Source organism: Lepisosteus platostomus, chromosome 9, assembly GCF_059453375.1.
Source record: "Lepisosteus platostomus isolate fLepPlt1 chromosome 9, fLepPlt1.hap1, whole genome shotgun sequence".
Taxonomy (NCBI): domain Eukaryota; kingdom Metazoa; phylum Chordata; class Actinopteri; order Semionotiformes; family Lepisosteidae; genus Lepisosteus; species Lepisosteus platostomus.
The window spans coordinates 177,480-309,813 of NC_142619.1; the positions used below are offsets into that span (position 1 = coordinate 177,480).

The 132,334-nt window shown below is 45.2% G+C and overlaps 8 long non-coding RNA genes across 10 annotated transcripts; 5 read left to right on the forward strand and 3 right to left on the reverse strand.

Moving 5' to 3' along the window:
* Nucleotides 1-7,530: 7,530 nt before the first annotated feature.
* On the forward strand, nt 7,531-10,822 carry LOC148654199 (uncharacterized). The gene is made up of 2 exons (XR_015941427.1): nt 7,531-7,615; nt 10,318-10,822. It is a non-coding gene; the product is annotated as an uncharacterized LOC148654199 (long non-coding RNA).
* Nucleotides 10,823-11,673: 851 nt separating this feature from the next.
* On the reverse strand, nt 11,674-12,801 carry LOC148654200 (uncharacterized). The gene is made up of 2 exons (XR_015941428.1): nt 12,669-12,801; nt 11,674-11,773 (listed from the first exon to the last, which is right to left on the reverse strand). It is a non-coding gene; the product is annotated as an uncharacterized LOC148654200 (long non-coding RNA).
* Nucleotides 12,802-25,305: 12,504 nt separating this feature from the next.
* Nucleotides 25,306-28,810, forward strand: LOC148654201 (uncharacterized). Its single transcript, XR_015941430.1, has 2 exons — nt 25,306-25,603; nt 28,306-28,810. It is a non-coding gene; the product is annotated as an uncharacterized LOC148654201 (long non-coding RNA).
* A 127-nt stretch (nt 28,811-28,937) lies between these two features.
* On the reverse strand, nt 28,938-74,221 carry LOC148654202 (uncharacterized). 3 transcript variants are annotated; one of them, XR_015941434.1, is made up of 4 exons: nt 73,678-74,221; nt 72,719-72,822; nt 31,208-31,272; nt 28,938-30,087 (listed from the first exon to the last, which is right to left on the reverse strand). It is a non-coding gene; the product is annotated as an uncharacterized LOC148654202 (long non-coding RNA). The 3 variants fall into 3 exon arrangements; XR_015941433.1 differs by lacking the exon at nt 73,678-74,221 and having other exon boundaries at nt 72,719-73,171; XR_015941432.1 differs by lacking the exons at nt 72,719-72,822; nt 73,678-74,221 and adding an exon at nt 32,724-33,476.
* Nucleotides 74,222-93,592: 19,371 nt separating this feature from the next.
* Nucleotides 93,593-96,492, forward strand: LOC148654203 (uncharacterized). Its single transcript, XR_015941431.1, has 3 exons — nt 93,593-93,854; nt 94,947-95,229; nt 95,987-96,492. It is a non-coding gene; the product is annotated as an uncharacterized LOC148654203 (long non-coding RNA).
* A 298-nt stretch (nt 96,493-96,790) lies between these two features.
* LOC148654204 (uncharacterized) lies at nt 96,791-98,111 on the forward strand. The gene is made up of 2 exons (XR_015941435.1): nt 96,791-97,030; nt 97,220-98,111. It is a non-coding gene; the product is annotated as an uncharacterized LOC148654204 (long non-coding RNA).
* A 14,583-nt stretch (nt 98,112-112,694) lies between these two features.
* LOC148654205 (uncharacterized) lies at nt 112,695-116,021 on the forward strand. Its single transcript, XR_015941429.1, has 2 exons — nt 112,695-113,117; nt 115,518-116,021. It is a non-coding gene; the product is annotated as an uncharacterized LOC148654205 (long non-coding RNA).
* A 2,977-nt stretch (nt 116,022-118,998) lies between these two features.
* Nucleotides 118,999-119,437, reverse strand: LOC148654206 (uncharacterized). Its single transcript, XR_015941394.1, has 2 exons — nt 119,349-119,437; nt 118,999-119,055 (listed from the first exon to the last, which is right to left on the reverse strand). It is a non-coding gene; the product is annotated as an uncharacterized LOC148654206 (long non-coding RNA).
* Nucleotides 119,438-132,334: the final 12,897 nt, after the last annotated feature.

Below are 132,334 nucleotides of genomic sequence, written 5' to 3' on the forward strand. Positions count from 1 at the left end.
CTGCCTTATTAATCATATTTCTCTTCTAAATTCTTTTAAAATAAAAACAAATATTTCTGACATGATACACACAAATAGCTATTTTTATACTTTCTGGTTATATTTCAATCTTATAAATGAAGCATTTCTTTCCTGCGGTTTGAGGTTGTTAAAGAGAAAGACCCCATATTATCACAACCCCCTTTACAGGCTGGTGAAAGAGGTGAAATGAGGTAGCGGAGGTGTAATTGAGTCGGACAGCAAACTCTCACCTGCTGCTTGCCAGGACAGGAATCTTACAAAGGTCCCCTCCTCCCAGGAGGGTCACAGTAACAATGATGATGAGTAACACGAATGATTACAGTTCAGGGAAACGGCACTGCCACCCACTAAAATAAACATGACACACAAGAGAACCCATAAGACAGTCATAGAAATCCATGACACGATAAACACGCTGAAATGGTACAATAGAATTAATTCTGATGCTCAATCAAATCACCGAAACACGTGGGCAGTGCGGGCCAGAGAACTACAGAAACTACATTACCCATACGCCCTGTGGGCGACTTCCTTCTGACGTCATCGACTCGCGCCTTTTGAATGTTATTTTAATTTTTGGTTTATTGTATTTATTTTGTATTTTGTATCCATGTACAATACATTCATTCATTACTCTTGTTTGCAATGCAATGTATTCTTTGCTGTTGAAAATGCTTAAATATTTTTAAAATTAAAATAACTTATTAATACGAACATTACTAACGGTATTTTAATTAAAAAAAACTTTCGGTGAAATTTTGCTGAATGACCACCAAGCGGCGCCATTGGCACATTATTGTAAGAATTATCATTTCTAAGAAATTTTCCAGTTTAATTCCACTGACCGGCCATCAGAGGGGCACTTTACTCGTCCTGCTGCTTCTGTTGAATTAATAATTGCTTAAATTATTGTCTGGTTAAATTGTCTGGTGGTAAGTATTTGTAATATAGGATTGCTCATGTCTGATCTGGAACACGAGATGGAAGTTTAACATGTGTGATTCACTGAGGTGAAGGGGTGGGAAATGACTGAAAGAAGTCTTGCCATGCTGTATTATTAATAGTAGTAGCAGTATTGTCATATTAACACAAATCCTCAGACTCACTAACATCTCCAATAGATGGCCAGCAGCCATATCACCCTGCAACTCACAACTGGCAACCAACTGAAGCTAAGCAGGTGTGAGCCTGGTCAGTACCTGGATGGGAGACCTCCTGGGAAAAACTAAGGTTGCTGCTGGAAGAGGTGTTAGTGGGGCCAGCAGGGGGGTGCTTCTCTTTTCAGCAGCAAATAAACCCATTACTTGATCCCTTACATTTCAAAACGCTCTGTATCAAACCAACAAATCGTTCATAAATTTAAACCATGTTTTTGAGAAACTAGCCTTAAAATCAAAATGACTACATTCATATGAAACACACTCAGAAACAATATCAAATGGTTTGATACAGAGTGCAGAAACAACTGAAGAGAACTACCAGAACTAAAACAACACCACACCACTCTGAACTGCGCCTCAGATACTGTGAGATGGTTAGACACTACATGCACACCCTAAAGAAGATAAGCACATACACAAACAGACAACTCTCAGACCACAAAAGACCTGTAGCCAAGACACAGTCAACAACGCTTGACCCAACTGCAGCTCAGACCTGCAGCAAAGCCTGCTCAAACTCCTCAACCTCGTCCTGACGGCCGGCTGTTTCCCTGAGGCCTGGAATCAAGGACTGATCACGCCCGTCTGTAAGAATGGAGACAGACTCGACCCCAACAGGTACCGGGGCTTCAGTGTGAACAGTAACCTGGGGAAGGAACTCTGTCGTATCTTGAATATCTGATAACCGGCCCTCCTTACTGAGCACAATGTCCTGCATTAGAGTCAGACTGGCTTCCTACCAAACCGCCACACATCCCATCACATTCACACCTGGGCTCTGATGGCCCATCTGGACCCAGAACAGCAGAGCCTGGCACTGCTGGAGCAGCACTGTCAGACCTGGGCACTGCCAGCCCATCTGGACCCAGAACAGCAGAGCCTGGCACTACTGGAGCAGCACTGTCAGACCTGGTCACTGCCAGCCCATCTGGACCCAGAACAGCAGAGCCTGGCACTACTGGAGCAGCACTGTCAGACCTGGTCACTGCCAGCCCATCTGGACCCAGAACAGCAGAGCCTGGCACTGCTGGAGCAGGACTGTCAGACCTGGGCACTGCCAGCCCATCTGGACCCAGAACAGCAGAGCCTGGCACTGCTGGAGCAGGACTGTCACACCTGGGCACTGCCAGTCAATCTGGACAAGACCAGAGTTATGGTTTTCCAGGAGAAAGCCAGACCTCAGGGAAACAGGTACAAATTCACACTGAACAACAACACATTGGAGCACACATCCAGCTACAAATATCTCGGTCTCACCATCAGCTCTTCTGGGAGTTTTGACCTGGCAGTGAAGGCACTGAGGGAGAAGGCACTCAGGGCTTTCTACGCAATAAGAAGGAGGCTCTTCAATGTCAACCCACCAACAAGAATTTGGCTCCAAATATCTGAAAGTGTAATCCAACCCATTGCCCTATACGGCAGTGAAGTGTGGGGTCCCCTCACAGACCAGGAGTACACTCTGTAGAAACTCCTCCTTGCGCAGAGAAAAACAGCTAACAGCGAGTGCAGGGCTGAATTAGGCCAGTACCCACTATTGATAAACATACAGAACAGAGTAATCAAACACTTGTTACACCTGAGAAACAGAGGCCACAATTCATACCACCACTAGGCCCTGCTGATCCCAGAGTACAGCTGGTCTTGACACCAGTCAGTCTCAGGACAGCACAGCTACAGCAACACCAATCACAATCATCCAAATGCGGAGGGGACTGCAGTCCAGAGAAACCCAGCATTTGACAAGGACTGGAGGCCATTTCGCACCACAACTGTAGAACAGGATTCTTTCTGCACACCCAGTACTGGGGGCTGTGTCGGAGGCTCCTCACCAGAAGAGACTTTGCATTCCTGTTGGCTCCTCTCGTTCTGTGATGATTTTAGACGTCGAATCGGGCAGGAGGCAGGCGCTCTTCGGGAGCTCTCGTCGCTTGCTATAACTCGGACCACGCGATGGCACAATTGCTTCCTACATACAAACAGAAACTTCAAACAACAAACCCCAACAAGAAATCTGTGCACACTTGGACTCCTGCTGCAGCTGAGGAGCTGTCACACACACACCTCCTGTGTGGGTAGTGTTGGCCGTAGGACGTGTTGTTCAGAGAGAGAAAAAATACACCATAGCAAGTCAGCACTCAAACAAACCAAAAGGCCAGTTTTATTGAAGTTGACGCAGCTGGCCACACAAACACTCACTGCGTCTCTTCACCAGGTATCAGAAACAAAATAAAGGAACAATCTTTTTATCATATCCACTCGCACCTTGCTCTCATTTCCAGACTCCTAACTTACCACTCCCAACAAACCCCAGTGCTCGCAACACCCTTTAAATAGGATTTGGCCCGTACCACTATGGATACAATAGGTGTAAAACAGAAAATTCACAAGACAAACAACACATAGCACAGCAGTCCGGACTACTTGGACACACAATTACATGAAACCCTTAACAATTCACAGGACAGACATTCATCAGATCTTCTATACCTAGTTGCCATTTTTCGCAATAACATTAGGCTCTGATAACCTCCCCTCTCAGCATTCCAGCAATGTTATGTTCCTCTAGCTAAGTTTCAGACATATAACCAGTCTCCTATCTGTTTGCAACCTTTTGACCTTTCTGAGGACCCCTCAGAACAAATAGACACTGGCGTCTCCTCTCATGCAGTGCTGTTAAGACTTAAGCTAGTGGCATCCTACACTATGCTTTGTTCCTTTAGGGCCATTTCTCTAAAAATAGTGTTCTCTACCTTTTGTTTCCCCTCCTGTCCACAGCTGGAACAACTGTTTGCTAACAAAGACTGTTTATCTGTCTGGAAAGGTCTCCAAACTGTTACCAATTACAAAAGAAAATCCCCTCAGATACATCTTGATCACTCTCTACCAGATAACACATTTTACAGCAGGTCTGAAACACAAAGGATCTCCAACGACCTTGTCCATGGCAGTCTCGCAACTCGTCCAAATAATTCACATCCTGGGGATGAGCTATTGTCCCCCACTCAACTGGAGTGCCACACCCACTCACACTCAATCTCTCACGAAGACTTGACGCCGTTTACAAGTCTTGAGAATGCCCTGTGAAGCAAAGAACAGGATGTGTTAAGGCTATTCAAAAAGCAAAACTGTAAAAAGGCAGCAGGACCTGACTGTGTATCTCCAGCCACACTACAGCCCTGTGCTGGCCAACTCGCTCCAATCTTTACAGACGTTTTTAAGCAATCATTGTCCCAGTGCACAGTGCCAGACTGCTTCAAATCTTCTGTTATTGTTCCTGTTCCAAAAAAGGACACAAGAACCTGCCTTAATGCCTACAGACCCGTCGCACTAACGTCAGAACTGGCGCGTCTTCCCAACACGTTCGTGTCACAGTGAGGTGACCCCTCAAACAAGAATTATTTCCTGCCTCATGTATGACTACGGCACCTAGCAATGCAAACAGGGTGCTAGGGCCCCTCTCCATTACCACAGGTTCTGTTGATCTCCCAGATCCACCAATGCCCACACAGACCAGCGACAAGCATGTGTATCGTATAAGTGACCTTTTTATTTTCTATCCACATTCACCATCAGCCAAAGACACAACAAAAACAGCAGCAACAAAAGGTCCTTCCAAGGGTCATAATGAATCCAGAGGGACGGCACTCTTTTCTGTCAAGTACCGAAGAGTGGCCACTCGAACGATTCTTCTTCGTACCTGTAAAGTCTTTGATGGCCCCAGTGAACGAGAGGCCGGTCCCATTTCCCCAGACTCCGTTCAGGTTCCACTAGAAATCCTCCCGCGAACTGTATTCCATTCCCCTCAGTTTGGAGCGGCTAGCCGGGCCGGTTTCTCGCTCCTTGCCTTCAGGTATTAAAAGTCTCTGTACAGTACCTCTGTTCCGATGCCACTGTCTCCCGTGGTCGTCAATCGGTCCTTGCCTCCGCGAACTCGCGCTCCGCAGCTTCCCTTGTGCTGCCTGTGTCGTCTCCCGGGTCTGGTGGGAATCGGGAGCGCGCTCCGTTCCGGCTCAGATGGTTTTATTCCTCCCCTCAGCCCATCTCCCTCAGGGGGTTTTCCACTGTCCCTGTCAGAAAGGGGCTTGCCCAGTATTTTACCAGGAGGAAGCTCGTGTGGCTGAAGAGTGTGAGAGTGCCGAGCTTAGGTGTTATGGGCCCTTATCACTTCTTTGTTCACTCTCCGGGTCGGAGAAACCTGAAAAGAGACAAACGTTGCGAGACCATTTATAAGCTTGGTGACCTCGAATTAAACAGAACAATAGCAACACTGTTCTACAAACCTTTCATTGAAAGGGTTTTCAAACACTGTCCCACTTGCTGGTTTGGCAACATCAGTAGCTGGAATTGAATATGCAGCCATTAGTCTGCCTGGCAAAAAACAACCGGTCTCTCCAGTGGTCTGCATACAAGTGAACACACAAACCCCATACTATTAAAACCCCCTTTAGGGCACACTCACACCACAACACAATCAACCCGACAGACTCACCAACACTGGACTGCAGAAGCGGCAGGAAACCCTTGAGAACATGAGCAGAGCATGCAAACTCCACACAGACAGCACTCCAGGAAACCAGACACATGAGAACATGTGCAGAGCATGCAAACTCCACACAGACAGCACTCCAGGAAACCAGACACATGAGAACATGTGCAGAGCATGTGCGCCGTCTCTCAGCCTTTCACCTCCACATGCAGATCAGGACGCGACCGGAGACCGGAGACTCCTCACTCCTGCAGTAACACACCCCAGCAGGAGGAGGCGCCGACGGACTCGCTCATGGTGCAGTGAGCCCAGCGGTGTGAGGCTGGTGTCCAGCGCTGATATTTACCGACAGCCTGCGACTCACCGTTTCTTCCTTTTCTTCTGCATAATGTCCACAAAATACTCCAGCCAGCGCTTTTTAGACGAACGTTTCTGCTTTGCTCGCTGATTAGATTACAAAAGCCGACTGTTTACCTCCTAGAGGTCAGCTCGCAACAACTTCTGCAGCACCGTTTCCCCGGCAACCACGTTTTATTGACAAAGTAAAATAAACACAGGAGAAAAGTTTGCAAACAAGACGGGAGCTAAGAAACACGAGGACAGTGGGTTTGCTTTATGTGCCGGGTCGATTAACCAGCGCCGCAGACAAGTGAAATACAAGAAAACATACACACAAGGGAACACATAAGAGAGACAAAGAAATACAAGACACGATAAATACGCTGAAATTGTATTAATATAATTCATTCTAATGTTCAATGAAATCAGCGAAACACATGGGCAGGGCAGCCCAGTGAACTACAGAGACTACATTACCCATAAGCCCTGTGGGCGACACCATTTTGACGTCATCGACTCGCGTCTTTTGTATTTTTATGAGACCAAAAACTACAAGAAAACGTAACGTAGCAGTCGTATTGTCAGGGTACATGCAATAATACATGTACATTTTATGGAAAAAAAGATTCAACAAGGTAAATGCAGATAAGGCCCGTCCATGCTTCAACGTTCTTACAACACAGAAACAGACACATTTCAGAAAGACATTCTGAAATAAAATGTCTTTACATCCGTCTTAAACTGTTCAAACACGGTCTCCTCTCACACCATTCCCTTAATAATTATGCTGCGCAAGTATAATAATGTTTTAAAATACAAACGATATTTTCATCTTCCTTTTCAATGGGATTAAAATGTAACAAATGTATTTCTTTCCGATTTCAAGTCTTTCCGATAGCGCTTTGAGACTCAGCTCCGTGGACTCGTGTATCTCTGTCGCCACCCAGTGGACATTTCTCGGAAGTGTCACCGCCCGCCGGAATTCGGAAAAGTCCCGGGACTGAAGCTGTGTGACTGGGCAAGAGCCTGTCTCCCGCCTCCTGCTGAAATCTCAGCGCCGATTGGACAAAAGCTGCTCACAGTCCGGATCCAGTGGATGGCCGATCCACTCCGGGTTCTCCTTAGCCGGCAGTCCGGATCCAGTGGAAGGCTGATCCACTCCGGGTTCTCCGTAGCCGGCAATCCGGATCCAGTGGAAGGCTGATCCACTCCGGGTTTTCCGTAGCCGGCAGTCCGGATCCAGTGGAAGGCTGATCCACTCCGGGTTTTCCGTAGCCGGCAGTCCGGATCCAGTGGAAGGCCGATCCACTCCGGGTTTTCCGTAGCCGGCAGTCCGGATCCAGTTTAAGGCCGATCCACTCCGGGTTTTCCGTAGCCGGAAGTCCGGATCCGGTGGAAGGCTGATCCACTCCGGGTTTTCCGTAGCCGGAAGTCCGGGTCCGGTGGAAAGGCTGATCCACTCCGGGTTTTCCGTAGCCGGAAGTCCGGGTCCGGTGGAAAGGCTGATCCACTCCGGGTTTTCCGTAGCCGGAAGTCCGGATCCTTTACGATGCACACAAGACTACGTTACAGATCACCGGAGTACATTATACAGTCAAATAAAGATAAGGTACGCACAGCTTTCATGTTGTGATACTTAGACATGGTTTGGAGACGTTCCCTCGTGTGTATTTTGAATTATTCAAATGCGTGTCGCTTTAATTTGGAAGCGCATCATTTCAGTGCATGAGTTTACCTGTTATATTGGGCGAGATTTCACACGGATAATCAAACAAGAACGAGTTTGCCCTGGAATCCAGTCCACTGCCCAACCTGAAAGTCAGAGCATGAGAACGGACGGATTGTATGGCGATTGTGGTGTTGCTCGACCACATCAAGTAGGCGAGAAATACAATCTGCTACTACGACATACGGTCTAATTATTCAATTTTCGATTATTTCTCATCTTTAGGCTATTTATACATCTAATAACGAGCAAGTATAATGATTAAGCCAATGATACATTATATTTTAGATTCGGTTCAGCAGTATTGAGCAGTAAAATAACATCAATTTGTCTACAGGAAATGTCAGAATTAGAAGCCTTCTTTACACCATTTTGCCGATCTGTTCAGAGTGTTTTAACAACAGAACAAAACAAAAACAAACGTAAGGTTTCTGGGCTGCTTTGAGAAAGACAATTATCATCTATATTACTTTTAAATCTATGCACACTGTGTATCTTTACCGGGTCGATTCAATGTACAATTTTGTACTGACGCCTTAACCTTATTATTCATACAAAATCTGTTTGACAATAGTCATGTTTGATTCCACTCACTTTCCCCAAAGAGGTGCTCCAAAATAGTTTGACAAGATATTGTGAGATTGCGAGAAGGATCTGAAGTATTTATTAGTACAAGTATAACTAAATTGTTTTCCTTGTAGTCTAATAAAGGTTGTAAATTCTTCCATAGTTTCTGATGGTATACTGTTAGTTTCTTAAAAGCATCAATACCTCTGTAGGAGTAGCTCTGGTTATGACGGATTGTTATCAGACTTATCACAAACATTATATCTATTCATAAAATCTGCTTGATTCTACATTTCATCATCCACACCAGTTAATTTGTTGACCCCGCTTATACTATTTTAAACCCAGTTTTCAAAGCACAGGTTTATTTTTTCTCTGTATTCTAGATGATGTATCTATGGGAGGTATGTTTATCTATAAGAGACCACGTGAGGAGAACTTCTTCATGGAAGCTGGCAAGTTTCAGGGGGGTTTCCAGCATCCAAATGACATTCAAGTAAAAAGTCTATACCCGCTAGTTCCTGAATGATTAAATTAGGGAAACATACACCACCTACTTTGCTTAATTTTGTAAATAATACTCTGTCGGTATCGGTATTAGATGCTCTAAACCCTGTAGCATTTAGGCCTCCTTCTGCCCGTGTTTGACAAATAACAACCATGAATAAAGTTTTTTTTTTATTTTACTAAGGTAGAGAACATCAAATCACAAAATCACCTTTTTGAAAACCTTAATACCAAGATATTTAATCACATCTTTTACATGTCTATTACGTACGGAGCAGACACTTTCCAACAGCCACCAGTTCACTTTTCTGATATGTAAAGAAAGACCAGATACAGAGGAAATGACTTGTAAACGCATTTAATTGCTTTGTCCACCTCTGTGTGCTTTCTCAGAGAGAGAGTTGTATCCTCAGCCAATTGGGAACACAATTTTTATCCTGTACTTGAATACCCTGAAACTATTTGTTATAGGGGTGTAAGCAGTGGGAAGAGGAGTGGGCTCGTGTCGAATTGCCTTACCCGTTCCCAATCTGCAGGAGGTCCCACGACGGCAGGTAGCTGCTCCAGTCGCTGGAGCTCAGTTCGCTGTCGAGGGAGGACGAGGGCTCTGGCTCGGGGGAATCACGGCTCCACAGCTCCTACCTGTTGCAGAGTGTTTCTGCCCTCCCGATGGCCTCTGTGTTTTAGAAGGATCTGTCTCTTTTCGCTTGCTTACACCACAGGTTTCATCGACGATAGTGTGCATCCTGAAGCAGTGAGTTATCGGTCTTATTTCTACTGAGAAACAGTTCAAGCACTCACAAAACAATAACCAGGAGACGGTGTATGAAAAAGAATTGTAAGACTTGCAGAGTAGATTTGAATAGACAGTGGACGTCACACTGCGTGCTTGAATATCAGAGATTCAATTCATTCTTTCCTGTAGGTTAACTTCCTGTTTGACATTGTTCCGCTGTCACTTCTTCACAAACTCATAACACGCCGTGTTCAATTTTGTGTTGAGTTACAGGAACCTCAGCATCAGATGAAATCCTCTTCAGCGCCCCAGGGAGACTGGGGGACTTGCCAGATTTTCAGCTTTATCACTGGGTCCTTCGGCTCAGGGCTGTTGAGCAAAGTGCTCCCCTCTGCTGGAGAGCCACAGGGGCACTACAGAGCGGCCTCGTGTTCCCTGCTCCTGCCCGTGCCTGTGGACGGCCAGTGTGACCGCGCGCGAGACAAAGTAGTGCATTCGTGGTGTAAATACAGAATGTTCACTAGCTGACTGAGGAAAGTTACAGAGACGGGAGTATACGTTCTGAAATAATGTGAACCACTGTTACTACACACAGACAGACTACTTAAAAATCATGTGGCTTTTTAAGGTCGTTTTGTCTGCCTAAAGTACGTTAGATTTGTCACAGCAAAGAGTTTGAATACTTACAGAATGCAGCAGCTAGAATTGTTACTTGGAGCAGAAAGAATGACCACATAACCCCCATACTTCTCTCTCTTCATTGGCTTCCTCTCAGGTACAGGGCGGACTTCAAACTCCTTCTACTTACTTACAAGGCTCTCAGAGGTCAGGCACCTGTCCTGCCTCGCAGGGATGCTGCAGAGGAGAAATACTGTCTGTCATGGGCTGGGCACCATGTGAGTTGAATGCTGCATCAGTGCCATGGATCCAAGAGGGGCATCATGGATACAGCTGTCGTTTAGGAGGATTCTGCTGGTCTGCAGAGACCTGCATGGGGTACTGACATACAGACGACGTGATGGATGGATGGATTAATACCCGCATTCATTTCTTTCTTTTTTTTTAATGATATAATGTTAGCATGCCCAAAGGGGTTGGGCAGCCAGTTGACCTTGGACCCCTAGAGGATTTTATTCTCCTTACTGAGGAGTCTTTGGTTCCTTTCCTCCATTGTCTTCAGTTCTGTATTCACAAAATGTATATTTACCTGCATTGTTAAGTGACTTGGGGCAACCTTGTTGTGAAAGGCGCTATATGAAAATAAATTGAATTGAATGGAATGACAGAGTCACGGCTTTTCCAGTTTCCTCTCCTATTATCTTCTTTATCTGCACTCTAAAACACAGTGAAACCTTGAACCTTTCAACTGGACCACTGCCGTTCTACATCACAGTGACTTTAACTAGGACGGAGACTTGAATGGGATGAAAAAGGAAAAGGCATTATTTGCAGGAAGAAATTAAACTGTTCCACCTGATCACTTGCTAAACAAAGTGATTCACTGGAGTGGAGGCGGTGAAAGCTTTGTGAATCAACTTACAAAAGGAAACATGTAAGAAACGTAGCTCCCATATTTAACCCTTGAAAAATCTATGAGTGTTATGTGGAGGTGAAAGTATTGTTCAATTATTCTAATAAAGCTCACTCAACTAAGACCCAGAAAAGTACCAGAGTATTCTCACCGAAGAGGAAATACTAACAAGTAGGATGTTAAAATGAAAAGCATTAAAAACTGAATGATCTTCAGTAGCTGAAATGATTATTGAGCTCTGGGTCACAGTGCTCCTGAAAAAAAATCAAATTTCAGCAGACACCCAAGGACAGCAGGTGAACACCATGCTGAGCCAGTGTATAAGTGTATGAATCACAGTTTCAAGGAGCTTTTTTCAGTTTCGTTCCACTGATCGGCCAACACGGGGGGAACTTCAGTCTTACTCGCCCTATTGCATTAAGAAACTGTACAACATTCTCCAATAAGAATTTGCGACCTCACCTAACGAAAAGCAATTTGCGTAGCAGGGAAAGACTGGACTCCCACTGGGGATTTTTGTTTTTCATCCCGATGATGATGTGCACTATATAGAACGTTGCTGGACCCTCCTCGGGAAGCGTGCAGAGATCACATTAGATGTGTTGCTCAAGCCCTTTATTGTCACGTACAGTAAACCCAGCAGCGTGGTCAGTGCGGGATGTGTTCTGTCCTGACGGCAGGGTCAGCAGCCAGAGGAGACCTGAAACACAAGACGGAGAGGTAAGACATTGATTCCGACAGAGAGAGCTTTCACACCGGGTTACTGACAAGAGGAGCAATAAGAGAAGAGTTGTAAAGACACGCCGAAGAGAATATTCTCATCTAAGAGGAAATATTAACAAGTAGGATGTTAAAATGAAAAGCATTAAAAACTGCATGATCTTCAGTAGTGAAATGATTACTGAGCTCTGGGTCACGGACAGCAGGGGAGTGAATGAGTTGTTTATTTTGTTTCCTGTGAATTATGTAGAATTCACAACGTGTTCCATTTGTACAGGAAAACCATTGAGAGCAGATTCACTTCTTCTGCACCAGAATGAATGATTTCCATCTTCACTCTAGGGTACTGTACTTTACAGCACTGTATTGTATTCTGCATATATGTCTGTTATGTATACATTTTCTTTCTCACTTTGTCTCTCTGTCCATTTGTATCAGTTTGTTGGAGAGCACCATCACACCAGCATCACAACATTTATTCTACTGCCTTATTAAGCAAATGTCTCTCCTAAATTATTTTTATATATAAAACATTTTTTGACATGATATACACAAATGGCTAGTTATACTTTCTGATTATATTTCCATCTTAGAAATGAAGCATTTCTCTCCTGCAGTTTGAGGTTGTTAAATAGAAAACTGGATCACTCCAGGGCCGAATCTTCTCCCTCTCTTACACTCTCTTACATTCGTTCACGAATGATCACAAGAGCAAACACATAGACTGACTTCTCACAAAGTGCGTCGATGACACAGTCCCGGTCAGCTTACTTAAGAACCCAGAAAATCACCACGGGCCAGTCTGAACAGTTTCACGGAATAGTCTGTTGACTTCTCTTTGATGTTTCATGTTACAAGAGCAAAACAATACTCACTGATTTGAGGATAATTGCGCCATCCCTCCAGCCTACTGAAATGAACCGTCAGACTGCAGAAGCTGTCAGTGACTACAGGTCCTTGGGACTGGTCAGAGAAACCTGAGATGAGACAAACGTTGTGAGACCATTTATAAGCTTGTGACCTCAAATTAAACGGAAGTCAGACATTTTCAAAGGGGGCAACACTGCGGCACAGTGGTTAGCATCGCTGCCTCATAGCACCGGGGCCCTGGGTTTGATTCCAGGGGTGCTGTCTGTGTGGAGTCTGCATGTTTGTTCGCGCTGCAGGGGACACCTCACCCCCAAAGACACAAACTCAGACCACAGCCCATTTTTCCACAACACAATCAACCCGCCAGTATCAGTTTGTGTTCAGTGCTGGGGAGGTGCCTTGTCCTTGCAGAACACAAACAAGGTGATCAGGACTGACGGCAAGATTCAGGTATTCAAGTACCCAGTAAATCCAGGGCTCAAATGGGGGAACTGTTTCACGAGCTACACAACATCCTCACACACGATGACAGAGCCTTGGAAAGCCGTGTGGAGAGTGAGGTGCTCGTACCCAGCCGGAGTTAAAAGACCACGCACTGAGCAGAGCAACTGAGCAAAAGCACACTATCGATCTATCCAACCCAGAAAAGCACACATCTCTGTGATACAGAGGCTAAGGCAACATGTGAGTAAAGGATTTTGAATCAGCAATTGTGCTGATGAGCCAGTCAGCAATTTTTCAGAAATAGCAAACATGTCGTCAGCCTCCAGGAGCTGCAGAAGATTGTGAGATATAAAGGAGTGAAACCAGGGCAGGAGAAACTGATTCCTCGTGTAGGAAGCTGAGGAAAAAGATGCACACCCTGCAGACTGAAAGGAAGACAGCACAAACTATCGGTAATGTCAGCCTAGAAGAAAGTGTAGTGCAGTGTGTTGCAACTAAGTTTTTGTTCAATATTTGTTTTGTCTGAAAGAGACTATTTTGATTAGATACATGCAATACTATTTCTTTCTCATTCTCTGTCTTTTTATGTCTTATTTGGATCACACCATAAAGTTCATAACCCAGCCAGTTGCTTTGGCTCTGAAAGCATCCCTCAGCAGGGACAGCCCTGATCCCCAAACACAGGGCTGCCCTTCCCACTGCCCGTCTGCTCTCTGCCCAGTGGAAGTAGCGTTTCTGCCCCGCAGCTGTGTGAGAGAAGATGACCTGAGAGCACTAACCCACCTCTGGAGAGGGAAGAGTCTCAGCTGGAAGGGAGGAGGAGCTGCCGGGCTGCAGCAGACAAGGCGCTGCTGAAATGATAGAGAAATCTTTTAGAATCAAACGTCACCTGGCTCAGTGTTTAAGCTGTAGTACATGATCACATTATATTATTAAAACATGCAGACTGCCATTTCCATTCTGTACAAACAAAGGGTTTTCCATTGTAGAAAACACCACTGCAAATCCAAAGCGGAGTGCACTGGGACTGCAGTCCAGAGAAACCCATCATGTTACAAGAACTGGAGGCCATTTCACACCAAAACTGTACAATAGGATTCTTTCTGCACACCCAGTACTGGGGGCTGTGTCAGAGGCTCCTCACCGTTCTGTGATGATTTTAGACGTCGAATCGGGCAGGAGGCAGGCGCTCTTCGGGAGCTCTCGTCCCGTGCTATAACTCGGACCACGCGATGGCACAATTGCTTCCTACATACAAACAGAAACTTCAAACAACAAAACCCAACAAGAAATCTGTTCACACTTGGACTCCTGCTGCAGCTGAGGAGCTGTCACGCACACACCTCCTGTGAGGGTAGTGTTGGCCGTAGGACGTGTTGTTCAGAGAGAGAAAAAATATACCATAGCAAGTCAGCACTCAAACAAACCAAAAGGCCAGTTTTATTGAAGTTGACGCAGCTGGCCACACAAACACTCACTGCGTCTCTTCACCAGGTATCCACACAGACAGCACCCCAGGAAAGCAGACCCATGAGAACAGGGGCAGAGCATGCAGACTCCACACAGACAGCACCCCAGGAAACCAGACCCATGAGAACAGGGGCAGAGCATGCAGACTCCACACAGACAGCAGCCCAGGAACCAGACCCATGAGAACAGGGGCAGAGCATGCAGACTCCACACAGACAGCAGCCCAGGAACCAGACCCATGAGAACAGGGGCAGAGCATGCAGACTCCACACAGACAGTACCCCAGGAAACTGAACCCATGAGAACAGGGGAAGAGCATGCAGACTCCACACAGACAGCACCCCAGGAAACCAGACCCATGACAACGGGGCAGAGCATGCAGACTCCACACAGACAGCACCCCAGGAACCAGACCCATGAGAACAGGGGCAGAGCATGCAGACTCCACACAGACAGCACCCCAGGACACCAGACCCATGAGAACAGGGGCAGAGCATGCAGACTCCACACAGACAGTACCCCAGGAAACTGAACCCATAAAAACAGGGGAAGAGCATGCAGACTCCACACATACAGCACCCCAGGAACCCAGACCCATGACAACGGGGCAGAGCATGCAGACTCCACACAGACAGCACCCCAGGAACCAGACCCATGAGAACAGGGGCAGAGCATGCAGACTCAACACAGACAGCACTCCAGGAACAGGACCCATGAGAACCGGGCCAGAGCATGCAGACTCCAGACAGACAGCACCCCAGGAACAGGACCCATGAGAACAGGGGCAGAGCATACTGACTCCACACAGACAGCACCCCAGGAAACTGAACCCATGAGAACAGGGGCAGAGCATGCAGACTCCATACAGACAGCACCCCAGGAAACCAGACCCATGAGAACAGGGGCAGAACATGCAGACTTCACACAGACAGCACCCCAGCAAACCAGACCCATGAGAACAGGGGCAGAGCATGCAGACTCCACACAGACAGCACCCCAGGAAACCAGACCCATGAGAACAGGGGCAGAGCATGCAGACTCCACACAGACAGCAGCCCAGGTAACACACCCCAGCAGGAGGAGGCGCCGACGGACTCGCTCATGGTGCAGTGAGCCCAGCGGTGTGAGGCTGGTGTCCAGCGCTGATTTGTCCCTGATAGTCCTGTCCCACAGCCTGCGAGTCACCGTTTCTTCCACAAAATACTCCAGCCAGCGCTTTTTAGATTAGATTAAAAAAGCCGCCTGTTGACCTGCTGGAGGTCAGACCCGCTCCGGCAACAACTACTGCAGCTCCGTTGTCCCGGCAACCACGTTTTATTTAACAAAGTAAAATAAACACAGGAGAAAAGTTTGCAAACAAGACAAGAGAGCTCAGAAACCCACAGACACGACGGCAGTGGGTTCTGTTTCTGTTTCGAGTTGATAAACCAGGCAGGACGAGCGCTGCAAACACACTAGAGTGCACATAACACAATCAGGGGTACACAAGACTCCTGCTTTTTACACAAACAGGTTCAACAGGTCAATAAAGAGCAGGTCGGCACAGCTGTCATGATGTCTCATTTACAAAGAGTCTGAAGATTTGCTCGTCTCTTCCCAGAGCAGCTTCACTCCGGAGAGCAAGAAACAGCTCCTGCCGAGTCCGTCTTGTAAGACAGACATAGAAATCCGCGACACGGTAAATACACTGACATTGTATAATTAATTCTGATGCTCAATCAAATCTGCGGAACACGTGTGGAGCGCAGTCCAGAGCACTATAAAGACTACATTTCCCACAAGCCCTGTGGCGACTTCCTTTTGACGTAATCGAGTCGCGTCTTTTTATTTTTAATTATAACAACAATACATGCCATAAAAACAAGAATACATATAACACAGAGTATAGTCAGGGGCACATACGATAATACATGTACATGTTATGGAAAAAGATTAAACAAGTAATCTTGTTTAATAGCAAACAAAAGCAGATAAGGTCCGTACATGTTTCAAATTGTCTGTACAGACGCATTTACATCCGTTTTAAAGGGTTTAAACACGGGTCTCCTCTCACAGCATTTCGTTAATTATTATATCGTGGAAGTATCATATTTGTTTAAATACAAACGATATTTTCATATTACTTTCAATAGGTTTAAAATGTACTATTATTTAACTTCTTTAAAAGTAATGTCAATATTAGTTTCCTTCTTTACGTTATCTTTCAGAGTTGCTGTCACAAACGTCACAGTTATCATCTGTATGGATTTTCAATCTCTGCACAACGAGGATCTGTACGGAGGCGCTATTGGACTCGCCGCCATAGACTCGTGTATCTCTGTCGCCGCCCAGTGGACATTTCTCGAAAGTGCAGTTCTTTTTAACTTTTTATTGTAGCAATAAAAATAGATACAATACAAACAAGAGTATATTTATAGCACATCAATAATACCATCAGGGGTACATAGTATAATATATTTACACTTCTGAAAAAAAGATTAAACCAGGTTAATAAAGATAAGGGCTGATATAGTCTGTAAATACACTTTTACATCTATTTAAAATGTTCTAACGAAGCTGCCTGAGGAAAGAACTTACTGTTTTGATTACATGAATCAGAGATTGTGACTCTGCCTTTAGCTTCCCATTCCTTCCAAACAATTTCAATTTCACACCTCTGGTTGTGCCAGAGGGTCCTCAGTGGAAGAGATACCAGGGTCCCCAGCACTGCTGTCACCTCTTCTGTACTCCTCCTATGCTAACAGCTGTGTATCTACTGCTGACTCCGTGAAAGGAATCAAGACTCCAGATGATCCCACCCAAATAAAAAAAAAATTCTGGAGTGGAAGGAGGTCTCTGCTTTAGTCGGCTGGTGCCGTGAAAACAACCTCTAACTCTATATAACTCCAACTGCCTGTGTCTCAGGAAGCCCTGGTCCGTTTGTAATGGAAAACCGTTGAGAGCACTAGAATGACTGATTTCCATCTTCACTCTAGGTCACTGTGCTGAACAGCACATTACTGTATTCTGCATATGATACGTCTGTTATTTACACCTTTTCTTTCTCACTTTGTCTCTCTGTCCGTTTGGATCAGGTATTTGGAGAGCACCACCACACCAGCCAAACTACCCAAACAGTTGCTTAGGCACTCAAGTGGACTCGATCAAATTAAACTTTCCAACCTAAACAGGAAAATGACAGTTTAAATGGATTCTACTGCCTTATTAATCATATTTCTCTTCTAAATTCTTTTAAAATAAAAACAAATATTTCTGACATGATACACACAAATAGCTATTTTTATACTTTCTGGTTATATTTCAATCTTATAAATGAAGCATTTCTTTCCTGCGGTTTGAGGTTGTTAAAGAGAAAGACCCCATATTATCACAACCCCCTTTACAGGCTGGTGAAAGAGGTGAAATGAGGTAGCGGAGGTGTAATTGAGTCGGACAGCAAACTCTCACCTGCTGCTTGCCAGGACAGGAATCTTACAAAGGTCCCCTCCTCCCAGGAGGGTCACAGTAACAATGATGATGAGTAACACGAATGATTACAGTTCAGGGCAACGGCACTGCCACCCACTAAAATAAACATGACACACAAGAGAACCCATAAGACAGTCATAGAAATCCATGACACGATAAACACGCTGAAATGGTACAATAGAATTAATTCTGATGCTCAATCAAATCACCGAAACACGTGGGCAGTGCGGGCCAGAGAACTACAGAAACTACATTACCCATACGCCCTGTGGGCGACTTCCTTCTGACGTCATCGACTCGCGCCTTTTGAATGTTATTTTAATTTTTGGTTTATTGTATTTATTTTGTATTTTGTATCCATGTACAATACATTCATTCATTACTCTTGTTTGCAATGCAATGTATTCTTTGCTGTTGAAAATGCTTAAATATTTTTAAAATTAAAATAACTTATTAATACGAACATTACTAACGGTATTTTAATTAAAAAAAACTTTCGGTGAAATTTTGCTGAATGACCACCAAGCGGCGCCATTGGCACATTATTGTAAGAATTATCATTTCTAAGAAATTTTCCAGTTTAATTCCACTGACCGGCCATCAGAGGGGCACTTTACTCGTCCTGCTGCTTCTGTTGAATTAATAATTGCTTAAATTATTGTCTGGTTAAATTGTCTGGTGGTAAGTATTTGTAATATAGGATTGCTCATGTCTGATCTGGAACACGAGATGGAAGTTTAACATGTGTGATTCACTGAGGTGAAGGGGTGGGAAATGACTGAAAGAAGTCTTGCCATGCTGTATTATTAATAGTAGTAGCAGTATTGTCATATTAACACAAATCCTCAGACTCACTAACATCTCCAATAGATGGCCAGCAGCCATATCACCCTGCAACTCACAACTGGCAACCAACTGAAGCTAAGCAGGTGTGAGCCTGGTCAGTACCTGGATGGGAGACCTCCTGGGAAAAACTAAGGTTGCTGCTGGAAGAGGTGTTAGTGGGGCCAGCAGGGGGGTGCTTCTCTTTTCAGCAGCAAATAAACCCATTACTTGATCCCTTACATTTCAAAACGCTCTGTATCAAACCAACAAATCGTTCATAAATTTAAACCATGTTTTTGAGAAACTAGCCTTAAAATCAAAATGACTACATTCATATGAAACACACTCAGAAACAATATCAAATGGTTTGATACAGAGTGCAGAAACAACTGAAGAGAACTACCAGAACTAAAACAACACCACACCACTCTGAACTGCGCCTCAGATACTGTGAGATGGTTAGACACTACATGCACACCCTAAAGAAGATAAGCACATACACAAACAGACAACTCTCAGACCACAAAAGACCTGTAGCCAAGACACAGTCAACAACGCTTGACCCAACTGCAGCTCAGACCTGCAGCAAAGCCTGCTCAAACTCCTCAACCTCGTCCTGACGGCCGGCTGTTTCCCTGAGGCCTGGAATCAAGGACTGATCACGCCCGTCTGTAAGAATGGAGACAGACTCGACCCCAACAGGTACCGGGGCTTCAGTGTGAACAGTAACCTGGGGAAGGAACTCTGTCGTATCTTGAATATCTGATAACCGGCCCTCCTTACTGAGCACAATGTCCTGCATTAGAGTCAGACTGGCTTCCTACCAAACCGCCACACATCCCATCACATTCACACCTGGGCTCTGATGGCCCATCTGGACCCAGAACAGCAGAGCCTGGCACTGCTGGAGCAGCACTGTCAGACCTGGGCACTGCCAGCCCAACTGGACCCAGAACAGCAGAGCCTGGCACTGCTGGGGCAGCACTGTCAGACCTGGGCACTGCCAGCCCATCTGGACCCAGAACAGCAGAGCCTGGCACTGCTGGAGCAGCACTGTCAGACCTGGGCACTGCCAGCCCATCTGGACCCAGAACAGCAGAGCCTGGCACTGCTGGAGCAGGACTGTCACACCTGGGCACTGCCAGCCCAACTGGACCCAGAACAGCAGAGCCTGGCACTGCTGGGGCAGCACTGTCAGACCTGGGCACTGCCAGCCCATCTGGACCCAGAACAGCAGAGCCTGGCACTGCTGGAGCAGCACTGTCAGACCTGGGCACTGCCAGCCCATCTGGACCCAGAACAGCAGAGCCTGGCACTACTGGGGCAGGACTGTCAGACTTGGGCACTGCCAGCCCATCTGGACCCAGAACAGCAGAGCCTGGCACTGCTGGAGCAGGACTGTCAGACCTGGGCACTGCCAGCCCATCTGGACCCAGAACAGCAGAGCCTGGCACTGCTGGAGCAGGACTGTCACACCTGGGCACTGCCAGTCAATCTGGACAAGACCAGAGTTATGGTTTTCCAGGAGAAAGCCAGACCTCAGGGAAACAGGTACAAATTCACACTGAACAACAACACATTGGAGCACACATCCAGCTACACATATCTCGGTCTCACCATCAGCTCTTCTGGGAGTTTTGACCTGGCAGTAAAGGCACTGAGGGAGAAGGCACTCAGGGCTTTCTACGCAATAAGAAGGAGGCTCTTCAATGTCAACCCACCAACAAGAATTTGGCTCCAAATATCTGAAAGTGTAATCCAACCCATTGCCCTATACGGCAGTGAAGTGTGGGGTCCCCTCACAGACCAGGAGTACACTCTGTAGAAACTCCTCCTTGCGCAGAGAAAAACAGCTAACAGCGAGTGCAGGGCTGAATTAGGCCAGTACCCACTATTGATAAACATACAGAACAGAGTAATCAAACACTTGTTACACCTGAGAAACAGAGGCCACAATTCATACCACCACTAGGCCCTGCTGATCCCAGAGTACAGCTGGTCTTGACACCAGTCAGTCTCAGGACAGCACAGCTACAGCAACACCAATCACAATCATTCAAATGCGGAGGGGACTGCAGTCCAGAGAAACCCAGCATTTGACAAGGACTGGAGGCCATTTCGCACCACAACTGTAGAACAGGATTCTTTCTGCACACCCAGTACTGGGGGCTGTGTCGGAGGCTCCTCACCAGAAGAGACTTGCATTCCTGTTGGCTCCTCTCGTTCTGTGATGATTTTAGACATCGAATCGGGCAGGAGGCAGGCGCTCTTCGGGAGCTCTCGTCGCTTGCTATAACTCAGACCACGCGATGGCACAATTGCTTCCTACATACAAACAGAAACTTCAAACAACAAACCCCAACAAGAAATCTGTGCACACTTGGACTCCTGCTGCAGCTGAGGAGCTGTCACACACACACCTCCTGTGTGGGTAGTGTTGGCCGTAGGACGTGTTGTTCAGAGAGAGAAAAAATACACCATAGCAAGTCAGCACTCAAACAAACCAAAAGGCCAGTTTTATTGAAGTTGACGCAGCTGGCCACACAAACACTCACTGCGTCTCTTCACCAGGTATCAGAAACAAAATAAAGGAACAATCTTTTTATCATATCCACTCGCACCTTGCTCTCATTTCCAGACTCCTAACTTACCACTCCCAACAAACCCCAGTGCTCGCAACACCCTTTAAATAGGATTTGGCCCGTACCACTATGGATACAATAGGTGTAAAACAGAAAATTCACAAGACAAACAACACATAGCACAGCAGTCCGGACTACTTGGACACACAATTACATGAAACCCTTAACAATTCACAGGACAGACATTCATCAGATCTTCTATACCTAGTTGCCATTTTTCGCAATAACATTAGGCTCTGATAACCTCCCCTCTCAGCATTCCAGCAATGTTATGTTCCTCTAGCTAAGTTTCAGACATATAACCAGTCTCCTATCTGTTTGCAACCTTTTGACCTTTCTGAGGACCCCTCAGAACAAATAGACACTGGCGTCTCCTCTCATGCAGTGCTGTTAAGACTTAAGCTAGTGGCATCCTACACTATGCTTTGTTCCTTTAGGGCCATTTCTCTAAAAATAGTGTTCTCTACCTTTTGTTTCCCCTCCTGTCCACAGCTGGAACAACTGTTTGCTAACAAAGACTGTTTATCTGTCTGGAAAGGTCTCCAAACTGTTACCAATTACAAAAGAAAATCCCCTCAGATACATCTTGATCACTCTCTACCAGATAACACATTTTACAGCAGGTCTGAAACACAAAGGATCTCCAACGACCTTGTCCATGGCAGTCTCGCAACTCGTCCAAATAATTCACATCCTGGGGATGAGCTATTGTCCCCCACTCAACTGGAGTGCCACACCCACTCACACTCAATCTCTCACGAAGACTTGACGCCGTTTACAAGTCTTGAGAATGCCCTGTGAAGCAAAGAACAGGATGTGTTAAGGCTATTCAAAAAGCAAAACTGTAAAAAGGCAGCAGGACCTGACTGTGTATCTCCAGCCACACTACAGCCCTGTGCTGGCCAACTCGCTCCAATCTTTACAGACGTTTTTAAGCAATCATTGTCCCAGTGCACAGTGCCAGACTGCTTCAAATCTTCTGTTATTGTTCCTGTTCCAAAAAAGGACACAAGAACCTGCCTTAATGCCTACAGACCCGTCGCACTAACGTCAGAACTGGCGCGTCTTCCCAACACGTTCGTGTCACAGTGAGGTGACCCCTCAAACAAGAATTATTTCCTGCCTCATGTATGACTACGGCACCTAGCAATGCAAACAGGGTGCTAGGGCCCCTCTCCATTACCACAGGTTCTGTTGATCTCCCAGATCCACCAATGCCCACACAGACCAGCGACAAGCATGTGTATCGTATAAGTGACCTTTTTATTTTCTATCCACATTCACCATCAGCCAAAGACACAACAAAAACAGCAGCAACAAAAGGTCCTTCCAAGGGTCATAATGAATCCAGAGGGACGGCACTCTTTTCTGTCAAGTACCGAAGAGTGGCCACTCGAACGATTCTTCTTCGTACCTGTAAAGTCTTTGATGGCCCCAGTGAACGAGAGGCCGGTCCCATTTCCCCAGACTCCGTTCAGGTTCCACTAGAAATCCTCCCGCGAACTGTATTCCATTCCCCTCAGTTTGGAGCGGCTAGCCGGGCCGGTTTCTCGCTCCTTGCCTTCAGGTATTAAAAGTCTCTGTACAGTACCTCTGTTCCGATGCCACTGTCTCCCGTGGTCGTCAATCGGTCCTTGCCTCCGCGAACTCGCGCTCCGCAGCTTCCCTTGTGCTGCCTGTGTCGTCTCCCGGGTCTGGTGGGAATCGGGAGCGCGCTCCGTTCCGGCTCAGATGGTTTTATTCCTCCCCTCAGCCCATCTCCCTCAGGGGGTTTTCCACTGTCCCTGTCAGAAAGGGGCTTGCCCAGTATTTTACCAGGAGGAAGCTCGTGTGGCTGAAGAGTGTGAGAGTGCCGAGCTTAGGTGTTATGGGCCCTTATCACTTCTTTGTTCACTCTCCGGGTCGGAGAAACCTGAAAAGAGACAAACGTTGCGAGACCATTTATAAGCTTGGTGACCTCGAATTAAACAGAACAATAGCAACACTGTTCTACAAACCTTTCATTGAAAGGGTTTTCAAACACTGTCCCACTTGCTGGTTTGGCAACATCAGTAGCTGGAATTGAATATGCAGCCATTAGTCTGCCTGGCAAAAAACAACCGGTCTCTCCAGTGGTCTGCATACAAGTGAACACACAAACCCCATACTATTAAAACCCCCTTTAGGGCACACTCACACCACAACACAATCAACCCGACAGACTCACCAACACTGGACTGCAGAAGCGGCAGGAAACCCTTGAGAACATGAGCAGAGCATGCAAACTCCACACAGACAGCACTCCAGGAAACCAGACACATGAGAACATGTGCAGAGCATGTGCGCCGTCTCTCAGCCTTTCACCTCCACATGCAGATCAGGACGCGACCGGAGACCGGAGACTCCTCACTCCTGCAGTAACACACCCCAGCAGGAGGAGGCGCCGACGGACTCGCTCATGGTGCAGTGAGCCCAGCGGTGTGAGGCTGGTGTCCAGCGCTGATATTTACCGACAGCCTGCGACTCACCGTTTCTTCCTTTTCTTCTGCATAATGTCCACAAAATACTCCAGCCAGCGCTTTTTAGACGAACGTTTCTGCTTTGCTCGCTGATTAGATTACAAAAGCCGACTGTTTACCTCCTAGAGGTCAGCTCGCAACAACTTCTGCAGCACCGTTTCCCCGGCAACCACGTTTTATTGACAAAGTAAAATAAACACAGGAGAAAAGTTTGCAAACAAGACGGGAGCTAAGAAACACGAGGACAGTGGGTTTGCTTTATGTGCCGGGTCGATTAACCAGCGCCGCAGACAAGTGAAATACAAGAAAACATACACACAAGGGAACACATAAGAGAGACAAAGAAATACAAGACACGATAAATACGCTGAAATTGTATTAATATAATTCATTCTAATGTTCAATGAAATCAGCGAAACACATGGGCAGGGCAGCCCAGTGAACTACAGAGACTACATTACCCATAAGCCCTGTGGGCGACACCATTTTGACGTCATCGACTCGCGTCTTTTGTATTTTTATGAGACCAAAAACTACAAGAAAACGTAACGTAGCAGTCGTATTGTCAGGGTACATGCAATAATACATGTACATTTTATGGAAAAAAAGATTCAACAAGGTAAATGCAGATAAGGCCCGTCCATGCTTCAACGTTCTTACAACACAGAAACAGACACATTTCAGAAAGACATTCTGAAATAAAATGTCTTTACATCCGTCTTAAACTGTTCAAACACGGTCTCCTCTCACACCATTCCCTTAATAATTATGCTGCGCAAGTATAATAATGTTTTAAAATACAAACGATATTTTCATCTTCCTTTTCAATGGGATTAAAATGTAACAAATGTATTTCTTTCCGATTTCAAGTCTTTCCGATAGCGCTTTGAGACTCAGCTCCGTGGACTCGTGTATCTCTGTCGCCACCCAGTGGACATTTCTCGGAAGTGTCACCGCCCGCCGGAATTCGGAAAAGTCCCGGGACTGAAGCTGTGTGACTGGGCAAGAGCCTGTCTCCCGCCTCCTGCTGAAATCTCAGCGCCGATTGGACAAAAGCTGCTCACAGTCCGGATCCAGTGGATGGCCGATCCACTCCGGGTTCTCCTTAGCCGGCAGTCCGGATCCAGTGGAAGGCTGATCCACTCCGGGTTCTCCGTAGCCGGCAATCCGGATCCAGTGGAAGGCTGATCCACTCCGGGTTTTCCGTAGCCGGCAGTCCGGATCCAGTGGAAGGCTGATCCACTCCGGGTTTTCCGTAGCCGGCAGTCCGGATCCAGTGGAAGGCCGATCCACTCCGGGTTTTCCGTAGCCGGCAGTCCGGATCCAGTTTAAGGCCGATCCACTCCGGGTTTTCCGTAGCCGGAAGTCCGGATCCGGTGGAAGGCTGATCCACTCCGGGTTTTCCGTAGCCGGAAGTCCGGGTCCGGTGGAAAGGCTGATCCACTCCGGGTTTTCCGTAGCCGGAAGTCCGGGTCCGGTGGAAAGGCTGATCCACTCCGGGTTTTCCGTAGCCGGAAGTCCGGATCCTTTACGATGCACACAAGACTACGTTACAGATCACCGGAGTACATTATACAGTCAAATAAAGATAAGGTACGCACAGCTTTCATGTTGTGATACTTAGACATGGTTTGGAGACGTTCCCTCGTGTGTATTTTGAATTATTCAAATGCGTGTCGCTTTAATTTGGAAGCGCATCATTTCAGTGCATGAGTTTACCTGTTATATTGGGCGACATTTCACACGGATAATCAAACAAGAACGAGTTTGCCCTGGAATCCAGTCCACTGCCCAACCTGAAAGTCAGAGCATGAGAACGGACGGATTGTATGGCGATTGTGGTGTTGCTCGACCACATCAAGTAGGCGAGAAATACAATCTGCTACTACGACATACGGTCTAATTATTCAATTTTCGATTATTTCTCATCTTTAGGCTATTTATACATCTAATAACGAGCAAGTATAATGATTAAGCCAATGATACATTATATTTTAGATTCGGTTCAGCAGTATTGAGCAGTAAAATAACATCAATTTGTCTACAGGAAATGTCAGAATTAGAAGCCTTCTTTACACCATTTTGCCGATCTGTTCAGAGTGTTTTAACAACAGAACAAAACAAAAACAAACGTAAGGTTTCTGGGCTGCTTTGAGAAAGACAATTATCATCTATATTACTTTTAAATCTATGCACACTGTGTATCTTTACCGGGTCGATTCAATGTACAATTTTGTACTGACGCCTTAACCTTATTATTCATACAAAATCTGTTTGACAATAGTCATGTTTGATTCCACTCACTTTCCCCAAAGAGGTGCTCCAAAATAGTTTGACAAGATATTGTGAGATTGCGAGAAGGATCTGAAGTATTTATTAGTACAAGTATAACTAAATTGTTTTCCTTGTAGTCTAATAAAGGTTGTAAATTCTTCCATAGTTTCTGATGGTATACTGTTAGTTTCTTAAAAGCATCAATACCTCTGTAGGAGTAGCTCTGGTTATGACGGATTGTTATCAGACTTATCACAAACATTATATCTATTCATAAAATCTGCTTGATTCTACATTTCATCATCCACACCAGTTAATTTGTTGACCCCGCTTATACTATTTTAAACCCAGTTTTCAAAGCACAGGTTTATTTTTTCTCTGTATTCTAGATGATGTATCTATGGGAGGTATGTTTATCTATAAGAGACCACGTGAGGAGAACTTCTTCATGGAAGCTGGCAAGTTTCAGGGGGGTTTCCAGCATCCAAATGACATTCAAGTAAAAAGTCTATACCCGCTAGTTCCTGAATGATTAAATTAGGGAAACATACACCACCTACTTTGCTTAATTTTGTAAATAATACTCTGTCGGTATCGGTATTAGATGCTCTAAACCCTGTAGCATTTAGGCCTCCTTCTGCCCGTGTTTGACAAATAACAACCATGAATAAAGTTTTTTTTTTATTTTACTAAGGTAGAGAACATCAAATCACAAAATCACCTTTTTGAAAACCTTAATACCAAGATATTTAATCACATCTTTTACATGTCTATTACGTACGGAGCAGACACTTTCCAACAGCCACCAGTTCACTTTTCTGATATGTAAAGAAAGACCAGATACAGAGGAAATGACTTGTAAACGCATTTAATTGCTTTGTCCACCTCTGTGTGCTTTCTCAGAGAGAGAGTTGTATCCTCAGCCAATTGGGAACACAATTTTTATCCTGTACTTGAATACCCTGAAACTATTTGTTATAGGGGTGTAAGCAGTGGGAAGAGGAGTGGGCTCGTGTCGAATTGCCTTACCCGTTCCCAATCTGCAGGAGGTCCCACGACGGCAGGTAGCTGCTCCAGTCGCTGGAGCTCAGTTTGCTGTCGAGGGAGGACTAGGGCTCTGGCTCGGGGGAATCACGGCTCCACAGCTCCTACCTGTTGCAGAGTGTTTCTGCCCTCCCGATGGCCTCTGTGTTTTAGAAGGATCTGTCTCTTTTCGCTTGCTTACACCACAGGTTTCATCGACGATAGTGTGCATCCTGAAGCAGTGAGTTATCGGTCTTATTTCTACTGAGAAACAGTTCAAGCACTCACAAAACAATAACCAGGAGACGGTGTATGAAAAAGAATTGTAAGACTTGCAGAGTAGATTTGAATAGACAGTGGACGTCACACTGCGTGCTTGAATATCAGAGATTCAATTCATTCTTTCCTGTAGGTTAACTTCCTGTTTGACATTGTTCCGCTGTCACTTCTTCACAAACTCATAACACGCCGCGTTCAATTTTGTGTTGAGTTACAGGAACCTCAGCATCAGATGAAATCCTCTTCAGCGCCCCAGGGAGACTGGGGGACTTGCCAGATTTTCAGCTTTATCACTGGGTCCTTCGGCTCAGGGCTGTTGAGCAAAGTGCTCCCCTCTGCTGGAGAGCCACAGGGGCACTACAGAGCGGCCTCGTGTTCCCTGCTCCTGCCCGTGCCTGTGGACGGCCAGTGTGACCGCGCGCGAGACAAAGTAGTGCATTCGTGGTGTAAATACAGAATGTTCACTAGCTGACTGAGGAAAGTTACAGAGACGGGAGTATACGTTCTGAAATAATGTGAACCACTGTTACTACACACAGACAGACTACTTAAAAATCATGTGGCTTTTTAAGGTCGTTTTGTCTGCCTAAAGTACGTTAGATTTGTCACAGCAAAGAGTTTGAATACTTACAGAATGCAGCAGCTAGAATTGTTACTTGGAGCAGAAAGAATGACCACATAACCCCCATACTTCTCTCTCTTCATTGGCTTCCTCTCAGGTACAGGGCGGACTTCAAACTCCTTCTACTTACTTACAAGGCTCTCAGAGGTCAGGCACCTGTCCTGCCTCGCAGGGATGCTGCAGAGGAGAAATACTGTCTGTCATGGGCTGGGCACCATGTGAGTTGAATGCTGCATCAGTGCCATGGATCCAAGAGGGGCATCATGGATACAGCTGTCGTTTAGGAGGATTCTGCTGGTCTGCAGAGACCTGCATGGGGTACTGACATACAGACGACGTGATGGATGGATGGATTAATACCCGCATTCATTTCTTTCTTTTTTTTTAATGATATAATGTTAGCATGCCCAAAGGGGTTGGGCAGCCAGTTGACCTTGGACCCCTAGAGGATTTTATTCTCCTTACTGAGGAGTCTTTGGTTCCTTTCCTCCATTGTCTTCAGTTCTGTATTCACAAAATGTATATTTACCTGCATTGTTAAGTGACTTGGGGCAACCTTGTTGTGAAAGGCGCTATATGAAAATAAATTGAATTGAATGGAATGACAGAGTCACGGCTTTTCCAGTTTCCTCTCCTATTATCTTCTTTATCTGCACTCTAAAACACAGTGAAACCTTGAACCTTTCAACTGGACCACTGCCGTTCTACATCACAGTGACTTTAACTAGGACGGAGACTTGAATGGGATGAAAAAGGAAAAGGCATTATTTGCAGGAAGAAATTAAACTGTTCCACCTGATCACTTGCTAAACAAAGTGATTCACTGGAGTGGAGGCGGTGAAAGCTTTGTGAATCAACTTACAAAAGGAAACATGTAAGAAACGTAGCTCCCATATTTAACCCTTGAAAAATCTATGAGTGTTATGTGGAGGTGAAAGTATTGTTCAATTATTCTAATAAAGCTCACTCAACTAAGACCCAGAAAAGTACCAGAGTATTCTCACCTAAGAGGAAATACTAACAAGTAGGATGTTAAAATGAAAAGCATTAAAAACTGAATGATCTTCAGTAGTGAAATGATTACTGAGCTCTGGGTCACGGACAGCAGGGGAGTGAATGAGTTGTTTATTTTGTTTCCTGTGAATTATGTAGAATTCACAACGTGTTCCATTTGTACAGGAAAACCATTGAGAGCAGATTCACTTCTTCTGCACCAGAATGAATGATTTCCATCTTCACTCTAGGGTACTGTACTTTACAGCACTGTATTGTATTCTGCATATATGTCTGTTATGTATACATTTTCTTTCTCACTTTGTCTCTCTGTCCATTTGTATCAGTTTGTTGGAGAGCACCATCACACCAGCATCACAACATTTATTCTACTGCCTTATTAAGCAAATGTCTCTCCTAAATTATTTTTATATATAAAACATTTTTTGACATGATATACACAAATGGCTAGTTATACTTTCTGATTATATTTCCATCTTAGAAATGAAGCATTTCTCTCCTGCAGTTTGAGGTTGTTAAATAGAAAACTGGATCACTCCAGGGCCGAATCTTCTCCCTCTCTTACACTCTCTTACATTCGTTCACGAATGATCACAAGAGCAAACACATAGACTGACTTCTCACAAAGTGCGTCGATGACACAGTCCCGGTCAGCTTACTTAAGGACCCAGAAAATCACCACGGGCCAGTCTGAACAGTTTCACGGAATAGTCTGTTGACTTCTCTTTGATGTTTCATGTTACAAGAGCAAAACAATACTCACTGATTTGAGGATAATTGCGCCATCCCTCCAGCCTACTGAAATGAACCGTCAGACTGCAGAAGCTGTCAGTGACTACAGGTCCTTGGGACTGGTCAGAGAAACCTGAGATGAGACAAACGTTGTGAGACCATTTATAAGCTTGTGACCTCAAATTAAACGGAAGTCAGACATTTTCAAAGGGGGCAACACTGCGGCACAGTGGTTAGCATCGCTGCCTCATAGCACCGGGGCCCTGGGTTTGATTCCAGGGGTGCTGTCTGTGTGGAGTCTGCATGTTTGTTCGCGCTGCAGGGGACACCTCACCCCCAAAGACACAAACTCAGACCACAGCCCATTTTTCCACAACACAATCAACCCGCCAGTATCAGTTTGTGTTCAGTGCTGGGGAGGTGCCTTGTCCTTGCAGAACACAAACAAGGTGATCAGGACTGACGGCAAGATTCAGGTATTCAAGTACCCAGTAAATCCAGGGCTCAAATGGGGGAACTGTTTCACGAGCTACACAACATCCTCACACACGATGACAGAGCCTTGGAAAGCCGTGTGGAGAGTGAGGTGCTCGTACCCAGCCGGAGTTAAAAGAGCACGCATTGAGCAGAGCAACTGAGCAAAAGCACACTATCGATCTATCCAACCCAGAAAAGCACACATCTCTGTGATACAGAGGCTAAGGCAACATGTGAGTAAAGGATTTTGAATCAGCAATTGTGCTGATGAGCCAGTCAGCAATTTTTCAGAAATAGCAAACATGTCGTCAGCCTCCAGGAGCTGCAGAAGATTGTGAGATATAAAGGAGTGAAACCAGGGCAGGAGAAACTGATTCCTCGTGTAGGAAGCTGAGGAAAAAGATGCACACCCTGCAGACTGAAAGGAAGACAGCACAAACTATCGGTAATGTCAGCCTAGAAGAAAGTGTAGTGCAGTGTGTTGCAACTAAGTTTTTGTTCAATATTTGTTTTGTCTGAAAGAGACTATTTTGATTAGATACATGCAATACTATTTCTTTCTCATTCTCTGTCTTTTTATGTCTTATTTGGATCACACCATAAAGTTCATAACCCAGCCAGTTGCTTTGGCTCTGAAAGCATCCCTCAGCAGGGACAGCCCTGATCCCCAAACACAGGGCTGCCCTTCCCACTGCCCGTCTGCTCTCTGCCCAGTGGAAGTAGCGTTTCTGCCCCGCAGCTGTGTGAGAGAAGATGACCTGAGAGCACTAACCCACCTCTGGAGAGGGAAGAGTCTCAGCTGGAAGGGAGGAGGAGCTGCCGGGCTGCCGCAGACAAGGCGCTGCTGAAATGATAGAGAAATCTTTTAGAATCAAACGTCACCTGGCTCAGTGTTTAAGCTGTAGTACATGATCACATTATATTATTAAAACATGCAGACTGCCATTTCCATTCTGTACAAACAAAGGGTTTTCCATTGTAGAAAACACCACTGCAAATCCAAAGCGGAGTGCACTGGGACTGCAGTCCAGAGAAACCCATCATGTTACAAGAACTGGAGGCCATTTCACACCAAAACTGTACAATAGGATTCTTTCTGCACACCCAGTACTGGGGGCTGTGTCAGAGGCTCCTCACTGTTCTGGGATGATTTTAGACGTCGAATCGGGCAGGAGGCAGGCGCTCTTCGGGAGCTCTCGTCCCGTGCTATAACTCGGACCACGCGATGGCACAATTGCTTCCTACATACAAACAGAAACTTCAAACAACAAAACCCAACAAGAAATCTGTGCACACTTGGACTCCTGCTGCAGCTGAGGAGCTGTCACGCACACACCTCCTGTGTGGGTAGTGTTGGCCGTAGGACGTGTTGTTCAGAGAGAGAAAAAATACACCATAGCAAGTCAGCACTCAAACAAACCAAAAGGCCAGTTTTATTGAAGTTGACGCAGCTGGCCACACAAACACTCACTGGGTCTCTTCACCAGATATCCACACAGACCACCCCAGGAAACCAGACCCATGAGAACAGGGGCAGAGCATGCAGACTCCACACAGACAGCACCCCAGGAAAGCAGACCCATGAGAACAGGGGCAGAGCATGCAGACTCCACACAGACAGCACCCCAGGAAACCAGACCCATGACAACGGGGCAGAGCATGCAGACTCCACACAGACAGTACCCCAGGAAACTGAACCCATAAAAACAGGGGAAGAGCATGCAGACTCCACACATACAGCACCCCAGGAACCCAGACCCATGACAACGGGGCAGAGCATGCAGACTCCACACAGACAGCACCCCAGGAACCAGACCCATGAGAACAGGGGCAGAGCATGCAGACTCCACACAGACAGCACCCCAGGAACCAGAACCATGAGAACAGGGGAAGAGCATGCAGACTCAACACAGACAGCACCCCAGGAACAGGACCCATGAGAACCGGGGCAGAGCATGCAGACTCCAGACAGACAGCACCCCAGGAACAGGACCCATGAGAACAGGGGCAGAGCATACTGACTCCACACAGACAGCACCCCAGGAAACTGAACCCATGAGAACAGGGGCAGAGCATGCAGACTCCATACAGACAGCACCCCAGGAAACCAGACCCATGAGAACAGGGGCAGAACATGCAGACTTCACACAGACAGCACCCCAGCAAACCAGACCCATGAGAACAGGGGCAGAGCATGCAGACTCCACACAGACAGCACCCCAGGAAACCAGACCCATGAGAACAGGGGCAGAGCATGCAGACTCCACACAGACAGCAGCCCAGGTAACACACCCCAGCAGGAGGAGGCGCCGACGGACTCGCTCATGGTGCAGTGAGCCCAGCGGTGTGAGGCTGGTGTCCAGCGCTGATTTGTCCCTGATAGTCCTGTCCCACAGCCTGCGAGTCACCGTTTCTTCCACAAAATACTCCAGCCAGCGCTTTTTAGATTAGATTAAAAAAGCCGCCTGTTGACCTGCTGGAGGTCAGACCCGCTCCGGCAACAACTACTGCAGCTCCGTTGTCCCGGCAACCACGTTTTATTTAACAAAGTAAAATAAACACAGGAGAAAAGTTTGCAAACAAGACAAGAGAGCTCAGAAACCCACAGACACGACGGCAGTGGGTTCTGTTTCTGTTTCGAGTTGATAAACCAGGCAGGACGAGCGCTGCAAACACACTAGAGTGCACATAACACAATCAGGGGTACACAAGACTCCTGCTTTTTACACAAACAGGTTCAACAGGTCAATCAAGAGCAGGTCGGCACAGCTGTCATGATGTCTCATTTACAAAGAGTCTGAAGATTTGCTCGTCTCTTCCCAGAGCAGCTTCACTCCGGAGAGCAAGAAACAGCTCCTGCCGAGTCCGTCTTGTAAGACAGACATAGAAATCCGCGACACGGTAAATACACTGACATTGTATAATTAATTCTGATGCTCAATCAAATCTGCGGAACACGTGTGGAGCGCAGTCCAGAGCACTATAAAGACTACATTTCCCACAAGCCCTGTGGCGACTTCCTTTTGACGTAATCGAGTCGCGTCTTTTTATTTTTAATGATTTTTTTTAAAGAATTTTTTATTAAACTTGTAAATAATTTACAAATACAAACACAATCAGAGGATCAAATTAGGTATAAGCAAACAAACACAAACAGAAAAGTAAACAATTAACCGCCAGAGGTAATAGGTAAGTTATATGATTAACTTGTATTTTTTACATATATCATATGTTTTCCGTGCTTTATTATTTCTCACATTTTTAATAGAATTTAAATAATGTTTCAGCTCCACCTCAAAAGAACTAAAAAGGGGAGTATTATTAGACCATTTGGATTTATGGATGTGAAATTTACCAAGAATGATTAATAAATTGACTATAAATAAATGCTCTTTTTCCAAATTTTCTACTAAACAGTACAATAAAATGTCAAAATCCTTCAATCTAAAAAACACCTTTAACTTCCTGCAAACAAAACTCTGTAAATCCGTCCAAAACAACTTCACAAACCTACACCTAACAAATAAATGCACCAAAGATTCCTTTTCCGCCCGACAAAAAACACACAGATCATCCTGCTCATGCTTAAATTTAAAAAGTACTAATTTCACTGGATAAAACTTATGAATGATTTTAAACGATATCTCTTTAACTTTATTGGTAATACAAAATCTATCAGGAATTGTCCAAACTAACGTCCAGTTTATATTTTCAAACATTGCATTCCAAAAAGACAAACAAGAAGGGATAAGATGGGGTTTACAAAGATTTCTAATATGAGTATTGTTACACTTCTTATCCTTTATTTCCACGCCATCCAAGAATAAATCAGTTGTAGGACCCAAAAGAACGTCAGTCCTATTAACACTTTGACTGGCTTTTAATAAGCACACTACACCTTCCGGAATGGCATCAAAAACTATTGCATATTCCTTTGGAGTAACAGGAAACTGAAATCTCTCCAGGAATTCAGGATAAGTAAGCAATCTACCATCTTCATTCAACAGTTGAGCTACTAAATAAATTTTGTTATTAAACCAATTATGTAAAAATAAACTTTTATTTTTAAACTTAATGTCTTTATTATTCCAAATATAATATGTGTGTGGTGAGAAGTTGTGTTTGTATAATAAAGTCCAGTATAATAATACTTGCTTATGAAAATTAGATAACTTAACTGGGATTTTCTTTATCTCAAAGTTACATTTTAACAAAAAGTCAAGATTCCCAACATTCTGAAAAATTATGTTTGGAATAAAATTCCAAATACTATTTTTATTATTAATAAATTTCCTATTCAAACCACCTTGGTTTTTTGGTTTACTCAGAAGGTGTTTCCTAATATAATGAGGTTTATTCTTCCAAATAAAGTTGTATAATAGTTTATCAAACTCATCAATAAGATGCGAAGGTACATTCAGTGAAAGCGAGGCGTATACAAAGCGAGATATACCTTCTGCTTTCGACAGTAGAACCCGACCTGCCAACGATAGGTCCCTCATTACCCAAGACTGACATCTTTTTTTAGTTTTATCTAATATAGGCATAAAATTCAATTTACATCTTTCATCTTGGTCTTTACAGATTATTATACCCAAATAACGAACCACTTTCTTCACAGGTATATTCACTATTGCATCCAAATTAGATTCCTTCAGAGAAAACAGTTCACACTTGTCAATATTCAAAGACAATCCTGAAACTGATGAGAACACATTTAAAACCTCAATTGCTTTAGAAACCTCTTTACTATTCTTAAGAAAAATAGTGGTATCGTCTGCTAGTTGACAAATCTTAATTTCCCTTCCCAAGATACTAATGCCTTCCATAATGCTATTATTAATATGAAGAGTCAAAGTCTGAGTTACTAATAAAAAGAGAAAAGGAGATATTGGACATCCCTGCCTAATACCTCTTCCAATTTCAAATCTCGGAGATGTACCATTATGTAATCTAACTGAGCTATTACACCCATTATAAAGAGTCTTAACAACATTCTGAAAATATTCACCAAAACCAAAAAATTCTAAACACTTAAAAATAAATGTATGCTCTACTGTATCAAAAGCTTTATAAAAGTCCACAAATAAGATATAACTATCATCTTCTATAAGATCACTGTAATCTATCAGGTCCAGAATTAAACGGATATTATTACAAATATGCCTGCCTTTCATAAAACCAGATTGCGTCTCATCAATAATCTGAGCCAACCCTTTCTTTAATCTATTCGCAAATATCAAAGCTAATAATTTTGCATCATTATTCAACAGAGTTATAGGTCTCCAATTTTCTAATATTAGCTTATCCTTGTCAGGTTTGGGAATAAGTGAAATCAAACCCTGTTTCAGAGAAGGTGGCATTTCTTTTTTTTGTATAGCTTCTTCAAAAACACCAAATAAAAAATCAATTAACAAATCTTGAAAAAATTTATAAAATTCACTACATAAACCATCATTCCCAGGGGATTTATTGTCTTTTAACTTATCAATATTAATCTTTATTTCGTTCTTAGTAATTTGTTGATCACATTGTATACGGAATTCCTCATCTATAAATCTAGCGTCTCTCCTTATGGAATGCAAAAATACATCCATATCCGTCCTGTTCTGTTTTGCTGAGTATAAAGTTTTGTAAAAATCCGTAACATATAAAGCTATATCTTTAGGATTATCTGTAATACTGCCATTAATTTTTAACTTGTCAATCAATTTATATTCTAAATTTCTTTTTTCTAAATTATAAAAATATTTAGTATTTTTTTCCCCTTCTTCCATCCATGTTCTTCTTGATCGTATAAATGCACCTTTAGCTTTTTCTTCATAAATCTGATCTAATTGCAATTGCAAAAGATTCAATTTTTCTTTTTCTTCCTGACTGTAATCAGTAATCTGAGTTAATTCGATTATATCTTTAATAAGAGTATCTTCTTTATTTCTTTTTAACATAACTAGGGTTTTGCTCCTTTTAATAGCTAACTCCCTAATTTTATACTTCATAAATTCCCAATTACTACCGAAAGAATTGTTCTGTAATGCCTTTCTATAACAACTTTTTATAATTAAGTTAGCATCCGTTACAAATTGGTCATCTTCCAAAAGAGTTTTATTAAATTTCCAGTAACTAAATTTTTTGGTTTTTAAAGATCCAGATGTATTAATCGACAAAAAGATACCTTTATGATCCGTCAAAACTGCAGGACTCATATAGACATCAGTAGTGAGATTCTCCAATTCTTTTGAAATGAGCCACATATCAATTCTAGACTGTTTAGAAAAATCTCGATTACTCCATGAAAACTGACTTAAACCCGGGTTCAAACATCTCCAGATATCAATTACACCCAAGCTAAAGCATAGATTTTCCAAATGAACAGACTCACCTCTATGGTTAACCCTTTGAGGCCATCTATCCATACTCTCATCAAACACTGTATTAAAATCTCCACCCAAAATTATTTTAGCTTCTGAAAATCTATTTAAAACATGTTTTATACTATCTTCTAGTTCCTGAAACAGAAGTCTATTTTGTATTTTATTATTGGTGGCATATACATTAACAAGTATAAACTGTTTCCCCCCAATATCAACTGTTAAAATGATCCATCTCCCAGAATGGTGCATACTACTGTGAAGAATTTTCCCTTTAAAGTTTCCTTTCAAAACAGCAACACCTGCTGAGTGATTAGTACCATTGGAAAGCCAAATATCATCTCCCCACTGATTCCTCCAAAACTGCAAATCCGATTGACATGCATGCGTTTCCTGTATAAAATAAAAATCAGCATTCGCTTTCTTACAAAACAAAAAAACTGCTTTTCTTTTCATAACATTTCGAATACCTCTGGCATTAATAGAGAAAATAGAAAAAGACATACACAAAAGTAAATAACTAACTCTAAGATTGTCTAAATTATTGAGTTTTTCAAGAACCAGAACTATAACAGTCTTTAATACATAACTACAACATTCCAAGATAACACTAAACAAACACTAGTATATACTGCTATAACAAATAAACCAAACATAATCATTAACTGAGCAGTCACTGGGAGCGAATCTCCTTCCCGTCCACAAAGGCCCTCGCTCCCACAAAGTAGGCTCTTCTCCCCTCTCTTCTGGCAGCTTCAACTTGGGGCCACAGCTGGTTCCTGGTGCTCCTGTCCGCGGCAGACAGGTCCTCTGCAAACCTCAGTTTGTTCTCATTCAAATACTCATTCCTCCTCGCCCCTCTCCACAGCATGTCCCTCGCCGTCCTCTTGGTGAACTGTATTATAATCGTTCTGGGGCGCACTTGCCCAGACATGTTCGCTCTCCCGAGCCTGTGAACAATGTCAATGGCCGATATCACGTCCTCCTGTTCCGGCAGGGTCTTTCTACAGATATCCTTCACTGTTGCAACAATATCCTCATCGCGCTCCTCCTTAACTCCAAGTAATTTTAGATTCCATCGTCGACGGTATCTTTCTGCATCGTTCACTTTCATTTCAAGTTCTTTAATATGTTTTTCCTGTTCGGTATTCACTCGTTTAAGGTCTTTTACTTCTTTCTTTAAGTCTTCAACCTCTTTAAACACAAAGTCTACGGACTTTTTAAGACCTTCGATTGCGACTGTATTAGCTCGAATCATTTCCTTCAGCTCACCCAAGCTCTGTGCCATCATGTTGAAGATGTTGGTCTGGAGCTCCTCCAGCGTCAGCTCGCCCCTTCCTCTCTTGGCCGCCGGGGTTTTCACAGGTGTGCTGGGCAGGGACTCCGGCTCTTCCTCCTGCAGATGAGTCTCACTCGGGCTGCGAGCACTCGCGTACGAGTGCATCTCCAGCACTCTTTCCACGTCCCCTGCCGCTGCTTCACTCTTCTCTTTCGTTGCCATCGATTTTCTTGTAGTACCATATATATATGACTGAGGTATCTTAGTCTTCTCCTTCGAAGATCCAGCACTCTCTTTTCTTTTCCCAGTACTACTCATATCGCAATTCTTCAAAGTCAAAAATAACTTTTTATTTTTCAAATATAACCGAGGTTTAAGCAACTAGTTTTAAGTTCTTATTTTTCTGTAGTTAAAAAGCAAACAAATAATATTCAGGTCATGAAAAACTCAAGAAACTCCTCAACCTCTAAACTTTACCTCCCACCCGAACGCCATCTTGAACGCTCTTTTTTATTTTTAATGATAACAACAATACATGCCATAAAAACAAGAATACATATAACACAGAGTATAGTCAGGGGCACATACGATAATACATGTACATGTTATGGAAAAAGATTAAACAAGTAATCTTGTTTAATAGCAAACAAAAGCAGATAAGGTCCGTACATGTTTCAAATTGTCTGTACAGACGCATTTACATCCGTTTTAAAGTGTTTAAACACGGGTCTCCTCTCACAGCATTTCGTTAATTATTATACCGTGGAAGTATCATATTTTTTAAAATACAAACGATATTTTCATATTACTTTCAATAGGTTTAAAATGTACTATTATTTAACTTCTTTAAAAGTAATGTCAATATTAGTTTCCTTCTTTACGTTATCTTTCAGAGTTGCTGTCACAAACGTCACAGTTATCATCTGTATTGATTTTCAATCTCTGCACAACGAGGATCTGTACGGAGGCGCTATTGGACTCGCCGCCATAGACTCGTGTATCTCTGTCGCCGCCCAGTGGACATTTCTCGAAAGTGCAGTTCTTTTTAACTTTTTACTGTAGCAATAAAAATAGATACAATACAAACAAGAGTATATTTATAGCACATCAATAATACCATCAGGGGTACATAGTATAATATATTTACACTTCTGAAAAAAAGATTAAACCAGGTTAATAAAGATAAGGGCTGATATAGTCTGTAAATACACTTTTACATCTATTTAAAATGTTCTAACGAAGCTGCCTGAGGAAAGAACTTACTGTTTTGATTACATGAATCAGAGATTGTGACTCTGCCTTTAGCTTCCCATTCCTTCCAAACAATTTCAATTTCACACCTCTGGTTGTGCCAGAGGGTCCTCAGTGGAAGAGATACCAGGGTCCCCAGCACTGCTGTCACCTCTTCTGTACTCCTATGCTAACAGCTGTGTATCTACTGCTGACTCCGTGAAAGGAATCAAGACTCCAGATGATCCCACCCAAATAAAAAAAAAAATTCTGGAGTGGAAGGAGGTCTCTGCTTTAGTCGGCTGGTGCCGTGAAAACAACCTCTAACTCTATATAACTCCAACTGCCTGTGTCTCAGGAAGCCCTGGTCCGTTTGTAATGGAAAACCGTTGAGAGCACTAGAATGACTGATTTCCATCTTCACTCTAGGTCACTGTGCTGAACAGCACATTACTGTATTCTGCATATGATACGTCTGTTATTTACACCTTTTCTTTCTCACTTTGTCTCTCTGTCCGTTTGGATCAGGTATTTGGAGAGCACCACCACACCAGCCAAACTACCCAAACAGTTGCTTAGGCACTCAAGTGGACTCGATCAAATTAAACTTTCCAACCTAAACAGGAAAATGACAGTTTAAATGGATTCTACTGCCTTATTAATCATATTTCTCTTCTAAATTCTTTTAAAATAAAAACAAATATTTCTGACATGATACACACAAATAGCTATTTTTATACTTTCTGGTTATATTTCAATCTTATAAATGAAGCATTTCTTTCCTGCGGTTTGAGGTTGTTAAAGAGAAAGACCCCATATTATCACAACCCCCTTTACAGGCTGGTGAAAGAGGTGAAATGAGGTAGCGGAGGTGTAATTGAGTCGGACAGCAAACTCTCACCTGCTGCTTGCCAGGACAGGAATCTTACAAAGGTCCCCTCCTCCCAGGAGGGTCACAGTAACAATGATGATGAGTAACACGAATGATTACAGTTCAGGGCAACGGCACTGCCACCCACTAAAATAAACATGACACACAAGAGAACCCATAAGACAGTCATAGAAATCCATGACACGATAAACACGCTGAAATGGTACAATATAATTAATTCTGATGTTCAATCAAATCACCGAAACACGTGGGCAGTGCGGGCCAGAGAACTACAGAAACTACATTACCCATACGCCCCGTGGGCGACTTCCTTCTGACGTCATCGACTCGCGCCTTTTGAAAGTTATTTTAATTTTTGGTTTAGTGTATTTATTTTGTATTTTGTATCCATGTACAATACATTCATTCATTACTCTTGTTTGCAATGCAATGTATTCTTTGCTGTTGAAAATGCTTAAATATTTTTAAAATTAAAATAACTTATTAATACGAACATTACTAACGGTATTTTAATTAAAAAAAACTTTCGGTGAACTTTTGCTGAATGACCACCAAGCGGCGCCATTGGCACATTATTGTAAGAATTATCATTTCTAAGAAATTTTCCAGTTTAATTCCACTGACCGGCCATCAGAGGGGCACTTTACTCGTCCTGCTGCTTCTGTTGAATTAATAATTGCTTAAATTATTGTCTGGTTAAATTGTCTGGTGGTAAGTATTTGTAATATAGGATTGCTCATGTCTGATCTGGAACACGAGATGGAAGTTTAACATGTGTGATTCACTGAGGTGGAGGGGTGGGAAATGACTGAAAGAAGTCTTGCCATGCTGTATTATTAATAGTAGTAGCAGTATTGTCATATTAACACAAATCCTCAGACTCACTAACATCTCCATAGATGGCCAGCAGCCATATCACCCTGCAACTCACAACTGGCAACCCACTGAAGCTAAGCAGGTGTGAGCCTGGTCAGTACCTGGATGGGAGACCTCCTGGGAAAAACTAAGGTTGCTGCTGGAAGAGGTGTTAGTGGGGCCAGCAGGGGGTGCTCACCCTGTGGTCCTTGGGGTCCTAATGCCCCAGTATAGTGATGGGGACACTATACTGTAAACAGGTGCCGTCCTTCGGATGAGACGTAAAACCGAGGTCCTGACTCTCTGTGGTCATTAAAAATCCCAGGGCGTTTCTCGAAAAGAGTAGGGGTGTAACCCTGGCGTCCTGGCCAAATTTCCCATTGGCCTTAACCAATCATGGCCTCCTAATAATCCCCATCTATGAATTGGCTTCATTACTCTCTGCTCTCCTCCCCACTAATAGCTGATGTGTGGTGAGCGTTCTGGCGGATCATCCAGGTGGATGCTGCACATTGGTGGTGGTGGAGGGGAGACCCCATTACCTGTAAAGTGCTTTGAGTGGAGTGTCCAGAAAAGCGCTATATGAGTGTAAGCAATTATTATTATTATTATTAATAGAACGACAATATATACGACACATCAAATATTAGAGGACCCTTCCTTTATACCTAAAAGCTTTCAGTTGTTGGAGAATGAAAAGAGTGCTTGCAGGAATCTAATTACTGTTGTTATAAACTCATTACAAGCTAATTGTCTCATTTCTTTTTTTCCTTTCTTCTCTTTTCAGCAGCAAATAAACCCATTACTTGATCCCTTACATTTCAAAACGCTCTGTATCAAACCAACAAATCGTTCATAAATTTAAACCATGTTTTTGAGAAACTAGCCTTAAAATCAAAATGACTACATTCATATGAAACACACTCAGAAACAATATCAAATGGTTTGATACAGAGTGCAGAAACAACTGAAGAGAACTACCAGAACTAAAACAACACCACACCACTCTGAACTGCGCCTCAGATACTGTGAGATGGTTAGACACTACATGCACACCCTAAAGAAGATAAGCACATACACAAACAGACAACTCTCAGACCACAAAAGACCTGTAGCCAAGACACAGTCAACAACGCTTGACCCAACTGCAGCTCAGACCTGCAGCAAAGCCTGCTCAAACTCCTCAACCTCGTCCTGACGGCCGGCTGTTTCCCCGAGGCCTGGAATCAAGGACTGATCACACCCGTCTGTAAGAATGGAGACAGACTCGACCCCAACAGGTACCGGGGCTTCAGTGTGAACAGTAACCTGGGGAAGGAACTCTGTCGTATCTTGAATATCTGATAACCGGCCCTCCTTACTGAGCACAATGTCCTGCATTAGAGTCAGACTGGCTTCCTACCAAACCGCCACAAATCCCATCACATTCACACCTGGGCTCTGATGGCCCATCTGGACCCAGAACAGCAGAGCCTTGCACTGCTGGAGCAGCACTGTCAGACCTGGGCACTGCCAGCCCATCTGGACCCAGAACAGCAGAGCCTGGCACTGCTGGAGCAGGACTGTTAGACCTGGACACTGCCAGTCAATCTGGACTCAGAACAGCAGAGCCTGGCACTGCTGGAGCAGGACTGTCACATCTGGGCACTGCCAGCCAAACTGGACCCAGAACAGCAGAGCCTGGCACTGCTGGGGCAGTACTGTCACACCTGGGCACTGCCAGCCCATCTGGACCCAGAACAGCAGAGCCTGGCACTACTGGGGCAGGACTGTCAGACTTGGGCACTGCCAGCCCAGAACAGAAGAGCCTGGCACCGCTGGAGCAGGAGTGTTAGACCTGGACACTGCCAGCCCATCTGGACCCAGAACAGCAGAGCCTGGCACTGCTGGAGCAGCACTGTCAGACCTGGGCACTGCCAGTCAATCTGGACTCAGAACAGCAGAGCCTGGCACTGCTGGAGCAGGACTGTCAGACCTGGGCACTGCCAGCCCATCTGGACCCAGAACAGCAGAGCCTGGCACTGCTGGAGCAGGACTGTCAGACCTGGGCACTGCCAGCCCATCTGGACCCAGAAAAGCAGAGCCTGGCACTGCTGGAGCAGGACTGTCACACCTGGGCACGGCCAGTCAATCTGGACAAGACCAGAGTTATGGTTTTCCAGGAGAAAGCCAGACCTCAGGGAAACAGGTACAAATTCACACTGAACAACAACACATTGGAGCACACATCCAGCTACACATATCTCGGTCTCACCATCAACTCTTCTGGGAGTTTTGACCTGGCAGTGAAGGCACTGAGGGAGAAGGCACTCAGGGCTTTCTACGCAATAAGAAGGAGGCTCTTCAATGTCAACCCACCAACAAGAATTTGGCTCCAAATATCTGAAAGTGTAATCCAACCCATTGCCCTATACGGCAGTGAAGTGTGGGGTCCCCTCACAGACCAGGAGTACACTCTGTAGAAACTCCTCCTTGCGCAGAGAAAAACAGCTAACAGCGAGTGCAGGGCTGAATTAGGCCAGTACCCACTATTGATAAACATACAGAACAGAGTAATCAAACACTTGTTACACCTGAGAAACAGAGGCCACAATTCATACCACCACTAGGCCCTGCTGATCCCAGAGTACAGCTGGTCTTGACACCAGTCAGTCTCAGGACAGCACAGCTACAGCAACACCAATCACAATCATCCAAATGCGGAGGGGACTGCAGTCCAGAGAAACCCAGCATTTGACAAGGACTGGAGGCCATTTCGCACCACAACTGTAGAACAGGATTCTTTCTGCACACCCAGTACTGGGGGCTGTGTCGGAGGCTCCTCACCAGAAGAGACTTGCATTCCTGTTGGCTCCTCTCGTTCTGTGATGATTTTAGACGTCGAATCGGGCAGGAGGCAGGCGCTCTTCGGGAGCTCTCGTCCCGTGCTATAACTCGGACCACGCGATGGCACAATTGCTTCCTACATACAAACAGAAACTTCAAACAACAAACCCCAACAAGAAATCTGTGCACACTTGGACTCCTGCTGCAGCTGAGGAGCTGTCACACACACACCTCCTGTGTGGGTAGTGTTGGCCGTAGGACGTGTTGTTCACAGAGAGAAAAAATACACCATAGCAAGTCAGCACTCAGACAAACCAAAAGGCCAGTTTTATTGAAGTTGACGCAGCTGGCCACACAAACACTCACTGCGTCTCTTCACCAGGTATCAGAAACAAAATAAAGGAACAATCTTTTTATCATATCCACTCGCACCTTGCTCTCATTTCCAGACTCCTAACTCACCACTCCCAACAAACCCCAGTGCTCACAACACCCTTTAAATAGGATTTGGCCCGTACCACTATGGATACAATAGGTGTAAAACAGAAAATTCAAAAGACAAACAACACATAGCACAGCAGTCCGGACTACTTGGACACACAAATACATGAAACCCTTAACAATTCACAGGACAGACATTCAGCAGATCGTCTATACCTAGTTGCCATTTTTCGCAATAACATTAGGCTCTGATAACCTCCCCTCTCAGCTTTCCAGCAATGTTATGTTCCTCTAGCTAAGCTTCAGGCATATAACCAGTCTCCTATCTGTTTGCAACCTTTTGACCTTTCTGAGGATCCCTCAGAACAAATAGACACTGGAGTCTCCTCTCATGCAGTGCTGTTAAGACTTAAGCTAGTGGCATCCTACACTATGCTTTGTTCCTTTAGGGCCATTTCTCTAAAAATAGTGTTCTCTACCTTTTGTTTCCCCTCCTGTCCACAGCTGGAACAACTGTTTGCTAACAAAGACTGTTTATCTGTCTGGAAAGGTCTCCAAACTGTTACCAATTACAAAAGAAAAGCCCCTCAGATACATCTTGATCACTCTCTACCAGATAACACATTTTACAGCAGGCCTGAAACACAAAGGATCTCCAACGACCTTGTCCATGGCAGTCTCGCAACTCGTCCAAATAATTCACATCCTGGGGATGAGCTATTGTCCCCCACTCAACTGGAGTGCCACACCCACTCACACTCAATCTCTCACGAAGACTTGACGCCGTTAACAAGTCTTGAGAATGCCCTGTGAAGCAAAGAACAGGATGTGTTAAGCCTATTCAAAAAGCAAAACTGTAAAAAGGCAGCAGGACCTGACTGTGTATCTCCAGCCACACTACAGCCCTGTGCTGGCCAACTCGCTCCAATCTTTACAGACGTTTTTAAGCAATCATTGTCCCAGTGCACAGTGCCAGACTGCTTCAAATCTTCTGTTATTGTTCCTGTTCCAAAAAAGGACACAAGAACCTGCCTTAATGCCTACAGACCCGTCGCACTAACGTCAGAACTGGCGCGTCTTCCCAACACGTTCGTGTCAGAGTGAGGTGACCCCTCAAACAAGAATTATTTCCTGCCTCATATATGACTACGGCACCTAGCAATGCAACAGGTTCTGTTGATCTCCCAGATCCACCAATGCCCACACAGACCAGCGACAAGCATGTGTATCGTATAAGTGACCTTTTTATTTTCTATCCACATTCACCATCAGCCAAAGACACAACGAAAACAGCAGCAACAAAAGGTCCTTCCAAGGGTCATAATGAATCCAGAGGGACGGCAGTCTTTTCTGTCAAGTACCGAAGAGTGGCCACTCGAACGATTCTTCTTCGTACCTGTAAAGTCTTTGATGGCCCCAGTGAACGAGAGGCCGGTCCCATTTCCCCAGACTCCGTTCAGGTTCCACTAGAAATCCTCCCGCGAACTGTATTCCATTCCCCTCAGTTTGGAGCGGCTAGCCGGGCCGGTTTCTCGCTCCTTGCCTTCAGGTATTAAAAGTCTCTGTACAGTACCTCTGTTCCGATGCCACTGTCTCCCGTGGTCGTCAATCGGTCCTTGCCTCCGCGAACTCGCGCTCCGCAGCTTCCCTTGTGCTGCCTGTGTCGTCTCCCGGGTCTGGTGGGAATCGGGAGCGCGCTCCATTCCAGCTCAGATGGTTTTATTCCTCCCCTCAGCCCATCTCCCTCAGGGGGTTTTCCACTGTCCCTGTCAGAAAGGGGCTTGCCCAGTATTTTACCAGGAGGAAGCTCGTGTGGCTGAAGAGTGTGAGAGTGCCGAGCTTAGGTGTTATGGGCCCTTATCACTTCTTTGTTCACTCTCCGGGTCGGAGAAACCTGAAAAGAGACAAACGTTGTGAGACCATTTATAAGCTTGGTGACCTCGAATTAAACAGAACAATAGCAACACTGTTCTACAAACCTTTCATTGAAAGGGTTTTCAAACACTGTCCCACTTGCTGGTTTGGCAACATCAGTAGGAATTGAATATGCAGCCATTAGTCTGCCTGGCAAAAAACAACCGGTCTCTCCAGTGGTCTGCATACAAGTGAACACACAAACCCCATACTATTAAAACCCCTTTAGGGCACACTCACACCACAACACAATCAACCTGACAGACTCACCAACACTGGACTGCAGAAGCGGCAGGAAACCCTTGAGAACATGAGCAGAGCATGCAAACTCCACACAGACAGCACTCCAGGAAACCAGACACATGAGAACATGTGCAGAGCATGTGCGCCGTCTCTCAGCCTTTCACTTCCACATGCAGATCAGGACGCGACCGGAGACCGGAGACTCCTCACTCCTGCAGGAGGAGGCGCCGACGGACTCGCTCAGCCCAGCGCTTACATTTCCCCGACAGTCCTGTCACACAGCCTGCGACTCACCGCTTCTTCCTTTTCTTCTGCGAAATGTCCACAAAATACTCAACCCAGCGCCTTTTAGACTAAAGTTTCGGCTTTGCCAGCTGTCTCCCTCCCGAGGTCAGATCGAAACAACTTCTGCAGCACCGTTTCCCCAGCAACCACGTTTTATTTAACAAAGTAAAATAAACACAGGAGAAAAGTTTGCAAACATGCAGGCAGGATGAGCGCTGCAGACACATGCTGCTGCCCGGGTCCGTCTTGTGAAATAAACAGAATTTTGCACCCCAGAAAACTGGAGCCACGAGAACATGAGCAGAGCATGCAAACTCCACACACACAGCACCCCAGAAAACTGGAGCCACGAGAACATAAGCAGAGCATGCAAACTCCACACAGACAGCACCCCAGGAACTAAATCCAGGCTCCCAGCGCTGCCACCCACTGCGCCGCCGTCTCTCACCTCCACTTGCAGATCATGACGCGACCGGAGACCGGAGACTCCTCACTCCTGCAGCAACACACCCCAGCAGGAGGAGGCGCCGACGGACTCGCTCATGGTGCAGTGAGCCCAGCGGTGTGAGGCTGGTGTCCAGCGCTGATATTTACCGACAGCCTGCGACTCACCGTTTCTTCCTTTTCTTCTGCATAATGTCCACAAAATACTCCAGCCAGCGCTTTTTAGACTAACGTTTCTGCTTTGCTCGCTGATTAGATTACAAAAGCCGACTGTTTACCTCCTAGAGGTCAGCTCGCAACAACTTCTGCAGCACCGTTTCCCCGGCAACCACGTTTTATTTAACAAAGTAAAATAAACACAGGAGAAAAGTTTGCAAACAAGACGGGAGCTAAGAAACACGAGGACAGTGGGATTGCTTTATGTGCCAAGTCGATTAACCAGCGCCGCAGACAAGTGAAATACAAGAAAACATACACACAAGGGAACACATAAGAGAGACAAAGAAATACAAGACACGATAAATACGCTGAAATTGTATAAATATAATTCATTCTAATGTTCAATGAAATCAGCGAAACACATGGGCAGGGAAGCCCAGTGAACTACAGAGACTACATTACCCATAAGCCCTGTGGGCGACACCATTTTGACGTCATCGACTCATACTTTTGTATTTTTTATGAGACCAAAAACTACAAGAAAACGTAACGTAGCAGTCGTATTGTCAGGGTACATGCAATAATACATGTACATTTTATGGAAAAAAAGATTCAACAAGGTAAATGCAGATAAGGCCCGTCCATGCTTCAACGTTCTTACAACACAGAAACAGACACATTTCAGAAAGACATTCTGAAATAAAATGTCTTTACATCCGTCTTAAACTGTTCAAACACGGTCTCCTCTCACACCATTCCCTTAATAATTATGTTGCGCAAGTATAATAATGTTTTAAAATACAAACGATATTTTCATCTTCCTTTTCAATGGGATTAAAACGTAACAAATGTATTTCCGATTTCAAGTCTTTCCGATAGCGCTTTGAGACTCAGCTCCGTGTATCTCTGTCGCCACCCAGTGGACATTTCTCGGAAGTGTCACCGCCCGCCGGAATTCGGAAAAGTCCCGGGACTGAAGCTGTGTGACTGGACAAGAGCCTGTCTCCCGCCTCCTGCTGAAATCTCAGCGCCGATTGGACAAAAGCTGCTCACAGTCCGGATCCAGTGGAAGGCCGATCCACTCCGGGTTTTCCGTAGCCGGCAGTCCGGATCCAGTGGAAGGCCGATCCACTCCGGGTTTTCCGTAGCCGGCAGTCCGGATCCAGTAGAGTGGCAGATCCACTCCGGGTTTTCCGTAGCCGGCAGTCCGGATCCAGTGGAACGGTCGATCCACTCCGGGTTTTCCGTAGCCGGCAGTCCGGATCCAGTGGAAGGCCGATCCACTCCGGGTTTTCCGTAGCCGGAAGTCCGGGTCCGGTGCAAAGGCTGATCCACTCCGGGTTTTCCGTAGCCGGAAGTCCGGATCCTTTACGATGCACGCAAGACTACGTTACAGATCACTGGAGTACATTATACAGTCAAATAAAGATAAGGTACGCACAGCTTTCATGTTGTGATACTAAGACATGGTTTGGAGACGTTCCCTCGTGTGTATTTTGAATTATTCAAATGCGTGTCGCTTTAATTTGGAAGCGCATCATTTCAGTGCATGAGTTTACCTGTTATATTGGGCGAGATTTCACACGGATAATCAAACAAGAACGAGTTTGCCCTGGAATCCAGTCCACTGCCCAACCTGAAAGTCAGAGCATGAGAACGGACGGATTGTATGGCGATTGTGGAGTTGCTCGACCACATCAAGTAGGCGAGAAGTACAATCTGCTACTACGACATACGGTCTAATTATTCAATTTTCGATTATTTCTCATCTTTAGGCTATTTCTACATCTAATAACGAGCGAGTATAATGATTAAGCCAATGATACATTATATTTTAGATTCGGTTCAGCAGTATTGAGCAGTAAAATAACATCAATTTGTCTACAGGAAATGTCAGAATTAGAAGCCTTCTTTACACCATTTTGCCGATCTGTTCAGAGTGTTTTAACAACAGAACAAAACAAAAACAAACGTAAGGTTTCTGGGCTGCTTTGAGATAGACAATTTTCATCTATATTACTTTTAAATCTATGCACACTGTGTATCTTTACCGGGTCGATTCAATGTACAATTTTGTACTGACGCCTTAACCTTATTCATACAAAATCTGTTTGACAATAGTCATGTTTGATTCCACTCACTTTCCCCAAAGAGGTGCTCCAAAATAGTTTGACAAGATATTGTGAGATTGCGAGAGGGATCTGAAGTATTTATTAGTACAAGTATAACTAAATTGTTTTCCTTGTAGTCTAATAAAGGTTGTAAATTCTTCCATAGTTTCTGAAGGGCTACTGTTAGTTTCTTAAAAGCATCAATACCTAGTTCCTGAATGATTAAATTAGGGAAACATACATCACCTACTTTGCTTAATTTTGTAAATAATACTGTCGGTATCGGTATTAGATGCTCTAAACCCTGTAGCATTTAGGCCTCCTTCTGCCCGTGTTTGACAAATAGCAACCATGAATAAAGTTTTTTTTTATTTTATTTTACTAAGGTAGAGAACATCAAATCACAAAATCACCTTTTTGAAAGTCTTAATACCAAGATATTTAATCACATCTTTTACATGTATATTACGTACGGAGCAGACACTTTCCAACAGCCACCAGTTCACTTTTCTGATATGTAAAGAAAGACCAGAAACAGAGGAAATGACTTGTATACGCATTTAATTGCTTTGTCCACCTCTGTGTGCTTTCTCAGAGAGAGAGTTGTATCCTCAGCCAATTGGGAACACCTGTCATCTCTTTATCCTGTACTTGAATACCCTGAAACTATTTGTTATAGGGGCGTAAGCAGTGGGAAGAGGAGTGGGCTCGTGTCGAATTGCCTTACCCGTTCCCAATCTGCAGGAGGTCCCACGACGGCAGGTAGCTGCTCCAGTCGCTGGAGCTCAGTTCGCTGTCGAGGGAGGACGAGGGCTCTGGCTCAGGGGAATCACGGCTCCACAGCTCCTACCTGTTGCAGAGTGTTTCTGCCCTCCCGATGGCCTCTGTGTTTTAGAAGGATCTGTCTCTTTTCGCTTGCTTACACCACAGGTTTCATCGACGATAGTGTGCATCCTGAAGCAGTGAGTTATCGGTCTTATTTCTACTGAGAAACAGTTCAAGCACTCACAAAACAATAACCAGGAGACGGTGTATGAAAAAGAATTGTAAGACTTGCAGAGTAGATTTGAATAGACAGTGGACGTCACACTGCGTGCTTGAATATCAGAGATTCAATTCATTCTTTCCTGTAGGTTAACTTCCTGTTTGACATTGTTCCGCTGTCACTTCTTCACAAACTCATAACTCGCCGTGTTCAATTTTGTGTTGAGTTACAGGAACCTCAGCATCAGATGAAATCCTCTTCAGCGCCCCAGGGAGACTGGGGGACTTGCCAGATTTTCAGCTTTATCACTGGGTCCTTTGGCTCAGGGCTGTTGAGCAAAGTGCTCCCCTCTGCTGGAGAGCCACAGGGGCACTACAGAGCGGCCTCGTGTTCAATGCTCCTGCCCGTGCCTGTGGACGGCCAGTGTGACCGCGCGCGAGACAAAGTAGTGCATTCGTGGTGTAAATACAGAATGTTCACTAGCTGAGGAAAGTTACAGAGACGGGAGTATACGTTCTGAAATAATGTGAACCACTGTTACTACACACAGACAGACTACTTAAAAATCATGTGGCTTTTTAAGGTCGTTTTGTCTGCCTAAAGTACGTTAGATTTGTCACAGCAAAGAGTTTGAATACTTACAGAATGCAGCAGCTAGAATTGTTACTTGGAGCAGAAAGAATGACCACATAACCCCCATACTTCTCTCTCTTCATTGGCTTCCTCTCGGGTACCGGGCGGACTTCAAACTCCTTCTACTTACTTACAAGGCTCTCAGAGGTCAGGCACCTGTCCTGCCTCGCAGGGATGCTGCAGAGGAGAAATACTGTCTGTCATGGGCTGGGCACCATGTGAGTTGAATGCTGCATCAGTGCCATGGATCCAAGAGGGGCATCATGGATACAGCTGTCGTTTAGGAGGATTCTGCTGGTCTGCAGAGACCTGCGTGGGGTACTGACATACAGATAACGTGATGGATGGATGGATTAATACCCGCATTCATTTCTTTCTTTTTTTTTAATGATATAATGTTAGCATGCCCAAAGGGGTTGGGCAGCCAGTTGACCTTGGACCCCTAGAGGATTTTATTCTCCTTACTGAGGAGTCTTTGGTTCCTTTCCTCCATTGTCATCAGTTCTGTATTCACAAAATGTATATTTACCTGCATTGTTAAGTGACTTGGGGCAACCTTGTTGTGAAAGGCGCTATATGAAAATAAATTGAATTGAATGGAATGACAGAGTCACGGCTTTTCCAGTTTCCTCTCCTATTATCTTCTTTATCTGCACTCTAAAACACAGTGAAACCTTGAACCTTTCAACTGGACCACTGCCGTTCTACATCACAATGACTCTAACTAGGACGGAGACTTGAATGGGATGAAAAAGGAAAAGGCATTATTTGCAGGAAGAAATTAAACTGTTCCACCTGATCACTTGCTAAACAAAGTGATTCACTGGAGTGGAGGCGGTGAAAGCTTTGTGAATCAACTTACAAAAGGAAACATGTAAGAAACGTGGCTCCCATATTTAACCCTTGAAAAATCTATGAGTGTTATGTGGAGGTGAAAGTATTGTTCAATTATTCTAATAAAGCTCACTCAACTAAGACCCAGAAAAGTACCAGAGTATTCTCACCTAAGAGGAAATACTAACAAGTAGGATGTTCAAATGAAAAGCATTAAAAACTGAATGATCTTCAGTAGCTGAAATGATTATTGAGCTCTGGGTCACAGTGCTCCTGAAAAAAAATCAAATTTCAGCAGACACCCAAGGACAGCAGGTGAGCACCATGCTGAGCCAGTGTATAAGTGTATGAATCACAGTTTCAAGGAGCTTTTTTCAGTTTCGTTCCACTGATCGGCCAACACGGGGGGAACTTCAGTCTTACTCGCCCTATTGCATTAAGAAACTGTACAACATTCTCCAATAAGAACTTGCGACCTCACCTAACGAAAAGCAATTTGCGTAGCAGGGAAAGACTGGACTCCCACTGGGGATTTTTGTTTTTCATCCCGATGGTGATGTGCACTATATAGAACGTTGCTGGACCCTCCTCGGGAAGCGTGCAGAGATCACATTAGATGTGTTGCTCAAGCTCTTTATTGTCACGTACAGTAAACCCAGCAGTGTGGTCAGTGCGGGATGTGTTCTGTCCTGACGGCAGGGTCAGCAGCCAGAGGAGACCTGAAACACAAGACGGAGAGGTAAGACATTGATTCCGACAGAGACAGCTTTCACACCGGATTACTGACAAGAGGAGCAATAAGAGAAGAGTTGTAAAGACACGCCGAAGAGAATATTCTCATCTAAGAGGAAATATTAACAAGTAGGATGTTAAAATGAAAAGCATTAAAAACTGCATGATCTTCAGTAGTGAAATGATTACTGAGCTCTGGGTCATGGACAGCAGGGGAGTGAATGAGTTGTTTATTTTGTTTCCTGTGAATTATGTAGAATTCACAACGTGTTCCAATTGTACAGGAAAACCATTGAGAGCAGATTCACTTCTTCTGCGCCAGAATGAATGATTTCCATCTTCACTCTAGGGTACTGTACTTTACAGCACTGTATTGTATTCTGCATATATGTCTGTTATGTACACATTTTCTTTCTCACTTTGTCTCTCTGTCCATTTGTATCAGTTTGTTGGAGAGCACCATCACACCAGCATCACAACATTTATTCTACTGCCTTATTAAGCAAATGTCTCTACTAAATTCTTTTTATATATAAAACATTTTTTGACATGAAATACACAAATGGCTAATTATACTTTCTGATTATATTTCCATCTTAGAAATGAAGCATTTCTCTCCTGCAGTTTGAAGTTGTTAAATAGAAAACTGGATCACTCCAGGGCCGAGTCTTCTCCCTCTCTTACACTCTCTTACATTCGTTCACGAATGATCACAAGAGCAAACACACAGACTGGCTTCTCACAAAGTGTGTCGATGACACAGTCCCGGACAGCTTACTAAAGGACCCAGAAAATCACCACGGGCCAGTCTGAACAGTTTCACGGAATAGTCTGTTGACTTCTCTTTGATGTTTCATGTTACAAGAGCAAAACAATACTCACTGATTTGAGGATAATTGCGCCATCCCTCCAGCCTACTGAAATGAACCGTCAGACTGCAGAAGCTGTCAGTGACTACAGGTCCTTGGGCCTGGTCAGAGAAACCTGAGATGAGACAAACGTTGTGAGACCATTTATAAGCTTGTGACCTCAAATTAAACGGAAGTCAGACATTTTCAAAGGGGGCAACACTGCGGCACAGTGGTTAGCATCGCTGCCTCATAGCACCGGGGCCCTGGGTTTGATTCCAGGGCTGCTGTCTGTGTGGAGTCTGCATGTTTGTTCGCGCTGCAGGGGACACCTCACCCCCACAGACACAAACTCACACCACAACACAATCAACCTGCCAGTATCAGTTTGTGTTCAGTGCTGGGGAGGTGCCTTGTCCTTGCAGAACAAAAACAAGGTGATCAGGACTGACGGCAAGATTCAGGTATTCAAGTACCCAGTAAATCCAGGGCTCAAATGGGGGAACTGTTTCACGAGCTACACAACATCCTCACACACGATGACAGAGCCTTGGAAAGCCGTGTGGAGAGTGAGGTGCTCGTACCCAGCCGGAGTTAAAAGACCACGCATTGAGCAGAGCAACTGAGCAAAAGCACACTATCGATCTACCCAACCCAGAAAAGCACACATCTCTGTGATACAGAGGCTAAGGCAACATGTGAGTAAAGGATTTTGAATCAGCAATTGTGCTGATGAGCCAGTCAGCAATTTTTCAGAAACAGCAAACATGTCGTCAGCCTCCAGGAGCTGCAGAAGATTGTGAGATATAAAGGAGTGAAACCAGGGCAGGAGAAACTGATTCCTCGTGTAGGAAGCTGAGGAAAAAGATGCACACCCTGCAGACTGAAAGGAAGACAGCACAAACTATCAGTAATGTCAGCCTAGAAGAAAGTGTAGTGCAGTGTGTTGCAACTAAGTTTTTGTTCAATATTTGTTTTGTCTGAAAGAGACTGTTTTGATCAGATACATGCAATACTATTTCTTTCTCATTCTCTGTCTTTGTATGTCATATTTGGATCACACCATAAAGTTCATAACCCAGCCAGTTGCTTTGGCTCTGAAAGCATCCCTCAGCAGGGACAGCCCTGATCCCCAAACACAGGGCTGCCCTTCCCACTGCCCGTCTGCTCTCTGCCCAGTGGAAGTAGCGTTTCTGCCCCGCAGCTGTGTGAGAGAAGATGACCTGAGAGCACTAACCCACCTCTGGAGAGGGAAGAGTCTCAGCTGGAAGGGAGGAGGAGCTGCCGGGCTGCCGCAGACAAGGCGCCGCTGAAATGATAGAGAAATCTTTTAGAATCAAACGTCACCTGGCTCAGTGTTTAAGCTGTAGTACATGATCACATTAGATTATTAAAACATGCAGACTGCCATTTCCATTCTGTACAAACAAAGGGTTTTCCATTGCAGAAAACACCACTGCAAATCCAAAGCGGAGTGCACTGGGACTGCAGTCCAGAGAAACCCATCATGTTACAAGAACTGGAGGCCATTTCACACCAAAACTGTACAATAGGATTCTTTCTGCACACCCAGTACTGGGGGCTGTGTCAGAAGCTCCTCACCGTTCTGTGATGATTTTAGACGTCGAATCGGGCAGGAGGCAGGCGCTCTTCAGGAGCTCTGGTCGCGTGCTATAACTCGGACCACACGATGGCACAATTGCTTCCTACATACAAACAGAAACTTCAAACAACAAAACCCAACAAGAAATCTGTGCACACTTGGACTCCTGCTGCAGCTGAGGAGCTGTCACGCACACACCTCCTGTGAGGGTAGTGTTGGCCGTAGGACGTGTTGTTCACAGAGAGAAAAAATACACCATAGCAAGTCAGCACTCAAACAAACCAAAAGGCCAGTTTTATTGAAGTTGACGCAGCTGGCCACACAAACACTCACTGGGTCTCTTCACCAGGTATCCACACAGACAGCACCCCAGGACACCAGACCCATGAGAACAGGGGCAGAGCATGCAGACTCCACACAGACAGCACCCCATGAACAGGACCCATGAGAACACAGGCAGAGCATGCAGACTCCACACACACAGCACCCCAGGAACTAAATCCAGGCTCCCAGCGCTGCCACCCACTGCGCCGCCGTCTCTCACCTCCACTTGCAGATCATGACGCGACCGGGGACCGGAGACTCCTCACTCCTGCAGTAACACACCCCAGCAGGAGGAGGCGCCGACGGACTCGCTCATGGTGCAGTGAGCCCAGCGGTGTGAGGCTGGTGTCCAGCGCTGATGTGTCCCTGATAGTCCTGTCCCACAGCCTGCGAGTCACCGTTTCTTCCACAAAATACTCCAGCCAGCGCTTTTTAGACTCATGTTTATTAAATTTCTGTTTTTCTCAGAGATTAGATTAAAAAAGCCGCCTTTTTTCAGACCCGCTCCGGCAACAACTACTGCAGCTCCGTTGCCCCGGCAACCACGTTTTATTTAACAAAGTAAAATAAACACAGGAGACAAACAAGACAAGAGAGCTCAGAAACCCACAGACACGACGGCAGTGGGTTTTGTTTCTGTGTCGAGTTGATAAACCAGGCAGGACGAGCGCTGCAAACACACTAGAGTACACATAACACAATCAGGGGTACACAAGACTCCTGCTCTTTACACAAACAGGTTCAACAGGTCAATAAAGAGCAGGTCGGTACAGTTGTCATGATGATGTCTCATTTACAAAGAGTCTAAAGATTTGCTCGTCTCTTCCCAGAACAGCTTCACTCCGGAGAGCAAGAAACAGCTCCTGCCGAGTCCGTCTTGTAAGACAAACATAGAAATCCGCGACACGGTAAATACACTGACATTGTATAATTAATTCTGATGCTCAATCAAATCTGCGGAACACGTGTGGAGCGCAGTCCAGAGCACTATGGAGACTACATTTCCCACAAGCCCTGTGGCGACTTCCTTTTGACGTAATCGAGTCGCGTCTTTTTATTTTTAATTATAACAACAATACATGCCATAAAAACAAGAATACATATAACACAGAGTATAGTCAGGGGTACATACGATAATACATGTACATGTTATGGAAAAAGATTAAACAAGTAATCTTGTTTAATAGTAAACAAAAGCAGATGAGGTCCGTCCATGTTTCAAATTGTCTGTACAGACGCATTTACATCCGTTTTAAAGTGTTTAAACATGGGTCTCCTCTCACAGCATTTCGTTAATTATTATATCGTGGAAGTATCATATTTTTTTAAATACAAACGATATTTTCATATTACTTTCAATAGGTTTAAAATGTAGTATTATTTAACTTCTTTAAAAGTAATGTCAATATTAGTTTCCTTCTTTACGTTATCTTTCAGAGTTGCTGTCACAAACGTCACAGTTATCATCTGTATTGATTTTCAATCTCTGCACAACGAGGATCTGTACGGAGGCGCTATTGGACTCGCCGCCATAGACTCGTGTATCTCTGTCGCCGCCCAGTGGACATTTCTCGAAAGTGCAGTTCTTTTTAACTTTTTATTGTAGCAATAAAAATAGATACAATACAAACAAGAGTATATTTATAGCACATCAATAATTCCATCAGGGGTACATAGTATAATATATTTACACTTCTGAAAAAAAGATTAAACCAGGTAAATAAAGATAAGGGCTGATATAGTCTGTAAATACACTTTTACATCTATTTAAAATGTTCTAACGAAGCTGCCCGAGGAAAGAACGTACTGTTTTGATTACATGAATCAGAGATTGTGACTCTGCCTTTAGCTTCCCATTCCTTCCAAACAATTTCAATTTCACACCTCTGGTTGTGCCAGAGGGTCCCCAGCACTGCTGTCACCTCTTCTGTACTCCTCCTATGCTAACAGCTGTGTATCTACTGCTGACTCCGTGAAAGGAATCAAGACTCCAGATGATCCCACCCAAATAAAAAAAAAAATTCTGGAGTGGAAGGAGGTCTCTGCTTTAGTCGGCTGGTGCCGTGAAAACAACCTCTAACTCTATATAACTCCAACTGCCTGTGTCTCAGGAAGCCCTGGTCCGTTTGTAATGGAAAACCATTGAGAGCACTAGAATGACTGATTTCCATCTTCACTCTAGGTCACTGTGCTGAACAGCACATTACTGTATTCTGCATATGATATGTCTGTTATTTACACCTTTTCTTTCTCACTTTGTCTCTCTGTCCGTTTGGATCAGGTATTTGGAGAGCACCACCACACCAGCCAAACTACCCAAACAGTTGCTTAGGCACTCAAGTGGACTTGATCAAATTAAACTTTCCAACCTAAACAGGAAAATGACAGTTTAAATGGATTCTACTGCCTTATTAATCATATTTCTCTTCTAAATTCTTTTAAAATAAAAACAAATATTTCTGACATGATACACACAAATAGCTATTTTTATACTTTCTGGTTATATTTCAATCTTATAAATGAAGCATTTCTTTCCTGCGGTTTGAGGTTGTTAAAGAGAAAGACCCCATACTATCACAACCCCCTTTACAGGCTGGTGAAAGAGGTGAAATGAGGTAGCGGAGGTGTAATTGAGTCGGACAGCAAACTCTCACCTGCTGCTTGCCAGGACAGGAATCTTACAAAGGTCCCCTCCTCCCAGGAGGGTCACAGTAACAAATACTAAACACGAATGATTACAGTTCAGGGCCCCAGCACTGCCACCCACTAAAATAAACATGACACACAAGAGAACCCATAAGACAGTCATAGAAATCCATGACACGACAAACACGCTGAAATGGTACAATATAATTAATTCTGATGTTCAATCAAATCACCGAAACACGTGGGCAGTGCGGGCCAGAGAACTACAGAAACTACATTACCCATACGCCCCGTGGGCGACTTCCTTCTGACGTCATCGACTCGCGCCTTTTGAACGTCATTTTAATTTTTGGTTTATTGTATTTATTTTGTATTTTGTATCCATGTACAAAACATTCATTCATTACTCTTGTTTGCAAGGCAATGTATTCTTTGCTGTTGAAAATGCTTAAATATTTTTAAAATTAAAATAACTAATTAATACGAACATTACTAACGGTATTTTAATTAAAAAAAACTTTCGGTGAAATTTTGCTGAATGACCACCAAGCGGCGCCATTGGCACATCATTGTAAGAATAATCATTTCTAAGAAATTTTCCAGTTTAATTCCACTGACCGGCCATCAGAGGGGCACTTTACTCGTCCTGCTGCTTCTCTTGAATGAATAATTGCTTAAATTATTGTCTGGTTAAATTGCCTGGTGCTAAGTATTTGTAATATAGGATTGCTCATGTCTGATCTGGAACCCGAGATGGAAGTTTAACATGTGTGATTCACTGAGGTGGAGGGGTGGGAAATGACTGAAAGAAGTCTTGCCTTGCTGTATTATTAATAGTAGTAGCAGTATTGTCATATTAACACGAATCCTCAGACTCACTAACATCTCCAATAGAACGACAATCTCACACATCAAATATTAGAGGACCCTTCCTTTATACCTAAAAGCTTTCAGTTGTTGGACAATGAAAAGAGTGCTTGCAGGAATCTAATTACTGTTGTTATAAACTCATTACAAGCTAATTGTCTCATTTCTTTTTTTTTTCTTTCTTCTCTTTTCAGCAGCAAATAAACCCATTACTTGATCCCTTACATTTCAAAACGCTCTGAATCAAACCAACAAATCGGGCATACATTTATAAACCATGTTTTTGAGAAACTAGCCTTAAAATCAAAATGACTACATTCATATGAAACACACTCAGAAACAATATCAAATGGTTTGATACAGAGTGCAGAAACAACTGAAGAGAACTACCAGAACTAAAACAACACCACACCACTCTGAACTGCGCCTCAGATACTGTGAGATGGTTAGACACTACATGCACACCCTAAAGAAGATAAGCACATACACAAACAGACAACTCTCAGACCACAAAAGGCCTGTAGCCAAGACACAGTCAACAACGCTTGATCCAACTGCAGCTCAGAACTGCAGCAAAGCCTGCTCAAACTCCCCAACCTCGTCCTGACGGCCGGCTGTTTCCCTGTGGCCTGGAATCAAGGACTGATCACGCCCGTCTGTAAGAATGGAGACAGACTCGACCCCAACAGGTACCGGAGCTTCAGTGTGAACAGTAACCTGGGGAAGGAACTCTGTCGTAACTTGAATATCTGATAACCGGCCCTCCTTACTGAGCACAATGTCCTGCATTAGAGTCAGACTGGCTTCCTACCAAACCGCCACACATCCCATCACATTCACACCTGGGCACTGCCAGCCCATCTGGACCCAGAACAGCAGAGCCTGGCATTGCTGGAGCAGGACTGTCACACCTGGGCACTGCCAGTCAATCTGGACAAGACCAGAGTTATGGTTTTCCAGGAGAAAGCCAGACCTCAGGGAAACAGGTACAAATTCACACTGAACAACAACACATTGGAGCACACATCCAGCTACACATATCTCGGTCTCACCATCAGCTCTTCTGGGAGTTTTGACCTGGCACTAAAGGCACTGAGGGAGAAGGCACTCAGGGCTTTCTACGCAATAAGAAGGAGGCTCTTCAATGTCAACCCACCAACAAGAATTTCGCTCCAAATATCTGAAAGTGTAATCCAACCCATTGCCCTATACGGCAGTGAAGTGTGGGGTCCCCTCACAGACCAGGAGTACACTCTGTAGAAACTCTAATCAATCTGTAGAAACATCCGCCTTGCGCAGAGAAAAACAGCTAACAGCGAGTGCAGGGCTGAATTAGGCCAGTACCCACTATTGATAAACATACTGTCACGCCCTCTGCAGCCAGAGGGCGCTCCTTCTCTGTCCTGTCCCTAGTTTCCGGTCTGCTGTCCTTCCTGTCCCTCTCTTTCCCTTGGGCTATATATTTCCGGGTCTTGCACTCTGTCCTCGCTCAGCATTGTTGTTCGGATGTCCTGAGACCCGCCTAGCACCAGGGCGCCCCACGTCCGCTCCCTGAGGGCATAGGTTTCTATACGGCATTCCTGAACTCTTTGCACTAATGAGCCCGGGCCTTTTTCCCGTCTCGCCGCTACGCATATGGGTCTTTTTCCGCTCTCCTGCTCCCTACGGTTAGTCCCTTTGGACGTCCGTGACACATACAGAACAGAGTGATCAAACACTTGTTACACCTGAGAAACAGAGGCCACAATTCATACCACCACTAGGCCCTGCTGATCCCAGAGTACAGCTGGTCTTGACACCAGTCAGTCTCAGGACAGCACAGCTACAGCAACACCAATCACAATCATCCAAATGCGGAGGGGACTGCAGTCCAGAGAAACCCAGCATTTGACAAGGACTGGAGGCCATTTCGCACCACAACTGTAGAACAGGATTCTTTCTGCACACCCAGTACTGGGGGCTGTGTCGGAGGCTCCTCACCAGAAGAGACTTGCATTCCTGTTGGCTCCTCTCGTTCTGTGATGATTTTAGACGTCGAATCGGGCAGGAGGCAGGCGCTCTTCGGGAGCTCTCGTCCCGTGCTATAACTCGGACCACGCGATGGCACAATTGCTTCCTACATACAAACAGAAACTTCAAACAACAAACCCCAACAAGAAATCTGTGCACACTTGGACTCCTGCTGCAGCTGAGGAGCTGTCACGCACACACCTCCTGTGTGGGTAGTGTTGGCCGTAGGACCTGTTGTTCACAGAGAGAAAAAATACACCATAGCAAGTCAGCACTCAAACAAACCAAAAGGCCAGTTTTATTGAAGTTGACGCAGCTGGCCACTCAAACACTCACTGCGTTTCTTCACCAGGTATCAGAAACAAAATAAAGGAACAATCTTTTTATCATATCCACTCGCACCTTGCTCTCATTTCCAGACTCCTAACTCACCACAACCAACAAACCCCAGTGCTCACAACACCCTTTAAATTGGATTTGGCCCATACCACTATGGATACAATAGGTGTAAAACAGAAAATTCAAAAGACAAACAACACATAGCACAGCAGTCCGGACTACTTGGACACACAAATACATGAAACCCTTAACAATTCACAGGACAGACAGTCAGCAGCCATATCACCCTGCAACTCACAACTGGCAACCCACTGAAGCTAAGCAGGTGTGAGCCTGGTCAGTACCTGGATGGGAGACCTCCTGGGAAAAACTAAGGTTGCTGCTGGAAGAGGTGTTAGTGGGGCCAGCAGGGGGTGCTCACCCTGTGGTCCATGTGGGTCCTAATGCCCCAGTATAGTGATGGGGACACTATACTGTAAACAGGCGCTGTCCTTCGGATGAGACGTAAAACCGAGGTCCTGACTCTCTGTGGTCATTAAAAATCCCAGGGTGCTTCTCGAAAAGAGTAGGGGTGTAACCCCGGCATCCTGGCCAAATTTCCAATTGGCCCTTACCAATCATGGCCTCCTAATAATCCCCTTCTATGAATTGGCTACATTATTCTGCTCTCCTCCCCACTGATAGCTGATGTGTGGTGAGCGTTCTGGCGCACTATGGCTGCCGTCGCATCATCCAGGTGGATGCTGCACATTGGTGGTGGTGGAGGGGAGTCCCCATTACCTGTAAAGTGCTTTGAGTGGAGTGTCCAGAAAAGCGCTATATAAGTGTAAGCAATTATTATTATTATTATTCAGCAGATCGTCTATACCTAGTTGCCATTTTTCACAATAACATTAGGCTCTGATAACCTCCCCTCTCAGAATTCCAGCACTGTTATGTTCCTCTAGCTAAGCTTCAGGCATGTAACCAGTCTCCTATCTGTTTGCAACCTTTTGACCTTTCTGAGGATCCCTCGGACCAAATAGACACTGGAGTCTCCTCTCATGCAGTGCTGTTAAGACTTAAGCTAGTGGCATCCTACACTATGCTTTGTTCCTTTAGGACCATTTCTCTAAAAATAGTGTTCTCTACCTTTTGTTTCCCCTCCTGTCCACAGCTGGAACAACTGTTTGCTAACAAAGACTGTTCATCTGTCTGGAAAGGTCTCCAAACTGTTACCAATTACAAAAGAAAATCCCCTCAGATACATCTTGATCACTCTCTACCAGATAACACATTTTACAGCAGGCCTGAAACACAAAGGATCTCCAACGACCTTGTCCATGGCAGTCTCGCAACTCGTCCAAATAATTCACATCCTGGGGATGAGCTATTGTCCCCCACTCAACTGGAGTGCCACACCCACTCACACTCAATCTCTCACGAAGACTTGACGCTGTTAACAAGTCTTGAGAATGCCCTGTTAAGCAAAGAACAGGATGTGTTAAGGCTATTCAAAAAGCAAAACTGTAAAAAGGCAGCAGGACCTGACTGTGTATCTCCAGCCACACTACAGCCCTGTGCTGGCCAACTCGCTCCAATCTTTACAGACGTTTTTAAGCAATCATTGTCCCAGTGCACAGTGCCAGACTGCTTCAAATCTTCTGTTATTGTTCCTGTTCCAAAAAAGGACACAAGAACCTGCCTTAATGCCTACAGACCCGTCGCACTAACGTCAGAACTGGCGCGTCTTCCCAACACGTTCGTGTCAGAGTGAGGTGACCCCTCAAACAACAATTATTTCCTGCCTCATATATGACTACGGCACCTAGCAATGCAACAGGTTCTGTTGATCTCCCAGATCCACCAATGCCCACACAGACCAGCGACAAGCATGTGTATCGTATAAGTGACCTTTTTATTTTCTATCCACATTCACCATCAGCCAAAGACACAACGAAAACAGCAGCAACAAAAGGTCCTTCCAAGGGTCATAATGAATCCAGAGGGACGGCAGTCTTTTCTGTCAAGTACCGAAGAGTGGCCACTCGAACGATTCTTCTTCGTACCTGTAAAGTCTTTGATGGCCCCAGTGAACGAGAGGCCGGTCCCATTTCCCCAGACTCCGTTCAGGTTCCACTAGAAATCCTCCCGCGAACTGTATTCCATTCCCCTCAGTTTGGAGCGGCTAGCCGGGCCGGTTTCTCGCTCCTTGCCTTCAGGTATTAAAAGTCTCTGTACAGTACCTCTGTTCCGATGCCACTGTCTCCCGTGGTCGTCCATCGGTCCTTGCCTCCGTGAACTCGCGCGCCGCAGCTTCCCTTGTGCTGCCTGTGTGGTCTCCCAGGTCTGGTGGGAATCGGGAGCGCGCTCCGTTCCGGCTCAGATGGTTTTATTCCTCCCCTCAGCCCATCTCCCTCAGGGGGTTTTCCACTGTCCCTGTCAGAAAGGGGCTTGCCCAGTATTTTACCAGGAGGAAGCTCGTGTGGCTGAAGAGTGTGAGAGTGCCGAGCTTAGGTGTTATGGGCCCTTATCACTTCTTTGTTCACTCTCCGGGTCGGAGAAACCTGAAAAGAGACAAACGTTGCGAGACCATTTATAAGCTTGGTGACCTCGAATTAAACAGAACAATAGCAACACTGTTCTACAAACCTTTCATTGAAAGGGTTTTCAAACACTGTCCCACTTGCTGGTTTGGCAACATCAGTAGCTGGAATTGAATATGCAGCCATTAGTCTGCCTGGCAAAAAACAACCGGTCTCTCCAGTGGTCTGCATACAAGTGAACACACAAACCCCATACTATTAAAACCCCCTTTAGGGCACACTCACACCACAACACAATCAACCCGACAGACTCACCAACACTGGACTGCAGAAGCGGCAGGAAACCCTTGAGAACATGAGCAGAGCATGCAAACTCCACACAGACAGCACTCCAGGAAACCAGACACATGAGAACATGTGCAGAGCATGTGCGCCGTCTCTCAGCCTTTCACCTCCACATGCAGATCAGGACGCGACCGGAGACCGGAGACTCCTCACTCCTGCAGGAGGAGGCGCCGACGGACTCGCTCAGCCCAGCGCTTACATTTCCCCGACAGTCCTGTCCTACAGCCTGCGACTCACCGCTTCTTCCTTTTCTTCTGCGAAATGTCCAGAAAATACTCCAGCCAGCCCCTTTTAGACTAAAGTTTCGGCTTTGCCAGCTGTCTCCCTCCCGGAGGTCAGATCGCAACAACTTCTGCAGCACCGTTTCCCCAGCAACCACGTTTTATTTAACAAAGTAAAATAAACACAGGAGAAAAGTTTGCAAACATGCAGGCAGGATGAGCGCTGCATACACATGCTGCTGCCCGGGTCCGTCTTGTGAAATAAACAGAATTTTGCACCCCAGGAACTAGACCCACGAGAACATAAGGAGAGCATGCAAACTCCACACACACAGCACCCCAGAAAACTGGAGCCACGAGAACATGAGCAGAGCATGCAAACTCCACACACACAGCACCCCAGGAACTAAATCCAGGCTCCCAGCGCTGCCACCCACTGCGCCGCCGTCTCTCACCTCCACTTGCAGATCATGACGCGACCGGAGACCGGAGCCTCCTCACTCCTGCAGCAACACACCCCAGCAGGAGGAGGCGCCGACGGACTCGCTCATGGTGCAGTGAGCCCAGCGGTGTGAGGCTGGTGTCCAGCGCTGATATTTACCGACAGCCTGCGACTCACCGTTTCTTCCTTTTCTTCTGCATAATGTCCACAAAATACTCAGCCAGCGCTTTTTAGACTAACGTTTCTGCTTTGCTCGCTGATTAGATTACAAAAGCCGACTGTTTACCTCCTAGAGGTCAGCTCGCAACAACTTCTGCAGCACCGTTTCCCCGGCAACCACGTTTTATTGACAAAGTAAAATAAACACAGGAGAAAAGTTTGCAAACAAGACGGGAGCTAAGAAACACGAGGACAGTGGGTTTGCTTTATGTGCCGGGTCGATTAACCAGCGCCGCAGACAAGTGAAATACAAGAAAACATACACACAAGGGAACACATAAGAGAGACAAAGAAATACAAGACACGATAAATACGCTGAAATTGTATAAATATAATTCATTCTAATGTTCAATGAAATCAGCGAAACACATGGGCAGGGCAGCCCAGTGAACTACAGAGACTACATTACCCATAAGCCCTGTGGGCGACACCATTTTGACGTCATCGACTCATACTTTTGTATTTTTTATGAGACCAAAAACTACAAGAAAACGTAACGTAGCAGTCGTATTGTCAGGGTACATGCAATAATACATGTACATTTTATGGAAAAAAAGATTCAACAAGGTAAATGCAGATAAGGCCCGTCCATGCTTCAACGTTCTTACAACACAGAAACAGACACATTTCAGAAAGACATTCTGAAATAAAATGTCTTTACATCCGTCTTAAACTGTTCAAACACGGTCTCCTCTCACACCATTCCCTTAATAATTATGTTGCGCAAGTATAATAATGTTTTAAAATACAAACGATATTTTCATCTTCCTTTTCAATGGGATTAAAACGTAACAAATGTATTTCTTTCCGATTTCAAGTCTTTCCGATAGCGCTTTGAGACTCAGCTCCGTGTATCTCTGTCGCCACCCAGTGGACATTTCTCGGAAGTGTCACCGCCCGCCGGAATTCGGAAAAGTCCCGGGACTGAAGCTGTGTGACTGGACAAGAGCCTGTCTCCCGCCTCCTGCTGAAATCTCAGCGCCGATTGGACAAAAGCTGCTCACAGTCCGGATCCAGTGGAAGGCCGATCCACTACGGGTTTTCCGTAGCCGGCAGTCCGGATCCAGTGGAAGGCCGATCCACTCCGGGTTTTCCGTAGCCGGAAGTCCGGATCCGGTGGAAAGGCCGATCCACTCCGGGTTTTCCGTAGCCGGAAGTCCGGGTCCGGTGGAAAGGCCGATCCACTCCGGGTTTTCCGTAGCCGGAAGTCCGGGTCCGGTGCAAAGGCTGATCCACTCCGGGTTTTCCGTAGCCGGAAGTCCGGATCCTTTACGATGCACGCAAGACTACGTTACAGATCACTGGAGTACATTATACAGTCAAATAAAGATAAGGTACGCACAGCTTTCATGTTGTGATACTTAGACATGGTTTGGAGACGTTCCCTCGTGTGTATTTTGAATTATTCAAATGCGTGTCGCTTTAATTTGGAAGCGCATCATTTCAGTGCATGAGTTTACCTGTTATATTGGGCGAGATTTCACACGGATAATCAAACAAGAACGAGTTTGCCCTGGAATCCAGTCCACTGCCCAACCTGAAAGTCAGAGCATGAGAACGGACGGATTGTATGGCGATTGTGGAGTTGCTCGACCACATCAAGTAGGCGAGAAGTACAATCTGCTACTACGACATACGGTCTAATTATTCAATTTTCGATTATTTCTCATCTTTAGGCTATTTCTACATCTAATAACGAGCGAGTATAATGATTAAGCCAATGATACATTATATTTTAGATTCGGTTCAGCAGTATTGAGCAGTAAAATAACATCAATTTGTCTACAGGAAATGTCAGAATTAGAAGCCTTCTTTACACCATTTTGCCGATCTGTTCAGAGTGTTTTAACAACAGAACAAAACAAAAACAAACGTAAGGTTTCTGGGCTGCTTTGAGATAGACAATTATCATCTATATTACTTTTAAATCTATGCACACTGTGTATCTTTACCGGGTCGATTCAATGTACAATTTTGTACTGACGCCTTAACCTTATTATTCATACAAAATCTGTTTGACAATAGTCATGTTTGATTCCACTCACTTTCCCCAAAGAGGTGCTCCAAAATAGTTTGACAAGATATTGTGAGATTGCGAGAGGGATCTGAAGTATTTATTAGTACAAGTATAACTAAATTGTTTTCCTTGTAGTCTAATAAAGGTTGTAAATTCTTCCATAGTTTCTGAAGGGCTACTGTTAGTTTCTTAAAAGCATCAATACCTAGTTCCTGAATGATTAAATTAGGGAAACATACATCACCTACTTTGCTTAATTTTGTAAATAATACTGTCGGTATCGGTATTAGATGCTCTAAACCCTGTAGCATTTAGGCCTCCTTCTGCCCGTGTTTGACAAATAGCAACCATGAATAAAGTTTTTTTTTATTTTATTTTACTAAGGTAGAGAACATCAAATCACAAAATCACCTTTTTGAAAGTCTTAATACCAAGATATTTAATCACATCTTTTACATGTATATTACGTACGGAGCAGACACTTTCCAACAGCCACCAGTTCACTTTTCTGATATGTAAAGAAAGACCAGAAACAGAGGAAATGACTTGTATACGCATTTAATTGCTTTGTCCACCTCTGTGTGCTTTCTCAGAGAGAGAGAGTTGTATCCTCAGCCAATTGGGAACACCTGTCATCTCTTTATCCTGTACTTGAATACCCTGAAACTATTTGTTATAGGGGCGTAAGCAGTGGGAAGAGGAGTGGGCTCGTGTCGAATTGCCTTACCCGTTCCCAATCTGCAGGAGGTCCCACGACGGCAGGTAGCTGCTCCAGTCGCTGGAGCTCAGTTCGCTGTCGAGGGAGGACGAGGGCTCTGGCTCAGGGGAATCACGGCTCCACAGCTCCTACCTGTTGCAGAGTGTTTCTGCCCTCCCGATGGCCTCTGTGTTTTAGAAGGATCTGTCTCTTTTCGCTTGCTTACACCACAGGTTTCATCGACGATAGTGTGCATCCTGAAGCAGTGAGTTATCGGTCTTATTTCTACTGAGAAACAGTTCAAGCACTCACAAAACAATAACCAGGAGACGGTGTATGAAAAAGAATTGTAAGACTTGCAGAGTAGATTTGAATAGACAGTGGACGTCACACTGCGTGCTTGAATATCAGAGATTCAATTCATTCTTTCCTGTAGGTTAACTTCCTGTTTGACATTGTTCCGCTGTCACTTCTTCACAAACTCATAACTCACCGTGTTCAATTTTGTGTTGAGTTACAGGAACCTCAGCATCAGATGAAATCCTCTTCAGCGCCCCAGGGAGACTGGGGGACTTGCCAGATTTTCAGCTTTATCACTGGGTCCTTTGGCTCAGGGCTGTTGAGCAAAGTGCTCCCCTCTGCTGGAGAGCCACAGGGGCACTACAGAGCGGCCTCGTGTTCCCTGCTCCTGCCCGTGCCTGTGGACGGCCAGTGTGACCGCGCGCGAGACAAAGTAGTGCATTCGTGGTGTAAATACAGAATGTTCAATAGCTGACTGAGGAAAGTTACAGAGACGGGAGTATACGTTCTGAAATAATGTGAACCACTGTTACTACACACAGACAGACTACTTAAAAATCATGTGGCTTTTTAAGGTCGTTTTGTCTGCCTAAAGTACGTTAGATTTGTCACAGCAAAGAGTTTGAATACTTACAGAATGCAGCAGCTAGAATTGTTACTTGGAGCAGAAAGAATGACCACATAACCCCCATACTTCTCTCTCTTCATTGGCTTCCTCTCGGGTACAGGGCGGACTTCAAACTCCTTCTACTTACTTACAAGGCTCTCAGAGGTCAGGCACCTGTCCTGCCTCGCAGGGATACTGCAGAGGAGAAATACTGTCTGTCATGGGCTGGGCACCATGTGAGTTGAATGCTGCATCAGTGCCATGGATCCAAGAGGGGCATCATGGATACAGCTGTCGTTTAGGAGGATTCTGCTGGTCTGCAGAGACCTGCATGGGGTACTGACATACAGATAACGTGATGGATGGATGGATTAATACCCGCATTCATTTCTTTCTTTTTTTTAAATGATATAATGTTAGCATGCCCAAAGGGGTTGGGCAGCCAGTTGACCTTGGACCCCTAGAGGATTTTATTCTCCTTACTGAGGAGTCTTTGGTTCCTTTCCTCCATTGTCTTCAGTTCTGTATTCACAAAATGTATATTTACCTGCATTGTTAAGCGCCTTGGGGCAACCTTGTTGTGAAAGGTGCTATATGAAAATAAATTGAATTGAATGGAATGACAGAGTCACGGCTTTTCCAGTTTCCTCTCCTATTATCTTCTTTATCTGCACTCTAAAACACAGTGAAACCTTGAACCTTTCAACTGGACCACTGCCGTTCTACATCACAATGACTCTAACTAGGACGGAGACTTGAATGGGATGAAAAAGGAAAAGGCATTATTTGCAGGAAGAAATTAAACTGTTCCACCTGATCACTTGCTAAACAAAGTGATTCACTGGAGTGGAGGCGGTGAAAGCTTTGTGAATCAACTTACAAAAGGAAACATGTAAGAAACGTGGCTCCCATATTTAACCCTTGAAAAATCTATGAGTGTTATGGGGAGGTGAAAGTATTGTTCAATTATTCTAATAAAGCTCACTCAACTAAGACCCAGAAAAGTACCAGAGTATTCTCACCTAAGAGGAAATACTAACAAGTAGGATGTTAAAATGAAAAGCATTAAAAACTGAATGATCTTCAGTAGCTGAAATGATTATTGAGCTCTGGGTCACAGTGCTCCTGAAAAAAAATCAAATTTCAGCAGACACCCAAGGACAGCAGGTGAGCACCATGCTGAGCCAGTGTATAAGTGTATGAATCACAGTTTCAAGGAGCTTTTTTCAGTTTCGTTCCACTGATCGGCCAACACGGGGGGAACTTCAGTCTTACTCGCCCTATTGCATTAAGAAACTGTACAACATTCTCCAATAAGAACTTGCGACCTCACCTAACGAAAAGCAATTTGCGTAGCAGGGAAAGACTGGACTCCCACTGGGGATTTTTGTTTTTCATCCCGATGGTGATGTGCACTATATAGAACGTTGCTGGACCCTCCTCGGGAAGCGTGCAGAGATCACATTAGATGTGTTGCTCAAGCTCTTTATTGTCACGTACAGTAAACCCAGCAGTGTGGTCAGTGCGGGATGTGTTCTGTCCTGACGGCAGGGTCAGCAGCCAGAGGAGACCTGAAACACAAGACGGAGAGGTAAGACATTGATTCCGACAGAGAGAGCTTTCACACCGGGTTACTGACAAGAGGGGCAATAAGAGAAGAGTTGTAAAGACACGCCGAAGAGAATATTCTCATCTAAGAGGAAATATTAACAAGTAGGATGTTAAAATGAAAAGCATTAAAAACTGCATGATCTTCAGTAGTGAAATGATTACTGAGCTCTGGGTCACGGACAGCAGGGGAGTGAATGAGTTGTTTATTTTGTTTCCTGTGAATTATGTAGAATTCACAACGTGTTCCAATTGTACAGGAAAACCATTGAGAGCAGATTCACTTCTTCTGCGCCAGAATGAATGATTTCCATCTTCACTCTAGGGTACTGTACTTTACAGCACTGTATTGTATTCTGCATATATGTCTGTTATGTATACATTTTCTTTCTCACTTTGTCTCTCTGTCCATTTGTATCAGTTTGTTGGAGAGCACCATCACACCAGCATCACAACATTTATTCTACTGCCTTATTAAGCAAATGTCTCTACTAAATTCTTTTTATATATAAAACATTTTTTGACATGAAATACACAAATGGCTAAATATACTTTCTGATTATATTTCCATCTTAGAAATGAAGCATTTCTCTCCTGCAGTTTGAAGTTGTTAAATAGAAAACTGGATCACTCCAGGGCCGAGTCTTCTCCCTCTCTTACACTCTCTTACATTCGTTCACGAATGATCACAAGAGCAAACACACAGACTGGCTTCTCACAAAGTGTGTCGATGACACAGTCCCGGACAGCTTACTAAAGGACCCAGAAAATCACCACGGGCCAGTCTGAACAGTTTCACGGAATAGTCTGTTGACTTCTCTTTGATGTTTCATGTTACAAGAGCAAAACAATACTCACTGATTTGAGGATAATTGCGCCATCCCTCCAGCCTACTGAAATGAACCGTCAGACTGCAGAAGCTGTCAGTGACTACAGGTCCTTGGGCCTGGTCAGAGAAACCTGAGATGAGACAAACGTTGTGAGACCATTTATAAGCTTGTGACCTCAAATTAAACGGAAGTCAGACATTTTCAAAGGGGGCAACACTGCGGCACAGTGGTTAGCATCGCTGCCTCATAGCACCGGGGCCCTGGGTTTGATTCCAGGGGTGCTGTCTGTGTGGAGTCTGCATGTTTGTTCGCGCTGCAGGGGACACCTCACCCCCACAGGGCACACAGACACAAACTCACACCACAACACAATCAACCTGCCAGTATCAGTTTGTGTTCAGTGCTGGGGAGGTGCCTTGTCCTTGCAGAACAAAAACAAGGTGATCAGGACTGACGGCAAGATTCAGGTATTCAAGTACCCAGTAAATCCAGGGCTCAAATGGGGGAACTGTTTCACGAGCTACACAACATCCTCACACACGATGACAGAGCCTTGGAAAGCCGTGTGGAGAGTGAGGTGCTCGTACCCAGCCGGAGTTAAAAGACCACGCATTGAGCAGAGCAACTGAGCAAAAGCACACTATCGATCTACCCAACCCAGAAAAGCACACATCTCCGTGATACAGAGGCTAAGGCAACATGTGAGTAAAGGATTTTGAATCAGCAATTGTGCTGATGAGCCAGTCAGCAATTTTTCAGAAACAGCAAACATGTCGTCAGCCTCCAGGAGCTGCAGAAGATTGTGAGATATAAAGGAGTGAAACCAGGGCAGGAGAAACTGATTCCTCGTGTAGGAAGCTGAGGAAAAAGATGCACACCCTGCAGACTGAAAGGAAGACAGCACAAACTATCAGTAATGTCAGCCTAGAAGAAAGTGTAGTGCAGTGTGTTGCAACTAAGTTTTTGTTCAATATTTGTTTTGTCTGAAAGAGACTGTTTTGATCAGATACATGCAATACTATTTCTTTCTCATTCTCTGTCTTTTTATGTCTTATTTGGATCACACCATAAAGTTCATAACCCAGCCAGTTGCTTTGGCTCTGAAAGCATCCCTCAGCAGGGACAGCCCTGATCCCCAAACAGAGGGCTGCCCTTCCCACTGCCCGTCTGCTCTCTGCCCAGTGGAAGTAGCGTTTCTGCCCCGCAGCTGTGTGAGAGAAGATGACCTGAGAGCACTAACCCACCTCTGGAGAGGGAAGAGTCTCAGCTGGAAGGGAGGAGGAGCTGCCGGGCTGCCGCAGACAAGGCGCCGCTGAAATGATAGAGAAATCTTTTAGAATCAAACGTCACCTGGCTCAGTGTTTAAGCTGTAGTACATGATCACATTATATTATTAAAACATGCAGACTGCCATTTCCATTCTGTACAAACAAAGGGTTTTCCATTGTAGAAAACACCACTGCAAATCCAAAGCGGAGTGCACTGGGACTGCAGTCCAGAGAAACCCATCATGTTACAAGAACTGGAGGCCATTTCACACCAAAACTGTACAATAGGATTCTTTCTGCACACCCAGTACTGGGGGCTGTGTCAGAGGCTCCTCACCGTTCTGTGATGATTTTAGACGTCGAATCGGGCAGGAGGCAGGCGCTCTTCGGGAGCTCTGGTCGCGTGCTATAACTCGGACCACACGATGGCACAATTGCTTCCTACATACAAACAGAAACTTCAAACAACAAAACCCAACAAGAAATCTGTGCACACTTGGACTCCTGCTGCAGCTGAGGAGCTGTCACGCACACACCTCCTGTGTGGGTAGTGTTGGCCGTAGGACGTGTTGTTCACAGAGAGAAAAAATACACCATAGCAAGTCAGCACTCAAACAAACCAAAAGGCCAGTTTTATTGAAGTTGACGCAGCTGGCCACACAAACACTCACTGGGTCTCTTCACCAGGTATCCACACAGACAGCACCCCAGGAAACCAGACCCATGAGAACAGGGGCAGAGCATGCAGACTCCACACAGACAGCACCCCAGGACACCAGACCCATGAGAACAGGGGCAGAGCATGTGCGCCGTCTCTCAGCCTTTCACTTCCACATGCAGATCAGGACCCGACCGGAGACTCCTTAGTTTTCTTCTGCGAAATGTCCACAAAATACTCCAGCCAGCGCCTTTTAGACTAAAGTTTCGGCTTTGCCAGCTGTCTCCCTCCCGGAGGTCAGATCGCAACAACTTCTGCAGCACCGTTTCCCCAGCAACCACGTTTTATTTAACAAAGTAAAATAAACACAGGAGAAAAGTTTGCAAACATGCAGGCAGGATGAGCGCTGCAGACACATGCTGCTGCCCGGGTCCGTCTTGTGAAATAAACAGAATTTTGCACCCCAGGAACTAGACCCACGAGAACATAAGGAGAGCATGCAAACTCCACACACACAGCACCCCAGAAAACTGGAGCCACGAGAACATGAGCAGAGCATGCAAACTCCACACACACAGCACCCCAGGAACTAAATCCAGGCTCCCAGCGCTGCCACCCACTGCGCCGCCGTCTCTCACCTCCACTTGCAGATCATGACGCGACCGGAGACCGGAGACTCCTCACTCCTGCAGCAACACACCCCAGCAGGAGGAGGCGCCGACGGACTCGCTCATGGTGCAGTGAGCCCAGCGGTGTGAGGCTGGTGTCCAGCGCTGATATTTACCGACAGCCTGCGACTCACCGTTTCTTCCTTTTCTTCTGCATAATGTCCACAAAATACTCAGCCAGCGCTTTTTAGACTAACGTTTCTGCTTTGCTCGCTGATTAGATTACAAAAGCCGACTGTTTACCTCCTAGAGGTCAGCTCGCATCAACTTCTGCAGCACCGTTTCCCCGGCAACCACGTTTTATTGACAAAGTAAAATAAACACAGGAGAAAAGTTTGCAAACAAGACGGGAGCTAAGAAACACGAGGACAGTGGGTTTGCTTTATGTGCCGGGTCGATTAACCAGCGCCGCAGACAAGTGAAATACAAGAAAACATACACACAAGGGAACACATAAGAGAGACAAAGAAATACAAGACACGATAAATACGCTGAAATTGTATAAATATAATTCATTCTAATGTTCAATGAAATCAGCGAAACACATGGGCAGGGCAGCCCAGTGAACTACAGAGACTACATTACCCATAAGCCCTGTGGGCGACACCATTTTGACGTCATCGACTCATACTTTTGTATTTTTTATGAGACCAAAAACTACAAGAAAACGTAACGTAGCAGTCGTATTGTCAGGATACATGCAATAATACATGTACATTTTATGGAAAAAAAGATTCAACAAGGTAAATGCAGATAAGGCCCGTCCATGCTTCAACGTTCTTACAACACAGAAACAGACACATTTCAGAAAGAAAGACATTCTGAAATAAAATGTCTTTACATCCGTCTTAAACTGTTCAAACACGGTCTCCTCTCACACCATTCCCTTAATAATTATGTTGCGCAAGTATAATAATGTTTTAAAATACAAACGATATTTTCATCTTCCTTTTCAATGGGATTAAAACGTAACAAATGTATTTCTTTCCGATTTCAAGTCTTTCCGATAGCGCTTTGAGACTCAGCTCCGTGTATCTCTGTCGCCACCCAGTGGACATTTCTCGGAAGTGTCACCGCCCGCCGGAATTCGGAAAAGTCCCGGGACTGAAGCTGTGTGACTGGGCAAGAGCCTGTCTCCCGCCTCCTGCTGAAATCTCAGCGCCGATTGGACAAAAGCTGCTCACAGTCCGGATCCAGTGGAAGGCCGATCCACTACGGGTTTTCCGTAGCCGGCAGTCCGGATCCAGTGGAGTGGCCGATCCACTCCGGGTTTTCCGTAGCCGGCAGTCCGGATCCAGTGGAAGGCCGATCCACTCCGGGTTTTCCGTAGCCGGCAGTCCGGATCCAGTGGAGTGGCCGATCCACTCCGGGTTTTCCGTAGCCGGCAGTCCGGATCCAGTGGAAGGCCGATCCTCTCCGGGTTTTCCGTAGCCGGCAGTCCGGATCCAGTGGAAGGCCGATCCACTCCGGGTTTTCCGTAACCGGCAGTCCGGATCCAGTGGAACGGCCGATCCACTCCGGGTTTTCCGTAGCCGGAAGTCCGGATCCGGTGGAAAGGCCGATCCACTCCGGGTTTTCCGTAGCCGGAAGTCCGGGTCCGGTGGAAAGGCCGATCCACTCCGGGTTTTCCGTAGCCGGAAGTCCGGGTCCGGTGCAAAGGCTGATCCACTCCGGGTTTTCCGTAGCCGGAAGTCCGGATCCTTTACGATGCACGCAAGACTACGTTACAGATCACTGGAGTACATTATACAGTCAAATAAAGATAAGGTACGCACAGCTTTCATGTTGTGATACTTAGACATGGTTTGGAGACGTTCCCTCGTGTGTATTTTGAATTATTCAAATGCGTGTCGCTTTAATTTGGAAGCGCATCATTTCAGTGCATGAGTTTACCTGTTATATTGGGCGAGATTTCACACGGATAATCAAACAAGAACGAGTTTGCCCTGGAATCCAGTCCACTGCCCAACCTGAAAGTCAGAGCATGAGAACGGACGGATTGTATGGCGATTGTGGAGTTGCTCGACCACATCAAGTAGGCGAGAAGTACAATCTGCTACTACGACATACGGTCTAATTATTCAATTTTCGATTATTTCTCATCTTTAGGCTATTTCTACATCTAATAACGAGCGAGTATAATGATTAAGCCAATGATACATTATATTTTAGATTCGGTTCAGCAGTATTGAGCAGTAAAATAACATCAATTTGTCTACAGGAAATGTCAGAATTAGAAGCCTTCTTTACACCATTTTGCCGATCTGTTCAGAGTGTTTTAACAACAGAACAAAACAAAAACAAACGTAAGGTTTCTGGGCTGCTTTGAGATAGACAATTATCATCTATATTACTTTTAAATCTATGCACACTGTGTATCTTTACCGGGTCGATTCAATGTACAATTTTGTACTGACGCCTTAACCTTATTATTCATACAAAATCTGTTTGACAATAGTCATGTTTGATTCCACTCACTTTCCCCAAAGAGGTGCTCCAAAATAGTTTGACAAGATATTGTGAGATTGCGAGAGGGATCTGAAGTATTTATTAGTACAAGTATAACTAAATTGTTTTCCTTGTAGTCTAATAAAGGTTGTAAATTCTTCCATAGTTTCTGAAGGGCTACTGTTAGTTTCTTAAAAGCATCAATACCTAGTTCCTGAATGATTAAATTAGGGAAACATACATCACCTACTTTGCTTAATTTTGTAAATAATACTGTCGGTATCGGTATTAGATGCTCTAAACCCTGTAGCATTTAGGCCTCCTTCTGCCCGTGTTTGACAAATAGCAACCATGAATAAAGTTTTTTTTTATTTTATTTTACTAAGGTAGAGAACATCAAATCACAAAATCACCTTTTTGAAAGTCTTAATACCAAGATATTTAATCACATCTTTTACATGTATATTACGTACGGAGCAGACACTTTCCAACAGCCACCAGTTCACTTTTCTGATATGTAAAGAAAGACCAGAAACAGAGGAAATGACTTGTATACGCATTTAATTGCTTTGTCCACCTCTGTGTGCTTTCTCAGAGAGAGAGAGTTGTATCCTCAGCCAATTGGGAACACCTGTCATCTCTTTATCCTGTACTTGAATACCCTGAAACTATTTGTTATAGGGGCGTAAGCAGTGGGAAGAGGAGTGGGCTCGTGTCGAATTGCCTTACCCGTTCCCAATCTGCAGGAGGTCCCACGACGGCAGGTAGCTGCTCCAGTCGCTGGAGCTCAGTTCGCTGTCGAGGGAGGACGAGGGCTCTGGCTCAGGGGAATCACGGCTCCACAGCTCCTACCTGTTGCAGAGTGTTTCTGCCCTCCCGATGGCCTCTGTGTTTTAGAAGGATCTGTCTCTTTTCGCTTGCTTACACCACAGGTTTCATCGACGATAGTGTGCATCCTGAAGCAGTGAGTTATCGGTCTTATTTCTACTGAGAAACAGTTCAAGCACTCACAAAACAATAACCAGGAGACGGTGTATGAAAAAGAATTGTAAGACTTGCAGAGTAGATTTGAATAGACAGTGGACGTCACACTGCGTGCTTGAATATCAGAGATTCAATTCATTCTTTCCTGTAGGTTAACTTCCTGTTTGACATTGTTCCGCTGTCACTTCTTCACAAACTCATAACTCACCGTGTTCAATTTTGTGTTGAGTTACAGGAACCTCAGCATCAGATGAAATCCTCTTCAGCGCCCCAGGGAGACTGGGGGACTTGCCAGATTTTCAGCTTTATCACTGGGTCCTTTGGCTCAGGGCTGTTGAGCAAAGTGCTCCCCTCTGCTGGAGAGCCACAGGGGCACTACAGAGCGGCCTCGTGTTCCCTGCTCCTGCCCGTGCCTGTGGACGGCCAGTGTGACCGCGCGCGAGACAAAGTAGTGCATTCGTGGTGTAAATACAGAATGTTCAATAGCTGACTGAGGAAAGTTACAGAGACGGGAGTATACGTTCTGAAATAATGTGAACCACTGTTACTACACACAGACAGACTACTTAAAAATCATGTGGCTTTTTAAGGTCGTTTTGTCTGCCTAAAGTACGTTAGATTTGTCACAGCAAAGAGTTTGAATACTTACAGAATGCAGCAGCTAGAATTGTTACTTGGAGCAGAAAGAATGACCACATAACCCCCATACTTCTCTCTCTTCATTGGCTTCCTCTCGGGTACAGGGCGGACTTCAAACTCCTTCTACTTACTTACAAGGCTCTCAGAGGTCAGGCACCTGTCCTGCCTCGCAGGGATACTGCAGAGGAGAAATACTGTCTGTCATGGGCTGGGCACCATGTGAGTTGAATGCTGCATCAGTGCCATGGATCCAAGAGGGGCATCATGGATACAGCTGTCGTTTAGGAGGATTCTGCTGGTCTGCAGAGACCTGCATGGGGTACTGACATACAGATAACGTGATGGATGGATGGATTAATACCCGCATTCATTTCTTTCTTTTTTTTAAATGATATAATGTTAGCATGCCCAAAGGGGTTGGGCAGCCAGTTGACCTTGGACCCCTAGAGGATTTTATTCTCCTTACTGAGGAGTCTTTGGTTCCTTTCCTCCATTGTCTTCAGTTCTGTATTCACAAAATGTATATTTACCTGCATTGTTAAGCGCCTTGGGGCAACCTTGTTGTGAAAGGTGCTATATGAAAATAAATTGAATTGAATGGAATGACAGAGTCACGGCTTTTCCAGTTTCCTCTCCTATTATCTTCTTTATCTGCACTCTAAAACACAGTGAAACCTTGAACCTTTCAACTGGACCACTGCCGTTCTACATCACAATGACTCTAACTAGGACGGAGACTTGAATGGGATGAAAAAGGAAAAGGCATTATTTGCAGGAAGAAATTAAACTGTTCCACCTGATCACTTGCTAAACAAAGTGATTCACTGGAGTGGAGGCGGTGAAAGCTTTGTGAATCAACTTACAAAAGGAAACATGTAAGAAACGTGGCTCCCATATTTAACCCTTGAAAAATCTATGAGTGTTATGGGGAGGTGAAAGTATTGTTCAATTATTCTAATAAAGCTCACTCAACTAAGACCCAGAAAAGTACCAGAGTATTCTCACCTAAGAGGAAATACTAACAAGTAGGATGTTCAAATGAAAAGCATTAAAAACTGAATGATCTTCAGTAGCTGAAATGATTATTGAGCTCTGGGTCACAGTGCTCCTGAAAAAAAATCAAATTTCAGCAGACACCCAAGGACAGCAGGTGAGCACCATGCTGAGCCAGTGTATAAGTGTATGAATCACAGTTTCAAGGAGCTTTTTTCAGTTTCGTTCCACTGATCGGCCAACACGGGGGGAACTTCAGTCTTACTCGCCCTATTGCATTAAGAAACTGTACAACATTCTCCAATAAGAACTTGCGACCTCACCTAACGAAAAGCAATTTGCGTAGCAGGGAAAGACTGGACTCCCACTGGGGATTTTTGTTTTTCATCCCGATGGTGATGTGCACTATATAGAACGTTGCTGGACCCTCCTCGGGAAGCGTGCAGAGATCACATTAGATGTGTTGCTCAAGCTCTTTATTGTCACGTACAGTAAACCCAGCAGTGTGGTCAGTGCGGGATGTGTTCTGTCCTGACGGCAGGGTCAGCAGCCAGAGGAGACCTGAAACACAAGACGGAGAAGTAAGACATTGATTCCGACAGAGAGAGCTTTCACACCGGGTTACTGACAAGAGGAGCAATAAGAGAAGAGTTGTAAAGACACGCCGAAGAGAATATTCTCATCTAAGAGGAAATATTAACAAGTAGGATGTTAAAATGAAAAGCATTAAAAACTGCATGATCTTCAGTAGTGAAATGATTACTGAGCTCTGGGTCACGGACAGCAGGGGAGTGAATGAGTTGTTTATTTTGTTTCCTGTGAATTATGTAGAATTCACAACGTGTTCCAATTGTACAGGAAAACCATTGAGAGCAGATTCACTTCTTCTGCGCCAGAATGAATGATTTCCATCTTCACTCTAGGGTACTGTACTTTACAGCACTGTATTGTATTCTGCATATATGTCTGTTATGTACACATTTTCTTTCTCACTTTGTCTCTCTGTCCATTTGTATCAGTTTGTTGGAGAGCACCATCACACCAGCATCACAACATTTATTCTACTGCCTTATTAAGCAAATGTCTCTACTAAATTCTTTTTATATATAAAACATTTTTTGACATGAAATACACAAATGGCTAAATATACTTTCTGATTATATTTCCATCTTAGAAATGAAGCATTTCTCTCCTGCAGTTTGAAGTTGTTAAATAGAAAACTGGATCACTCCAGGGCCGAGTCTTCTCCCTCTCTTACACTCTCTTACATTCGTTCACGAATGATCACAAGAGCAAACACACAGACTGGCTTCTCACAAAGTGTGTCGATGACACAGTCCCGGACAGCTTACTAAAGGACCCAGAAAATCACCACGGGCCAGTCTGAACAGTTTCACGGAATAGTCTGTTGACTTCTCTTTGATGTTTCATGTTACAAGAGCAAAACAATACTCACTGATTTGAGGATAATTGCGCCATCCCTCCAGCCTACTGAAATGAACCGTCAGACTGCAGAAGCTGTCAGTGACTACAGGTCCTTGGGCCTGGTCAGAGAAACCTGAGATGAGACAAACGTTGTGAGACCATTTATAAGCTTGTGACCTCAAATTAAACGGAAGTCAGACATTTTCAAAGGGGGCAACACTGCGGCACAGTGGTTAGCATCGCTGCCTCATAGCACCGGGGCCCTGGGTTTGATTCCAGGGGTGCTGTCTGTGTGGAGTCTGCATGTTTGTTCGCGCTGCAGGGGACACCTCACCCCCACAGGGCACACAGACACAAACTCACACCACAACACAATCAACCTGCCAGTATCAGTTTGTGTTCAGTGCTGGGGAGGTGCCTTGTCCTTGCAGAACAAAAACAAGGTGATCAGGACTGACGGCAAGATTCAGGTATTCAAGTACCCAGTAAATCCAGGGCTCAAATGGGGGAACTGTTTCACGAGCTACACAACATCCTCACACACGATGACAGAGCCTTGGAAAGCCGTGTGGAGAGTGAGGTGCTCGTACCCAGCCGGAGTTAAAAGACCACGCATTGAGCAGAGCAACTGAGCAAAAGCACACTATCGATCTACCCAACCCAGAAAAGCACACATCTCCGTGATACAGAGGCTAAGGCAACATGTGAGTAAAGGATTTTGAATCAGCAATTGTGCTGATGAGCCAGTCAGCAATTTTTCAGAAACAGCAAACATGTCGTCAGCCTCCAGGAGCTGCAGAAGATTGTGAGATATAAAGGAGTGAAACCAGGGCAGGAGAAACTGATTCCTCGTGTAGGAAGCTGAGGAAAAAGATGCACACCCTGCAGACTGAAAGGAAGACAGCACAAACTATCAGTAATGTCAGCCTAGAAGAAAGTGTAGTGCAGTGTGTTGCAACTAAGTTTTTGTTCAATATTTGTTTTGTCTGAAAGAGACTGTTTTGATCAGATACATGCAATACTATTTCTTTCTCATTCTCTGTCTTTTTATGTCTTATTTGGATCACACCATAAAGTTCATAACCCAGCCAGTTGCTTTGGCTCTGAAAGCATCCCTCAGCAGGGACAGCCCTGATCCCCAAACAGAGGGCTGCCCTTCCCACTGCCCGTCTGCTCTCTGCCCAGTGGAAGTAGCGTTTCTGCCCCGCAGCTGTGTGAGAGAAGATGACCTGAGAGCACTAACCCACCTCTGGAGAGGGAAGAGTCTCAGCTGGAAGGGAGGAGGAGCTGCCGGGCTGCCGCAGACAAGGCGCCGCTGAAATGATAGAGAAATCTTTTAGAATCAAACGTCACCTGGCTCAGTGTTTAAGCTGTAGTACATGATCACATTATATTATTAAAACATGCAGACTGCCATTTCCATTCTGTACAAACAAAGGGTTTTCCATTGTAGAAAACACCACTGCAAATCCAAAGCGGAGTGCACTGGGACTGCAGTCCAGAGAAACCCATCATGTTACAAGAACTGGAGGCCATTTCACACCAAAACTGTACAATAGGATTCTTTCTGCACACCCAGTACTGGGGGCTGTGTCAGAGGCTCCTCACCGTTCTGTGATGATTTTAGACGTCGAATCGGGCAGGAGGCAGGCGCTCTTCGGGAGCTCTGGTCGCGTGCTATAACTCGGACCACACGATGGCACAATTGCTTCCTACATACAAACAGAAACTTCAAACAACAAAACCCAACAAGAAATCTGTGCACACTTGGACTCCTGCTGCAGCTGAGGAGCTGTCACGCACACACCTCCTGTGTGGGTAGTGTTGGCCGTAGGACGTGTTGTTCACAGAGAGAAAAAATACACCATAGCAAGTCAGCACTCAAACAAACCAAAAGGCCAGTTTTATTGAAGTTGACGCAGCTGGCCACACAAACACTCACTGGGTCTCTTCACCAGGTATCCACACAGACAGCACCCCAGGAAACCAGACCCATGAGAACAGGGGCAGAGCATGCAGACTCCACACAGACAGCACCCCAGGACACCAGACCCATGAGAACAGGGGCAGAGCATGTGCGCCGTCTCTCAGCCTTTCACTTCCACATGCAGATCAGGACCCGACCGGAGACTCCTTAGTTTTCTTCTGCGAAATGTCCACAAAATACTCCAGCCAGCGCCTTTTAGACTAAAGTTTCGGCTTTGCCAGCTGTCTCCCTCCCGGAGGTCAGATCGCAACAACTTCTGCAGCACCGTTTCCCCAGCAACCACGTTTTATTTAACAAAGTAAAATAAACACAGGAGAAAAGTTTGCAAACATGCAGGCAGGATGAGCGCTGCAGACACATGCTGCTGCCCGGGTCCGTCTTGTGAAATAAACAGAATTTTGCACCCCAGGAACTAGACCCACGAGAACATAAGGAGAGCATGCAAACTCCACACACACAGCACCCCAGAAAACTGGAGCCACGAGAACATGAGCAGAGCATGCAAACTCCACACACACAGCACCCCAGGAACTAAATCCAGGCTCCCAGCGCTGCCACCCACTGCGCCGCCGTCTCTCACCTCCACTTGCAGATCATGACGCGACCGGAGACCGGAGACTCCTCACTCCTGCAGCAACACACCCCAGCAGGAGGAGGCGCCGACGGACTCGCTCATGGTGCAGTGAGCCCAGCGGTGTGAGGCTGGTGTCCAGCGCTGATATTTACCGACAGCCTGCGACTCACCGTTTCTTCCTTTTCTTCTGCATAATGTCCACAAAATACTCAGCCAGCGCTTTTTAGACTAACGTTTCTGCTTTGCTCGCTGATTAGATTACAAAAGCCGACTGTTTACCTCCTAGAGGTCAGCTCGCATCAACTTCTGCAGCACCGTTTCCCCGGCAACCACGTTTTATTGACAAAGTAAAATAAACACAGGAGAAAAGTTTGCAAACAAGACGGGAGCTAAGAAACACGAGGACAGTGGGTTTGCTTTATGTGCCGGGTCGATTAACCAGCGCCGCAGACAAGTGAAATACAAGAAAACATACACACAAGGGAACACATAAGAGAGACAAAGAAATACAAGACACGATAAATACGCTGAAATTGTATAAATATAATTCATTCTAATGTTCAATGAAATCAGCGAAACACATGGGCAGGGCAGCCCAGTGAACTACAGAGACTACATTACCCATAAGCCCTGTGGGCGACACCATTTTGACGTCATCGACTCATACTTTTGTATTTTTTATGAGACCAAAAACTACAAGAAAACGTAACGTAGCAGTCGTATTGTCAGGATACATGCAATAATACATGTACATTTTATGGAAAAAAAGATTCAACAAGGTAAATGCAGATAAGGCCCGTCCATGCTTCAACGTTCTTACAACACAGAAACAGACACATTTCAGAAAGAAAGACATTCTGAAATAAAATGTCTTTACATCCGTCTTAAACTGTTCAAACACGGTCTCCTCTCACACCATTCCCTTAATAATTATGTTGCGCAAGTATAATAATGTTTTAAAATACAAACGATATTTTCATCTTCCTTTTCAATGGGATTAAAACGTAACAAATGTATTTCTTTCCGATTTCAAGTCTTTCCGATAGCGCTTTGAGACTCAGCTCCGTGTATCTCTGTCGCCACCCAGTGGACATTTCTCGGAAGTGTCACCGCCCGCCGGAATTCGGAAAAGTCCCGGGACTGAAGCTGTGTGACTGGACAAGAGCCTGTCTCCCGCCTCCTGCTGAAATCTCAGCGCCGATTGGACAAAAGCTGCTCACAGTCCGGATCCAGTGGAAGGCCGATCCACTACGGGTTTTCCGTAGCCGGCAGTCCGGATCCAGTGGAGTGGCCGATCCACTCCGGGTTTTCCGTAGCCGGCAGTCCGGATCCAGTGGAAGGCCGATCCACTCCGGGTTTTCCGTAGCCGGCAGTCCGGATCCAGTGGAGTGGCCGATCCACTCCGGGTTTTCCGTAGCCGGCAGTCCGGATCCAGTGGAAGGCCGATCCACTCCGGGTTTTCCGTAGCCGGCAGTCCGGATCCAGTGGAAGGCCGATCCACTCCGGGTTTTCCGTAACCGGCAGTCCGGATCCAGTGGAACGGCCGATCCACTCCGGGTTTTCCGTAGCCGGAAGTCCGGATCCGGTGGAAAGGCCGATCCACTCCGGGTTTTCCGTAGCCGGAAGTCCGGGTCCGGTGGAAAGGCCGATCCACTCCGGGTTTTCCGTAGCCGGAAGTCCGGATCCTTTACGATGCACGCAAGACTACGTTACAGATCACTGGAGTACATTATACAGTCAAATAAAGATAAGGTACGCACAGCTTTCATGTTGTGATACTTAGACATGGTTTGGAGACGTTCCCTCGTGTGTATTTTGAATTATTCAAATGCGTGTCGCTTTAATTTGGAAGCGCATCATTTCAGTGCATGAGTTTACCTGTTATATTGGGCGAGATTTCACACGGATAATCAAACAAGAACGAGTTTGCCCTGGAATCCAGTCCACTGCCCAACCTGAAAGTCAGAGCATGAGAACGGACGGATTGTATGGCGATTGTGGAGTTGCTCGACCACATCAAGTAGGCGAGAAGTACAATCTGCTACTACGACATACGGTCTAATTATTCAATTTTCGATTATTTCTCATCTTTAGGCTATTTCTACATCTAATAACGAGCGAGTATAATGATTAAGCCAATGATACATTATATTTTAGATTCGGTTCAGCAGTATTGAGCAGTAAAATAACATCAATTTGTCTACAGGAAATGTCAGAATTAGAAGCCTTCTTTACACCATTTTGCCGATCTGTTCAGAGTGTTTTAACAACAGAACAAAACAAAAACAAACGTAAGGTTTCTGGGCTGCTTTGAGATAGACAATTATCATCTATATTACTTTTAAATCTATGCACACTGTGTATCTTTACCGGGTCGATTCAATGTACAATTTTGTACTGACGCCTTAACCTTATTATTCATACAAAATCTGTTTGACAATAGTCATGTTTGATTCCACTCACTTTCCCCAAAGAGGTGCTCCAAAATAGTTTGACAAGATATTGTGAGATTGCGAGAGGGATCTGAAGTATTTATTAGTACAAGTATAACTAAATTGTTTTCCTTGTAGTCTAATAAAGGTTGTAAATTCTTCCATAGTTTCTGAAGGGCTACTGTTAGTTTCTTAAAAGCATCAATACCTAGTTCCTGAATGATTAAATTAGGGAAACATACATCACCTACTTTGCTTAATTTTGTAAATAATACTGTCGGTATCGGTATTAGATGCTCTAAACCCTGTAGCATTTAGGCCTCCTTCTGCCCGTGTTTGACAAATAGCAACCATGAATAAAGTTTTTTTTTATTTTATTTTACTAAGGTAGAGAACATCAAATCACAAAATCACCTTTTTGAAAGTCTTAATACCAAGATATTTAATCACATCTTTTACATGTATATTACGTACGGAGCAGACACTTTCCAACAGCCACCAGTTCACTTTTCTGATATGTAAAGAAAGACCAGAAACAGAGGAAATGACTTGTATACGCATTTAATTGCTTTGTCCACCTCTGTGTGCTTTCTCAGAGAGAGAGAGTTGTATCCTCAGCCAATTGGGAACACCTGTCATCTCTTTATCCTGTACTTGAATACCCTGAAACTATTTGTTATAGGGGCGTAAGCAGTGGGAAGAGGAGTGGGCTCGTGTCGAATTGCCTTACCCGTTCCCAATCTGCAGGAGGTCCCACGACGGCAGGTAGCTGCTCCAGTCGCTGGAGCTCAGTTCGCTGTCGAGGGAGGACGAGGGCTCTGGCTCAGGGGAATCACGGCTCCACAGCTCCTACCTGTTGCAGAGTGTTTCTGCCCTCCCGATGGCCTCTGTGTTTTAGAAGGATCTGTCTCTTTTCGCTTGCTTACACCACAGGTTTCATCGACGATAGTGTGCATCCTGAAGCAGTGAGTTATCGGTCTTATTTCTACTGAGAAACAGTTCAAGCACTCACAAAACAATAACCAGGAGACGGTGTATGAAAAAGAATTGTAAGACTTGCAGAGTAGATTTGAATAGACAGTGGACGTCACACTGCGTGCTTGAATATCAGAGATTCAATTCATTCTTTCCTGTAGGTTAACTTCCTGTTTGACATTGTTCCGCTGTCACTTCTTCACAAACTCATAACTCACCGTGTTCAATTTTGTGTTGAGTTACAGGAACCTCAGCATCAGATGAAATCCTCTTCAGCGCCCCAGGGAGACTGGGGGACTTGCCAGATTTTCAGCTTTATCACTGGGTCCTTTGGCTCAGGGCTGTTGAGCAAAGTGCTCCCCTCTGCTGGAGAGCCACAGGGGCACTACAGAGCGGCCTCGTGTTCCCTGCTCCTGCCCGTGCCTGTGGACGGCCAGTGTGACCGCGCGCGAGACAAAGTAGTGCATTCGTGGTGTAAATACAGAATGTTCAATAGCTGACTGAGGAAAGTTACAGAGACGGGAGTATACGTTCTGAAATAATGTGAACCACTGTTACTACACACAGACAGACTACTTAAAAATCATGTGGCTTTTTAAGGTCGTTTTGTCTGCCTAAAGTACGTTAGATTTGTCACAGCAAAGAGTTTGAATACTTACAGAATGCAGCAGCTAGAATTGTTACTTGGAGCAGAAAGAATGACCACATAACCCCCATACTTCTCTCTCTTCATTGGCTTCCTCTCGGGTACAGGGCGGACTTCAAACTCCTTCTACTTACTTACAAGGCTCTCAGAGGTCAGGCACCTGTCCTGCCTCGCAGGGATACTGCAGAGGAGAAATACTGTCTGTCATGGGCTGGGCACCATGTGAGTTGAATGCTGCATCAGTGCCATGGATCCAAGAGGGGCATCATGGATACAGCTGTCGTTTAGGAGGATTCTGCTGGTCTGCAGAGACCTGCATGGGGTACTGACATACAGATAACGTGATGGATGGATGGATTAATACCCGCATTCATTTCTTTCTTTTTTTTAAATGATATAATGTTAGCATGCCCAAAGGGGTTGGGCAGCCAGTTGACCTTGGACCCCTAGAGGATTTTATTCTCCTTACTGAGGAGTCTTTGGTTCCTTTCCTCCATTGTCTTCAGTTCTGTATTCACAAAATGTATATTTACCTGCATTGTTAAGCGCCTTGGGGCAACCTTGTTGTGAAAGGTGCTATATGAAAATAAATTGAATTGAATGGAATGACAGAGTCACGGCTTTTCCAGTTTCCTCTCCTATTATCTTCTTTATCTGCACTCTAAAACACAGTGAAACCTTGAACCTTTCAACTGGACCACTGCCGTTCTACATCACAATGACTCTAACTAGGACGGAGACTTGAATGGGATGAAAAAGGAAAAGGCATTATTTGCAGGAAGAAATTAAACTGTTCCACCTGATCACTTGCTAAACAAAGTGATTCACTGGAGTGGAGGCGGTGAAAGCTTTGTGAATCAACTTACAAAAGGAAACATGTAAGAAACGTGGCTCCCATATTTAACCCTTGAAAAATCTATGAGTGTTATGGGGAGGTGAAAGTATTGTTCAATTATTCTAATAAAGCTCACTCAACTAAGACCCAGAAAAGTACCAGAGTATTCTCACCTAAGAGGAAATACTAACAAGTAGGATGTTCAAATGAAAAGCATTAAAAACTGAATGATCTTCAGTAGCTGAAATGATTATTGAGCTCTGGGTCACAGTGCTCCTGAAAAAAAATCAAATTTCAGCAGACACCCAAGGACAGCAGGTGAGCACCATGCTGAGCCAGTGTATAAGTGTATGAATCACAGTTTCAAGGAGCTTTTTTCAGTTTCGTTCCACTGATCGGCCAACACGGGGGGAACTTCAGTCTTACTCGCCCTATTGCATTAAGAAACTGTACAACATTCTCCAATAAGAACTTGCGACCTCACCTAACGAAAAGCAATTTGCGTAGCAGGGAAAGACTGGACTCCCACTGGGGATTTTTGTTTTTCATCCCGATGGTGATGTGCACTATATAGAACGTTGCTGGACCCTCCTCGGGAAGCGTGCAGAGATCACATTAGATGTGTTGCTCAAGCCCTTTATTGTCACGTACAGTAAACCCAGCAGCGTGGTCAGTGCGGGATGTGTTCTGTCCTGACGGCAGGGTCAGCAGCCAGAGGAGACCTGAAACACAAGACGGAGAGGTAAGACATTGATTCCGACAGAGAGAGCTTTCACACCGGGTTACTGACAAGAGGAGCAATAAGAGAAGAGTTGTAAAGACACGCCGAAGAGAATATTCTCATCTAAGAGGAAATATTAACAAGTAGGATGTTAAAATGAAAAGCATTAAAAACTGCATGATCTTCAGTAGTGAAATGATTACTGAGCTCTGGGTCACGGACAGCAGGGGAGTGAATGAGTTGTTTATTTTGTTTCCTGTGAATTATGTAGAATTCACAACGTGTTCCAATTGTACAGGAAAACCATTGAGAGCAGATTCACTTCTTCTGCGCCAGAATGAATGATTTCCATCTTCACTCTAGGGTACTGTACTTTACAGCACTGTATTGTATTCTGCATATATGTCTGTTATGTACACATTTTCTTTCTCACTTTGTCTCTCTGTCCATTTGTATCAGTTTGTTGGAGAGCACCATCACACCAGCATCACAACATTTATTCTACTGCCTTATTAAGCAAATGTCTCTACTAAATTCTTTTTATATATAAAACATTTTTTGACATGAAATACACAAATGGCTAAATATACTTTCTGATTATATTTCCATCTTAGAAATGAAGCATTTCTCTCCTGCAGTTTGAAGTTGTTAAATAGAAAACTGGATCACTCCAGGGCCGAGTCTTCTCCCTCTCTTACACTCTCTTACATTCGTTCACGAATGATCACAAGAGCAAACACACAGACTGGCTTCTCACAAAGTGTGTCGATGACACAGTCCCGGACAGCTTACTAAAGGACCCAGAAAATCACCACGGGCCAGTCTGAACAGTTTCACGGAATAGTCTGTTGACTTCTCTTTGATGTTTCATGTTACAAGAGCAAAACAATACTCACTGATTTGAGGATAATTGCGCCATCCCTCCAGCCTACTGAAATGAACCGTCAGACTGCAGAAGCTGTCAGTGACTACAGGTCCTTGGGCCTGGTCAGAGAAACCTGAGATGAGACAAACGTTGTGAGACCATTTATAAGCTTGTGACCTCAAATTAAACGGAAGTCAGACATTTTCAAAGGGGGCAACACTGCGGCACAGTGGTTAGCATCGCTGCCTCATAGCACCGGGGCCCTGGGTTTGATTCCAGGGGTGCTGTCTGTGTGGAGTCTGCATGTTTGTTCGCGCTGCAGGGGACACCTCACCCCCACAGACACAAACTCACACCACAACACAATCAACCTGCCAGTATCAGTTTGTGTTCAGTGCTGGGGAGGTGCCTTGTCCTTGCAGAACAAAAACAAGGTGATCAGGACTGACGGCAAGATTCAGGTATTCAAGTACCCAGTAAATCCAGGGCTCAAATGGGGGAACTGTTTCACGAGCTACACAACATCCTCACACACGATGACAGAGCCTTGGAAAGCCGTGTGGAGAGTGAGGTGCTCGTACCCAGCCGGAGTTAAAAGACCACGCATTGAGCAGAGCAACTGAGCAAAAGCACACTATCGATCTACCCAACCCAGAAAAGCACACATCTCCGTGATACAGAGGCTAAGGCAACATGTGAGTAAAGGATTTTGAATCAGCAATTGTGCTGATGAGCCAGTCAGCAATTTTTCAGAAACAGCAAACATGTCGTCAGCCTCCAGGAGCTGCAGAAGATTGTGAGATATAAAGGAGTGAAACCAGGGCAGGAGAAACTGATTCCTCGTGTAGGAAGCTGAGGAAAAAGATGCACACCCTGCAGACTGAAAGGAAGACAGCACAAACTATCAGTAATGTCAGCCTAGAAGAAAGTGTAGTGCAGTGTGTTGCAACTAAGTTTTTGTTCAATATTTGTTTTGTCTGAAAGAGACTGTTTTGATCAGATACATGCAATACTATTTCTTTCTCATTCTCTGTCTTTTTATGTCTTATTTGGATCACACCATAAAGTTCATAACCCAGCCAGTTGCTTTGGCTCTGAAAGCATCCCTCAGCAGGGACAGCCCTGATCCCCAAACACAGGGCTGCCCTTCCCACTGCCCGTCTGCTCTCTGCCCAGTGGAAGTAGCGTTTCTGCCCAGCAGCTGTGTGAGAGAAGATGACCTGAGAGCACTAACCCACCTCTGGAGAGGGAAGAGTCTCAGCTGGAAGGGAGGAGGAGCTGCCGGGCTGCCGCAGACAAGGCGCCGCTGAAATGATAGAGAAATCTTTTAGAATCAAACGTCACCTGGCTCAGTGTTTAAGCTGTAGTACATGATCACATTATATTATTAAAACATGCAGACTGCCATTTCCATTCTGTACAAACAAAGGGTTTTCCATTGTAGAAAACACCACTGCAAATCCAAAGCGGAGTGCACTGGGACTGCAGTCCAGAGAAACCCATCATGTTACAAGAACTGGAGGCCATTTCACACCAAAACTGTACAATAGGATTCTTTCTGCACACCCAGTACTGGGGGCTGTGTCAGAGGCTCCTCACCGTTCTGTGATGATTTTAGACGTCGAATCGGGCAGGAGGCAGGCGCTCTTCGGGAGCTCTGGTCGCGTGCTATAACTCGGACCACACGATGGCACAATTGCTTCCTACATACAAACAGAAACTTCAAACAACAAAACCCAACAAGAAATCTGTGCACACTTGGACTCCTGCTGCAGCTGAGGAGCTGTCACGCACACACCTCCTGTGTGGGTAGTGTTGGCCGTAGGACGTGTTGTTCACAGAGAGAAAAAATACACCATAGCAAGTCAGCACTCAAACAAACCAAAAGGCCAGTTTTATTGAAGTTGACGCAGCTGGCCACACAAACACTCACTGGGTCTCTTCACCAGGTATCCACACAGACAGCACCCCAGGAAACCAGACCCATGAGAACACAGGCAGAGCATGCAGACTCCACACAGACAGCACCCCAGGACACCAGACCCATGAGAACAGGGGCAGAGCATGTGCGCCGTCTCTCAGCCTTTCACTTCCACATGCAGATCAGGACCCGACCGGAGACTCCTTAGTTTTCTTCTGCGAAATGTCCACAAAATACTCCAGCCAGCGCCTTTTAGACTAAAGTTTCGGCTTTGCCAGCTGTCTCCCTCCCGGAGGTCAGATCGCAACAACTTCTGCAGCACCGTTTCCCCAGCAACCACGTTTTATTTAACAAAGTAAAATAAACACAGGAGAAAAGTTTGCAAACATGCAGGCAGGATGAGCGCTGCAGACACATGCTGCTGCCCGGGTCCGTCTTGTGAAATAAACAGAATTTTGCACCCCAGGAACTAGACCCACGAGAACATAAGGAGAGCATGCAAACTCCACACACACAGCACCCCAGAAAACTGGAGCCACGAGAACATGAGCAGAGCATGCAAACTCCACACACACAGCACCCCAGGAACTAAATCCAGGCTCCCAGCGCTGCCACCCACTGCGCCGCCGTCTCTCACCTCCACTTGCAGATCATGACGCGACCGGAGACCGGAGACTCCTCACTCCTGCAGCAACACACCCCAGCAGGAGGAGGCGCCGACGGACTCGCTCATGGTGCAGTGAGCCCAGCGGTGTGAGGCTGGTGTCCAGCGCTGATATTTACCGACAGCCTGCGACTCACCGTTTCTTCCTTTTCTTCTGCATAATGTCCACAAAATACTCAGCCAGCGCTTTTTAGACTAACGTTTCTGCTTTGCTCGCTGATTAGATTACAAAAGCCGACTGTTTACCTCCTAGAGGTCAGCTCGCATCAACTTCTGCAGCACCGTTTCCCCGGCAACCACGTTTTATTGACAAAGTAAAATAAACACAGGAGAAAAGTTTGCAAACAAGACGGGAGCTAAGAAACACGAGGACAGTGGGTTTGCTTTATGTGCCGGGTCGATTAACCAGCGCCGCAGACAAGTGAAATACAAGAAAACATACACACAAGGGAACACATAAGAGAGACAAAGAAATACAAGACACGATAAATACGCTGAAATTGTATAAATATAATTCATTCTAATGTTCAATGAAATCAGCGAAACACATGGGCAGGGCAGCCCAGTGAACTACAGAGACTACATTACCCATAAGCCCTGTGGGCGACACCATTTTGACGTCATCGACTCATACTTTTGTATTTTTTATGAGACCAAAAACTACAAGAAAACGTAACGTAGCAGTCGTATTGTCAGGATACATGCAATAATACATGTACATTTTATGGAAAAAAAGATTCAACAAGGTAAATGCAGATAAGGCCCGTCCATGCTTCAACGTTCTTACAACACAGAAACAGACACATTTCAGAAAGAAAGACATTCTGAAATAAAATGTCTTTACATCCGTCTTAAACTGTTCAAACACGGTCTCCTCTCACACCATTCCCTTAATAATTATGTTGCGCAAGTATAATAATGTTTTAAAATACAAACGATATTTTCATCTTCCTTTTCAATGGGATTAAAACGTAACAAATGTATTTCTTTCCGATTTCAAGTCTTTCCGATAGCGCTTTGAGACTCAGCTCCGTGTATCTCTGTCGCCACCCAGTGGACATTTCTCGGAAGTGTCACCGCCCGCCGGAATTCGGAAAAGTCCCGGGACTGAAGCTGTGTGACTGGACAAGAGCCTGTCTCCCGCCTCCTGCTGAAATCTCAGCGCCGATTGGACAAAAGCTGCTCACAGTCCGGATCCAGTGGAAGGCCGATCCACTACGGGTTTTCCGTAGCCGGCAGTCCGGATCCAGTGGAGTGGCCGATCCACTCCGGGTTTTCCGTAGCCGGCAGTCCGGATCCAGTGGAAGGCCGATCCACTCCGGGTTTTCCGTAGCCGGCAGTCCGGATCCAGTGGAGTGGCCGATCCACTCCGGGTTTTCCGTAGCCGGCAGTCCGGATCCAGTGGAAGGCCGATCCTCTCCGGGTTTTCCGTAGCCGGCAGTCCGGATCCAGTGGAAGGCCGATCCACTCCGGGTTTTCCGTAACCGGCAGTCCGGATCCAGTGGAACGGCCGATCCACTCCGGGTTTTCCGTAGCCGGAAGTCCGGATCCGGTGGAAAGGCCGATCCACTCCGGGTTTTCCGTAGCCGGAAGTCCGGGTCCGGTGGAAAGGCCGATCCACTCCGGGTTTTCCGTAGCCGGAAGTCCGGGTCCGGTGCAAAGGCTGATCCACTCCGGGTTTTCCGTAGCCGGAAGTCCGGATCCTTTACGATGCACGCAAGACTACGTTACAGATCACTGGAGTACATTATACAGTCAAATAAAGATAAGGTACGCACAGCTTTCATGTTGTGATACTTAGACATGGTTTGGAGACGTTCCCTCGTGTGTATTTTGAATTATTCAAATGCGTGTCGCTTTAATTTGGAAGCGCATCATTTCAGTGCATGAGTTTACCTGTTATATTGGGCGAGATTTCACACGGATAATCAAACAAGAACGAGTTTGCCCTGGAATCCAGTCCACTGCCCAACCTGAAAGTCAGAGCATGAGAACGGACGGATTGTATGGCGATTGTGGAGTTGCTCGACCACATCAAGTAGGCGAGAAGTACAATCTGCTACTACGACATACGGTCTAATTATTCAATTTTCGATTATTTCTCATCTTTAGGCTATTTCTACATCTAATAACGAGCGAGTATAATGATTAAGCCAATGATACATTATATTTTAGATTCGGTTCAGCAGTATTGAGCAGTAAAATAACATCAATTTGTCTACAGGAAATGTCAGAATTAGAAGCCTTCTTTACACCATTTTGCCGATCTGTTCAGAGTGTTTTAACAACAGAACAAAACAAAAACAAACGTAAGGTTTCTGGGCTGCTTTGAGATAGACAATTATCATCTATATTACTTTTAAATCTATGCACACTGTGTATCTTTACCGGGTCGATTCAATGTACAATTTTGTACTGACGCCTTAACCTTATTATTCATACAAAATCTGTTTGACAATAGTCATGTTTGATTCCACTCACTTTCCCCAAAGAGGTGCTCCAAAATAGTTTGACAAGATATTGTGAGATTGCGAGAGGGATCTGAAGTATTTATTAGTACAAGTATAACTAAATTGTTTTCCTTGTAGTCTAATAAAGGTTGTAAATTCTTCCATAGTTTCTGAAGGGCTACTGTTAGTTTCTTAAAAGCATCAATACCTAGTTCCTGAATGATTAAATTAGGGAAACATACATCACCTACTTTGCTTAATTTTGTAAATAATACTGTCGGTATCGGTATTAGATGCTCTAAACCCTGTAGCATTTAGGCCTCCTTCTGCCCGTGTTTGACAAATAGCAACCATGAATAAAGTTTTTTTTTATTTTATTTTACTAAGGTAGAGAACATCAAATCACAAAATCACCTTTTTGAAAGTCTTAATACCAAGATATTTAATCACATCTTTTACATGTATATTACGTACGGAGCAGACACTTTCCAACAGCCACCAGTTCACTTTTCTGATATGTAAAGAAAGACCAGATACAGAGGAAATGACTTGTAAACGCATTTAATTGCTTTGTCCACCTCTGTGTGCTTTCTCAGAGAGAGAGTTGTATCCTCAGCCAATTGGGAACAGCTGTAATCTCTTTATCCTGTACTTGAATACCCTGAAACTATTTGTTATAGGGGCGTAAGCAGTGGGAAGAGGAGTGGGCTCGTGTCGAATTGCCTTACCCGTTCCCAATCTGCAGGAGGTCCCACGACGGCAGGTAGCTGCTCCAGTCGCTGGAGCTCAGTTCGCTGTCGAGGGAGGACGAGGGCTCTGGCTCGGGGGAATCACGGCTCCACAGCTCCTACCTGTTGCAGAGTGTTTCTGCCCTCCCGATGGCCTCTGTGTTTTAGAAGGATCTGTCTCTTTTCGCTTGCTTACACCACAGGTTTCATCGACGATAGTGTGCATCCTGAAGCAGTGAGTTATCGGTCTTATTTCTACTGAGAAACAGTTCAAGCACTCACAAAACAATAACCAGGAGACGGTGTATGAAAAATAATTGTAAGACTTGCAGAGTAGATTTGAATAGACAGTGGACGTCACACTGCGTGCTTGAATATCAGAGATTCAATTCATTCTTTCCTGTAGGTTAACTTCCTGTTTGACATTGTTCCGCTGTCACTTCTTCACAAACTCATAACACGCCGTGTTCAATTTTGTGTTGAGTTACAGGAACCTCAGCATCAGATGAAATCCTCTTCAGCGCCCCAGGGAGACTGGGGGACTTGCCAGATTTTCAGCTTTATCACTGGGTCCTTCGGCTCAGGGCTGTTGAGCAAAGTGCTCCCCTCTGCTGGAGAGCCACAGGGGCACTACAGAGCGGCCTCGTGTTCCCTGCTCCTGCCCGTGCCTGTGGACGGCCAGTGTGACCGCGCGCGAGACAAAGTAGTGCATTCGTGGTGTAAATACAGAATGTTCACTAGCTGACTGAGGAAAGTTACAGAGACGGGAGTATACGTTCTGAAATAATGTGAACCACTGTTACTACACACAGACAGACTACTTAAAAATCATGTGGCTTTTTAAGGTCGTTTTGTCTGCCTAAAGTACGTTAGATTTGTCACAGCAAAGAGTTTGAATACTTACAGAATGCAGCAGCTAAAATTGTTACTTGGAGCAGAAAGAATGACCACATAACCCCCATACTTCTCTCTCTTCATTGGCTTCCTCTCAGGTACAGGGCGGACTTCAAACTCCTTCTACTTACTTACAAGGCTCTCAGAGGTCAGGCACCTGTCCTGCCTCGCAGGGATGCTGCAGAGGAGAAATACTGTCTGTCATGGGCTGGGCACCATGTGAGTTGAATGCTGCATCAGTGCCATGGATCCAAGAGGGGCATCATGGATACAGCCGTCGTTTAGGAGGATTCTGCTGGTCTGCAGAGACCTGCATGGGGTACTAACATACAGATGACGTGATGGATGGATGGATTAATACCCGCATTAATTTCTTTCTTTTTTTTTTAATGATATAATGTTAGCATGCCCAAAGGGGTTGGGCAGCCAGTTGACCTTGGACCCCTAGTGGATTTTCTTCTCCTTACTGAGGAGTCTTTGGTTCCTTTCCTCCATTGTCTTCAGTTCTGTATTCACAAAATGTATATTTACCTGCATTGTTAAGCGCCTTGGGGCAACCTTGTTGTGAAAGGCGCTATATGAAAATAAATTGAATTGAATGGAATGACAGAGTCACGGCTTTTCCAGTTTCCTCTCCTATTATCTTCTTTATCTGCACTCTAAAACACAGTGAAACCTTGAACCTTTCAACTGGACCACTGCCGTTCTACATCACAATGACTTTAACTAGGACGGAGACTTGAATGGGATGAAAAAGGAAAAGGCATTATTTGCAGGAAGAAATTAAACTGTTCCACCTGATCACTTGCTAAACAAAGTGATTCACTGGAGTGGAGGCGGTGAAAGCTTTGTGAATCAACTTACAAAAGGAAACATGTAAGAAACGTAGCTCCCATATTTAACCCTTGAAAAATCTCTGAGTGTTATGTGGAGGTGAAAGTATTGTTCAATTATTCTATTAAAGCTCACTCAACTAAGACCCAGAAAAGTACCAGAGTATTCTCACCTAAGAGGAAATACTAACAATTAGGATGTTAAAATGAAAAGCATTAAAAACTGAATGATCTTCAGTAGCTGAAATGATTATTGAGCTCTGGGTCACAGTGCTCCTGAAAAAAATCAAATTTCAGCAGACACCCAAGGTGAGCACCATGCTGAGCCAGTGTATAAGTGTATGAATCACAGTTTCAAGGAGCTTTTTTCAGTTTCGTTCCACTGATCGGCCAACACGGGGGGAACTTCAGTCTTACTCGCCCTATTGCATTAAGAAACTGTACAACATTCTCCAATAAGAACTTGCGACCTCACCTAACGAAAAGCAATTTGTGTAGCAGGGAAAGACTGGACTCCCACTGGGGATTTTTGTTTTTCATCCCGATGGTGATGTGCACTATATAGAACGTTGCTGGACCCATGTGCAATTGGTGTCATTTCTAATCTAGAGGTCAAAGCTGGGAAACTTTCAAAGAGATGGAAGATCTCTTGCGAGACACCAATTCACAGAAGGGGCTAATGAGATCTTTGCTTGAAGTCTCATTGTGCTGCACTATTTCATTTTTCAGTGGGCACGACTCAAAGGCATCTAAAATCATCTCAGTGACGGACTAAACAGGCCTCTCGCAAAGACTCGGGAACGGACACAGACCTTATCATCTCTGCTCCTCGGGAAGCGTGCAGAGATCACATTAGATGTGTTGCTCAAGCCCTTTATTGTCACGTACAGTAAACCCAGCAGCGTGGTCAGTGCGGGATGTGTTCTGTCCTGACGGCAGGGTCAGCAGCCAGAGGAGACCTGAAACACAAGACGGAGAGGTAAGACATTGATTCCGACAGAGAGAGCTTTCACACCGGGTTACTGACAAGAGGAGCAATAAGAGAAGAGTTGTAAAGACACGCCGAAGAGAATATTCTCATCTAAGAGGAAATATTAACAAGTAGGATGTTAAAATGAAAAGCATTAAAAACTGCATGATCTTCAGTAGTGAAATGATTACTGAGCTCTGGGTCACGGACAGCAGGGGAGTGAATGAGTTGTTTATTTTGTTTCCTGTGAATTATGTAGAATTCACAACGTGTTCCATTTGTACAGGAAAACCATTGAGAGCAGATTCACTTCTTCTGCGCCAGAATGAATGATTTCCATCTTCACTCTAGGGTACTGTACTTTACAGCACTGTATTGTATTCTGCATATATGTCTGTTATGTATACATTTTCTTTCTCACTTTGTCTCTCTGTCCATTTGTATCAGTTTGTTGGAGAGCACCATCACACCAGCATCACAACATTTATTCTACTGCCTTATTAAGCAAATGTCTCTACTAAATTCTTTTTATATATAAAACATTTTTTGACATGATATACACAAATGGCTAATTATACTTTCTGATGAATTCACATCTCTAAAGATCTAACCTGGACTGTGAACACTGACTCTATCATGAAGAAGGCTCAGCAGCGCCTTTATTTCTTGAGGTGCCTCAAGCGATGGGGGATGCCAATACATGTGTTGGTGAACTTCTACCGCTGCACTATCGAGAGCGTCCTCACCAACGGGATCACCGTGTGGTATGGCAACACCTCTTCGCGAGAAAGAAAGGCACTGCAGAGAATGGTCAATATGGCCCAGAAGATCATCGGCTGCGGTCTCACCGAGATTAAACAGCTCTATGAGGACCGCTGCCGTGGTAGAATTCTGGCCATCACAGAGGACAGTCACCACCCAGGGCATGAGCTCTTCACCCCACTGCCCTCAGCCAAGAGATATAAGAGCATACGGACACTTACCACTAGATTCTTCAATAGCTTCTATCCACAAGCAGTGAGACTGGCGAACACATTTAGCCATTCCCCTCGGACCATACCTACACCATCACCATCTACCTCATTGTAATTTATTAATTGTACGTCTCCAGTCATTGTTTACACGTCTGTATTGTTTACATTCAAACTGTCTGCATGTTTACTTGCACACTGTCTATTGTTTGTTTGTACATTGTCTTGATGCACTGTTTGCACTTTGTTTTGTTTTTTTACACTTGTTTTATAATCGAGAGACTTTCTGTAAGTAAGAATTCCATTGTACCAGTACCGGTTACATATGGCAATAAAGTTCAAGTTCAAGTTCAAGTTCATTATATTTCAATCTTAGAAATGAAGCATTTCTCTCCTGCAGTTTGAGGTTGTTAAATAGAAAACTGGATCACTCCAGGGCCGAATCTTCTCCCTCTCTTACACTCTCTTACATTTGTTCACGAATGATCACAAGAGCAAACACATAGACTGACTTCTCACAAAGTGTGTCGATGACACAGTCCCGGTCAGCTTACTAAAGGACCCAGAAAATCACCACGGGCCAGTCTGAACAGTTTCACGGAATAGTCTGTTGACTTCTCTTTGATGTTTCATGTTACAAGAGCAAAACAATACTCACTGATTTGAGGATAATTGCGCCATCCCTCCAGCCTACTGAAATGAACCGTCAGACTGCAGAAGCTGTCAGTGACTACAGGTCCTTGGGACTGGTCAGAGAAACCTGAGATGAGACAAACGTTGTGAGACCATTTATAAGCTTGTGACCTCAAATTAAACGGAAGTCAGACATTTTCAAAGGGGGCAACACTGCGGCACAGTGGTTAGCATCGCTGCCTCATAGCACCGGGGCCCTGGGTTTGATTCCAGGGGTGCTGTCTGTGTGGAGTCTGCATGTTTGTTCGCGCTGCAGGGGACACCTCACCCCCACAGGGCACACAGACACAAACTCACACCACAGCCCATTTTTCCACAACACAATCAACCCGCCAGTATCAGTTTGTGTTCAGTGCTGGGGAGGTGCCTTGTCCTTGCAGAACAAAAACAAGGTGATCAGGACTGACGGCAAGATTCAGGTATTCAAGTACCCAGTAAATCCAGGGCTCAAATGGGGGAACTGTTTCACGAGCTACACAACATCCTCACACACGATGACAGAGCCTTGGAAAGCCGTGTGGAGAGTGAGGTGCTCGTACCCAGCCGGAGTTAAAAGAGCACGCATTGAGCAGAGCAACTGAGCAAAAGCACACTATCGATCTACCCAACCCAGAAAAGCACACATCTCTGTGATACAGAGGCTAAGGCAACATGTGAGTAAAGGATTTTGAATCAGCAATTGTGCTGATGAGCCAGTCAGCAATTTTTCAGAAACAGCAAACATGTCGTCAGCCTCCAGGAGCTGCAGAAGATTGTGAGATATAAAGGAGTGAAACCAGGGCAGGAGAAACTGATTCCTCGTGTAGGAAGCTGAGGAAAAAGATGCACACCCTGCAGACTGAAAGGAAGACAGCACAAACTATCGGTAATGTCAGCCTAGAAGAAAGTGTAGTGCAGTGTGTTGCAACTAAGTTTTTGTTCAATATTTGTTTTGTCTGAAAGAGACTGTTTTGATCAGATACATGCAATACTATTTCTTTCTCATTCTCTGTCTTTGTATGTCTTATTTGGATCACACCATAAAGTTCATAACCCAGCCAGTTGCTTTGGCTCTGAAAGCATCCCTCAGCAGGGACAGCCCTGATCCCCAAACACAGGGCTGCCCTTCCCACTGCCCGTCTGCTCTCTGCCCAGTGGAAGTAGCGTTTCTGCCCCACAGCTGTGTGAGAGAAGATGACCTGAGAGCACTAACCCACCTCTGGAGAGGGAAGAGTCTCAGCTGGAAGGGAGGAGGAGCTGCCGGGCTGCCGCAGACAAGGCGGTGCTGAAATGATAGAGAAATCTTTTAGAATCAAACGTCACCTGGCTCAGTGTTTAAGCTGTAGTACATGATCACATTATATTATTAAAACATGCAGACTGCCATTTCCATTCTGTACAAACAAAGGGTTTTCCATTGTAGAAAACACCACTGCAAATCCAAAGCGGAGTGCACTGGGACTGCAGTCCAGAGAAACCCATCATGTTACAAGAACTGGAGGCCATTTCACACCAAAACTGTACAATAGGATTCTTTCTGCACACCCAGTACTGGGGGCTGTGTCAGAGGCTCCTCACCGTTCTGTGATGATTTTAGATGTCGAATCGGGCAGGAGGCAGGCGCTCTTCGGGAGCTCTCGTCCCGTGCTATATCTCGGAACACGCGATGGCACAATTGCTTCCTACATACAAGCAGAAACTTCAAACAACAAAACCCAACAAGAAATCTGTGCGCACTTGGACTCCTGCTGCAGCTGAGGAGCTGTCACGCACACACCTCCTGTGTGGGTAGTGTTGGCCGTAGGACGTGTTGTTCAGAGAGAGAAAAAATACACCATAGCAAGTCAGCACTCAAACAAACCAAAAGGCCAGTTTTATTGAAGTTGACGCAGCTGGCCACACAAACACTCACTGCGTCTCTTCACCAGGTATCCACACAGACAGCACCCCAGGAAACCAGACCCATGAGAACAGGGGCAGAGCATGCAGACTCCACACAGACAGCACATCATGAACAGGACCCATGAGAACACTGGCAGAGCATGCAGACTCCACACAGACAGCACCCCAGGAAACTGAACCCATGAGAACAGGGGCAGAGTATGCAGACTCCACACAGACAGCACCCCAGGACACCAGACCCATGAGAACAGGGGCAGAGCATGCAGACTCCACACAGACAGTACCCCAGGAAACTGAACCCATGAGAACAGGGGAAGAGCATGCAGACTCCACACAGACAGCACCCCAGGAACCAGACCCATGAGAACAGGGGCAGAGCATGCAGACTCCACACAGACAGCACCCCAGGAACAGGACCCATGAGAACAGGGGCAGAGCATGCAGACTCCACACAGACAGCACCCCAGGAACAGGACCCATGAGAACCGGGGCAGAGCATGCAGACTCCAGACAGACAGCAGCCCAGGAACAGGACCCATGAGAACAGGGGCAGAGCATGCAGACTCCACACAGACAGCACCCCAGGAAACCAGACCCATGAGAACAGGGGGCAGAGCATGCAGACTTCACACAGACAGCACCCCAGGAAACCAGACCCATGAGAACGGGGGCAGAGCATGCAGACTCCACACAGACAGCACCCCAGGAATCAGACCCATGAGAACAGGGGCAGAGTATGCAGACTCCATACAGACAGCACCCCAGGAAACCAGACCCATGAGAACAGGGGCAGAGCATACAGACTCCACACAGACAGCACCCCAGGACGCCAGACCCATGAGAACAGGGGCAGAGCATGCAGACTCCACACAGATAGCAGCCCAGGTAACACACCCCAGCAGGAGGAGGCGCCGACGGACTCGCTCATGGTGCAGTGAGCCCAGCGGTGTGAGGCTGGTGTCCAGCGCTGATGTGTCCCTGATAGTCCTGTCCCACAGCCTGCGAGTCACCGTTTCTTCCACAAAATACTCCAGCCAGCGCTTTTTAGACTCAAGTTTCTTAAATTTCTGTTTTTCTCGCAGATTAGATTAAAAAAGCCGCCTGTTGACCTGCTGGAGGTCAGACCCGCTCCGGCTACAACTACTGCAGCTCCGTTGCCCCGGTAACCACGTTTTATTTAACAAAGTAAAATAAACACAGGAGAAAAGTTTGCAAACAAGACAAGAGAGCTCAGAAACCCACAGACACGACGGCAGTGGGTTTTGTTTCTGTGTCGAGTTGATAAACCAGGCAGGACGAGTGCTGCAAACACACTAGAGTACACATAACACAATCAGGGGTACACAAGACTCCTGCTCTTTACACAAACAGGTTCAACAGGTCAATAAAGAGCAGGTCGGCACAGCTGTCATGATGTCTCATTTACAAAGAGTCTGAAGATTTGCTCGTCTCTTCCCAGAGCAGCTTCACTCCGGAGAGCAAGAAACAGCTCCTGCCGAGTCCGTCTTGTAAGACAGACATAGAAATCCGCGACACGGTAAATACACTGACATTGTATAATTAATTCTGATGCTCAATCAAATCTGCGGAACACGTGTGGAGCGCAGTCCAGAGCACTATAAAGACTACATTTCCCACAAGCCCTGTGGCGACTAACTTTTGACGTAATCGAGTCGCGTCTTTTTATTTTTAATTATAACAACAATACATGCCATAAAAACAAGAATACATATAACACAGAGTATAGTCAGGGGTACATACGATAATACATGTACATGTTACGGAAAAAGATTAAACAAGTAATCTTGTTTAATAGTGAACAAAAGCAGATAAGGTCCGTACATGTTTCAAATTGTCTGTACAGACGCATTTACATCCGTTTTAAAGTGTTTAAACATGGGTCTCCTCTCACAGCATTTCGTTAATTATTATATCGTGGAAGTATCATATTTTTTTAAATACAAACGATATTTTCACATTACTTTCAATAGGTTTAAAATGTAGTATTATTTAACTTCTTTAAAAGTAATGTCAATATTAGTTTCCTTCTTTACGTTATCTTTCAGAGTTGCTGTCACAAACGTCACAGTTATCATCTGTATTGATTTTCAATCTCTGCACAACGAGGATCTGTACGGAGGCGCTATTGGACTCGCCGCCATAGACTCGTGTATCTCTATCGCCGCCCAGTGGACATTTCTCGAAAGTGCAGTTCTTTTAACTTTTTATTGTAGCAATAAAAATAGATACAATACAAACGAGTATATTTATAGCACATCAATAATACCATCAGGGGTACATAGTATAATATATTTACACTTCTGAAAAAAAGATTAAACCAGGTTAATAAAGATAAGGGCTGATATAGTCTGTAAATACACTTTTACATCTATTTAAAATGTTCTTACGAAGCTGCCTGAGGAAAGAACTTACTGTTTTGATTACATGAATCGGAGATTGTGACTCTGCCTTTAGCTTCCCATTCCTTCCAAACAATTTCAATTTCACACCTCTGGTTGTGCCAGAGAGTCCTCAGTGGAAGAGATACCAGGGTCCCCAGCACTGCTGTCACCTCTTCTGTACTCCTCCTATGCTAACAGCTGTGTATCTACTGCTGACTCCGTGAAAGGAATCAAGACTCCAGATGATCCCACCCAAATAAAAAAAAATCTGGAGTGGAAGGAGGTCTCTGCTTTAGTCGGCTGGTGCCGTGAAAACAACCTCTAACTCTATATAACTCCAACTGCCTGTGTCTCAGGAAGCCCTGGTCCGTTTGTAATGGAAAACCGTTGAGAGCACTAGAATGACTGATTTCCATCTTCACTCTAGGTCACTGTGCTGAACAGCACATTACTGTATTCTGCATATGATATGTCTGTTATTTACACCTTTTCTTTCTCACTTTGTCTCTCTGTCCGTTTGGATCAGGTATTTGGAGAGCACCACCACACCAGCCAAACTACCCAAACAGTTGCTTAGGCACTCAAGTGGACTTGATCAAATTAAACTTTCCAACCTAAACAGGAAAATGACAGTTTAAATGGATTCTACTTCCTTATTAATCATATTTCTCTTCTAAATTCTTTTAAAATAAAAACAAATATTTCTGACATGATACACACAAATAGCTACTTTTATACTTTCTGGTTATATTTCAATCTTATAAATGAAGCATTTCTTTCCTGCGGTTTGAGGTTGTTAAAGAGAAAGACCCCATACTATCACAACCCCCTTTACAGGCTGGTGAAATGAGGTAGCGGAGGTGTAATTGAGTCGGACAGCAAACTCTCACCTGCTGCTTGCCAGGACAGGAATCTTACAAAGGTCCCCTCCTCCCAGGAGGGTCACAGTAACAATGATGATGAGTAACACGAATGATTACAGTTCAGGGCAACGGCACTGCCACCCACTAAAATAAACATGACACACAAGAGAACCCATAAGACAGTCATAGAAATCCATGACACGATAAACACGCTGAAATGGTACAATATAATTAATTCTGATGTTCAATCAAATCACCGAAACACGTGGGCAGTGCGGGCCAGAGAACTACAGAAACTACATTACCCATACGCCCTGTGGGCGACTTCCTTCTGACGTCATCGACTCGCGCCTTTTGAAAGTTATTTTAATTTTTGGTTTAGTGTATTTATTTTGTATTTTGTATCCATGTACAATACATTCATTCATTACTCTTGTTTGCAATGCAATGTATTCTTTGCTGTTGAAAATGCTTAAATATTTTAAAAATTAAAATAACTTATTAATACGAACATTACTAACGGTATTTTAATTAAAAAAAACTTTCGGTGAACTTTTGCTGAATGACCACCAAGCGGCGCCATTGGCACATTATTGTAAGAATTATCATTTCTAAGAAATTTTCCAGTTTAATTCCACTGACCGGCCATCAGAGGGGCACTTTACTCGTCCTGCTGCTTCTGTTGAATTAATAATTGCTTAAATTATTGTCTGGTTAAATTGTCTGGTGGTAAGTATTTGTAATATAGGATTGCTCATGTCTGATCTGGAACACGAGATGGAAGTTTAACATGTGTGATTCACTGAGGTGGAGGGGTGGGAAATGACTGAAAGAAGTCTTGCCATGCTGTATTATTAATAGTAGTAGCAGTATTGTCATATTAACACAAATCCTCAGACTCACTAACATCTCCATAGATGGCCAGCAGCCATATCACCCTGCAACTCACAACTGGCAACCCACTGAAGCTAAGCAGGTGTGAGCCTGGTCAGTACCTGGATGGGAGACCTCCTGGGAAAAACTAAGGTTGCTGCTGGAAGAGGTGTTAGTGGGGCCAGCAGGGGGTGCTCACCCTGTGGTCCTTGGGGTCCTAATGCCCCAGTATAGTGATGGGGACACTATACTGTAAACAGGTGCCGTCCTTCGGATGAGACGTAAAACCGAGGTCCTGACTCTCTGTGGTCATTAAAAATCCCAGGGCGTTTCTCGAAAAGAGTAGGGGTGTAACCCTGGCGTCCTGGCCAAATTTCCCATTGGCCTTAACCAATCATGGCCTCCTAATAATCCCCATCTATGAATTGGCTTCATTACTCTCTGCTCTCCTCCCCACTAATAGCTGATGTGTGGTGAGTGTTCTGGCGGATCATCCAGGTGGATACTGCACATTGGTGGTGGTGGAGGGGAGACCCCATTACCTGTAAAGTGCTTTGAGTGGAGTGTCCAGAAAAGCGCTATATGAGTGTAAGCAATTATTATTATTATTAATAGAACGACAATCTCACACATCAAATATTAGAGGACCCTTCCTTTATACCTAAAAGCTTTCAGTTGTTGGACAATGAAAAGAGTGCTTGCAGGAATCTAATTACTGTTGTTATAAACTCATTACAAGCTAATTGTCTCATTTCTTTTTTTCCTTTCTTCTCTTTTCAGCAGCAAATAAACCCATTACTTGATCCCTTACATTTCAAAACGCTCTGTATCAAACCAACAAATCGTTCATAAATTTAAACCATGTTTTTGAGAAACTAGCCTTAAAATCAAAATGACTACATTCATATGAAACACACTCAGAAACAATATCAAATGGTTTGATACAGAGTGCAGAAACAACTGAAGAGAACTACCAGAACTAAAACAACACCACACCACTCTGAACTGCGCCTCAGATACTGTGAGATGGTTAGACACTACATGCACACCCTAAAGAAGATAAGCACATACACAAACAGACAACTCTCAGACCACAAAAGACCTGTAGCCAAGACACAGTCAACAACGCTTGACCCAACTGCAGCTCAGACCTGCAGCAAAGCCTGCTCAAACTCCTCAACCTCGTCCTGACGGCCGGCTGTTTCCCCGAGGCCTGGAATCAAGGACTGATCACACCCGTCTGTAAGAATGGAGACAGACTCGACCCCAACAGGTACCGGGGCTTCAGTGTGAACAGTAACCTGGGGAAGGAACTCTGTCGTATCTTGAATATCTGATAACCGGCCCTCCTTACTGAGCACAATGTCCTGCATTAGAGTCAGACTGGCTTCCTACCAAACCGCCACAAATCCCATCACATTCACACCTGGGCTCTGATGGCCCATCTGGACCCAGAACAGCAGAGCCTGGCACTGCTGGAGCAGCACTGTCAGACCTGGGCACTGCCAGCCCATCTGGACCCAGAACAGCAGAGCCTGGCACTGCTGGAGCAGGACTGTTAGACCTGGACACTGCCAGTCAATCTGGACTCAGAACAGCAGAGCCTGGCACTGCTGGAGCAGGACTGTCACATCTGGGCACTGCCAGCCAAACTGGACCCAGAACAGCAGAGCCTGGCACTGCTGGGGCAGTACTGTCACACCTGGGCACTGCCAGCCCATCTGGACCCAGAACAGCAGAGCCTGGCACTACTGGGGCAGGACTGTCAGACTTGGGCACTGCCAGCCCAGAACAGAAGAGCCTGGCACCGCTGGAGCAGGAGTGTTAGACCTGGACACTGCCAGCCCATCTGGACCCAGAACAGCAGAGCCTGGCACTGCTGGAGCAGCACTGTCAGACCTGGGCACTGCCAGTCAATCTGGACTCAGAACAGCAGAGCCTGGCACTGCTGGAGCAGGACTGTCAGACCTGGGCACTGCCAGCCCATCTGGACCCAGAACAGCAGAGCCTGGCACTGCTGGAGCAGGACTGTCAGACCTGGGCACTGCCAGCCCATCTGGACCCAGAAAAGCAGAGCCTGGCACTGCTGGAGCAGGACTGTCACACCTGGGCACTGCCAGTCAATCTGGACAAGACCAGAGTTATGGTTTTCCAGGAGAAAGCCAGACCTCAGGGAAACAGGTACAAATTCACACTGAACAACAACACATTGGAGCACACATCCAGCTACACATATCTCGGTCTCACCATCAACTCTTCTGGGAGTTTTGACCTGGCAGTGAAGGCACTGAGGGAGAAGGCACTCAGGGCTTTCTACGCAATAAGAAGGAGGCTCTTCAATGTCAACCCACCAACAAGAATTTGGCTCCAAATATCTGAAAGTGTAATCCAACCCATTGCCCTATACGGCAGTGAAGTGTGGGGTCCCCTCACAGACCAGGAGTACACTCTGTAGAAACTCCTCCTTGCGCAGAGAAAAACAGCTAACAGCGAGTGCAGGGCTGAATTAGGCCAGTACCCACTATTGATAAACATACAGAACAGAGTAATCAAACACTTGTTACACCTGAGAAACAGAGGCCACAATTCATACCACCACTAGGCCCTGCTGATCCCAGAGTACAGCTGGTCTTGACACCAGTCAGTCTCAGGACAGCACAGCTACAGCAACACCAATCACAATCATCCAAATGCGGAGGGGACTGCAGTCCAGAGAAACCCAGCATTTGACAAGGACTGGAGGCCATTTCGCACCACAACTGTAGAACAGGATTCTTTCTGCACACCCAGTACTGGGGGCTGTGTCGGAGGCTCCTCACCAGAAGAGACTTGCATTCCTGTTGGCTCCTCTCGTTCTGTGATGATTTTAGACGTCGAATCGGGCAGGAGGCAGGCGCTCTTCGGGAGCTCTCGTCGCGTGCTATAACTCGGACCACGCGATGGCACAATTGCTTCCTACATACAAACAGAAACTTCAAACAACAAACCCCAACAAGAAATCTGTGCACACTTGGACTCCTGCTGCAGCTGAGGAGCTGTCACGCACACACCTCCTGTGTGGGTAGTGTTGGCCGTAGGACGTGTTGTTCACAGAGAGAAAAAATACACCATAGCAAGTCAGCACTCAGACAAACCAAAAGGCCAGTTTTATTGAAGTTGACGCAGCTGGCCACACAAACACTCACTGCGTCTCTTCACCAGGTATCAGAAACAAAATAAAGGAACAATCTTTTTATCATATCCACTCGCACCTTGCTCTCATTTCCAGACTCCTAACTCACCACTCCCAACAAACCCCAGTGCTCACAACACCCTTTAAATAGGATTTGGCCCGTACCACTATGGATACAATAGGTGTAAAACAGAAAATTCAAAAGACAAACAACACATAGCACAGCAGTCCGGACTACTTGGACACACAAATACATGAAACCCTTAACAATTCACAGGACAGACATTCAGCAGATCGTCTATACCTAGTTGCCATTTTTCGCAATAACATTAGGCTCTGATAACCTCCCCTCTCAGCATTCCAGCAATGTTATGTTCCTCTAGCTAAGCTTCAGGCATATAACCAGTCTCCTATCTGTTTGCAACCTTTTGACCTTTCTGAGGATCCCTCAGAACAAATAGACACTGGAGTCTCCTCTCATGCAGTGCTGTTAAGACTTAAGCTAGTGGCATCCTACACTATGCTTTGTTCCTTTAGGGCCATTTCTCTAAAAATAGTGTTCTCTACCTTTTGTTTCCCCTCCTGTCCACAGCTGGAACAACTGTTTGCTAACAAAGACTGTTTATCTGTCTGGAAAGGTCTCCAAACTGTTACCAATTACAAAAGAAAAGCCCCTCAGATACATCTTGATCACTCTCTACCAGATAACACATTTTACAGCAGGCCTGAAACACAAAGGATCTCCAACGACCTTGTCCATGGCAGTCTCGCAACTCGTCCAAATAATTCACATCCTGGGGATGAGCTATTGTCCCCCACTCAACTGGAGTGCCACACCCACTCACACTCAATCTCTCACGAAGACTTGACGCCGTTAACAAGTCTTGAGAATGCCCTGTGAAGCAAAGAACAGGATGTGTTAAGCCTATTCAAAAAGCAAAACTGTAAAAAGGCAGCAGGACCTGACTGTGTATCTCCAGCCACACTACAGCCCTGTGCTGGCCAACTCGCTCCAATCTTTACAGACGTTTTTAAGCAATCATTGTCCCAGTGCACAATGCCAGACTGCTTCAAATCTTCTGTTATTGTTCCTGTTCCAAAAAAGGACACAAGAACCTGCCTTAATGCCTACAGACCCGTCGCACTAACGTCAGAACTGGCGCGTCTTCCCAACACGTTCGTGTCAGAGTGAGGTGAACCCTCAAACAAGAATTATTTCCTGCCTCATATATGACTACGGCACCTAGCAATGCAACAGGTTCTGTTGATCTCCCAGATCCACCAATGCCCACACAGACCAGCGACAAGCATGTGTATCGTATAAGTGACCTTTTTATTTTCTATCCACATTCACCATCAGCCAAAGACACAACGAAAACAGCAGCAACAAAAGGTCCTTCCAAGGGTCATAATGAATCCAGAGGGACGGCAGTCTTTTCTGTCAAGTACCGAAGAGTGGCCACTCGAACGATTCTTCTTCGTACCTGTAAAGTCTTTGATGGCCCCAGTGAACGAGAGGCCGGTCCCATTTCCCCAGACTCCGTTCAGGTTCCACTAGAAATCCTCCCGCGAACTGTATTCCATTCCCCTCAGTTTGGAGCGGCTAGCCGGGCCGGTTTCTCGCTCCTTGCCTTCAGGTATTAAAAGTCTCTGTACAGTACCTCTGTTCCGATGCCACTGTCTCCCGTGGTCGTCAATCGGTCCTTGCCTCCGCGAACTCGCGCTCCGCAGCTTCCCTTGTGCTGCCTGTGTCGTCTCCCGGGTCTGGTGGGAATCGGGAGCGCGCTCCATTCCAGCTCAGATGGTTTTATTCCTCCCCTCAGCCCATCTCCCTCAGGGGGTTTTCCACTGTCCCTGTCAGAAAGGGGCTTGCCCAGTATTTTACCAGGAGGAAGCTCGTGTGGCTGAAGAGTGTGAGAGTGCCGAGCTTAGGTGTTATGGGCCCTTATCACTTCTTTGTTCACTCTCCAGGTCGGAGAAACCTGAAAAGAGACAAACATTGTGAGACCATTTATAAGCTTGGTGACCTCGAATTAAACAGAACAATAGCAACACTGTTCTACAAACCTTTCATTGAAAGGGTTTTCAAACACTGTCCCACTTGCTGGTTTGGCAACATCAGTAGGAATTGAATATGCAGCCATTAGTCTGCCTGGCAAAAAACAACCGGTCTCTCCAGTGGTCTGCATACAAGTGAACACACAAACCCCATACTATTAAAACCCCTTTAGGGCACACTCACACCACAACACAATCAACCTGACAGACTCACCAACACTGGACTGCAGAAGCGGCAGGAAACCCTTGAGAACATGAGCAGAGCATGCAAACTCCACACAGACAGCACTCCAGGAAACCATACACATGAGAACATGTGCAGAGCATGTGCGCCGTCTCTCAGCCTTTCACTTCCACATGCAGATCAGGACGCGACCGGAGACCGGAGACTCCTCACTCCTGCAGGAGGAGGCGCCGACGGACTCGCTCAGCCCAGCGCTTACATTTCCCCGACAGTCCTGTCACACAGCCTGCGACTCACCGCTTCTTCCTTTTCTTCTGCGAAATGTCCACAAAATACTCCAGCCAGCGCCTTTTAGACTAAAGTTTCGGCTTTGCCAGCTGTCTCCCTCCCGAGGTCAGATCGAAACAACTTCTGCAGCACCGTTTCCCCAGCAACCACGTTTTATTTAACAAAGTAAAATAAACACAGGAGAAAAGTTTGCAAACATGCAGGCAGGATGAGCGCTGCAGACACATGCTGCTGCCCGGGTCCGTCTTGTGAAATAAACAGAATTTTGCACCCCATAAAACTGGAGCCACGAGAACATGAGCAGAGCATGCAAACTCCACACACACAGCACCCCAGAAAACTGGAGCCACGAGAACATAAGCAGAGCATGCAAACTCCACACACACAGCACCCCAGGAACTAAACCCAGGCTCCCAGCGCTGCCACCCACTGCGCCGCCGTCTCTCACCTCCACTTGCAGATCATGACGCGACCGGAGACCGGAGACTCCTCACTCCTGCAGCAACACACCCCAGCAGGAGGAGGCGCCGACGGACTCGCTCATGGTGCAGTGAGCCCAGCGGTGTGAGGCTGGTGTCCAGCGCTGATATTTACCGACAGCCTGCGACTCACCGTTTCTTCCTTTTCTTCTGCATAATGTCCACAAAATACTCCAGCCAGCGCTTTTTAGACTAACGTTTCTGCTTTGCTCGCTGATTAGATTACAAAAGCCGACTGTTTACCTCCTAGAGGTCAGCTCGCAACAACTTCTGCAGCACCGTTTCCCCGGCAACCACGTTTTATTGACAAAGTAAAATAAACACAGGAGAAAAGTTTGCAAACAAGACGGGAGCTAAGAAACACGAGGACAGTGGGTTTGCTTTATGTGCCGGGTCGATTAACCAGCGCCGCAGACAAGTGAAATACAAGAAAACATACACACAAGGGAACACATAAGAGAGACAAAGAAATACAAGACACGATAAATACGCTGAAATTGTATTAATATAATTCATTCTAATGTTCAATGAAATCAGCGAAACACATGGGCAGGGCAGCCCAGTGAACTACAGAGACTACATTACCCATAAGCCCTGTGGGCGACACCATTTTGACGTCATCGACTCATACTTTTGTATTTTTTATGAGACCAAAAACTACAAGAAAACGTAACGTAGCAGTCGTATTGTCCGGATACATGCAATAATACATGTACATTTTATGGAAAAAAAGATTCAACAAGGTAAATGCAGATAAGGCCCGTCCATGCTTCAACGTTCTTACAAACACAGAAACAGACACATTTCAGAAAGACATTCTGAAATAAAATGTCTTTACATCCGTCTTAAACTGTTCAAACACGGTCTCCTCTCACACCATTCCCTTAATAATTATGCTGCGCAAGTATAATAATGTTTTAAAATACAAACGATATTTTCATCTTCCTTTTCAATGGGATTAAAACGTAACAAATGTATTTCTTTCCGATTTCAAGTCTTTCCGATAGCGCTTTGAGACTCAGCTCCGTGTATCTCTGTCGCCACCCAGTGGACATTTCTCGGAAGTGTCACCGCCCGCCGGAATTCGGAAAAGTCCCGGGACTGAAGCTGTGTGACTGGACAAGAGCCTGTCTCCCGCCTCCTGCTGAAATCTCAGCGCCGATTGGACAAAAGCTGCTCACAGTCCGGATCCAGTGGAACGGCCGATCCACTCCGGGTTTTCCGTAGCCGTCAGTCCGGATCCAGTGGAAGGCCGATCCACTCCGGGTTTTCCGTAGCCGGCAGTCCGGATCCAGTAGAAGGCCTATCCACTCCGGGTTTTCCGTAGCCGGAAGTCCGGGTCCGGTGGAAAGGCCGATCCACTCCGGGTTTTCCGTAGCCGGAAGTCCGGGTCCGGTGCAAAGGCCGATCCACTCCGGGTTTTCCGTAGCCGGAAGTCCGGGTCCGGTGCAAAGGCCGATCCACTCCGGGTTTTCCGTAGCCGGAAGTCCGGATCCTTTACGATGTACGCAAGACTACGTTACAGATCACCGGAGTACATTATACAGGCAAATAAAGATAAGGTACGCACAGCTTTCATGTTGTGATACTTAGACATGGTTTGGAGACGTTCCCTCGTGTGTATTTTGAATTATTCAAATGCGTGTCGCTTTAATTTGGAAGCGCATCATTTCAGTGCATGAGCTTACCTGTTATATTGGGCGAGATTTCACACGGATAATCAAACAAGAACGAGTTTGCCCTGGAATCCATTCCACTGCCCAACCTGAAAGTCAGAGCATGAGAACGGACGGATTGTATGGCGATTGTGGAGTTGCTCGGCCACATCAAGTAGGCGAAAAGTACACTGCTACTACGACATACGGTCTAATTATTCAATTTTCGATTATTTCTCATCTTTAGGCTATTTCTACATCTAATAACGAGCAAGTATAATGATTAAGCCAATGATACATTATATTTTAGATTCGGTTCAGCAGTATTGAGCAGTAAAATAACATCAATTTGTCTACAGGAAATGTCAGAATTCGAAGCCTTCTTTACACCATTTTGCCGATCTGTTCAGAGTGTTTTAACAACAGAACAAAACAAAAACAAACGTAAGGTTTCTGGGCTGCTTTGAGATAGACAATTATCATCTATATTACTTTTAAATCTATGCACACTGTGTATCTTTACCGGGTCGATTCAATGTACAATTTTGTACTGACGCCTTAACCTTATTATTCATACAAAATCTGTTTGACAATAGTCATGTTTGATTCCACTCACTTTCCCCAAAGAGGTGCTCCAAAATAGTTTGACAAGATATTGTGAGATTGCGAGAGGGATCTGAAGTATTTATTAGTACAAGTATAACTAAATTGTTTTCCTTGTAGTCTAATAAAGGTTGTAAATTCTTCCATAGTTTCTGATGGGCTACTGTTAGTTTCTTAAAAGCATCAATACCTAGTTCCTGAATGATTAAATTAGGGAAACATACATCACCTACTTTGCTTAATTTTGTAAATAATACTGTTGGTATCGGTATTAGATGCTCTAAACGCTGTAGCATTTAGGCCTCCTTCTGCCCGTGTTTGACAAATAGCAACCATGAATAAAGTTTTTTTTTATTTTATTTTACTAAGGTAGAGAACATCAAATCACAAAATCACCTTTTTGAAAATCTTAATACCAAGATATTTAATCACATCTTTTACATGTATATTACGTACGGAGCAGACACTTTCCAACAGCCACCAGTTCACTTTTCTGATATGTAAAGAAAGACCAGATACAGAGGAAATGACTTGTAAACGCATTTAATTGCTTTGTCCACCTCTGTGTGCTTTCTCAGAGAGAGGGAGTTGTATCCTCAGCCAATTGGGAACACCTGTCATCTCTTTATCCTGTACTTGAATACCCTGAAACTATTTGTTATAGGGGTGTAAGCAGTGGGAAGAGGAGTGGGCTCGTGTCGAATTGCCTTACCCGTTCCCAATCTGCAGGAGGTCCCACGACGGCAGGTAGCTGCTCCAGTCGCTGGAGCTCAGTTCGCTGTCGAGGGAGGACGAGGGCTCTGGCTCGGGGGAATCACGGCTCCACAGCTCCTACCTGTTGCAGAGTGTTTCTGCCCTCCCGATGGCCTCTGTGTTTTAGAATGATCCGTCTCTTTTCGCTTGCTTACACCACAGGTTTCATCGACGATAGTGTGCATCCTGAAGCAGTGAGTTATCGGTCTTATTTCTACTGAGAAACAGTTCAAGCACTCACAAAACAATAACCAGGAGACGGTGTATGAAAAAGAATTGTAAGACTTGCAGAGAAGATTTGAATAGACAGTGGACGTCACACTGCGTGCTTGAATATCAGAGATTCAATTCATTCTTTCCTGTAGGTTAACTTCCTGTTTGACATTGTTCCGCTGTCACTTCTTCACAAACTCATAACTCGCCGTGTTCAATTTTGTGTTGAGTTACAGGAACCTCAGCATCAGATGAAATCCTCTTCAGCGCCCCAGGGTGACTGGGGGACTTGCCAGATTTTCAGCTTTATCACTGGGTCCTTCGGCTCAGGGCTGTTGAGCAAAGTGCTCCCCTCTGCTGGAGAGCCACAGGGGCACTACAGAGCGGCCTCGTGTTCCCTGCTCCTGCCCGTGCCTGTGGACGGCCAGTGTGACCGCGCGCGAGACAAAGTAGTGCATTCGTGGTGTAAATACAGAATGTTCACTAGCTGACTGAGGAAAGTTACAGAGACGGGAGTATACGTTCTGAAATAATGTGAACCACTGTTACTACACACAGACAGACTACTTAAAAATCATGTGGCTTTTTAAGGTCGTTTTGTCTGCCTAAAGTACGTTAGATTTGTCACAGCAAAGAGTTTGAATACTTACAGAATGCAGCAGCTAGAATTGTTACTTGGAGCAGAAAGAATGACCACATAACCCCCATACTTCTCTCTCTTCATTGGCTTCCTCTCAGGTACAGGGCGGACTTCAAACTCTTCTACTTACTTACAAGGCTCTCAGAGGTCCGGCACCTGTCCTGCCTCGCAGGGATGCTGCAGAGGAGAAATACTGTCTGTCATGGGCTGGGCACCATGTGAGTTGAATGCTGCATCAGTGCCATGGATCCAAGAGGGGCATCATGGATACAGCTGTCGTTTAGGAGGATTCTGCTGGTCTGCAGAGACCTGCATGGGGTACTGACATACAGATAACGTGATGGATGGATGGATTAATACCCGCATTCATTTCTTTCTTTTTTTTTAATGATATAATGTTAGCATGCCCAAAGGGGTTGGGCAGCCAGTTGACCTTGGACCCCTAGAGGATTTTATTCTCCTTACTGAGGAGTCTTTGGTTCCTTTCCTCCATTGTCTTCAGTTCTGTATTCACAAAATGTATGTTTACCTGCATTGTTAAGCGCCTTGGGGCAACCTTGTTGTGAAAGGTGCTATATGAAAATAAATTGAATTGAATGGAATGACAGAGTCACGGCTTTTCCAGTTTCCTCTCCTATTATCTTCTTTATCTGCACTCTAAAACACAGTGAAACCTTGAACCTTTCAACTGGACCACTGCCGTTCTACATCACAATGACTCTAACTAGGACGGAGACTTGAATGGGATGAAAAAGGAAAAGGCATTATTTGCAGGAAGAAATTAAACTGTTCCACCTGATCACTTGCTAAACAAAGTGATTCACTGGAGTGGAGGCGGTGAAAGCTTTGTGAATCAACTTACAAAAGGAAACATGTAAGAAACGTAGCTCCCATATTTAACCCTTGAAAAATCTATGAGTGTTGTGTGGAGGTGAAAGTATTGTTCAATTATTCTAATAAAGCTCACTCAACTAAGACCCAGAAAAGTACCAGAGTATTCTCACCTAAGAGGAAATACTAACAAGTAGGATGTTCAAATGAAAAGCATTAAAAACTGAATGATCTTCAGTAGCTGAAATGATTATTGAGCTCTGGGTCACAGTGCTCCTGAAAAAAAATCAAATTTCAGCAGACACCCAAGGACAGCAGGTGAGCACCATGCTGAGCCAGTGTATAAGTGTATGAATCGCAGTTTCAAGGAGCTTTTTTCAGTTTCGTTCCACTGATCGGCCAACACGGGGGGGAACTTCAGTCTTACTCGCCCTATTGCATTAAGAAACTGTACAACATTCTCCAATAAGAACTTGCGACCTCACCTAACGAAAAGCAATTTGCGTAGCAGGGAAAGACTGGACTCCCACTGGGGATTTTTGTTTTTCATCCCGATGGTGATGTGCACTATATAGAACGTTGCTGGACCCTCCTCGGGAAGCGTGCAGAGATCACATTAGATGTGTTGCTCAAGCTCTTTATTGTCACGTACAGTAAACCCAGCAGTGTGGTCAGTGCGGGATGTGTTCTGTCCTGACGGCAGGGTCAGCAGCCAGAGGAGACCTGAAACACAAGACGGAGAGGTAAGACATTGATTCCGACAGAGAGAGCTTTCACACCGGGTTACTGACAAGAGGAGCAATAAGAGAAGAGTTGTAAAGACACGCCGAAGAGAATATTCTCATCTAAGAGGAAATATTAACAAGTAGGATGTTAAAATGAAAAGCATTAAAAACTGCATGATCTTCAGTAGTGAAATGATTACTGAGCTCTGGGTCACGGACAGCAGGGGAGTGAATGAGTTGTTTATTTTGTTTCCTGTGAATTATGTAGAATTCACAACGTGTTCCAATTGTACAGGAAAACCATTGAGAGCAGATTCACTTCTTCTGCACCAGAATGAATGATTTCCATCTTCACTCTAGGGTACTGTACTTTACAGCACTGTATTGTATTCTGCATATATGTCTGTTATGTACACATTTTCTTTCTCACTTTGTCTCTCTGTCCATTTGTATCAGTTTGTTGGAGAGCACCATCACACCAGCATCACAACATTTATTCTACTGCCTTATTAAGCAAATGTCTCTACTAAATTCTTTTTATATATAAAACATTTTTTGACATGATATACACAAATGGCTAATTATACTTTCTGATTATATTTCCATCTTAGAAATGAAGCATTTCTCTCCTGCAGTTTGAGGTTGTTAAATAGAAAACTGGATCACTCCAGGGCCGAATCTTCTCCCTCTCTTACACTCTCTTACATTCGTTCACGAATGATCACAAGAGCAAACACATAGACTGACTTCTCACAAAGTGTGTCGATGACACAGTCCCGGACAGCTTACTAAAGGACCCAGAAAATCACCACGGGCCAGTCTGAACAGTTTCACGGAATAGTCTGTTGACTTCTCTTTGATGTTTCATGTTACAAGAGCAAAACAATTCTCACTGATTTGAGGATAATTGCGCCATCCCTCCAGCCTACTGAAATGAACCGTCAGACTGCAGAAGCTGTCAGTGACTACAGGTCCTTGGGACTGGTCAGAGAAACCTGAGATGAGACAAACGTTGTGAGACCATTTATAAGCTTGTGACCTCAAATTAAACGGAAGTCAGACATTTTCAAAGGGGGCAACACTGCGGCACAGTGGTTAGCATCGCTGCCTCACACCACAGCCCATTTTTCCACAACACAATCAACCCGCCAGTATCAGTTTGTGTTCAGTGCTGGGGAGGTGCCTTGTCCTTGCAGAACACAAACAAGGTGATCAGGACTGACGGCAAGATTCAGGTATTCAAGTACCCAGTAAATCCAGGGCTCAAATGGGGGAACTGTTTCACGAGCTACACAACATCCTCACACACGATGACAGAGCCTTGGAAAGCCATGTGGAGAGTGAGGTGCTCGTACCCAGCCGGAGTTAAAAGAGCACGCATTGAGCAGAGCAACTGAGCAAAAGCACACTATCGATCTATCCAACCCAGAAAAGCACACATCTCTGTGATACAGAGGCTAAGGCAACATGTGAGTAAAGGATTTTGAATCAGCAATTGTGCTGATGAGCCAGTCAGCAATTTTTCAGAAATAGCAAACAAGTCGTCAGCCTCCAGGAGCTGCAGAAGATTGTGAGATATAAAGGAGTGAAACCAGGGCAGGAGAAACTGATTCCTCGTGTAGGAAGCTGAGGAAAAAGATGCACACCCTGCAGACTGAAAGGAAGACAGCACAAACTATCAGTAATGTCAGCCTAGAAGAAAGTGTAGTGCAGTGTGTTGCAACTAAGTTTTTGTTCAATATTTGTTTTGTCTGAAAGAGACTGTTTTGATCAGATACATGCAATACTATTTCTTTCTCATTCTCTGTCTTTGTATGTCTTATTTGGATCACACCATAAAGTTCATAACCCAGCCAGTTGCTTTGGCTCTGAAAGCATCCCTCAGCAGGGACAGCCCTGATCCCCAAACACAGGGCTGCCCTTCCCACTGCCCGTCTGCTCTCTGCCCAGTGGAAGTAGCGTTTCTGCCCCACAGCTGTGTGAGAGAAGATGACCTGAGAGCACTAACCCACCTCTGGAGAGGGAAGAGTCTCAGCTGGAAGGGAGGAGGAGCTGCCGGGCTGCCGCAGACAAGGCGCCGCTGAAATGATGGAGAAATCTTTTAGAATCAAACGTCACGTGGCTCAGTGTTTAAGCTGTAGTACATGATCACATTAGATTATTAAAACATGCAGACTGCCATTTCCATTCTGTACAAACAAAGGGTTTTCCATTGTAGAAAACACTACTGCAAATCCAAAGCGGAGTGCACTGGGACTGCAGTCCAGAGAAACCCATCATGTTACAAGAACTGGAGGCCATTTCACACCAAAACTGTACAATAGGATTCTTTCTGCACACCCAGTACTGGGGGCTGTGTCAGAGGCTCCTCACCGTTCTGTGATGATTTTAGACGTCGAATCGGGCAGGAGGCAGGCGCTCTTCGGGAGCTCTGGTCGCGTGCTATAACTCAGACCACGCGATGGCACAATTCCTTCCTACATACAAACAGAAACTTCAAACAACAAAACCCAACAAGAAATCTGTGCACACTTGGACTCCTGCTGCAGCTGAGGAGCTGTCACGCACACACCTCCTGTGTGGGTAGTGTTGGCCGTAGGACGTGTTGTTCAGAGAGAGAAAAAATACACCATAGCAAGTCAGCACTCAAACAAACCAAAAGGCCAGTTTTATTGAAGTTGACGCAGCTGGCCACACAAACACTCACTGGGTCTCTTCACCAGGTATCCACACAGACAGCACCCCAGGAAACCAGACCCATGAGAACAGGGGCAGAGCATGCAGACTCCACACAGACAGCACCCCATGAACAGGACCCATGAGAACACAGGCAGAGCATGCAGACTCCACACAGACAGCACCCCAGGAAACCAGACCCATGAGAACAGGGGCAGAGCATGCAGACTTCACACAGACAGCACCCCAGGAAACCAGACCCATGAGAACAGGGGCAGAGCATGCAGACTCCACACAGACAGCACCCCATGAACAGGACCCATGAGAACACAGGCAGAGCATGCAGACTCCACACAGACAGCACCCCAGGAAACCAGACCCATGACAACGGGGCAGAGCATGCAGACTCCACACAGACAGCACCCCAGGAACCAGACCCATGAGAACAGGGGCAGAGCATGCAGACTCCACACAGACAGCACCCCAGGACACCAGACCCATGAGAACAGGGGCAGAGCATGCAGACTCCACACATACAGCACCCCAGGAACCCAGACCCATGACAACGGGGCAGAGCATGCAGACTCCACACAGACAGCACCCCAGGAAACCAGACCCATGAGAACAGGGGCAGAGCATGCAGACTCCACACAGACAACACCCCATGAACAGGACCCATGAGAACACAGGCAGACCATGCAGACTCCATACAGACAGCACCCCAGGAACCAGACCCATGAGAACAGGGGAAGAGCATGCAGACTCCACACAGACAGCACCCCAGGAACAGGACCCATGAGAACCGGGGCAGAGCATGCAGACTCCAGACAGACAGCACCCCAGGAACAGGACCCATGAGAACAGGGGCAGAGCATACTGACTCCACACAGACAGCACCCCAGGAAACTGAACCCATGAGAACAGGGGCAGAGCATGCAGACTCCATACAGACAGCACCCCAGGAAACCAGACCCATGAGAACCGGGGCAGAACATGCAGACTTCACACAGACAGCACCCCAGCAAACCAGACCCATGAGAACAGGGGCAGAGCATGCAGACTCCACACAGACAGCACCCCAGGAAACCAGACCCATGAGAACAGGGGCAGAGCATGCAGACTCCACACAGACAGCAGCCCAGGTAACACACCCCAGCAGGAGGAGGCGCCGACGGACTCGCTCATGGTGCAGTGAGCCCAGCGGTGTGAGGCTATTGTCCAGCGCTGATGTGTCCCTGATAGTCCTGTCCCACAGCCTGCGAGTCACCGTTTCTTCCACAAAATACTCCAGCCAGCGCTTTTTAGATTAGATTAAAAAAGCCGCCTGTTGACCTGCTGGAGGTCAGACCCGCTCCGGCAACAACTACTGCAGCTCCGTTGTCCCGGCAACCACGTTTTATTTAACAAAGTAAAATAAACACAGGAGAAAAGTTTGCAAACAAGACAAGAGAGCTCAGAAACCCACAGACACGACGGCAGTGGGTTCTGTTTCTGTTTCGAGTTGATAAACCAGGCAGGACGAGCGCTGCAAACACACTAGAGTGCACATAACACAATCAGGGGTACACAAGACTCCTGCTTTTTACACAAACAGGTTCAACAGGTCAATAAAGAGCAGGTCGGCACAGCTGTCATGATGTCTCATTTACAAAGAGTCTGAAGATTTGCTCGTCTCTTCCCAGAGCAGCTTCACTCCGGAGAGCAAGAAACAGCTCCTGCCGAGTCCGTCTTGTAAGACAGACATAGAAATCCGCGACACGGTAAATACACTGACATTGTATAATTAATTCTGATGCTCAATCAAATCTGCGGAACACGTGTGGAGCGCAGTCCAGAGCACTATAGAGACTACATTTCCCACAAGCCCTGTGGCGACTTCCTTTTGACGTAATCGAGTCGCGTCTTTTTATTTTTAATTATAACAACAATACATGCCATAAAAACAAGAATACATATAACACAGAGTATAGTCAGGGGTACATACGATAAAACATGTACATGTTATGGAAAAAGATTAAACAAGTAATCTTGTTTAATAGTAAACAAAAGCAGATGAGGTCCGTACATGTTTCAAATTGTCTGTACAGACGCATTTACATCCGTTTTAAAGTGTTTAAACATGGGTCTCCTCTCACAGCATTTCGTTAATTATTATATCGTGGAAGTATCATATGTTTTTAAATACAAACGATATTTTCATATTACTTTCAATAGGTTTAAAATGTAGTATTATTTAACTTCTTTAAAAGTAATGTCAATATTAGTTTCCTTCTTTACGTTATCTTTCAGAGTTGCTGTCACAAACGTCACAGTTAACATCTGTATTGATTTTCAATCTCTGCACAACGAGGATCTGTACGGAGGCGCTATTGGACTCGCCGCCATAGACTCGTGTATCTCTGTCGCCGCCCGGTGGACATTTCTCGAAAGTGCAGTTCTTTTTAACTTTTTATTGTAGCAATAAAAATAGATACAATACAAACAAGAGTATATTTATAGCACATCAATAATTCCATCAGGGGTACATAGTATAATATATTTACACTTCTGAAAAAAATATTAAACCAGGTAAATAAAGATGAGGGCTGATATAGTCTGTAAATACACTTTTACATCTATTTAAAATGTTCTAACGAAGCTGCCCGAGGAAAGAACGTACTATTTTGATTACATGAATCAGAGATTGTGACTCTGCCTTTAGCTTCCCATTCCTTCCAAACAATTTCAATTTCACACCTCTGGTTGTGCCAGAGGGTCCTCAGTGGAAGAGATACCAGGGTCCCCAGCACTGCTGTCACCTCTTCTGTACTCCTCCTATGCTAACAGCTGTGTATCTACTGCTGACTCCGTGAAAGGAATCAAGACTCCAGATGATCCCACCCAAAAAAAAAAAAATTCTGGAGTGGAAGGAGGTCTCTGCTTTAGTCGGCTGGTGCCGTGAAAACAACCTCTAACTCTATATAACTCCAACTGCCTGTGTCTCAGGAAGCCCTGGTCCGTTTGTAATGGAAAACCATTGAGAGCACTAGAATGACTGATTTCCATCTTCACTCTAGGTCACTGTGCTGAACAGCACATTACTGTATTCTGCATATGATATGTCTGTTATTTACACCTTTTCTTTCTCACTTTGTCTCTCTGTCCGTTTGGATCAGGTATTTGGAGAGCACCACCACGCCAGCCAAACTACCCAAACAGTTGCTTAGGCACTCAAGTGGACTTGATCAAATTAAACTTTCCAACCTAAACAGGAAAATGACAGTTTAAATGGATTCTACTGCCTTATTAATCATATTTCTCTTCTAAATTCTTTTAAAATAAAAACAAATATTTCTGACATGATACACACAAATAGCTATTTTTATACTTTCTGGTTATATTTCAATCTTATAAATGAAGCATTTCTTTCCTGCGGTTTGAGGTTGTTAAAGAGAAAGACCCCATACTATCACAACCCCCTTTACAGGCTGGTGAAAGAGGTGAAATGAGGTAACGGAGGTGTAATTGAGTCGGACAGCAAACTCTCACCTGCTGTTTGCCAGGACAGGAATCTTACAAAGGTCCCCTCCTCCCAGGAGGGTCACAGTAACAAATACCAAACACAAATGATTACAGTTCAGGGCCCCAGCACTGCCACCCACAAAAATAAACATGACACACAAGAGAACCCATAAGACAGTCATAGAAATCCATGACACGACAAACACGCTGAAATGGTACAATATAATTAATTCTGATGTTCAATCAAATCACCGAAACACGTGGGCAGTGCGGGCCAGAGAACTACAGAAACTACATTACCCATACGCCCCGTGGGCGACTTCCTTCTGACGTCATTTTAATTTTGGTTTATTGTATTTATTTTGTATTTTGTATCCATGTACAATACATTCATTCATTACTCTTGTTTGCAATGCAATGTATTCTTTGCTGTTGAAAATGCTTAAATATTTTTAAAATTAAAATAACTTATTCATACGAACATTACTAACGGTATTTTAATTAAAAAAAACTTTCGGTGAAATTTTGCTGAATGACCACCAAGCGGCGCCATTGGCACATCATTGTAAGAATAATCATTTCTAAGAAATTTTCCAGTTTAATTCCACTGACCGGCCATCAGAGGGGCACTTTACTCGTCCTGCTGCTTTTGTTGAATTAATAATTGCTTAAATTATTGTCTGGTTAAATTGTCTGGTGCTAAGTATTTGTAATATAGGATTGCTCATGTCTGATCTGGAACACGAGATGGAAGTTTAACATGTGTGATTCACTGAGGTGGAGGGGTGGGAAATGACTGAAAGAAGTCTTGCCATGCTGTATTATTAATAGTAGTAGCAGTATTGTCATATTAACACAAATCCTCAGACTCACTAACATCTCCAATAGAACGACAATCTCACACATCAAATATTAGAGGACCCTTCCTTTATACCTAAAAGCTTTCAGTTGTTGGACAATGAAAAGAGTGCTTGCAGGAATCTAATTACTGTTGTTATAAACTCATTACAAGCTAATTGTCTCATTTCTTTTTTTTCTTTCTTCTCTTTTCAGCAGCAAATAAACCCATTACTTGATCCCTTACATTTCAAAACGCTCTGAATCAAACCAACAAATCGGGCATAAATTTAAACCATGTTTTTGAGAAACTAGCCTTAAAATCAAAATGACTACATTCATATGAAACACACTCAGAAACAATATCAAATGGTTTGATACAGAGTGCAGAAACAACTGAAGAGAACTACCAGAACTAAAACAACACCACACCACTCTGAACTGCGCCTCAGATACTGTGAGATGGTTAGACACTACATGCACACCCTAAAGAAGATAAGCACATACACAAACAGACAACTCTCAGACCACAAAAGGCCTGTAGCCAAGACACAGTCAACAACGCTTGATCCAACTGCAGCAAAGCCTGCTCAAACTCCCCAACCTCGTCCTGACGGCCGGCTGTTTCCCTGAGGCCTGGAATCAAGGACTGATCACGTCCGTCTGTAAGAATGGAGACAGACTCGACCCCAACAGGTACCGGAGCTTCAGTGTGAACAGTAACCTGGGGAAGGAACTCTGTCGTAACTTGAATATCTGATAACCGGCCCTCCTTACTGAGCACAATGTCCCGCATTAGAGTCAGACTGGCTTCCTACCAAACCGCCACACATCCCATCACATTCACACCTGGGCACTGCCAGCCCAACTGGACCCAGAACAGCAGAGCCTGGCATTGCTGGAGCAGGACTGTCACACCTGGGCACTGCCAGTCAATCTGGACAAGACCAGAGTTATGGTTTTCCAGGAGAAAGCCAGACCTCAGGGAAACAGGTACAAATTCACACTGAACAACAACACATTGGAGCACACATCCAGCTACACATATCTCGGTCTCACCATCAGCTCTTCTGGGAGTTTTGACCTGGCAGTAAAGGCACTGAGGGAGAAGGCACTCAGGGCTTTCTACGCAATAAGAAGGAGGCTCTTCAATGTCAACCCACCAACAAGAATTTCGCTCCAAATATCTGAAAGTGTAATCCAACCCATTGCCCTATACGGCAGTGAAGTGTGGGGTCCCCTCACAGACCAGGAGTACACTCTGTAGAAACTCTAATCAATCTGTAGAAACATCCGCCTTGCGCAGAGAAAAACAGCTAACAGCGAGTGCAGGGCTGAATTAGGCCAGTACCCACTATTGATAAACATACAGAACGGAGTAATCAAACACTTGTTACACCTGAGAAACAGAGGCCACAATTCATACCACCACTAGGCCCTGCTGATCCCAGAGTACAGCTGGTCTTGACACCAGTCAGTCTCAGGACAGCACAGCTACAGCAACACCAATCACAATCATCCAAATGCGGAGGGGACTGCAGTCCAGAGAAACCCATCATGTTACAAGAACTGGAGGCCATTTCACACCAAAACTGTACAATAGGATTCTTTCTGCACACCCAGTACTGGGGGCTGTGTCAGAGGCTCCTCACCGTTCTGTGATGATTTTAGACGTCGAATCGGGCAGGAGGCAGGCGCTCTTCGGGAGCTCTCGTCCCGTGCTATAACTCGGACCACGCGATGGCACAATTGCTTCCTACATACAAACAGAAACTTCAAACAACAAACCCCAACAAGAAATCTGTGCACACTTGGACTCCTGCTGCAGCTGAGGAGCTGTCACGCACACACCTCCTGTGTGGGTAGTGTTGGCCGTAGGACCTGTTGTTCACAGAGAGAAAAAATACACCATAGCAAGTCAGCACTCAAACAAACCAAAAGGCCAGTTTTATTGAAGTTGACGCAGCTGGCCACTCAAACACTCACTGCGTCTCTTCACCAGGTATCAGAAACAAAATAAAGGAACAATCTTTTTATCATATCCACTCGCACCTTGCTCTCATTTCCAGACTCCTAACAAACCCCAGTGCTCACAACACCCTTTAAATTGGATTTGGCCCGTACCACTATGGATACAATAGGTGTAAAACAGAAAATTCAAAAGACAAACAACACATAGCACAGCAGTCCGGACTACTTGGACACACAAATACATGAAACCCTTAACAATTCACAGGACAGACATTCAGCAGATCGTCTATACCTAGTTGCCATTTTTCGCAATAACATTAGGCTCTGATAACCTCCCCTCTCAGCATTCCAGCAATGTTATGTTCCTCTAGCTAAGCTTCAGGCATATAACCAGTCTCCTATCTGTTTGCAACCTTTTGACCTTTCTGAGGATCCCTCGGAACAAATAGACACTGGAGTCTCCTCTCATGCAGTGCTGTTAAGACTTAAGCTAGTGGCATCCTACACTATGCTTTGTTCCTTTAGGACCATTTCTCTAAAAATAGTTCTCTACCTTTTGTTTCCCCTCCTGTCCACAGCTGGAACAACTGTTTGCTAACAAAGACTGTTTATCTGTCTGGAAAGGTCTCCAAACTGTTACCAATTACAAAAGAAAATCCCCTCAGATACATCTTGATCACTCTCTACCAGATAACACATTTTACAGCAGGCCTGAAACACAAAGGATCTCCAACGACCTTGTCCATGGCAGTCTCGCAACTCGTCCAAATAATTCACATCCTGGGGATGAGCTATTGTCCCCCACTCAACTGGAGTGCCACACCCACTCACACTCAATCTCTCACGAAGACTTGACGCCGTTAACAAGTCTTGAGAATGCCCTGTGAAGCAAAGAACAGGATGTGTTAAGGCTATTCAAAAAGCAAAACTGTAAAAAGGCAGCAGGACCTGACTGTGTATCTCCAGCCACACTACAGCCCTGTGCTGGCCAACTCGCTCCAATCTTTACAGACGTTTTTAAGCAATCATTGTCCCAGTGCACAGTGCCAGACTGCTTCAAATCTTCTGTTATTGTTCCTGTTCCAAAAAAGGACACAAGAACCTGCCTTAATGCCTACAGACCCGTCGCACTAACGTCAGAACTGGCGCGTCTTCCCAACACGTTCGTGTCAGAGTGAGGTGACCCCTCAAACAACAATTATTTCCTGCCTCATATATGACTACGGCACCTAGCAATGCAACAGGTTCTGTTGATCTCCCAGATCCACCAATGCCCACACAGACCAGCGACAAGCATGTGTATCGTATAAGTGACCTTTTTATTTTCTATCCACATTCACCATCAGCCAAAGACACAACGAAAACAGCAGCAACAAAGGGTCCTTCCAAGGGTCATAATGAATCCAGAGGGACGGCAGTCTTTTCTGTCAAGTACCGAAGAGTGGCCACTCGAACGATTCTTCTTCGTACCTGTAAAGTCTTTGATGGCCCCAGTGAACGAGAGGCCGGTCCCATTTCCCCAGACTCCGTTCAGGTTCCACTAGAAATCCTCCCGCGAACTGTATTCCATTCCCCTCAGTTTGGAGCGGCTAGCCGGGCCGGTTTCTCGCTCCTTGCCTTCAGGTATTAAAAGTCTCTGTACAGTACCTCTGTTCCGATGCCACTGTCTCCCGTGGTCGTCAATCGGTCCTTGCCTCCGCGAACTCGCGCTCCGCAGCTTCCCTTGTGCTGCCTGTGTCGTCTCCCGGGTCTGGTGGGAATCGGGAGCGCGCTCCGTTCCGGCTCAGATGGTTTTATTCCTCCCCTCAGCCCATCTCCCTCCGGGGGTTTTCCACTGCCCCTGTCAGAAAGGGGCTTGCCCAGTATTTTACCAGGAGGAAGCTCGTGTGGCTGAAGAGTGTGAGAGTGCTGAGCTTAGGTGTTATGGGCCCTTATCACTTCTTTGTTCACTCTCCGGGTCGGAGAAACCTGAAAAGAGACAAACGTTGTGAGACCATTTATAAGCTTGGTGACCTCGAATTAAACAGAACAATAGCAACACTGTTCTACAAACCTTTCATTGAAAGGGTTTTCAAACACTGTCCCACTTGCTGGTTTGGCAACATCAGTAGCTGGAATTGAATATGCAGCCATTAGTCTGCCTGGCAAAAAACAACCGGTCTCTCCAGTGGTCTGCATACAAGTGAACACACAAACCCCATACTATTAAAACCCCTTTAGGGCACACTCACACCACAACACAATCAACCTGACAGACTCACCAACACTGGACTGCAGAAGCGTCAGGAAACCCTTGAGAACATGAGCAGAGCATGCAAACTCCACACAGACAGCACTCCAGGAAACCAGACACATGAGAACATGTGCAGAGCATGTGCGCCGTCTCTCAGCCTTTCACCTCCACATGCAGATCAGGACGCGACCGGAGGCCGGAGACTCCTCACTCCTGCAGTAACACACCCCAGCAGGAGGAGGCGCCGACGGACTCGCTCATGGTGCAGTGAGCCCAGCGGTGTGAGGCTGGTGTCCAGCGCTGATATTTACCGACAGCCTGCGACTCACCGTTTCTTCCTTTTCTTCTGCATAATGTCCACAAAATACTCCAGCCAGCGCTTTTTAGACTAACGTTCTGCTTTGCTCGCTGATTAGATTACAAAAGCCGACTGTTTACCTCCCAGAGGTCAGCTCGCAACAACTTCTGCAGCACCGTTTCCCCGGCAACCACGTTTTATTGACAAAGTAAAATAAACACAGGAGAAAAGTTTGCAAACAAGACGGGAGCTAAGAAACACGAGGACAGTGGGTTTGCTTTATGTGCCGGGTCGATTAACCAGCGCCGCAGACAAGTGAAATACAAGAAAACATACACACAAGGGAACACATAAGAGAGACAAAGAAATACAAGACACGATAAATACGCTGAAATTGTATTAATATCATTCTAATGTTCAATCAAATCAGCGAAACACATGGGCAGGGCAGCCCAGTGAACTACAGAGACTACATTACCCATAAGCCCTGTGGGCGACACCATATTGACGTCATCGACTCGCATCTTTTGTATTTTTTATGAGACCAAAAACTACAGGAAAACGTAACGTAGCAGTCGTATTGTCAGGGTACATGCAATAATACATGTACATTTTATGGAAAAAAAGATTCAACAAGGTAAATGCAGATAAGGCCCGTCCATGCTTCAACGTTCTTACAACACAGAAACAGACATTCTGAAATAAAATGTCTTTACATCCGTCTTAAACTGTTCAAACACGGTCTCCTCTCACACCATTCCGTTAATAATTATGTTGCGCAAGTATAATAATGTTTTAAAATACAAACGATATTTTCATCTTCCTTTTCAATGGGATTAAAATGTAACAAATGTATTTCTTTCCGATTTCAAGTCTTTCCGATAGCGCTTTGAGACTCAGCTCCGTGTATCTCTGTCGCCACCCAGTGGACATTTCTCGGAAGTGTCACCGCCCGCCGGAATTCGGAAAAGTCCCGGGACTGAAGCTGTGTGACTGGACAAGAGCCTGTCTCCCGCCTCCTGCTGAAATCTCAGCGCCGATTGGACAAAAGCTGCTCACAGTCCGGATCCAGTGGAAGGCCGATCCACTCCGGGTTTTCCGTAGCCGGCAGTCCGGATCCAGTGGAAGGCCGATCCACTCCGGGTTTTCCGTAGCCGGCAGTCCGGATCCAGTGGAAGGCCGATCCACTCCGGGTTTTCCATAGCCGGCAGTCCGGATCCAGTGGAAGGCCGATCCACTCCGGGTTTTCCGTAGCCGGAAGTCCGGATCCAGTGGAAGGCCGATCCACTCCGGGTTTTCCGTAGCCGGCAGTCCGGATCCAGTGGAAGGCCGATCCACTCCGGGTTTTCCGTAGCCGGAAGTCCGGATCCAGTGGAAGGCCGATCCACTCCGGGTTTTCCGTAGCCGGAAGTCCGGATCCAGTGGAAGGCCGATCCACTCCGGGTTTTCCGTAGCCGGAAGTCCGGATCCAGTGGAAGGCCTATCCACTCCGGGTTTTCCGTAGCCGGAAGTCCGGATCCGGTGGAAGGCCGATCCACTCCGGCTTTTCCGTAGCCGGAAGTCCGGATCCTTTACGATGCACGCAAGACTACGTTACAGATCACCGGAGTACATTATACAGGCAAATAAAGATAAGGTACGCACAGCTTTCATGTTGTGATACTTAGACATGGTTTGGAGACGTTCCCTCGTGTGTATTTTGAATCATTCAAATGCGTGTCGCTTTAATTTGGAAGCGCATCATTTCAGTGCATGAGTTTACCTGTTATATTGGGCGAGATTTCACACGGATAATCAAACAAGAACGAGTTTGCCCTGGAATCCATTCCACTGCCCAACCTGAAAGTCAGAGCATGAGAACGGACGGATTGTATGGCGATTGTGGAGTTGCTCGACCACATCAAGTAGGCGAGAAGTACACTCTGCTACTACGACATACGGTCTAATTATTCAATTTTCGATTATTTCTCATCTTTAGGCTATTTATACATCTAATAACGAGCAAGTATAATGATTAAGCCAATGATACATTATATTTTAGATTCGGTTCAGCAGTATTGAGCAGTAAAATAACATCAATTTGTCTACAGGAAATGTCAGAATTCGAAGCCTTCTTTACACCATTTTACCGATCTGTTCAGAGTGTTTTAACAACAGAACAAAACAAAATCAAACGTAAGGTTTATGGGCTGCTTTGAGATAGACAATTATCATCTATATTACTTTTAAATCTATGCACACTGTGTATCTTTACCGGGTCGATTCAATGTACAATTTTGTACTGACGCCTTAACCTTATTATTCATACAAAATCTGTTTGACAATAGTCATGTTTGATTCCACTCACTTTCCCCAAAGAGGTGCTCCAAAATAGTTTGACAAGATATTGTGAGATTGCGAGAGGGATCTGAAGCATTTATTAGTACAAGTTTAACTAAATTGTTTTCCTTGTAGTCTAATAAAGGTTGTAAATTCTTCCGTAGTTTCTGGTGGGCTACTGTTAGTTTCTTAAAAGCATCAATACCTCTCTAGGAGTAGCTCTGGTTACGACGGATTGTTATCAGACTTATCACAAACATGATATCTATTCATAAAATCTGCTTGATTCTACAATTCATCATCCACACCAGTTAATTTGTTGACCCCGCTTATACTATTTTAAACCCAGTTTTCAAAGCACAGGTTTATTTTTTCTCTGTATTCTAGATGATGTATCTATGGGAGGTATGTTTATCTATAAGAGACCACGTGAGGAGAACTTCTTCATGGAAGCTGGCAAGTTTCAGGGGGGTTTCCAGCATCCAAATGACATTCAAGTCTCTCACGAAGACTTGACGCCGTTTACAAGTCTTGAGAATGCCCTGTGAAGCAAAGAACAGGATGTGTTGAGGCTATTCAAAAAGCAAAACTGTAAAAAGGCAGCAGGACCTGACTGTGTATCTCCAGCCACACTACAGCACTGTGCTGGCCAACTCGCTCCAATCTTTACAGACGTTTTTAAGCAATCATTGTCCCAGTGCACAGTGCCAGACTGCTTCAAATCTTCTGTTATTGTTCCTGTTCCAAAAAAGGACACAAGAACCTGCCTTAATGCCTACAGACCCGTCGCACTAACGTCAGAACTGGCGCGTCTTCCCAACACGTTCGTGTCACGGTGAGGTGACCCCTCAAACAAGAATTATTTCCTGCCTCATATATGACTACGGCACCTAGCAATGCAAACAGGGTGCTAGGGCCCCTCTCCTTTACCACAGGTTCTGTTGATCTCCCAGATCCACCAATGCCCACACAGACCAGCGACAAGCATGTGTATCGTATAAGTGACCTTTTTATTTTCTATCCACATTCACCATCACCCAAAGACACAACGAAAACAGCAGCAACAAAAGGTCCTTCCAAGGGTCATTTATACAAATGCTGCCCTCAAGAAGCATTAAGGGCTAAGGTCACTAGACCAGCAAGAAAAATGAAACTGCACCATTTAATGCTCATGATGTCCACACACACATCTGATCCAGCACCAACTTGTAGCTCCATGTGTAAAATGGCATCCTGTATATTGATTGTAGATGTACAAGAGCCATGGAAAAATACTCAGTATATACAGTTAAAAAAATAATAAAGTCTCCAATTTAATGTGCGCAAACCACTCAAAATACCACAGCACACGAGAACATCCTCTGGATGCAAACCCCCTGCAGAGAACACAGGGGAAACCCCCCAATCTAGGGCTCCTGCCACAGGGGAGGGAGAGACACATACGAACAATCAGTAAGGACCGTCCCACCCCTGGTAATCCACTAGGTACTCAATTGGTTTCCTTTTCCAAGTTAAACCAACTCA